Below are 144,179 nucleotides of genomic sequence, written 5' to 3' on the forward strand. Positions count from 1 at the left end.
CCCTTATGTACCTGCGTTTCTCTGCCACTTTCCCACCGATTTTGGACACAGTCATTGCCCTGATGTTTGCAGTTCTTGCTCCCTTTTTCAACCCTATTATCTATAGCTTGAGAAATAAGGATATGAAGATTGCAATTAAGAAGCTTCTCTGTCTTCAGAAGGTGTTTAATGCATCTGCAAGTTAATGTTAGTTCATAGGCACCTCTCACTCTGGATGTTACTCTAACATACTAGACCATAAAATTAACTTACAACTCATTTATTATCACACTGATGTTTTCTGTTTACTTATTCCTGTTCTTGTCACCATGTACATGTTTATTCCTTTTTTCATATTCAATTAAGATATCAATAGCTACCTGATTAGACTTGTAAGATGGATAAATAATAGAAAGGAAATAGGATGTTTAAGCCATCAAAATATATTTGAGCATTAATTTTTATTGTTTTTGTTTTATTGAACATTAACTTTATTGTTAAGTATAAGCTTTAAAAGTATCATTGTATAAGCATTAGTAACAACCGAAGATTGCAAAATATAGTGGTTAAAAGCATAAGATCTATAGAAGAGGCTGAGGTTCATGTTTCACTGGTTCCACATATTAGCTTTGTGACCTTGAACAAGTTATGAAGTAATTGCTCTGCATCTTAGTTTCATCATCTGTGAAATGGATGTAAAAGTAATAGATATTAAAAGTAGAACTTCATATAGTTATTATAAAAATTGAGTTACTCCACACAAGTATTTAGAATATTGCATAACATTAGCAACTGCAAACATAAGTGTCAGCTATTATTATTTGCAAATAATTACTAGCATTTGTTATGGATGCTTTAAAGAATGCTATAGTCAAGAGTGATCTATTAAAAAAAATTCCATTTGACTGACTTAGACTATTTGGTTGAAAGTAATTTGAAACATACTCTGCAGTGATGGGTAAATAGATGACAGAGAATGACAGATGGCCATAGATAAAGATGTAGACGTTTTTGAGCTACTTCTCTTGCTTTCGTTTTTGTTCCCTTTGAAATGTGTTCTGTGCATTATTCCCACCAGAAATTACCTTTCTAAATGAAAGTTTATTTCTGTCTTAATATGGCAGTTTTAAATTTTCCTTATTTTCATGTTTAAATTTTCTTTCACCAAAAATTCTATAGAACTAAACAAAGTTGAGACTAGGTAAATTGTTAGATGCCCTAAGCACTGAAAAATATGAAGAATATAATAATAAAGATTATGTGTATACAGTTGCCAAGACATTCATGATGGTTATTTTAATACCTTGAAATACCGTATATCACATTCCTTTCAAAAAATAAGGAATAATGTGTTTTATTGGCTAAAGTATCTAAAGCACCAGTTGAGCCTGTCTGTTGGGTAGTCCAGAAATTATCAGAGATGTACATTCAAAAACTAGCAGCAATATCAGGACATACAAAAGGCAAAATAGAATAAAACCAAAATATTATAAGTACTGGAAATAAGAGTGCTCTCAATTGATCCCCAGACTTGACTATTTCCTCATATGCATGCATATGAAATCCAGCTGAAGACAATACATATCTGCCAGACACTGGACAAGGAAACAGAATAAAATAACCTAAGGATTAAATGGATGTAATGCTACGTATAAGCTTTGGAAAAATAGTCATAGTTTAGAAAAGCAGATGCTGAGAAACCACAATCCACTTGGGAACTCTGGATGGAGGAAATAAATCAGTGGAATTGTGAAGGAGAAGCTGGGCTGGGCTAACAAGCTAACTCACAAATCTAAGTGTAACAAGTGTTGGATTGCTGATCTGAGTTCTGCTGGGCTAACTCGTAAATCTAAGTTAATTAGTGTTGGTTTGCTGATTCCCTGTTCATGTTTTTTTTTTTTTGCTAACCAGTTGGATTTTCAAAGAGACATATCTGGCCTTGAAATGTTGGTTTGCTGCCTCCCTGCCTCTACTTTTGTGATAATGATGCTGCTAAAGCTGTTCCATGCCTATTGGCTGAATACCCCAAGCTTGTAATTAACCCTATAAAACCTCATGCACACGTCTTGGAGGTGCTCAGAGCTTCGGAGCAGAAGCCCCTCTGAGCCCGCCGGCCAGCGTAATAAATCTGAGCACTCCAACCCTCTGAGTGGTGCTTGTTTCTTGTCCTGTTCTGGCCTGTCATTTCCGTAACAGAATCACAGTGGAGCTGTCCCTTGAGCTGTGTTCAGGGAAGTGCATGAAAAGCAAATCTGAAATACACAAGCTAGAGAAGTGATGAAATACCCAGGTAACCCCAGGCTACTAAAGTACCACTTCTTGGCAAAACAGCGATCACCTAGAGCTGATATTAGACTTACGGAAGATGCCTCCATATTCCCTCTGAGCAATTAGATCACGGACACATTCCTCTGTAGTCAGTTTTTGTATCCATAAATGTAGCCTCTTTCTCTCACACACACAATGTCTTTTTTTTAAATACACTTTAGTCTTCCCCTACAATGTGTGCTTTAAGACCATTAACTGTGCTTAATTCATGTCCCCCAAATAACTTGAAGAGTTACTATAATTAAAGAGAGACAGAGTTAGAGAGATTTGGGGATTGGAAGCAAATGCTCTTTCATGAAACAGACTAACTCTAATTAAAAAAAAATAATTAAAATATTTCTTATTTAAATGTTCAACAAGATTTGTGAAGATAGTGTCTCTTAGTAAAAATACTGGCAAATAAGAAATACAAAAATAAAATAAATGGAAACATTGAAGCTAGATTGAATACTGCAGAAAATGAAAATAATGACTTGGAAGAAAGCCTGGAGGAAATATCCCAGAAAAAAAGGAGTCACATGAAAAAACAAAGATTAAATGAAAAGAAAGAAATATATAGCGAATATATTCACTTATTCTACAAACCATATATGTGATTACAGAAATTCCAGAAAGAAACAAAGCAGAGGAAAACCATAATTAAAGGAAAATTATTCCTGTGATAAGGGATACTTGAATCATCAGATCAAAAGAAACTGTTTCACATAAGACCTGTAACTAAAACTCCTAGAAGAAAACAGAGGGAAATCTTCTTGACATTGGTTTTGGCAATGACTCCTTGCATGTAACATCCAAAGCACAGGTGTACAGTAGCCTCCCCAGGAAATCTGTATTCTTGTCCCCCTGGCAACCAGAATTCAAAACTGGTATGTTAGCATTCCTGTTTTCAGCAGCACGTGTTGGAAAAGAAAATGGACCACAGGAGCAGAAGAATCCACCAAGAGTTCATGGAGTATGCGTAATACATAAAGTTATGCTACCCCAGCCCCCCAAAATTTGCTATTATCAGTTAGGTATTATACAACTTTTCAAACTAAAGGAAAACAAAAAGTTAAATATGATTCTATCTAATCTACAAGTGTATTGATTTCTACAAGTGTCGCAATGGATTTGATATAGTGCAACTGTTTCTACTTTTATTGTGCATTTTTAAAAAAAGAAACAGGCAGAAGAAACTTTTTCTTACTTCCGAAAGCAATGAATTTACTGGAATTAGAGAATAAACAGATTGTGCAAGTATGTCCTTCCACGCCACTGTCACTGATGCCCACCTGCCAACCATTTACTTGAGTTTCACTGTGGCAATTCTCTTCAGGATTCAAGTCCACAGTTAAAACTAGTCTGCAGGGTTAACAAAAGGGGGCACTGTCGTCATTCAAACCTTCATATCTCTAGATTTCCTAACACCTGGATAAGGACAAATACAGGTTAATTAATTAAGTATTTCTTTTTCTAACAGCAAATTATCACTCTCCCTCCTTTTAATTTATGCTTTTCTTATAGAAATAATTTTATTTCTAGAAATAGTGAACAGATGAACAAGAATGTCTGAAAAATAAACTTACCAAATGTTGCTGATCCTAAAAAGATTAGTTATCATAGAATAAAAACAGATAATCTAGATTAAATTGCATACTCAAAGGAACATATAAATTGTTTTTTAGTATTGAATTCCTGTTATAGTAGTACATTCAAGAGAAACATTAAGGAAAAAATCTTCATTATTTTCAATGGTTTTCCTCTCTGCTGAGCTAATTTGGTTTTATACAAGCGGATACATTTCCACACACTGACAGGTCTCTCCATAGTCTGGTCTTGGAGTTTTATGTGAACCTACTGTGTAGACACATGACAAGAAAGCCATTAATGGTCAAGCCATTCATCTGCCCATCTGATATCTTCCATTTGGCAGGCCTCTCCCCCAAGAAGATGTTTTTTGATGAGTCATATTCTGTAGCATAAATCTATGTGGTAAAGGAGAAATTCCATTCACATATGATTATATAGGCATATCGTGACATAGTGCTTCGCACTATGTATCACAATTACTTTGACTTCCAGGAACTACGTCAGTTATTACAAAATAATGGGTCTTTGAGTCAGCTGGAGATTGTCATTCTAAGTGAAGTAAGCTAGAAAGAGAAAGAATAATGCCATATAACATCACTCATATGTGGAGTCTGAAAAAAAAGGACAGTATGAACTCATCTACAAAACAGAAACAGACTCACAGATGTAAACAATCTTATGGTTACCGGGAGAAAAGGGGTGGGAAGGGATAAATTTGGGAGTTTGAGATTTGCAAATATCAATCACTATATAAAAAATAGATAAAAAACGGATTTCTATTGTATAGCATAGGGAACTATAGTCAATATATTTTAATAATCTTCCATGAAAAAGAATATTAAAATGAATATATGTATATATATGCATGACCAGGACATTATGCTGTACACCAGAAATTGACACATTGTAACTGACTATACTTCAATTAAAAAAAAAATGCCACAAAAAAACCAATGGGCCAACAGTGAAATCAAAGACAAAATCAGAAAATACCTCGAGACAAAGATTGTTCAGTTAGAATGAACATGGGAGAACAACCAGGCAAATTCCTTAAAAGAAGAATAATAAAGGAGGACTTGCCTTACTACATACAGAAAGGAATGGTAAAGCTACAATAATTTAAAAAGAGTGGTGGTGGCATAGGAATGAGACTGCACAGTACAGAAATAGACCAAAATAAGAGGGGAATGTAGAATTTAATAAGGAGGGCATTTCTAATTCATTGCCAAAAAACCCTCATAAATATTCAATAAAAATTGTTTACATAAAAAAAGAAATAGAGTTAGTTGGTTTACAATATATTAATTTCTGGTGTACAGCATAGTGTTTCAGGTATACATACTCCTTTTCATATTCTTTTTCATTATAGGCTATTACAAGTTATTAAATATAGTTCCCTGTGCTTGACTGTGAACCTGTTGTTTATCTATTGTATATTTAATAGTATCTGCACATCTTGAGCTCCCAATTTATCCCTCCACCCCCTACCCTTTCCCTCCTGGTAACCATGAGTTTGTTTTTTCTATGTCTGTGAGTCTGTTTCTGCTTTGTAAAGAAGTTCATTTGTGTCATCTGTTTAGATTCCACATATAAGTGACATCATATGGTATCTGTATTTCTTCCTGGCTTACTTCATATAGTATGATAAGCTCTAGGTCCATCTGTGTTGCTGCAAATGGCATTATTTTATTCTTTCTTGTGGCTGAGTAGTATTCCATTGTGTGTGTGCCACAACTTTTCATCTAATATTCTGTTGATGGACATTTAGGTTGCTTCCATGTCTTGGCTATTGTAAAAAGTGCTGCTATGAACACTGGGGTGCATGTATCTTTTCACATTAGTTTCCTCAGGATATATGCCCAGGAGTGGGATTGCTGGATCATATGGTAAGTCCATTTTTAGTTTTTTAAGGAATCTCCATACTGTTTTCCATAATGGCTGCACCAAACTACATTCCCACCAACAGTGTAGGAGGGTTCCCTTTTCTCCACACCTTCTCCAGCATTTATCATTTGTGGACTTTTGAATGATGGCCATTCTGACTGGCATGAGGTGATACCTCATTGTAGTTTTGATTTGCATTTCTCTGATAATTAACGATACTGGACATTTTTTCATGTGCCTATTGGCCATTTGTATCTCTTCATTGGAGACGTATTTGTTTAGGTTTTCTGCCCATTTTTGGATTTTTTTGTTTGTTTGTTTGTTATTGAGTTGTATGAGCTGTTAGTATATTCTGGAAATTAATCCCTTGTCAGTTGCATTACTTGCAAATATTTTTTCCCACTCTGTAGGTTTTCTCTTCATTTCATTTATGGTTTCTTTTGCTGTGCAAAACCTTATAAATTTAATTAGGTTCCATTTGTTTATTTTTGCTTTTATTTATATTGCCTTGGCAGATTACCCTCGGAGAACATTGCTAAGATTTATGTCAGAGAATGTTTTGCCTATGTTTTCTTCTAGGAGGGTTCATTCTAGGGACACAAGGATGGTTCAACATACACAAATCAATGAAGGTGATACACCACACAACAAAAGAAAGGACAAAAATCACATAATGATCTCAATAGATGCAGAAAAGTATCTGATAAAATTTAACATCCATTCATGATTAAAAAAAAAAACTGTTACCAAGATGGGTATAGAGGGAATATATCTCAACATAATAAATTATTTATGACAAACTCACAGCCAACATAATACTCAATGGTGAAAAATTGAAAGCCTTCCTGCTAAAATCTGGAACAAGACAAGGATGCCCACTCTCACTACTTTTATTCAAAATAGTTTTGGAAGTCCTAGTCATAGCAATCAGGCTAGAAGAAGAAAGAAAGGGATTCAAATTGGAAGAGAAGAGGTAAAACTCTTACTATATGTAGATGACATGATACTATATGTAGAAAACCCTAAAGGCTCCACGCAAAAACTGCTAGAGCTGATAACAAATCTTTGACATATTTTGCAGTAAAATGGGAAATTTAAAGAGTTCAGCAGCATCAACAGAAACAATTTGAAGGAAAACCCTATGTATGTTGTTGGAGAAAAAGACTTGGCATTCTTCCACCTTCTTTAGTATGACACACTTCTAAATTACATGTTTTCATAGAAATTATTCTATTTACTATTCATTAATTTATTCACAGTATTTAACATGCCAGTAAATTGCCTTCAGTATTGTCCAATTTCTTGTGTCTTTGTAAGGATGAGGACCTATTAAGGTTCTTTTTTATATGGCATACTTTCAGTTCCATAGCTTAAATGGAGACTGTCTGATTAAATCATAATGATGACAAGAAAGGGGCCACCAGAATCTGTAAGTCTTCCATGGAGCACTGATTCCTCTTTGCTGTGGAGATCTAATGAGAAAAAAAAATGCAGAGATGCTCTGCTAATTGACCTCATGGGGGAAAAGATTGCTTTCTTTTTATTACCAAGGGATGAAGCCTCAGTGGCACTCATTTCCCCCTTAGCATTTTTCTTAAGATGGCTATGACAACCCTTCCAGAGAAGTTGACAGAACATTTCAGAATGCAGAGACCCAGGGAAAAGGAAGAGCTCTTCTGCATCTGGCAGAGGCGAGCTGAGGGTCACTGAGGTCTGGGGAGAAAGTATTCATTTCCTCTGTTTGGGATGAGACCCACTCTAAAGATTCAATTCATGAAGATTTAAGGAGGCTTGAATTTTGGCATTGGACTAGAAGTGCATGAGAAAGCTCCATCTTTGGAGCTCTGGGCTCTGGATATGTGCAATAAGAAATAGCCAGTTATTCAGACTTTACAACTGTCTAAGACATAAATGTTTATTTACACATTTCCTTCCTGCCAGTGTTACTTCTGGATTTTTCTGGCTTTAATTATATTTGTAAGTCTGATCCAAATCTACTTGTTAAAAAATAAGCTACTTTCAGGTGCTTAATACATGCCAGGGGTTGTGAAAAACTGAAGGTTGATCTTGCCTTAATAGAAGCTCATAATTTAGTGAAGTTAAACAAGTCACAGTAAGATATAGTCAGGGTTAGAGTAGAAGCCCTCTGTAGCACACTAGGGGGGCATAAACCCAGATGTGTGTGTGTGTGTGTGTGTGTGTGTTGTGTGTGAATGCAGGAGAGGAGAGGAGACCACAGCAACAATTGTAGGGCTGGGGGTAAGAGGCAATGGCTGAGCTGAAGCTTAAAGAAAGCCTAGGAGTCACTTAAGTGAAGAAGAGTACGAAGGCCCTCTAAGAAGAAGGTTAACATTCAAAAAGCAATGATCCAGGAGAAGTCACAGTGAACTCTGACAATGGCCACCGTGCAGCCTGACAGTGTGGCAGATGGGGACTGTTGGCTATGTGCATCTGAAGTTCAGGAAACATAACGTGTTCTGGAGATAGATATTTGGAAGACCTGAAAACTATGGAGACTGTGCGTTCATCAGCAATAAGAAAGGCGTGATCTTAGGGACCACAGCAGGAACTTGGAGTACACAGCCATCTGAAGAACGGGTAAAGAGGATGAGGTTAGAGCACATAAATAGGAAAAGAGTGTTATAACAAAGCACCTTCCGTTCAGGAAGGAGGCCAACCTGGAGAGGGTGGTTTCATGACAGCCGAGGGAGAAAATCTTCAAGTCATAGTACTCAATAGTTCCTGATGCAAAAGTGTAGTCATAACATAATACCAAGCTTTCCCATTGTTTCCCAGTTATCATGCCACTGACACGTAGGACAGATGGCTTCTGTACGGTAGTAGAGAAAGAAGTCACACAGCAAGTGACCTGAAGAGCAAATAAGATAAGTGAGATGTTAGTATTATTCTTTCAGGAAGCTGTTCAAATAGGAAATAGCTAACATATTGAGCATTATTATTAATACTAGGGACTTTGATACATTAATTCCTTTAATACTCATAACTCTGCACTGATATTTTTCAATTACAGAAGGAGATTCTGAGACTCAGAGACATTATGTAACTTGCCTCTTTACTCAACTAATAAGTGGCAGAATGAGAATTCAGGCTCAGAATGTTTGATTTGAACCCACACTGCTAATCATCATGCTATCTTGTCTCCCAGATAAAAAGAAAATTAGAGATATAGGCAAATTGTTGGTTATTTTGGATCTGGGAATTGTCAAAACACAAAAACACCGGTAACCAAAGTACCATTTGCATTTATAGTGCATTGATTTCTTTCTCTGTTGGTTGAGCGTGCCCCCTTCCTCACTCACAGGTAGCTGTTCTGGGGATATGGAGAGTGAAAATCTGTCTGCAGTGACTGGGTTTATCTTCATTGGCTTCCCCCGACCCCGGGAAGGTGGCCTCCTGTACTTTTTCCCCTTACTTTTCATCTACACCTTTATTGTGATTGGGAACCTGATGATCTTCTTTGCTGTAAGGTTGGACACTCGTCTTCACAATCCCATGTACAATTTCATCAGTATCTTCTCATTCCTTGAGATGTGGTACACCACAGCCACCATTCCTAAGATGCTCTCCAATCTGATCAGCAGTCAAAAGACCATCTCCTTCACTGGCTGCCTCCTGCAGATGTACTTCTTCCATTCACTTGGAAACACTGAAGGAGCCTTGCTGACTGTCATGGCCATTGACAGGTATATTGCCATCTGCAACCCCCTCCACTACCCGATCACCATGACTCCCCAACTATGCACTCAGCTCTCTGCAGGCTCTTGTATCTATGGTTTCCTCATCTTCTTACCTGAGATTGTGTGGATTTCTACTCTGCCCTTCTGTGGTCCCAACCAAATCCATCAGATCTTCTGCGATTTCACTCCCTTACTAAATTTAGCTTGTACCGATACATCTGTGATCTTGGTGCAAGATGTGGTTCATGCTCTCGGTATTCTAATAACTGGTCTCATTATTTCTCTTTCTTACATCAGAATCATTGTTGTTATCCTGGGCATCCCTTCAGCTGAGGGTCGTAAAAAGGCCTTTTCCACCTGTGCTGCCCACATTGCTGTCTTCCTGCTGTTTTTTGGCAGTGTGGCCCTCATGTATCTTAGATTCTCTGCTACTTATACACCATTCTGGGACAACACCATTGCCCTAACGTTCTCTGTGCTCGCTCCCTTTTTCAATCCCATTATATATAGCCTGAGAAATAAGGATATGAAAGATGCTATTAAGAAGCTCCTTTGCTCCCCAAAGGTGTTTAATATATTTAGCATGTAATTTAGGCTGCAGTCCTCTATACAAATGGAACTTCTTCATAAAATATTGACCCCAAAGAGACTAGAATTTCAAAAAACTATACAATTAGCCCAACTTGCTTCCTCATGAGCTGGTGAACAGACTGGTAAGGAAAGTTTTCTGAGGTTTCACACAGATGACCAAAATAACAATGCTGCTGCTTCCTTTCAAGATCAGCAGAATGGTTTTTATTTTTTCCCTGAATCTATAGTTTTGCTTAATTGATTTTAATTTACTCTTTCACTTAAAAATGGTTAATTGTACAAACATTAATTATGCTAATAGCTATCACCTTTACTACTCAATGTTTTTCTTTGCTATCTAATCTGTCTTTACTATACTCTTAGTGTCCTTACAAAGCCCATGCAGTTCACTGAGAGGACGTGCTAACTCTCCATGACTAAGGGGGTTTCTCCAAGCCCTTTCAGTAAGCTAACTGCACATGAAGAAGAAGCAAGAATTCCTGGCACCCAGGCCATAGGCTTTACCTCCCTATTTTTGTTTCTTTTCCAGTCAGCCTTGCTGACATTTTAAGACACGTACTGGCGTGGTCGGCAAGTACTGCTGTTATGAACAGGGACATCATGGACTGTATTTGCTATTGTGTCAACTTCTATAAAGAGCAGTTGAGAAGACCTGATTCCTACCCATGGAAACTTGCTATCATACATAGAATCAATGTAAAAGAGTGTTAAGATGCAATAAATGCATATATGTACGTCTATAGCCAATCAAATTTAGTAACAATTTAACCCATCTCTTTAAAAAATTGTCTATTTTCCCTTCCATATTACTGCTAAAAATATATAGAATTTGTATAATAGTTTCAACATAATACATGTGTAATTTGATAAATACGTTAAAACTCAAAATTGTGTACTAAACTTTATTCATGTTTCTGCAATGAATTTATAATCATCAGTTTAATTATGATAAAATATTTCACTGGTTGGATGTACAAATTATTTCTCCATTTTATTTCTGTATATTGTTCTTTAAATTTTTATTTTATTTATATTTGTTTTTTTAATTTCAGAGGTTTTTTTTTAGTTGAAGTATAGTCAGTTTACAATGTTATGCCAATTTCTGGTATATTGGTATAATGTTTCAGTCATACATATACATACATATATTCCTTTTCATATTCTTTTCCATTTTTATTACAGGTTACTGTAAGATATCGAACATAGTTCCCTGTGCTATACAGTATGAACTTGTTGTTTATCTATTTTATATATAGTAGTTAGTATCTGCAAATCTCGGACTCCCTTTCCACTCCCTTCCTCCCCTGATAACCGTAAGTTTGTCTTCTATGTCTTTGAGTCTGTTTGTTTTCTATGTCTGTGAGTTTGTCTCTGTTTTGTAAATAAGTTCATTTGTGGGTTTTTTTTTTTTAAAAATTCCACATATTATTGATATCATATGGTATTTTTCTTTCTCCTTCTGGCTTACTTCACTTAGAATGACAATCTCCAGGTTCATGACGTTGCTACAAATGGCATTATTTTATACTTTTTTATGGCTGCATATACACAAACACATACATACCACAATGTCTTTATCCAGTCATCTGTCAATGGACATTTAGGTTGTTTTTTGACTATCATCATTCTCATAATTATGGCAATTATCATATTCTTGCATAAAGTCTTTTCCATTTTTAAAAACTTCTGTTTCAATATAAATTTCAAGAAGCTGACTTATTAAAAGAAAATGTGCAGTGGGAAGGGATAGACTGGGATTTCAAAATTGTAGAATAGATAAACAAGATTATACTCTAAAGCACAGGGGAATATACACAAGATCTTATGGTAGCTCACAGAGAAAAAAACGTGACAATGAATGTATATATGTTCATATATAACTGAATAATTGTGCTCTACACTGGAATTTGACACACCATTGTAAAATGATTATAAATCAATAAAAAATGTTAAAAAAAGCAAATGTGCAAATATGTTTATAGCTCTTTGTAAAAATATTTCTTTTTAAATGGTTGCACAAATAATGAATTAATGGAACACTTTCAGTACAACTTCAATAGCATGGCAACTGATGTGTAGATTAAATTAAAAGTCTAGTTATTCTGTGTAGCATATCATATTCTATCACTGGCAAGTTGAAATTATGACAACTGTCTGTAATAAGGGACTGTAATAAATTGAGCGGTTGGTCCCAGTTCACATCTCTGTAACAGATTAACAAATCTATAACTTTGCAATGAGCGGATTCATGGTTAGTAGTATATGCTTTCCTGCCCCACAAATTTGGATTGGCCTTTTCCTTTAATTCACTATTGGGATATCAGTAGATATTGTAGATATTGAATATGTGCCTTTGTAGTTGGGTTTGCCACAGGTAGCTGCTTCCTTATCAGCATTGGACCCGTAAGAGGCCATGGCCCTGGGAGTCACTGGTTCAGAGAATGAGAGACATGTGGAGCTGACTTGAACCCAATCTGCCTGAAGCCTGGTGCCTGGAGATTGGAACCCAGAGTCCAGAGCCTGAAGTCAAGCCTAGCTCATCCTGTGTAGCTTACTAATAGACTCATGAGTCTGAGGATAAATGATTACTGTTTTAATACCCATGTGTGAAGCACTTAATAAGTCACTATGCTCTGCTGTGTGTGGGCTTTGTCTGACATTGTACTATCTTGAGATACAAGGAATTTAATAACTAGTGCTAATTATCTGAATCTCAAGGTATTCTTTTGGGTTATAAATATTTCAGAATTGTATTATTAATTATGTTTCAAAATAATTCTATCATTTCCAGGAAGATTACTTACATCAAACGTGTAGTTATTTAACCATGCTGCTTGTTCTTTTGCATGTTAAAGAACTTTTACACATTAAAGGGATTTGAGATCATTTAGAAATAGGGCAGGGGCTGAGTAGTGGAAAGTAAAGAGATGCAAGGGAGTCATTCTTTGGAAGTTACATTCTCCTTCCTACTCTTTTTCTTCATTGTGTTTGTGGCTTAGAGTCAGCTTGCACTTAATCTGTGCTTGAAAATAAAGTTAAGGAATTAAAAATATTTCAAAGTAAAATTAAAGCTAAATACAAAATCTCTTCAAACCAGGTGGAAGTAAGAAATATGCACGATAAATTAAAGAATTGGAGACTATTCTACTTTCTTATTCTTGTTTGCTTGTCATATGAACATAAGCACAATGTTTTAGATTAGTCTAAATGTGGTACAAAATTTATACTGATTCTGTATGATAGTCTCTGACTGGAAACTGCTGTTTCAGGAAAATCGGTGAGTATATCTTTGTCCAAAATTATTATACCATTTCTTATTATATTTATTTAGCTTATTTTGAGTAAAAAAAGTCATCATATTTAAAGAAATGGAATGAAGAAAATGAATTACATTTTATTAATTTTTTTATTCTCAGAAATTTTAGTGTATAAATGAAAGAAAATGGAAACAATCTTGATAAAAATAACATACAAAACTATTAATTTGCTTTAACCTTTGAGACACTGTTCTGCCTGCCATTTCTCTTTCCTGAACTCTATGCTCAGAAAAAAAAAAAAAAAAGGCAAAACAGGGAGAGAAATCAACATCATTAACTAAAACACTGGCTCCAAATTTCAATGTGGAACTAGTAGTTGGAGCATATGGAAGGTCAATTGTTTTTCCTAAATTTGGCTGAATGGATAGAAATAAGTAAGCAAGATGTAAGACCAGATCCCTCTTTTTATTTTTCCATTAATCTTCCCTCTATTGCATTATCATTCTTCAAATCTGACTCTTGGAATTTCAGCTTTTTGATTCATTTAATTGATAATCAACCTGTACTGAAAAAGACAATGAAAACGAATATGTGTGTGTATATGTAGGACTGAAACACTATGCTGTACACCAGAAACTGACACATTGTAACTGACTATGCTTCAATTAAAAAAACAAAAAGCTAATCCAACCAGAAATGCCACAAAAAAGGAGGTGAAAAAATACATTTATTCCAATGCCTCAAGCTCCAGGATGATGTCATTTGTCCTGGGTTAGAGTTACCTGGGATTGAAGTTCCCCTAATTACCAGCCTAAACTTTTTTCCTAATTGGAACCATTATAAGAATGATTTTTTTCCTACTTATCTCAATTCACCTGTGTAGAATTCCCAAGAGAGACCATCTCCCCATTCTAGCTATGCTTAGGAAAAGATACACATGTACACACAAAGTGGTGGGGGAGAGGGAGAGAGCTCTACAGGGAGTCAGATCTACGTATCAATGACTGATGAAGGAAGTAGACTTTAAATGGAGAACTCAGGGTAGGAATATAGCAGAAGAGCAAAGGAAGCTCGTCTCAGTAGCTCCGTAAGGTTGTCCACATCAGGGTAGGGACAGATAGAGTCTTTACCCATGTTTATTCAAACTTTGGAACCCAACAGCAGCAAGGTCAGTGAATTACCTAATTTGGGAGAATAGGAGATATCCAGAGAAAGAAAAACACTCACGTGTAACAACAGATAGCCCCAGTGTGCATGTGAATACTGTGAGTAACTGTTGGGGAGGTTGGACAAGGAGGAATTAGGAAAGATTGTTATAGGGCAAGTTAGTGCAAAGCATAAAGGTTTCGGTTATTAAATTTCCCAGGAAATGAGTGAGATACAAATGAGGCCAAAGCTCATGGGATCGCTTTAAAATAACAAATGAGAATTGTGATTGATTTCTAAAATGTTCCAGAAATCACTGTTTCAAGAATCAAGGGAGATTTCCAGTTCCCTATCGGCATTAGTGTCATTGACATTTGCACCAGACTTAATATTACTAAGTTTTGAATAAAGGCAGAGGGGTGTTTGATGGGGAAACATCAAACCTGGAGATGGAGAGCCCCAATCAAACCACTGCTCAGGAGTTTATCTTCTCTGCTTTTCCTTATTCCTGGGGATATTCTGTCATCTGTTTTGTTCCACTGCTCTTCGTTTATACTTTCATTGTTGTTGGAAACCTGGTCATCATCACAGTGGTCCAGTTGAATATTCACCTCCACACTCCCATGTACTTTTTCATCAGTGCCCTTTCTTTCCTGGAGATCTGGTATACCACAGCTACCATACCAAAGATGCTCTCTTGCCTGCTTGGTGAGAAGAGTATTTCCTTAAATGGTTGTCTCCTGCAGATGTATGTCTTCCATTCCACAGGCATCAGTGAGGTATGTCTCTTGACAGCTATGGCCTTTGACTGCTACCTGGCCATCTGCAGCCCTCTTCATTATCCCACTATCATGACCCCCAAGCTATGTGTCCAACTGACTTTAAGTTGCTGTGTTTGTGGCTTTTTCACGCCCCTCCCTGAGATTGCCTGGATTTCCACACTGCCATTTTGCTGCTCTAATCACCTTGAGCATATCTTTTGTGACTTCCTCCCAGTGCTCCGCCTGGCCTGCACAGACACACACGCCATCGTCATGATTCAGGTGGTGGACGCTGTCCACGCAGTGAAGATTATGACAGCTGTGGTGCTCATTTTCATGTCCTACTTTGGTATCGTGGCTGTGATTCTACGCATTCGTTCAGCTGAAGGCTGTCGGAAGGCATTTTCCACGTGTGTTTCCCACCTCACAGTCTTTCTGCTCTTCTTTGGCAGCTTGGCTCTAATGTACCTACGCTTCTCAGCCACCTACTCCTTATTCTGGGATACAGCCATCGCTCTGGCCTTTGCAGCTTTGTCCCCCTTCTTCAACCCCATTATCTATAGTCTAAGGAATAAAGAGATAAAGGAAGCTATAAAAAAGCACATGGGGCAAGCTAGTCTTTTTTTGGTAAGACCAGGGTCCTCACGTAAGATCTAATAGTTGGAAGTCTATATAGATGTTGGTGCCTTTTCATCCTCAACTTTACTCTATGCAAACTGTCTTTCCCCATCAGCCTTTTAGCCTGCTAAAGGTCATCAATAAAAAAAAAATACACCAATAACCAAATTCAATAGTTTCTTTCAGTCTTTATCCAATTTGATATACTTTTGGATCTGACTTTGTTGGTTAAGTTTTCCACTCAATTTATTCAAGATAAACTTAATTTGTGGAAATAATCTGGGTAAACACTTACTTCGACTTTAACACAGTCAAAACATCTGTTTGTAAGATACGGTAATTGAAAAATCATCTTCGTAAGACTGACTTCTCTCCATGGTACTTCCCATGGATATGGCTGGGGGTTAACTATGATTTCTAATTGAGTACTCATGTATTGATAAACAGAAATCTAGTCATAGTTCAGCATGTTCTATTATGAATCCCTTGTACAGTTCATATCTTGGCAATACTGCAGAATATTAATTTCTTGACTGGATGGGGCTAAGGCCTGCATCCAACTGTAATGAGTCTGTACGTGTCAAGTTAGTGGAGGCTGTTGTGCTGAACACCAAATCAACTTTATTAATACCAGTGATCACTAGAACCTAGGAGAATGGATAGGCCTGTGTAAAATCGACAGAGATGAAAAGCTCATAAAGGAGTTGGTTGCAGCTGCATGGTCGTTAAAAACCATGGCAAAGAATCTCAGGTCAAGGAAGTCATTGAAGAATATTTTGAATGCAATGAATGAACAAACAAAAACCTTGACTCTAAAAAAAGTGAAGAAAATGTCTGACTTGAAGTGATTGAAATATACGTGGTTGGCATTATTCACGTAAGTTAATGATAACAATTCTTTTGTGTGTGTATTTAAATACAAATTGCTTTTTAATCAATTGCCTAAGTTAAGTCATATAACAATTCCCTGGAATAGGTAGATTAGTCATTATTATCCCCATTATATACTGAATAAAATTTAAGCAAATTTCCAGTGCTCATCTCATTATTAAATGGTAACATCAAGCCTTCAGTTTAGATGATTTAGTTTCAAATCCAGTAAAGTTTCCATTATCCCAAGCTCTTTTCCAATTTTCATTACATAGTTAACTGTATAAAGAAAATCACATGGGTTTCATCTTTTCTTTATTTAGTGCAGTAATAATAAATAAATAAAACAAAAATAGTAAAATAAATAAGGAAGAGTGAGAGAACATAATGGTAAGGGAAAAAATTTATTTTTTATTATTTTCCTAATAGCGTTAAGGGACAAATAACTTTAGAGGATCTGAAGTGATAAGAGTTAAAGTGGATACAGTTCACTGCCAAAAAGTCTTTCTATTTTTTTTAAATGATAATACTTAGTATTTTAACTCATTTAGGAGAAATAAATTGGGGATGTTTTAAAATGAGAACTAATTCTGGAGAAACAAAAATAAAAATGTAAAAATAATAAAATAATGTTGACCTCTATGCTATGGGTAAAATTAATTTTACATTAAAGGTAGCATATTTTTCCTTGTTGGTAAATGAGCCGAGAGAGTTGAACTCCAAAAAAATTCACAGTAAGAATATGAATTTGAGTGTTGCAAATTGGGAAGACTTTAGAATTTTTGAATATAAAGCATCTCTTGGAGCTTCTGAGTCCAGGAAGAGAAGATCTGATAACTGAGAAGAGACTCAGGCAAGCTGGGCAGGGCTGATTAAACTAGTGTGTGAAGAACAGATCTGCCCAGAGCTGATAAACACGATCAGACACAGCAGCTCTCCAAAGTACTCCCGCCCTTGTCAAACTGAGTATGAGTTTCTCTTTAATGAAGCTGTCTGTGATGAACTCAAGCTTTCCCAGCAGCTTTGCCCTGTAACCTCTCAGCACTCATTTACATACAGGGCTACATGGAGTTTAAAGGCTGCACATGGTTCTAAACCTCCGTGGTCTCTGTCACACATTCTTAACCTGAGTCACCTGTAATCAGGGCCTCTTTGCCATCAGAATCAATAAGCATTCTTGGTAAACTATGATAGTGGCAAGAAGGTCAGAGGTCCAAGTGTTAAACTACGAGGGTTTCAGGGTTTCTCATCATGCCCTTCCATCAATCCCAAGGAGGCACCCTGATACGTGTGTGAATAATAGCTAACATGCTCAGAGACTGGAGAGACTCAATCTAAAGGGAGTGAGAGATAGGGTGGGACTGAACTTAAAGTCATCAGTGACCAGAGTAACAGCCAAGGTGCTGTCATGGAAACTGCTACCATGAATCTCTCCCGGCTGCGATGACTGAAAACCCAATGGACACTTCTTCTGTTTTGATGAATACATCCTCTTCCCCGACTGTCTCCTGTGCGCTTCAGATCGCTACCTGCTCTAAAGACTGTTGCTCTTGCTCACTGTTATTTCATGATGAACAGTCCTGCTAATGGGGCCCAATTGTTTCTTTGAGTACAAGGTTATCACATGGTTGGCAGGTTGGCACTCTTGGTGAGGAGATCCTGGAAAAGGACAACCAGAAATATTGATGAACTAAGAGAAGACTGACTTAAATAGATGAGGAGCAGAGTGCCATGATGGTCATACATGTATGATTTTTACCCTTTTTAAAAATACTTACAAACCAAACATCCATGGGATGAGACCAGCTTTGTTTTCTCAAACAAAAATGAGGATGATAATGCCTGCTACACAGAATCTTTCAAAGATTAGAAATTGATGTAAATTAATCATGTCAATATCTAAATTAAGATATGGTAGGTTCTAATTAAGGCTGGATTTCATCTCTTGGATAAAGATTTTTAAAATATTCCCTCCCGACTCAACTCCTGTCAGAGGTTCCTTGGTGAATGTGATATAATGCCTTCTCTAAGATGTGTGTTTTCGTGCCTTTAGCAACCAAATTTGAATATAATGAAACTATATGAAAAACTATATTATACTTTCAAGAAAGTAATTTAAAGCTCTTTCCGTTTCTTTGGGTGAGATGATCCTGGAAGAAGAGAAACTGGAAATGTAAAACCTTCATCTACTCCGGTAGACCACGAAAGCTAGATGGTTCAAGTTGTATTTATACTGAATGAAGTTTGGCGTGGATAGACCCACCGCTTTGTGGGAGGGTCTGAAAAACGTCCCACTATTTTCTTTTGGTTTGTTTCTTTCATTTTTTGTAAATTTGTCTAAAAGAACTATATGTTTAGAGAAGAACTTCTGCTTATTTTCTCTCCATAAAATAGGATGACTTTTATCCCACAACTTAGAATTCTGTCCCATTTTCATATGTTTTGTGGCTTCATTAGTTTATCCAATGAGGTAGCATATTTTTTTGTTTCATGAAATACAAGTAAACACACATATATCAATTGCTTTGTTCTTTCCATTTTAAATGATTAAGTGTAAGTCAGATTTTAAAAACCCAATCTGTGAGGCCAGGAATAAAATTTCTTTCCTCCTCTGACAAAGGCTTTACAGCAAGAATTAGAATATCTCATTGACTTAAAGGCTGTTAAAAATCTGTAGCTTGGATTTTGATGAAGTTGTTGAATTGTTTTTCCTAGAGATACATTGGAACAAGAACCTATGGATGCCCTGAGTTGTAATTCTTCTTGTAATTCTAGATAGAGAACAAAGAATGGGCAACTCAGAATTCCTTCCTAATTTACAATTCTCAGACATAAAATCTAAAGCTAATCAAAGAAACAAAGCAAAGTTTTAACACAGCCTCTTTATCTTATATCTATAACCGTGTTTTTCCTTTCTAAGTTTTCATCTAAAAACCTTGCTTTTATTTTTTATGAAGTCATATTGAGAAAATTTGAGAGCCATTGTTTCCCTAAATCGCTGAGTCACCCACCATCTGTGAAAAGTTAGCAGCTGCCTCAGCTGGTTCTGTCTTCTGAAGATAACGTAAGTTGTAGCTGGCGGGATTCTGGCCCAAGTAAGATGCTATTTTTTTTTTTTTTTTTTTTTTTGTCTTTGCCACAAATGTAACCCTTCTTTCATCTCTATCTGAATTAGACTGGATAATTCCATGTGAGTTGTCTCTCTTTCGGATACATTTTGTTTCACCAGATTCCTCACTTCTGGGAAACGTGGAACCATTTCCAAAGGAAGCTGTGAGTACAGAATTCTTTACAGTACAGTTGATCACCAATATAATTAGGCAGGCTGTCTCCTCTGAACTTTCTGTACTATCTTTGACCGAATCAGCAAGAACTGTTCTTGGTTTTTAAGAAGGAGAGATGTTTAATTTTAACTGTCTTTTTTATCAATGTCTCACTTTAATCGGCAGCCTTGAGGTTGTGGCTGTGCGGCACCAAAATCCAGCAAACACTGACTTATTTGGGTTCGCCTGGAGACCAGTTGGGTAACGTGGAGCAAAATAACACACACTGAAGATTTAATTCTGTAGCCACAGAATGATTTAATTCTATAGCTGAACCAGTACAGACCATCCACAGAGTAGCAATTATATACAGGAGAAGAAGACTAAAATTTGAACTGTATATTAAATGTTTTGGATGAGATAAGGTAGGAAAAACTGCGCTTATATCCAGATGAGTGAAGGTGGACCCAGTGGAAATTTTGCTGGATGTTGTCACAAATAGGTTGGATTCCACTGTATGAAAATAATATTTTGTGTTGTTAGAGAGTATAATGTTTTACATTGCAAAAGCCGATTACTGAGATGCTAATAATTCGATATTTGTGATAATTGGGTAGCAGATGTGCTGAACTTTTGATTTGTAATGTTTATGAATAAAGCAAATAAAAGAGTAAACAATATGTTATATTTTTAAGTTAGAAGGAAATCTTTTCAAACTTCTCGGTGTATCATTCATCTAATTAATTGAAAGTGATTTTTATTTATTCATTAAGTGAAATTCGCCATGCTCGGCACATGTTAATGCCTTTTGGGCCTTTGAAAGCAACACAATTATACATCTTCTTTATCTGTCTGAAACTCTGTGATTTTATAAATTTCAACTTGTTTTCCATTATTAGTCCAAATTAATTCTGTTTACGGAAATTAATACATGTTGGCACAAATTTATGTGAAAAGTTGGAAATGTATTTTGAATGACCAAGAATTATTAGCCTAAGCTGTAGCTGCATACGGTTAAATTTTTAGCATATGTGCTGCCGAAGTGAGCACTGTATATGGTTAAAATTATATAAATATATTATAGCCTTTCTAACAACAGGCTTTTATAAGCTTAAAGATATGTGAACATAAGTCCAACATGAGTAAGTGCCTTGGGACGTGTAAAAGGACAGTGTGCTAGAGATTTGAGAACCTGCATAGATAGAAGCCTTTTAACTTGCAGGCTATGGACAGTGATTGGCCAAAGGTGCTGGAAACAGCAGAAGAGATCCAAGAGAGGCGTCAGGAGGTGTTGACTCGGTACCAGAGGTTCAAGGAACAGGTTGCTGAGAGGTCTCAGAAGCTTAAAGACCAGTTTTACTACAACGTTTTCAGACGGGATGCAGATGACCTGGAGAAATGGATCTTGGAGAAACTCAAGATTGTAGGCGATAAAAGCTATGAAGATTCAGCTAACAAACAGGTCACTCAACTCCACTGACTTCCCCAGAGTAGACTCTAAGATCTCTAGGGAGGGAAACATTCTAATAATGTAAGTGTACATCTGATTAACCATAGAAGGATGATGTAACAGAAAGATCAGAATTTAGGGACTGTAATTCTGTCTCTAAATTGCCCATGGCTTCATCTCCCTAAGCCTCAGTATCTTATTTACAAAGGAAACTCACTCTAGATAACATTCTATAAATGTAACATTGATTTGAAGTCAAGCTATGGGCAAAACTCTGAGAATTCAATGAATTTATGATACACTATGTGATTTCGATATTCTGTGACATTAAGGATGAAACTGGGGTGAAGAGACATTAACACTTCTGAAATAACTGGTCTTTACTTTCCTCAGAAAGATTTGAGTTAACCAGCATTTTTCCCAAATGGGTATTCAGGCCTCTTCTTAAGTTCAAATGAGAGGTCTCAGGCAGACAGGGCTGCTGGGAACTCCCACTTCTGCTTGCGGAAATTATAGTCGTGATCAGAAGAGAGGGTGGCAAGCCCAAAAGGTGCAGTCGATATTGGAGGAGAAGCGCCTGGAGCAAGAACAAAGCATTATTACATGGATCAGTTTATATAAGACAACAAGAGCATAATCTGGCATAAGAAAACCTCTCAATTAAAAAAAAAAGCCATTATTGTAGTGATCAGCTTCCTTATTGTGCTCTACTTTCAATAGCACTTGGCTTCTTTCTTCTGAAGAGGAAAAACTCTGTGTTACATGATTTCATTCCCACAGAAGGCAATTTAGACTTTAAAATAATATTTACTGGAAATTCCAAAGGCAATGGAAACTGGGAAAAATTTCCTCTTTGGCCCCTGACTTTGAACATGGGACCCTTTGAAAACCTATGTGTGGTAGTCTGCCAAGACCACTTCTTTTAGGATATGACTTCTCCAGCTATAGTCATAAATTATCACTATCCCCATCTAAGTCGGGAAATAAGTAGTTTTGCCTGAAAGAAAGAAGAGGAACAAAAGGACCTTCTTATGGTCCAGGGAGACTAGGCTTCGTTAGCCATAAACTCTGATTTCTAAACTTCAGGAGGAATATGAGAAGCATAAATCCTTCAAAGCAGATGTGCAAGCAAAATCAGAGGTCCTTCCTGAGCTGGGAAATATCTGGAAAGTCCACATTGCTGAGGGGCATTTTGCCCATGAGGACACCAAGGTAAAAGTATGGTGGGGCTCTGTCAGAGATGGTTCTAAATTGTTGATTATGTTATCAAAGTTTTAATTGGTTATACCAGGTGCAAACCTTGACGTAACTGGCTTGGAACCATGGTTCTGCCTCTTATCTTCTACTTGGGTTGGGGCAGGAAAAAAGGATGGGATGTTCTAGTGTTCCTTGGAGTAGGGAGAAGGGCTAGATGATACAAAACTGTCATTAGATAGCACATTCCTCCTTATGTCACTGCAGGATAACTTGGCTCAAGATCAAGCCCACTTCAGCCTAGTTCCACATTTCCCATATGAATTGGGTTTCCCAAATGTCCTTTCTAATGAATTCTTCTAACCTCAGGGTCCTTGTTGCTTAAACTCTCTAAACAAAGGATGCTCTTTCTTTGAATCTTCTCTGAAATCTTTCTCCCTTTGTCTATGAAGCATCTCTCTCTCTTCATAGCCTACATGCTATGACTATTACTGTAGTTCTCCAAACCCTCTCTTCTGTTCATTTTAGGGGAAAAAAAAAATCTCCCAAAATCCGCTTGTCTTCCCTGAGCCTTGAAGACTGAAGATCACTACCACTATGGAACCATTATTAATGTATCAGCTTTTTCTAACTTTTATTTTTTTTATTTTTTTGGTGGGGATAGGTAATTAAGGTTATTTATTTATTTCTAGAGGAGGTACCGGGGATTGAACCCAAGACCTTGTGCATGCTAAGCATGCACTCTACTGCTTAAGCTATACCACCCCCTCCCCGAGCTTTTTCTAAATTAATTCATATACTCTCCCAACATGTTTGTGTTGATACAGTCAATTCACATTCCTTTCTGTACAAGCAATTTTTTTTTTTTACTGTTTAAGTATTTTTAAAACTGTCAAGACAAATTTGTGTTACATATTTAAAAATTGGGACTTTCTTTTCATATTTAGTATGCAAATGCTAGCTTGTTTTACTGTCAACAAAACATGGTCAGGGGATACAGAATTTAACCAGAATAAACCTTATTAGAAAAAAGACTCTGTAAAAAGAAAATCTCAAAAAACTTATTTATTGTTATAAAATAGAAGTCATACTTGTGTTATTTACAGCTTTGTGTGCCATCAATCCCTCTACAGTAATTAAAATATTTGAGAAAAGTTCGAAACATCTTTACATCTCTCAGCATCACTGGGGCTATGTCAGACGGTACCACGACAGGATTTAGAGAGAAATGTGGTCTGCATCCTCCATGCTACCTTGAGACATGAAGCAGTTGAAAAATACAAGATTCTTGAAGACATAATACAGATGCTACCCAATTCTACAATATATATAAAACCTGCTCTTCTAAGTTAACCCTCAACTATATAGTCTCAAAATTCTCTTATTGCTTTGATGCCACTAATTTTCTTTACAAGTCAGAAAAATTGCATCTCATCCTTTCTAACAGTCCTCGCTAAGTTTTTGCCAGTGCTTTGAACACCCTCTGCCCATCATCTACCTGTCAGTATTCTGTCCCTCAGGGCCCAATTCAAATGAGCAGTCTTTCAAGAATCCTTATTCCATATTGTCTTATTATCTGTAATCATTTCATCCTGTAAAATCTGAAAGCATTATTAATTTTTTTTTCTCTGGCTTGGTTTAATAGCTGTTCCCATACATACCCTATTTTCTCCTTTCCATATTTGTTGAACAATTAATGCATGAGTGATTGGGAGGAGGAAATATTACCCAGGTCCATCTCTGCGCAGTTCTCTGGGTCTTCACCTGCTCCACGGCAGGCGTTGTGCCTGAGTGGCTTTGCCTCTCCTCCCAAAGGGCCGTCTGGAAGAGCTGTACGTCCTGTGGGACGAGCTGCTAAGGCTGACCTGGGAGAAGAGCGCTCAGCTGCAGCAAGCCCTGAAGCTTCAGCAGTACTCACAGGACTGCGCTGACCTCTTGGAGTGGATCAGAGACAAGGTATAGGACAAAACTGTATGCGTATTGGACTTTGCGTCCCTCTGCCCTGGACATCCCATAGCAGTTTAATGCAGGCCATCCATAAAGAAGTCTGGGTATCTGTTCCTGGGCTTGGTTCCTTGGAAGAAAGAGGAACGTTGGCAAAGATTTAGGGGTATTCTGGAGGGTGCTGGGGGATAAGTCTAAATGTATGAATCTCAATATGAAGAAGGTGAGACTTACACAAAAAGTGTGCATTGGAAGATGATCTAGGCTGGTTCCCCTTCTGCCTTCCATGAGCCTTCACTCTTCCCAGATTTTTGCTCTTACTCTGGGTTCAGGCTGAGAGCACTGCCAGCTCCTTCCCTAATCCAACAACTGTGGAGAATTCTATTTTTCTAAATACTTAAAGAATAATCATATGGTTAGGACTGAAAATTTACACAAGCAAGTGCTTAGCACAATGCTTTCGTAAACACTCAGTATGTTGAAATGAGTAGAACCAAGATGGATTTATTTTCTATGCTCCAAAACACAAAAAGATGCCTGCAGAAGCTTTTGCTAACAATGTGTCTGGTCTCTCTGAAGAATTACCCCGAAGACCATTGTCTCTTGGGCCAGGGTGCTACATCAGGAAATTCAGTCCTGCTTCTGAACCCCTGAAGGGGTTCGCCCAGGTTCCACCAGTATCTCCTCCTGAGTTATCCTGGGAATGTGAAAAGGTTTGGGGGCATTTGACCTGCGGGGGTTCCTAAACATTTGCTGGTGACTTACTAGATTTTCTGTGCCTACAGATTGCTATAGTGACATCAGAGAAGCCAGATAAGGAATGGGAGCACACAGAGGTTCTGCATAAGTTTGAAGAGTTCCAGGTGGATCTGGAAGCTAGAAAGAAGAGAGTGGATGGAGTGAACCAGTATGCCAATGAGTGTGCCAAGGTGAGGTGGGGAGCAACAGAGCCAGTCCAGGGCAAGCTGCTCTGATCTTCAAGAAGAACATCTAGCCGTTAGTAGGTGGGACGGGAAAAAGATAGGACCTTGCCAGAAAACAGAGGTGTGCCTGTGCCTGGAATAACATTCCCAGAGAAGTTTCTTCTTTCTGAATTTATCCCTTGCCACTCCATGGAAATGGAGGTGTGCGTGAGTGTGTCTGTGTGTGTATGTGTGTATGCAAAGGAATTAAGTCCACAATGAGATTATTCTTGCACTGTGCAGTACCTGGAGTTCTCAAGTTTCTGAAGCACTCTTTCTTCATGAGGAAGAACCTGAATAAAGTAGCAAAGAATATAAAATAATGGTGAGCTTTCATAATACACATGAAATCATTAAACTGAATCTTTCCACGTGTGGGGGAAGGGAAAAAGAGGCAGATTTACCTTCACTTACTTACAAAAATGCTTGAATAAGTGTTTAATATCTGAGCAGATAAGCGCTCATTGTGTGAATAAACAATCCCTAGCATATGTAAGAACTGGGAAGTCAGTCTGATTTTATATGCACATGAAGGAACTAGAAACTCCAACAGTTGGCTATTAGAATTTCCATTTAAGGGTTCATTATCACTGCAGCTCTATAATGGGAATGATATTTCTGTGTTAACAGAACCAAGATTTCAGGATGAATGGATCCTAGAGTAGGGAAAAATAACTTATTTCTCAATTTTTTTCCAGGACACATTTCCACCAGTCCCTAAATTCTTTCCCTCTACCATCTTTTTCTCATTGTGGAGATTTTTCAGTTATCTCTTACCACCTACCAAACTACCACAAAAATTAAGACAACAGATGTCTTGTGTTTTTCATGATTCAGTGAGTTAGATTCACTGATTCATGATTTAGTGATTCAGCTGCTCACCTGGGCTGTTCTCCTGACCCTACCTGGTATTCTTAAGTGGCTGCAGTTATCCGGTGGCTCAGTTGGGGTGGAAGATCTAGAATGACTTTGCCCCCACGTCCGGGGTTTTGGCAAAGACAATGAAGGCTTCCTCCGTACGATCTCTCATCTTTCAGTCAATCATGCTTTCTTATGTGTTACTATTCCAAGAAGGTAAGAGCAGAAGCTGAAAGGCCTTTCGGGGCCTGGGTACTGGAGCTCAGAGAATATCATTTCTACTCATAAGCAAGGAAGGAGAAGTGGACAATTTTGTCTGAACAGGCTTCAAAATGGGAATAAACAGGGGATGGGGGGATTAGGGAGACATGGGCTTTGGGGAACTACTCAGAATTGCCAAGTATCAAAATGGGCTGGTGCTGCTAGCTTAATCTAATATTTGTAAACTTCATTGCTTTGGACAGTTAGAAAAATTGTATGAAATTTTCTGCAAAATTAAATTTATCTGTGTGTATGTATAATTCTGGGAAGAGGGAAATAGCTCTCATAAGAATATCGAAAGTGTCAGGACCCCCAAAGTGCTAAGAATCACACTATTGAAGTTTTGAAGAATGTAGCCATATTTTGCAAAGGGAATTTCCTCTCCTTTTCCTTGGTTTCCGGGATTTCTCAAGGGTATTGAGCAGGCGTCAACGTGGTGGAGTTCTGAACATAACGTGTTTGGGCAACCTGTGTTCATAGGCTAGTCCATTGCTGTGGGTAAAAGATAGACTATCTGGCAGGTTTTTTTCCCCCTAGATTTGGGTAATGTGGATCAAGTAAGAGTCAGGGAGCAGAGCTAAGTGAAGTGTAGTATCTGGCTAAGTGGCTGTTCTCCACTTCTGGGAAAATATGAACCAGTATGAAACAAGAAATGTTTAAATGATTTTTGCCGAAGTCCAGCACTGGTTTCCTCCCACAGGAAAAGCATCCTGAGCTGCCCTCAATTCAGTCAAAGCAGAATGAAGTGAATACAGCCTGGGAGCATCTCCAGAGTCTGGTTCTCCAGCGACAGGAAACACTGTCCAGGGCTGCAGACCTCTACCGATTCAAAAGGTAGGAGTCTGCCCACTGAATTACAGGAAACTCCGCAGTAGCACCATGTTTGTTATTTGTGTTAGCCTCTGCCTGCCCTTAGCAGTTAGTGACCAGTACCTCAAACCAAAGAAAATCATGTGCTCACCTTAGAGACAACAAGGGAGAGAGTAGTTATGAGAATTGTGACCCACTCCCTAGCCAAGTTTGTGTCCAATGTCACGTAAGGCAATAAAAATGGCACCGGTGAGTTAGCGAAGGAAGCTCTGCAGGGGCGAGGAAAGCAGATTAAGAACTGGAAGAGGGAGGAAGGTGATGCTGAGAGGGACGTTCGTAAGAGCTGACTCCAATGTGAGAAGTGTATCTGGAGGCTCAGTTGTCAGGATGCCCAGGTCTCTACATCTCAATGAAAATCGTTCAAAGCAAGAACTCTTTACTTTACTTTCTCGCTAGAGCGTGGGATGGTAGGGTAACTGCTGGCTGGGCGAACTAGGGTGGTCTTTGCTGTGTGCTCTTTGCCCTGGAATACCCGCCTTCTTCCTTCGTTGGAGTTCATGTGGATGTCTGGCAGGGATGTGACCGAAATCATCCAGTGGATTACGGAGAAGGAGCCTCAGCTCACCTCTGAGGATTATGGCGAAAACCTTGCTAGCTCTGAGGCGCTGTTGCACAGTCACAAAGGGCTTGAGGGGAACCTTAAAGGCATGCATGACAAGGTAAGCCTGTTGAAGCAACGGCTAACCTCTTGAGCTAGAAGAGTCATTTGGTGTTCAAATTCTGTGGCCCTTGAATATATCTCCCCTTATAACTTGTATGTGAATATTGATATCCCTTAATTTTACCTAAATTGTTTTAATTTAAATATATGTATATGTTTTATGTAGCCTCATGCTTTTTGTAATATATTAAAAAAAAAAAAGATAGCTTCAAGAATGGTTTCCTAATCTTACTCAGTAGCCTGTGGCCAGAGAGTCTTTTCATTTATCTAACCATGCTTTCTGCTGTTGTGGCTGAATCTTTCTTTTCTTTTTGCTCTTTATGTATTTATTGCAAGTCTTGTTCAAAGGAGAGGTTGAAACAGTAACTTCTTATTCAATCTTTTTTTCTATTTAATAATTTTTTGAAACAATAAAAATTTACAAAAAAAAAAGTGGAAAGATGCTACAAAGAATGGTGTGCGGATACATGTTCAACAGTTGGTTCTCCAGGGCAAAAAAGGTCTGAATTGTAACATTTGTTAATTTCTGTGGTATAAATACTCCCATCACAGTCAATTTCAAGATGTTACTGAATGCAGAGTTGGACAGATATAAGCACAATGAACTCCGTCACACCACTCACAGCTTTTTTTCCTGAACCATTTGAGAATAAATTGCCAGTCTGATGCACCACCCTCAAATACTAAGTATGTATTTCCCATAAATGCAGACATGTCCTCATATAACCACATTAAAACCATAAAAGTCAGGAAATGAACATCTAATCCAGAGACCCCATGCAAATTTCACCAACTGTCCCAACAGTGACGTTTGTACCAAAAAAGATCCAATTCAGAATCACAAGTTGCATTTAGATATCAAGTCTCTTTAGACTCCTTAAACCTGGAAAAGTTCCTCAGTTTTTCCTTGATTTTAATGATCTTGACATTTTTAAAGATTACAGGCCATTTATTTTTTAGAATATCCTTTGGTATGGATTTGACTGATTGAGTCTTGTTTCTTTTTGTCCTTCACTCAGTAGAAAAGGAAAGACTTTTCTTCTTTCCCCTTTTTAATAAACTCAGACACTTAAAGCACATTATTAAACCCACCTTTGAGTTTTCTTCTGGGAGCTGGAAAATCGCAGTTTCTATCCCTATGGTAGACATAGGCATACTAGAACTTTGAGCAAGCCTGTGTTTTTGAACGACTCCCGCCCTTACTTCTTCCCCTCACAACTTGACCCATAACTTAAACCAGTCACTCCTGCATATGCAGCGGAGTCAGCCCACAGGGAGATTCCCACTTGCTCGGCTGTAATCATCACTCTGCCCCTGTGTCAACTTTCTGAAAACTGCCTCACCATTCTGCTTCTTTTGTTCTTGCTTATTTTTTGCCCTTGGTCTTTTTTTTTTTTTCCCTAATAATGAATAATAAAATATCATGATTTGATGAATAATGATAATAAAATGTCAAATCCTAGATAATATCTAATTATAGTTGAGTACGACTGAAAGACTAACAACAGCATGTGGAATTTGCCCCAGGAACCCCACTCCTCAGGAATTGTGCTCAGAATGATCTGGCATTACTGGAGTTGTCCTGGCAGAAATTTTCCTGAGCAGAAATGTCTTTCTGATTCCCACAACCATATTTATGGAAATAGTATAGAGCGTAATGAAGGACAGGTGATGTCTAAACCTGGCTTCTGACCATGTCTAGCTGAGTGACCTTGAGCAAATAAAACATTCTACCTCTCAGTTTTCTCATAAAAGGGGAATGAGAATAGTTTCTGCCTCCTAGTAATATTAAAAGAAGAGTATAAAACAAGAAAATTCGTGTGACATGCTTAGCACAATGAGAGACAAAAAGTGGTCAGTAATTATTGTTAATATTGTTACATGAATATGTTAATATAAATAGATCAACATAAATGCACTAATAAATTATTCTTATTCACATGATTATTTTGTTACATCGCTCCCATAAAACTTTGTTGGGAAGACCAGAGTGGGCCTGGATTTCCCACTAGGTTTTTTTTTTTTTCTTTTTTCTTCTTAAATTATAGAAATTGCCGGTGTACAGCATTATAATTAGACATCTGTGCATACAACAAAGTTGCCACTCGTCACCAGCCAGTTAACCCACCTTCATCCACTAGGTTTCTTTTTCATCCCAAAGGTGGAGAAGTTACGTGAGAAAGCAGACAGCCTGAAGCTTTCCCATCCTTCAGATGCAGCTCAGATCCAGCAGATAAAAGAGGATCTGGTCTCCAACTGGGAGCACTTCTGCACCTTGGCTGCCAGCAGATATGAAAAGCTACAGGCTTCTTATCGGTGAGAAACCCTTCTTCTCTCTTGCTTTATCGCTCTCTATGGGATTCAGGAATAATATCGAAAGCAGAGGTAAGAGGGAAAGGAGTAAGATAATGAGTGAGCCGGCCCTCCTCCCTGCTCAGCAGAGGCAAGAGAAGTTTTAATTTGCCAGCAGAAGTCCTTTGCAGGCTGATATAACACTCAGCATGACGCCGTCTTTCGCCTGTACTGTTTCTGTCTTCCTCTATTTGTATAGTTGTAGGAAGCTACGAAGTGGCCCACAGAGCTGAAAAGTAGCTGAAGAAACATGTCAAAATCCTGGCCCTGGCTAAGGAACTGGAATTAGTTTCCAAGTTGAAGTGCATAAAATAAATCTAGAATTATTTCCTGAATGTAGGTTAGCTTACAAAAAGGACTTGAGCATCAATTCCGCAATTGATTTTTCTGATATTCAATCACCAGAAAATAGTATTTACCTTCTTGTTATGATTTAAAATCAAATGGTGAGCTTCTAATTTTTTCAAATAGGTAACCCTTTTGTGTGTGTGTGTGTGTGTGTGTGTGTGTGTGTGTGTTTTGTTTGTTTGTTTTTTTACTGCTGTGGTTAAGGGTGAGCTAATATACACAAGCTCTCCTAACCCTAACGCTAGTCGCTCCTTCTCACAAGGTGTCTCCTGTTCTTCATGTTGTGTGCTTCTTTATTGGCTTCCTTGGGAGTACTTTACTCCACTTGGGGCAGGTCTGACTTTGTGATTTTGGAGAGGTAATGCCCAAGTGCCTTATCCCACAATGACACATCTACCCTGGGAGTATTCAACCTGGCGTGAAGGACTCACAGCCTGCAGCCCTAAAGGAACAGGAAGCACATCAGAGGAAGGGGAGGTGGAGGGTTAGAGCTAGAAGCATGTTGCACATCTTAGCCCAACCCAAGCTCTTTGTTCAAAGTCCATTTGCACCTGGTTTCTCCTTCTAGCCTTTTCCCTTATCTTTTCCACAGGTACCAGCGGTTCTTATCCGACTATGATGAGCTCTTACGCTGGATGAAGGAGAAGATTGCTCTGATCAGTGCCGATGAGCTGCCCATAGATGTCACGGGTGCAGAAGCCCTGCTGGACAAGCACCAGCAACATAAGGTTAGAGAGGGACGAGGGAGGTGCCAAGACTGCCACAAAGTTTCTAGCTGCACTTTAAGACATTTTGTCTTGTGGCCACAGAATAACATTGACTCTTACCATAACCGACGTCAGTTGGTTGATGAGACTGGAAAAGCCCTGCTGGATGCCCATCATGAAGCCTCTGATGAAATTCGGGAAAAGGTAATCTCGTTTAACAGTCTGTGAAATTTCTCTATTTATTTAGCCTTCACTTAATCTCATACTAATATGATCATCTCTGAATGGGAAGAGGATAGAAGGCTTATTAACATCTTAATATGGGCCCAAATTTCACACTGCTTCCTTCACATGTTGCTTTAGCAGAACTGAGCCAATTGAAAAACCATTCTTCACCGCTGAGACTTTACTTCACCAACCTAATTTCATCAACCTACCTTCTCCCTAATTTGAAACCTGCATCCCATCTTGCCTTGTCGCATGTGCTCTGTTGTATCCCTTTCACACGCTCATCCCCAGGTTGTGAATTCTTTGAGGACTGTAGCCATCTTGGATTCTTTAAGGTACCTAGCATGGTGCCTAACATATGGCTATCTTTCTTCTCTCTTCTATACTGCCTCAAATCAAACTGATTTTCCTATATCTGTTTCTCCATCTATATTAAACAACAGGAGAGCTTTAAACACTCAGAATTACACTGAATGAAGAAGCAGGTTTGACATCGTCCTAACCGCTTGGATCCCAGGGGCTCACTTCAACCCCCTGACCCCTGAGAAATTTTGCTTCAGTCACAGACACCACAGACAGGAATTCGTTGGAATGGTAACTGAAATAAGATTTGCAGGCTCTTTGCATCTCATTAGATTCCAAGCACAGTCCCCAGTGCTATATGGCGAAGGTTGAGATGACCATATTTTGAATTTGCCAAAAACTCTATGGGAACATTATAATATGGATTTTTATTTTTAACAATTTTATGCCAAAAGAATAGCAGGACCCAAATCCTTGGAAGCTTACCTATTATCCTGGGATGCTGATAATTTGTGCTTTTTTGGATAAAGTTAACACAGCAACTGTTTTGATAAGCTGGAGTTTCTTGGGCAAATTCTTGGGCAGAAACAAAGGTTTTTAAGTTTCAGAATGTCACTTTTCTCTTTCCTCATCTGCTTTTGGAGTAGAGTGCAAACTTCTCAATCTGATAATTTAAGTGCTCTATGAACTTGAATTTCATGAAACGTCTACCATTTTCAGACACCGCCCTTTTCTCCGGAGCACGTTGCATGATCTAATGATTACTTGGAGGAATTACTTGCTTGTGAAGTTATGTCCTCCTACAATCTTGATTCCTCACTGCCCTGCTCTTTGAATCTCTGTTTGATACAATACTTTCCACACTTCTACTCCCTGGTTCATCAAATCAGAATTAATCTTTTCTTCTTTATTTATACATATCAAGTGTGTTGTACTTCTGTTACAGTATTTATCTCGTTTGACCTATACTACAGTTACTCACTTAGATGATAGAGCCTTAGGAGAAAAGCCTGTTGCCTATTCATTTTTGGATCCTTCAAGAGGCTTTGCATGTATTAGATGCTCAGTAAATGTAGGATAAAATAAATGAAGTATCTTCCGGTACATTCTTTCTCTTTTTAGAATTGAAGTATAGCTGATTTACAATATTGTGTTGCTTTCTGCTGCAGAACATAGTGATTCAGTTACATATACATATATACATATATTGTTTTTCATTATAGGTTATTATAAGCTATTGAATATAGTGCTATACAGTAGGACCTTGTTGTTTGCAGATTTTATATATAGTAGTTTGTGTCTGCTAATCCCAAACTCCCAGTTTAGCCCTCTCCACCTTTCCCCCTTTCCCCTTTGGTAGCCATAAGTTTGTTTTCTACATCTGTGAGTCTCTTTCTGTTTTGTAAATAAGTTCACTTGTGTCATTGTTTTTAGATTCCACTTATAAGTGGTATCATACCATTTGTGTCTTTGTCTGACTTACATCACTTAGTCTGGTACATTATCTCCTCCTTTCAAAAGATGGCAACACTCGACCACACCTGGTCCACCCTGCTGGAACTGTGGGACAGGCGTCAGAATCAGTACGAGCAGTGCTTGGAGCTGCACATCTTCTACCGTGACAGTGAGCAAGTGGACAGCTGGATGAGTAGACAGGAGGTAACAAGGGGTGGGGGGCTCAGCAAGTGTCTGGAAGCCACTTGTCCCACTCCTCATTTACTACTGTCAGCACCTTCACAACCCCTTCTGTTCACCTGGGAATGGAGGGTGAGCCTCAAGAAGGAGAAAAGATTGGCACTGTCTATGAGGCTCTTGCAATTCCCTCATGGACAAATGCACAGAAAAATACCTGAATACAAAGCAGAGAAGTTTGAAGCCCAAATGAACATGAGACAAAAATGAATATCCAATTGTCAAGGGGTCAGGAAGAGAAAATGGGATGAGTGAGGCAGGGTTAACCAGAGATTTCCTGGAGGAGATGAGTGAGTGGTCCTCTTGAGGCAGCTTTGTGATCTCAGAATAGTGTCTAGATGGGCTGGGACAGACACAGAGACAAAGGTGATGAAGTTGTGTAGAGGATTGGGAAGGGAGTCTGGAGCTCCTGCTGTTTAAGTTAGTCTCTACCCCCTCTCCTCCTCTGTGCTAATTCCCACCTTGCCTCCATCCCCTCACCTCCTTCCTCACTCCTTTCTCAGAAGTATTCCAAAGGGAATGTTTCTTACCAATGAGGCACAGCTAAGATGTAGCTTTCTGTCTACTATAGGCCTTCCTGAAAAATGAGGACCTGGGAGACTCCCTGGGCAGCGTAAAAGCCCTTCTTCAGAGCCACGGTGACTTTGAGGAAGCCTTTACCGCCCAGGAGGAGAAGATCACAGTAAGCAATGGGCCCTGGTTCGGGCTCAGGCTTCATGTTTGTGTATATCATCCCATACAACGCCAATCTTCAAAACCACTCATAACTGTCAGACGGAATATGAAGGTTGTTCTTAAAAGAGAAAATACCCAGAAAAATAATCATACCCATTTTTATCAACACATTTCTCACCCTGCAAAGCAAATTTAGAAAGTTTTTAAAGATTTCAAGTCATTTATATTTCTGATGAAGTGCACGATTGTCTTCTTTTTTCTGCAGTATAAGGAGAGACGATTGGATCCATGTCCAACATAGAATCATCACTTAAAAGTTTGAAATGTATTATTTACTTTTTGAGTTTTTCTCCTCTCCAGTAATATCGCCCTTTAGTTTTCTGGATTCGTATCTAGATATCTAAGTAGTATCTATTTCTCCCTGTGTCTTTTCATCTATGTGTTTCTCATTTAATGCTACTATGGTTTTTCTATGAACTTTAAGTTACAATGTCACAGAAACTGGTCAGTATATAAGCAAGAAGTATGAGGACTGGACTTTATTTGCCCAATATATTGTATATCCTTGGCCATCTCCTAGGATGGGGCTGGTTTTAAATGCACACACGTGTATTTATACCACAACCACCACCACCACCAACAGTAACAACAAAATTCCAAGTCTTCTCTGTTAATCTTCAGTCAGTATGGCACGTAATATGGTCCCTTACAAATCCATATGCTTATTCTGTTGGTTCTCATTGGTAAAATCTAACAGCATGAAGTAAATTAGGATTTGTAAAAGGCTATCATTTATTTCAGGTCATTTTCCTATTCTCAATCAATTAATCCATCCTGGGCTCTAGCGATTTTGGGAGTTCATGAATGAATTATGAGTAAAAATTCACATCTGTGATTTCTCACTTCATTCCTCATGTAGTTAGAGATTAGATGTAGATATAAGTTTATATGACAGACTATGGATGGATAGATAGATAGACAAATAGAGCCTGGACATGGCTATATCAATAGTAATTCCTCTTAAAAATTAAAGAATAGGTCAGATATTCACTTGGTAGTGACATCAGCATTCGCTGACTGTAACCTAGATTTATAAAACATTGTGGCATAGAGAGGGTAATTAACTTGCCTGAAATATACATTTTGAAATGTAATTTATAAAATAAATCAGAAGTGGGACCTAGGTCTGACTTTGGAACTTGTCTTTTCCCCACATTGTCATGTTTCCTCTTTAAACTAGTCAAACTGTGGCCACTTACTCATGACCACTGAGGGGAAAGCACTCCTTTTTTTTTTTTTTCCCCAGACCTTAGACAAGACTGCAACCAAACTGATTGACAACAACCACTATGATTCAGAGAACATCGCTGCTATCCGGGATAAGGTATTTTCAAGGTCCCAGATGTGCCTCCACCTGCCTGTGCACTGGGGTCAGGGGAGGTGTTGGAGCGTGATGACTGTGGTGGGCGGTGAATCTCATGTATCCATGTTTGATTTTGCTGACAGTGAGTCTGTGTATGGTTTTTGCAGCTGTTGGCCCGACAGCGTGCTTTACGTGAAAGGGCTGCCACTCGACGCAAGTTGCTGGAAAATTCATTGCTTCTGCAGAAACTGTTTCGGGACATAGATGACCTAAAGAACTGGATCAACAAGAAGAAAAAACTGGCAGATGATGATAAAGATTGCAAGGTAGGCAGGATTTGCAGACCCTGGACACACCCTTTGGGACTGAATTTCATGGAATTAGAGTCTTGGAACTGGAAGGACAGTGACGTTCAGCTGGCAAACCTCACTTTGTAGATGAGAAGACAGAGTCTCAGAGCAGGGCAATGACTCCTCCAGGACTATATATCTAGCGAAGAATCTAGTTTCCAGTTTTCCTGTACCCTGTTGCCCATCACCCCTTTTCTCTGGCACAATTTCCAGTGGTCCTGAACAGAATGGGGGAAAGGAGGAACTGCTCCTTATTTAGTTGCTTATGCCCCCTTCTGCTTCCCTCTCCACCCTTAACAGTAGGAAAATATTGGGTCTAATCATAATGTACATTCAAGCTATTTGGAACTCAAAAGTAATCCAAGGTTTTGGTATAACGTAGACTGACACAGTTTTGTAGCTGGAGAGGAACACGTTTTTATTTTATAGATGGGGAAACCAGGGATCTGAACTGTGAAGTGAGTTGCCCAAGGTCGGCCAAGTATTTAGGAAGCAGGTTAACCTAAGGGTTAGAAGCATGAATTCTTTCTGGAGAAGGTAAAAACTGGGCTTAAATTCTCTCCCTGTCCTGTTTTAGTTTGTGTGACGTTGAAAAATTCCAGAATTATCTCTGAGCCATAGGTTTCTTTGCCTTGGGGTTGTGTAAAACACGTATCTTTCACTCACAAAATAAACTATGATACATGCACACACACCTACAGACTCACAAATTTTCACATTTACAGTCAGGGCTAGAATTAGTCTCTTGATTTCTAGGCCAATATCTATTCCCAGTACTCACCTTTCTAGACATAATTTAGTCTTAAATGTATACCTCTGATCCTTTTGTTCTTACGTTTTTATAGAACTTTGAGCATCTTACCAATGCCTTTCACTCTGTAAAACTCAGCATTACATGCTTGTGTTGTCTAGAGGAGTTATGGTTCCAGTGTATGTAGGGTAAACAGATCTTCTCTATATGGGGCAGAAGGATGGATGCTTCGTATACTAGGATAGGAATGAAAGGTAATCTTCATCCTTTATGACAGCTCTGATTGGTTATTAATGCTTGCATGGAGTGTCATATTTTAAATGATCTTCCGACCATACCCAGACTCAGTAGAAACAAATTCAGGGATTGATTAGCCATGTCTGCCACTTGTGTGGAAGGAGGGATTGGTTGCATAGTCTCCTAAACATCCTCTGGCTCTATGCTTGGACTAGGACAGTCCTCCCTTACATCCTCTTCGCAGTTCAGTTAGATTTGTGGTGAAAAGAAATCCTCGTCCTCAAAATGTACGCCCCTTTATTCGTCAAGTAATGGTTTGTTTTGTTTTGTTCTGTTTTTCCATTTTGTCTCAGGATATACAGACCTTGAGGATCCAGGTTCAAAAGCAGCAAGTCTTTGAAGAGGAATTGGTAGCTAAGAAGATCCTGCTCAATGATCTAAAGAAAACTGGTCAGGAGATGATTGAGAGCAATCACTATGCCTCTGAAAGTGCGGCTGCTCGTCTGAGGGAGGTTGACAGACTCTGGAAGGAGTTGCTGGAGGCTACAGAGCAGAAAGGTTCGGAGCAGAGCTTTGTGCGAAAATGAACTCCCAAATTCTGAAACCCACCTTTTTCGTCTTATCACCTTGAATTTCCCTGGTGACCTCTCTGAGAAGGGACGCTACTCATTTGCTTTCCTGCGTCTTCCTTTATTGGTTGAGAAATTTTTAAAATCCAATCGAGATTTATCGCACTGTATACTCACACAATTTTGTGTTTTCTTCATGTGTGTAGGGTTTTTTCAACTGAAGTTACTTTTGTTTCCTTCACTTTTCTCCCACGTTTTCCCTTTATCTTGAATATGTATTCAGGTACCATGAATTCAGTATTGGTTTTGCACTTAAAACTAGTGTCCTTAAGCTAGATTTTACATATTTTGGTTCTATAAATGAGACAAGATATTAAGACCTAGGTCATTAAATTAGATAGTAATGCCACATGTGACATTCCCACGATATTTTATTCTTATAAACAGGGCTTGATGATTTGCTGCTAGTTTTCACTTGTCTGAGCATGTTCAGGCTCTGCTGTAAGGTCTTAAAAAACTCTCACATGTCTGCCTGAATAGCCTCTACTTACATTTAACTTCACCTCTTACTGTGGAAAATTAATCGATTGTCACAATTAACACAAATAATGAAGTTCCTCTGTCAATATCCCCTTTGTCATAAACCACCTGTAGACACGACTCTGCCCTGGTTATAGAAGACAGACGTCGTATGGATTTTGTGGATGGCACCCTGAGTTTTGGTTTAGGAAAAAAAATCCAACTTGATTGTAACAGTAAGTTGCTGCTACTCTACAGCATTAAGAAATACAGTAATTGCTTCACAGAAATAATACAGATAATTCCTATAAGGTCATAGAATAAAGAATTTAGCTGAGAACAGCGTGAATAATCAAGATATCTTCTGGAAGAGAAAATTGTCAGGCATGGTTTGTGATGAAGGACAGGCACTAAGAGGGGGTTTGGCCAAGTTCTGAGAAAGATAGTTATGAAAAGACACTTCAAAATTTCGAACTGCGACAACCCCAAGTTTTAGACGTCTCTTGGAAAATGCGGTGCTTGTGTTTGAGTCCCTTTGGAAAGGAGGTCTCAACAGAGAGTAACAAATGGCATGAAAATTCCCAAGACAGTTAAAATCTAACAGCAACACTGCCCCTTAGCAGGGAGTGAACATATTATCTTTGTTTTGAGAGCCCTGCTGTGTTCAAAAACAAATACCATCCGAATTCTACACATTGACTGGTGATTTCTTGTATAATCATGTGAGACAGCTCTATTTTTCCCCATTGGAATATCAAAATATTATATTGCTTCCTGAAGTTGTTGTAACGTGTGTTAGTGCAGTCACAAGGATCCATTATGACACCTGCCTTATACCTTGGGTCTTCTCGCAGGGATCCTGCTGTATGAAGCTAGCAAGCTGCTGCAATTTGAAAATAATGCAGAAGACCTGAAACACTGGCTGCAGGAGGTGGAAAGGCAGGTTGTCTCTGAGGATTACGGGAAAGACCTGAAGGGCGTACAGAACCTACTCAGGAAACTCGCCCTCCTCGAGTCTGACATGGCTGCTCATCAGGTTTGTGGTCTGCTTTTTGGCCAGTTGGAGGCCAACGCACCTGCTTATGCTCTGAACACACTTATAAGTAATTACTATTAAAAGACAAAGAGAGCAGGAAACTAAAGATAAAATCAAAAATTTTAGTTGGGCAACTGCCTTTTTCCAATATCTCCTTTCATCCAGCCATTCTCCTGGGTACCTGGTGTCCTGTCAGAACCCCACGGCTGATGTAAGACTGTATGGACTTCTCTAAATATAACATTGTACTTTCAATCCATAAACCTGGGTTTTATACACAGCCTCATCGCTTACTAGTGATGTGATCTTTGGTGTATCTTTTGACCTTTTTACACCTCTGTATCCTCACCTATGAAAAAAGTTGCCTATTTCTGTTCTGGCATTCTGCAATTCAAAGCTTGAAAATATTTTAAATCCTACCATAGAAGTAAAGTGACTTTCCCAACGTCAAAGAAAAAAAATTCACAGCAGGACCAGGACTGTGAGGCAGGTGTCTCGGCTCTTAGTTTCAGGGTTATCCCCCTGAAATCCCACTAGACTGTTACTTTAAGTAAATTTATCCAACAGGTTTCTAGAGTATAGATACTGCATGTGAATTTCTGGAGGACTCAGTGGAAATCTACTTTCGATTGACTCATTTCTTATCCCAGAAATCCTATCTTGTATTTAAAACTTTTCCCTAGAATTTAAAGCTGTTCCCTAGAAAGTCCCACTGATCTGTCCTGTTAAAATATACTTCCATGATGTCTGTTCTTTGGTCACTCTTAGTTAAATGGAAAAGACAGAATAATCTACAGAAAACGGGGGAAAAAAACCCCAAAATAAAACAAATCCAATAACTTACATAGCTCTAGGTATGGGTTGATGGAGTTTTAAGCAAAAGACTGGAGTTAGGAAAATCATATAAGGTTAGCTTTGAAATCTAGATGGAGGAGGAGAGTGTGGAACAGATTTTCAAAGGAGTAAAAATGTAGGATTTAGTGAAAAGTAAATTAAAAAGTACAAAGAAGAGGAACAGCATGTGTAAACATGTCATAAACAAGGGTATGTGCCCCTGTCTGGGAAAGCCGGGACATCTGATCATTAGGGATTGGTTCTTCTGGTTGGAGTAGTGGCCAAAATATCGTGCTTGCAAAAAATTTTTTTGATATGGAATACTGAACTTGAAAAAGATCATAAACATCCTCTGGTCCAAAGTTCTCTTTATATAGATGAGGAAACTAAGATTGAAAGAGGTGAAGAATTTTCCCAGGATAAAATGGCAGTTGGCCAGCAGCCAAATCTTCTGTGTCTCGAGCTGGAGGCATCATGCACTATATTAGTTCTCAAATAGCACAGGGGGTCCATCACCCTGATGACAACTGTGATGCTTTAAAATCACACTATTATTACACAGCGGTGTTTTCCAAAGTTAAAATGTCCTAAGAGATGAGAGCAGCTGGCTAGTAGGAGACTTTAATTTCAACTCTTTATGGAGTCTTTAATTCCTCATGCAGGAGTGAGTGTATGTTTTAAGAAGCTGTTGAGGGTCAACGGTTTGTTCCAGATTGAGAAGAGACAGATCGAACTCTGTATCAGCTGAGCACTGGACTGCAAAAGAGAATAAGCAAAACCAACACCTGTGGCTCACCCATTTCTTGAAGCACTTCTCATATACCACCATCCCTCACCCCGAAAAGCAAACGACAGACAAACAAAGATCCTATGCTCTGTTCTACTGCCAGGCCAGTTAGAGTTGACCTTACTAATAAAGATGAAGTTAATCTCTTGCCTCTATTTTACCGTATAGTAACACCATTAAAATTTTATTTCTAGGAAGATCATTAAAACTCTTGTTTCTGTATTCCTCCTTCCTCAGATACACCCCAAACGGGGACAGTGATTTACTCAAACAAACACAACTGGGTAATGGCCAAAGAAAGGCCTTTGGGTTTCTCTTTCAGAGGTTCTGATGTTGGTTTTTGCCACATCAGATTTCATCTCATAGGCATTGTTCCTGCTACGCGACAAACTCAAACTTCAGTGGTGTCCATGCTAGTTACAATTATAGCTCATTGGAAAGGATGAGGAAGAGGTTGGAAGGGGAACTGAAATGGAAAAGGCCTCCTGCTGTTTTCCTCAGGACCTCAATTCATCCGCACTCCCGAACAATTAAGGCTTTAGAAGGCTAAAGGCTCTGGGTTCTCTGATTTCTTTGGCAAACCCTCTAAACATTTGGTCCTTTCTAAAACGTGGCTTCAGAACTACTTCCCTGTAAACAGCTTTTGGCCTGAGGAATTGGTTCTCCGTGGAGTGACCCCTCCCACTCTATTTCACTGATTTGATTAGAGGCTTAAACCCAGTATGTACGGAAGCTGATTCTCCCCATGCCCCACCCCAAAAACCAAACTCTCATCTTCTTTAACGAAATGATGGAATTTTCTAATGCCCATTCTATTTCTCCTTCAGAATCAGGTGGACACCCTCACAGACTTGGCGGCATATTTTGAAGAAATAGGCCATCCAGTATGCTGGGGACATACGGGCAAGGCAGGAAGTACCTGGTGTCCCGGTTTGAAGCCTTGAAAGAGCCGCTGGCCTTACGGAAGGATGAGCTCACTGACCATCTCCGCCTGCACCAGATCTGCAGAGACACAGAGGATGAGGAGGCCTGGATCCAAGAGACTAAACCCGCAGCAGCTTCCACGTACCTTGGTTAGTACATTCCTGAGAGGCGGAGCCACAGGGAGAAGACCAAGTTCTGCAGATCGCTTGAAAGATCTGGGATTCATCGGTGAGGGGGTGCAAAGTTTGTCCTCAGATCTTCCCCCTTAGACTCATGAGAATTTTTCCAGATTTCAAAAAGAAGATTTTTTTAAAAAATTCATACCTCCTAAAACCAGACACAAACAGTGCCGTGAGTTTAAGGCCTCTGGGAAGAGCTAAAGAGATCAGCTTTTTGCCATTTGCTCTAACTTAGGTTATTGCCAAGGTCCTTGGCTGAGCAATTGTGGTTAGTGTGTGAGTGTTTTTGTCTGTGTTGTCAGTGGCTCCCTTTTATAAAGGGAGCTTTTGCAAAGATGCATGTGAGCTATTACCAGGAATAAAGGGTTGAAGTAAGCAGATAAAAATACATATTTTCCTTTCCTTTGAAAGTTACCAGTTCACCATCATTAGTGCCAGGAAACTTGCACTGAAATAAAGGAAAAAGTGCACATAAATGTGATGTAAACTTAACATACATGTATTGGCTGTATCTATGAGGGGCTGGACAATGATGACAGTGGAGGGGCTAGTCTGGGAAAACCTCTAGAAGAGAAAAGATCTCTTTGAAGGATAGATGGGCTTAGAGAGTTTCTGGAGAGACATTTAGTGTGAAGTATAGGGAAGAAAATTTTGGAGGGAAGAGAGGTGAACCATGGATGGGTGACAGGCAGGATGAAGTGGACAGATGAAACTGAGGACCTTCAAAGAAGAAAAAATTAACATTGCACAGTATTCATTATGTGCTCATTAATGTTAATCAGTGAGTGAGGCACTTTTAAATAAGTTATTTCTAATCCTTACAAAGAAAACTATAAAATAAGGAACATTGGGCCACTTTATGGTAGGAAAAAAAATCTAGATTTAGAGAATTTAATAGCTTTCTGATACTCATGGAAATTAGCAAGTGGAAGATTCTGCTTTTTACACCATAGTACATTGAAACAAAATTGGTTGCATGATATTGGAAGTTTGAGCTGAAAATTTACTTACTCTTCTGCCTATCATCCAAAGGGAATAGTGCTTCATTCATTGCTTTTTTTTTTTTTTTTTTTTTTTTTTTGGAGAATAATGAGCTGGATTTTCTTAGTACAAAGAAGCAAGGGAAAGAACAAAGCTGAGCAGAGTTAATTCAGACAAACAGGGTAAATTTCAGGAAGCCCACTTAATGATTATTACCTCAAAGGGAAGACTTTGTAGGTCCATGAGTTAAAAAGAAGTAGAGTAGCCTCTTCTTATTCTGTCCACTAGAACAGTGACCTTGATGTTATTTTTCTCTGTAGGCAAGGATCTGATTGCCTCCAAGAAGCTTCTGAACAGACATCAAGTCATCCAGGCTGATATTGCCAGCCATGCACCGTGCATCCGAGTGATAACAGAGAGGGGAAGCAAAATGGTAGAGGAAGGTATGTATGATTTGGATTAACTGAGCAATCATCACTATGACAGACTTGTGGGGAGAAGTTTCTTTAATTTAAGGGCTTCATGAAAAGTATCTGATCCACCTTTCCATCCAACGTGGTTTTCACAATGATCCTTAGACAATCATTTGCCTTTTTCATGAGTGCAAGTGAAGTGTTCTGGAGTTTACATGATATATGATAATGCCATTGCTCTAATGGTTAATGGAACACATAATTGTGCATTCTTTTAAAGTTGTCTGTTTTGATTTCTGATATGGCAACTAAATAGATATCACCATAAAAGCAAAAGTTTTTAGGGGGTCCTCAATAACTTTTAAAATTGTGAAGGGATTCTGGGAGCAAAAATTTAACACTCACTGTTCTAGGACTCAAAGAACGGATCATTAACTTGCCACAGTCTATGCTTACGTAAATTCATACCATTTCATGTGTAAAATAAGATCCTTAAGCAGTATATTTCCATTTCTCTCCCTTCATCTTTTGTCTATTGGTGTCACACACTTAAATTTTACATATATTATAAACCCACCCATGTACTGCTATTAATTTTGCTTTGATAGTCAATTAGCTTTGAAGAGGACTAGGAAATGAGGGTTAAACAGCCTTTTTGTTTACTTACATACTTGTGTTCTTCATTCCTTTGTCTACTGCATAAGTTTCCTTCCACATTAAGTTTCTCTAACATTTCCTGTAATGAAGGTCTGCTCACCATAAATTCTCTGGGCTTCTGTTGGTCTAAAAGACTTCTTTTGCCTTCCTTTTTGAAACACTTCTTCCCTAAATATAAAATTCTTGGTTGACAGTGTCTTTCTTTGAGTAGTTTAAAGCTGCGGCTGCATTGTCCTCTGACTTGCAGCATTTCTGATGAGAAGGCTGCTCTCTTTACTATCTTTGCTCCTTTGTATGTAATAACTTTTCCACCCCTCTGAATCTTTTAAAGCTTTTTCACCACTGGTTTTCACCACTTTGATTATGATATAACTTGGTGTAGTTTTGTTTGCTTCTTCAGCTTTGCAATCATTCAGCTTCTTGGATCTGCTTTCTTCTGATTCTTCCGGGGAAGCCTTCATTCTGGAACTAATTTAGAGACTAGTCCACTACTAAGGTATAACCCTCTGAGAACAGTACCTCATGTATTCTATCTTTCCTCTTTGGTGGGTGACCATTTTATTATTCACAGCCCCATATGAGCCTTAGGAATTGTTTTGGTCTATTGCATTCCAGTCTTCTTTTCCTTACCCTTGAGGAGTTTGCTTACACATGTGTGCAAAGGAGCAATCCATCAAATACTCCAGGGGACCTCTCTGCATATCTCCAAAATGCCATCAGGGTGAAGCATCCTCCTTTGCAGTATTCTGCTCCACAAACTCCAGCTGTCTTGTCTTCCCTCAGCTCTGATTTCTGTCTCCTCAATGCACTGTGATTGCTAGTTCTATCTGGGTTAGCCCTCCCACCACTACAGTATAGAAGCTGCCCCAGGCATAAGCTGTGGCAATCATAAGGCATATTTTATTTCTTTCCCTTCTCTCAGGAGTCACAACCTTCTCCCTGTTATCTGAAAATTACTGTATCTTACCGTCTGTCCCGTATTCCAGCTGTTTAGCATGAGAGAACAATTCCTAAAGTCGTAAATCTTTCATGGACAGAAATGAGCATCTGCTGAATTTTCTGCTCAGGCTAGAGAATGCATGTTTTTGGAACTCTGACCAGTACCCACACCTAGGTACTTTGTTTTCCATCTGTTCATCACAGACGGTACCATCCAGTGCACTACCATGCATGATGCCTACCCCCCATTAGCTCCTATTCATGCTTAAACTCACTTATGACATTCCAACTCCCAGGAACTTAGGTAAAATGTCACATTGACTACTTGCAGCATCACCCTCATGCCTCCCTTTCTCTCTCCCGAGTCACCAAGAGGCTTGAAGTACAAGGGACATTAATGAGGGTAACACTCCCCTTTTCTGTAACTACTCCATAGGGCATTTTGCTGCAGAGGCTGTGGCCTCCAGGGTCGAGAGTTTGAATGAGAATATGGAATCTCTCCAGGCTCGAGCTGCTAGACGGCTAAGGGATCTTGAAGCCAACATCCAGTTCCAGCAGTACTTAGCTGATCTGTGTGAAGCAGAAGCGTGGATGAGAGAGAAGGAACCCATTGTAGACAACACTAACTATGGGGCTGATGAAGAAACAGCTGGGGTAAGGTGGGCACAGGGATGGACATTGTCTAGTCCACACCAAATTGGTACCAAATTAGACTGTGCAACAGCTGCAGGTTTTGTTAGATTATTTGGGGTTTCCAGAGTGACAACCTTTAGCCTAGGTCTGCTGGGATAACCTCAGAGTTGACAGAAACCCCAAAAGACACACCATATTTCCCTAACACCACAGAGACCCATATTCCTTAGAGATTATCTAAACCCAAAGGCGTGACCAGACATTCATGCTTGTTTTGGTCCCATCCTAAATTCCGTGGTTTAACCTCGGGATTTCACAAACCAACTATCATTTAAAAATATATACCTTAATTCTTTTATTATAAGAAAAATCTGGCAGACCTTTTGGGACAAGAAGAACCCCAAAGGTCATCATTACCCTTTATGTCCACTTCTTTGTTTTTTTCATTGTCCCATGGTCAGCCAGCATAGTATTTCACAAACCCTGGGCCATAGAAATACTCGAAATGAGCCTCAAAGTTTGGGCTAATGTTTATCCTACAAAGCAGTGCCATCAGCAGCGCCCTCTTTCAGTTGTGATGTGTGTGGATAAAATGCTTATGCAATTTTGACTTCCTCTTGATCAAAGCAAATGTATTAAAAATTATTGCTTATTTAACTCCTATTTCCTGAAACTTGCACATTTAGAGTTAAAAAAAAAATTATTGAAGATGGAGAGTGTCTCTTACCAGGAATTGGGACCATCAGTGTAACACAAAACATTAGCTGGAAAATTCCCCAGGGATGCTTAATGCTCTTCCTGTATTTGGATTTGATGATCTTCCCATCAACAAATCCAGGCTCTTCTAAAGAAGCACGAGAGCTTTCTGGTGGACCTCAAGGCATTTGGAAAGAGTATGCAAGCCCTTCGCGATCAGGCAGAAGCCTGCCAGGTAAGGACTCGGGTGTGACAGGAATCACATTCTCCACCACAGAGGAAAGGGAATCGGGGAATCCCCTTTGTTGCTGGTTTTTACCTTGCATCTTCCAGAGAACAACTGCGAAGGAAATACTAAGTTCTGTGGTGCTTATAGGCAGGCACTGCAGCATCTTTGTAGCGTCTACAGAGATTCAGTTTACAAGAATTGGTTCATTGATGCATATTTTTGCTGTCTTTTTCCTTTCTTTTATATTTCCAGTCTCCTTTTTTCTTACTTCTTTTATTCTTATATTCTTATATTCATTCCTGATTTTTCCCCTTCCTCCCTTTTTTTTTTAATACCAACACTTATTAAATGCCTACCATGTGCAACATGAATGAAAACAATCCTGACCTGAAGGAAAATTACAGTCCCTTAGGTCAGAAATTTTGACAAATAACTGCATATAACAGATATATGAACAGGAAAAAGGGTCTCGAAGAAGAGAGCATTCCGATCTCTTGAAATAAGAGCGCTGGAAGGTAGAAAAATCTTCAGAGCTGAGGCAAGCCAGTTTACCTGAGTTTTTTTTTTTTGAAAAGAGTGGTTTACTATGCAGAGAAGGGCTTTTCTAGTGGATAAACTATGGGAGCAATTGCACTGAAGCACAAAACAATCAAGTGTATTTGGGAAATGGGAAACGCGGAGGGCTGAGGATGCGACAATGGCTAGACTGCAAAAGTGAAAGTAATTGTCCTGAAGAGTGATGGAGGCTGGAGTCAGCTGAGCGGTGTAAGTGTTTCCTGTGTGTGATGGAAGGAAAAGAGGGGCCCTTCTCACATTCAAGAAATTCTCCCATCTGAGAGGCTCTGAATCCACGCACTGGGAGCAGGACAGACAGACTCACTATGTCAAGTCAGCACGTATTTACAGAGCTGCGCTGTGCCTTCAACCAGCTCTGCATGGCGGGGGTCTGCACAAAAACAGGTGGGCTTGTGCGTTGTAACTCATGAAGGATATAAAATCAGAGAGATCTGTCAGGGGAAGGGCATCTTCAACTCCAGTCTGAGGCGCTGAGGTCATTACTTATGAAGGGGCGTTACATTTGGTTTGTTCTCTGTGAGGTGTGATATTTGGAGAAAGTGAAAATCAAAGAAGACTCTTACCTTGGAGGGCAGATTGCTTGCAAAAGAGTTATTTGATCTCAATTTATGTTCCCAATTTTTAAAATTTCGGTGGCATTTCTGGTGCTGTAGTTCGCTCATCTCTAAAAGAGGAAGTCCATGGTTCCCCGACAAAATGCTTTAAAGGCCTAGGGGTTGGAAGCGTTGTCAGTGGAGGCCCAGGGAAAGGAGAAGGTGATGAGAGACAGTGGGTTTTTCTCAAACGATACTCTGAAACATTGATGCATTCAAGCCTTTATGACCTGCTTGAGAACTGATGGCTTCGAGCACTGAATGTGTTTCTGACAGAGCGCATTCTTACTTGCTCACTCTGCGTTCATGTTTGCCAGCCTGCCTGCTCCCTGAGAAGCGGACGGGTGGAGCAGTGTCTCCGACGATAATGTATTGTGATAGCTCTGTTCCTGGCAGCCACGGAAGAGGTTCCAGCCAGAGGCTCCAGGGCCAGCCCACCACTGGTGGGCTCTCCAGGGAGATGCTCCCCATGGGTGACGGGCACGTTCTGCTTCCTGTTTTCATTCAGCAACAGCTGGCTGCACCGGTGGAGGGAGCTGCTGGAGAAGAGAGGGTTGTGGCTCTCTATGACTTCCAGGCCCGCTTCCCCCAAGAAGTTACCATGAAGAAAAATGACGTCTTAACGCTGCTCAGTTCCGTGAATAAGGTGACTTTCCCTCCTACCTTTCTTCCCATCACCAAGATGGAGCTGACCCAGTCAACTCTCCCAACCCTGCCAGACGCCCTTATTTTAACCAGCTGGTATTTTTCTATTGCTGTCTCTCTTAAATCACCATAATTTATTGGGTAGTTTCTTTTCTCCGGTTGTATCTTTTGAGATGATAATACCAATTTTACAGCTAACAAAGGGAGGGCTCAAAGTGCTTAAATAATTAGCCCCAAGACATGTAAGCCATGAAAGGCAATTCTATATATATTTACAGGGTTAAACTATCTCTTCCTTCTCGTCTCTTTGCTTCTTCCTCTCCTGTGCCCATGTTTCTACTAATGGAACAACAATAGCTGGGGTTAGGTGGAGACTGATCAAAGAGAAGACTTTTGTCAAGTTGGTTTTCTTTAGACCTGAATGACTGTGAGAATAGTGGCAGAATATTGTCTAGGACTTTAAATATATATTTTAATAAGAGCTCAAGTAATTTTTTAAATATTCTAATAATTAATCTCCAAAAATGATTGGGAAGAAAAAAAAGAGAGCTTGGGAAACTGTTACTCTGAGGGCAAGTAATTTTTTTAGAGAAGCGGAATTTTTCATTATCAAATCAGCTGTGTGCCAGTCCCCTTTTCTCTTTGCTCAGTCTTCTCCATTTCAACACATGATTCTCTGAGGATACTAATTCCAGAGTGGACGGTATAACAACACTCCTAAATTACTCTGTGGAGATCAGGGTGATAACTTGAGTGTAAAGGATTCACATACATGAATTTTGAGGCAACACGTAATTGTTAAGGGCTCTGGGAGAGGGATGGGGAGGAGAAGTCCCTGTACACTATTGTCATACATAGATGCTCCACCCACGAGAGTCTCAGTTCAGCTCTGACCCCATGGATCTTTGGTGAATTCCTAGTGGACAAAGGACCCCCTCATTAGGAGAATGGCCTTTGATGTTTGAAAACTTCATCAAAGCTAAGGGTCTAACATCAAATGTCAGATCCCTTGATTTCAGAGGTCTAGTTCTGCAGTTCTTGGAACTCTTGATTTATCTTCTTTGTAATATACGCCACTCACATGTTATATGCCACCCACAAATTGTATGCCACCCACATATTATACGCCATCTATAAGCAATGGTTTGCTTCTTTTGGCCATCAGCCTGTGTCTGTGCCTAGAGACTAAGTTATGAGGGTTAAAACTTCTATCTGTGGCTTTTCCAAGAACTAAGGAATGGGGATTTGGTCTCCCTCTAGGACTGGTGGAAAGTGGAAGCTGATGATCACCAGGGCTTTGTGCCAGCTGTCTACGTCAGGAAACTTGCCCACGATGAGTTTCCCACGCTCCCGCAGCGGAAGCGAGAAGAACCAGGCAACATCACCCAGCGCCAGGAACAGATAGAGAACCAGTAAGTTCTGGAGCCTGAAGAACTGAACAGTGTTTAGCCAAACATTTCCCATCGGCCAAAGTCACGTCTCATGATTCTCCATCTGCTGTACTAGGGATGATTTGAAAATTCACAGATTTGAAGAGCTGAAAGTAAATTTAGGGTAATTAAAACCATTTACTTTTTAAATAAGGAAAGGGAACCCCAGAACAATTAAGTCAATTGCCAGAGGTCAGACACTTATTAGAGCCACGTCTTTTGACTCCCTACCCAGCACTCTTTCAAGGTTATCAAAAGGTCTTCAGACTTCCATGTGAATTTTGTTTACTTTACCAGGTTATTTCATATCCAGTTGTCCACAGGAGTGTAGAAATTTTCACTTCTATAGGATGAGGAAGGGATGCTGTCAGTCCCACTACTGGAGCATTGACATTTTTATTGTTTTTAAATGCAACAGTGCGTTTGTCTCTCTGCTCTCAATGCTGTCTTCTTTCCATCTTTACTCCCTCCTCTCCTTTACTGTTCTTTGGATTTTCCCTCCCTCTCCTCCTTGTCCCTTTCGTTCTCTCCCTTTATCACCCTCCCTCTACTCTTCTTATTCCACATTTCCCATTCTCTTCATCTCTCCACCCAGGTACCGGTCCCTCCTTGATCGGGCAGAAGAACGCAGACGTCGTTTATTGCAATGTTACAATGAGTTTTTGCTGGCCTATGAGGCAGGAGACATGCTGGGCTGGATCCGAGAGAAAAAAGCAGAAAACACCGGGGTGGAATGGGATGATGTTTCGGAGCTGCAGAAAAAGTTTGAAGAGTTCCAAACGGTGAGAAAGAGGAACCTTCTCCTCTCGACAGGTTTTTGAGGGTCATCATTGTTTCCTTTTATCTCATATCTCCTCCTGACTCCTTAATTCCATGTTTGCTAAATATCCTCCCCAAAGCTAGTGAGAGTTCCACATTTCAAATCTTTCTCCGGGTATTGTAGGTGAAAGAGAAACGCAGAGAAACTCGTCCCCCTAACTTTGCAGGCTGCAGTCAGTCCCTGCCGCTCCCACGTCCTGTTGGTCTCCCTGAATCTTCACAAGTTATCCTGTACTGTCCTGTATGTCTGATGCCCAGGCTGACATGGGGTGCTGTGGGACTCTGTGTAAGGACTAATTATGGGGCAGAAGTTGGGGCGAAAAGGTGGGAAGAACAACATGACTTTGCAGTTGACAATTTCTAAAAGTTTCTCCTACCTGAAACCTTTCCATTCTCCTTTATTCTCTCAGATTCATTCTCTTACCTTGACTAGCAATGAATATAAACTCCTTCTTTCCTTCCTTTCTTTTTCATATGATATCTTCCTTACACATTGAATTCAAAGCTATAGTAGACAGATAAATAGGTGTGTATGTATGTGTGTATATATATATGTGTAAGTATATAGAGACATATATAAGTCTATATCATTGAAAGCCCACCATATAGTGAAATAAACAGTAACGTCACCAAAGACATGGTGATGCGTTCCCTGTTTCTTACAACATATGTAAACAGATTGCAACTCAATGAAATTCTACATAAGGTGGAGAAGTTTGTATGGGTAGTAAAGACTATTATATGGCTCAGGGATAGACCTCTCTGATGGTGTAATTTAATCCAGGGAGAGATTTTTGAGAAATCCAAGAAAATTAATGTGTTCCATATTACAGATAAATAACAGCTTTCCTGACAAAATTTTTGATAGCCTCTGGGTGTCGAGGAGACTAAATGTACTCTTTTCTGTGGCAGATGGGAGGAGGGCTGCTTACTGTGTATTACAAGCGTGGTTTGCAATGTATTTTAATCTGTAGCCAAGTCGGGGCAGAGCTGAGCAGGAAAGGGTGAAAGATTCTTAAGAAGGGGATTTATACTGCTTTGGATACGTTTCATCACCCAGGATTTGAAGACCAATGAGCCTTGGCTGAGGGATATCAACAAGGTGGCTGATGATCTTCTATCTGAAGAGCTTCTGACACCAAGAGGTGCTCAAATGCATCAGGTAACTAAGGCTCCTTCCATTCCTTCTCACTACCAGGTTGAGTTTTGGGAGCCTTCATTTCATTTAAAAATATTAAACTTCATATTCTGCAGATCAGCTAGAACATGCAGAAGTTAATAGCAGTGTGGAGCTGGCGACAGGAGAGGTCAAAGGCAAGGGTCCAAACTGTCCATCCATGTATGCATTTTAACTGATTCGAAATCCTTGATTGGCACACATACTCACCTCCCTCTTCCCCAGCACCACAAGAAATTCAGTGCTCAAATACACAAATACAAAGAAAATGCAGATAATGGAGATATGATAATGGGGAAGTGGTCAGTCAAGAAGGCTTACTGGAAGAGATAGGCTCTGATAAAATCTGATGAAGGAAGAATATAGGTAAGTAGAGCTTGGGGGGTGGGTAGGTATTCTAGACCTGATTCAGATTTGGACCTGTGTTTCCCTAAAAGTTCTCATGAACATTAATGGAAAGTCTAGTCCAGCTCTCTGGATTGTCATAAACCAGTGAGGGTGAATTCTCTGCCTCTTTGTGCGATGATCGCCATGGGGTAAGAGTGAGAAGGAACGCCCACAGGAACAGTCTTCCCTACAGAAAATAGGGCTCTAAGAGACTACTTGGTTTCGTCATTTCAGGATGTAGAAAGGTATATTTCTTACTGAGAAAGGTAATAGCTTCTAACTACCAAGGCAACATTTTCCACTTATTTTCCAGGGGCTGTTACGTAATCTCCATGGTGGCCAACATCAGTTGTTGCTCTAGGGTTGATGATTTTACTCTGGACCCTCAGTTTGGGAAGGAAAGCAACTCTTTTCTTAACTGCGTTAGCATAAATGAGGCCCAAGCTCAAGCTATCCAAGACAGAAAGAACCTTGTGCAATTTCTAAAGGAGATAAAGTGAAAACAGCCATGATGTAAGCCCCGTCTAGTCTTCAGACACCACTGAGTTAGCTCCCTTGCTAAGTCTACATCTGCCTCTTGTAGGAGTTGAATACCCGCTGGGGGTCCCTGCAGAGGCTGGCAGAGGAACAGGGCGAGGAGCTGGACAAGAACCGTGCCGTCCAGCTATTTCACAGGTGAGAATTTTAACCCTAAGAAGCAGTGCTGCTCTAGAAACCAATCAAAACCTCAATTCTGCCAATTCTAACTGCCAGAGCTATTTAGTTTAACCCTTCTTCCTGGGATAGAGATAAGAGGAAATCAGGTGTTTCAGTAGTAGAGGCCTTGCTTAGCACATGGCTACTCCCAGACAGCCAGCTTCAATTTTTTAGTGCCTAGCCTTGGGCCCTGGTCCATAATTAACAGGCTACATATGTTTTGCCAGTAAATAATGAAGCTTGAAGTTGAAATGAGAGGTATAAGCCAATATATTTCTGAACTAGAAGTAGATGGTAGAGGGCCAGGGACATCACATTGACTCTTAACTGTTGACTCAACAATTTTTGTCTGATTTCTAAATCTGTGTCTATACTAAGAAACACACACACACAACTGAACAAAACAAAAGTCAGCAAAAGGAACAAATGAACAAACAGAATGAAAATTGTATACCTTTCCTGTGCATAAATGTATCTTTGAATATTCAGAGAAGGGAACCCTGACATGCAGACAGGTCTGGTCATTTAGAACGGCTGATGATGGAAAGCCGTGAAATAGAACAGTTAAGCACGTGGTTTTGCCATCAGACCACCTGCTTCAAATCTAGGTTTCACCATTTGACAGTAGTAAAATACTAAACTTCCTTTTTTTTGGGAAATACTTAGCGTCTCTAAACTTCAGTTGTCACATATGTGAAATGGGACTGCTAATAGTAACCAGGCCTCAAGTATTGTTGTAAAGATTCAACGAGCCTAAGTTCTAACATCTTACAAAGGAGGATGGTGATGGTGACGGGTTCTGAGGGCTTCCTGTGCGCCCAGCCAGTCTGCCTCCAGCATACATTATTGTCCCTAAACTCTGGCTTCCCTTGCACCAGGGATGCAGATGACGCAAAGGAGCAGATTGAGGAGAAGTGCCAGGCGCTCAGGGCTGCTGATCCTGGCTCAGACCCTGTTCAGTGTGCAGGCCCTTCTGCGACAGCATGAGGGCTTTACGAGAGGCCTTATACCCCTGGGGGAGAAGGTGAGACGTGCCTTCAAGCTTTTCCAATGCTTCCCTCTTCACGTATATACTTATTAATAACCCCTTTGGTTTTACTTTCCAGGCCCTTATTCTTACAGTTCTCTTTATCTTGCTCCATCCATCCTGCTCTTTAACTCTGTCCCTAAGGCAAGTCCACCTAAAAAGTCATGTCCCAGGGCCAATAACATGGAAGGAAAACATGTTAGAAGTAAGCCTCCTACTAGCCAAGTACCTCTTTAGTGGGTTCCAAGTGACCAGAACTTACAGAAGTTAGTCGGAGGCCAGCAGCCTAAGATAACTCGGAAGTGGCCCCATTTAGGACAGCCAGGCCCATGCCTGAGTATGGTGCAGAGCTTCCTTAGCAAGGAACTGAAGGAGCTTAATCCTACTCTGACCAACAAATGAACTCTAGAGCTTGCCGGGTGACACTCTGGAATAAATCAGAGGCATCATACATTTTGCATGATCATGCGGAGCAAAAAGCAGCAAAGAAATGTTTATACTGGGAAGACCTTCACATTAAAAAGCAGATGCTTGCCACCAACCAACAGAGTCACTAACCACCCTCAAAAAGATGCATGGTTGTGTCAAGTCTGACTACTTCAGGGACTTACGTGTACCAAAGGGTTGGCATTATTTTATAAAGTAGAAAGATGCTCTTGTACCTCACCCATGTCTGTGTCAGGAAGGAGCATCACCAGGGCTCAGAACGCTTCCTTTGCTAGGATTCAAGTGTGACTCTAGGCTAATTGTCAGAGCCCTTGCGCCTCCCCAGGTGGCCACACTCGAGGAGAGAGCAGAGCAGCTCAGTGAGTACCACCCAGATGCTGCTGATGACCTGCAGAGGCAGCGGATGGAGCTGAACGAAGCCTGGGACAACTTGTTGGCACGTTTAGAGGGTCGTAAGGAGAACCTACAGGAGGCCCAAAAATTCTACCAGTTCCTCAGCCAGGCCAGGTAAAGCTCTAAAGGCAGACTTCTACCAGGTGGGCAATTTCCATGTCCAGCCCATGAGCGGAACTTGTAGGGGAAATCTGGGTACGCGTGCTCTTCACTGCTGGCTTTGGAGGGTACCTCTACATCCAGATTGTACCTTCAGTAAAGCACAACATTTTCAGGTCGTGGACTATGTACCAGTTCAGGATTCCAGGGTCTAGTTCCAGGGTCTGCTTGTAGGTTTGACACATGGGCTAATCACTTGCATTCTCTAGACCAACTTCCTTAACTCCTAATGGAAAGGAAAGAATTCTGAGGATTCTACACAGAATTATTGCAAGAATTGAAAGAGATAATATATGTGAAGAAATTTTCAAATGCAAGGGGCTGGTATTATTAAGTTAGACAGTGTGCACCACAAACCTAAGATCTGTAAAGCGTGTAAACCAGATAGAAACAGTTGATCTGAAATGTTTTCTAGAGAGGACAAAGCCCAAGGATAGACCACTGCAAGCTGCACAGTTTTGGTCTCAATCTCAATATGCCTATTTCTCCAGGGACCTAGAAAATTGGATCAGTGACATTCGCGACATGGTATTATCACAGGAGCTGGCCGAGGATTTAACTGGCACAGAGATCTTGATAGAGCAACACCAGGTATGGCTATAAAAGCCATAGCCACCGATCACATGACCTCACAGCCTTCCCAGATTTTGCAACTTTGGTGAGATGTCATTGGCCTCACCAGTCTTGTCCCCCTTTTTCCCACAGGCCCATCGTGCTGACCTGGACGCCAAGGTTCCCACGTTCCAGGCCCTAGCAGACTTAGGTAGAGAACTTATAAGCAGTGGGCACCGTGGCAGCCCTGAAATTAAAGAAAAGCTTCAAGCTGTCATACTAGGGAGAGATGAGTTGGAGGAAGCTTGGGAACAACGCAAGAAGATGCTAGATCAATGTCTGGAGTTGCAGGTGCTGAAAATTCCCGGTTGTTAGACATTCTGGTTCTTCTGTGCAATTTTACATGGTTCATACAGGTGTCCGCTTCACGAGACTTCCATGCAGTAAGCCTGAGGGCATCTCTTGAGTATCTGACATTGTGTTGTCTGCTTTGTAGACTGATCATGGTGATGTTCTTTGCTCTAACCTTTGTTAAAAAAGCCAAACAAAATGAGGGTCAATCCCAGAGCATGGGAGTATGAAATGGGGGTGATTATAACTTATTTACTGATAGAGAATTTGACCGATTGTTTATTGAGAAGCTACTTGGGTGCACAGCCCTGGGAAAACAGAAGTTAATATGATAGTGTCCTTTTTCCTGTAGTGAAATTAGACATGTAGGCAGATCATTCTAGTACAATAAGATGATTATTAATAAAATGAAACGTACAAGTGTTTTGAGGCTATAGAAAAGGGAGTGATTAATGCTTTTGAGGGAAGGGAATGAGGATCACAGGCTACTCTGAAAGGCAGTGTTTACCAGAGTATTAAAGAAATAACTGATCAGTATTCACCATGTAAAGGATATGGTAAACGGTGCCCAAAGAATGGAGTATAGCTTATATGAAAATGTAAAACGTGTTTTCAAGGGAGAGTAGACGTTCCAGCATAGCTAAGATTCATGGCATGGATGTTTCTTGGAAGAATATTAGCACCCTTGATAGGATCCCTTACAGCAATGTCATAGGACGGGGTGAGAGCTTCCCCCTGTTTACCTGGAATGAGTACACCACATACATTGAACTTTATTCCCCATAGTTGTTCCGAAGGAGCTGTGATCAGGCTGAGAGCTGGATGGCGGCACGTGAGGATGACCTGAGGTCAGGTGACAACAGTTCCTTAGACACTTTGGAGGCGTTGATAAAGAAACGTGACGATTTGGACAAAGCGGTTACTACCCAGGTAATAACGACTAATACAACAGTTCCAACAATAACTATTAATACTGATTATTAATACTATTAACAGAAATTCTACACATGTATGTGGTTTTGTGATATGTAAGTATTTTAATTTCCATTTGCTTTTTACAGAAAACTCTGAGGTAGGACTGTGGCTCAGTCTTAGCCAAGTCACACGTGACACTGGGCTTTTTTACCTTAAATCCAGCTTTTAAAACCTGACTTTTAGAATTAGAAACTATTTTATATCCTGTCCAACGTCCCATCCGATGCGGGAGTCACTCTCTACAGTGGCCGTGGGAAGTGTCCGTTCCACCGGAAGCTCGGTACCACCCAAGTAGACCATCCTCATATCGCCATTGGCGTTTCTCCTCTTGTCGGGTTAAGACCCACCTTCCTTTAAGGCATTTACCTTTTGGCCTTGGTTTTGTTCTCCTTTTGAAGTCACAAAGGATACCACTGTCCTTTTCTAGGAGGGAGTCTGGGATGGCACCAAGGGGCTAATTTCCCGGGCATCTGGGCTTCTCCTCTTTCCTTTGTCTAGGAAAACAAGATCACTGGACTAGAACTTTTTGCTGAACGGCTCCTAGATAATGACCACTATGCCAAGGAAGAGATTGCTGCTCGACTCCAGCGCGTACTGGACAGGTCAGGCCTGAGCAATCATTTGGGGAGCTCTAGGAAGACATAGCAAAGTGACCTCTTTGCTAGCATTGAGGGTTGGGGTAACATTCTGAGTTCTTCTCATTTCTAAATGCTTAAAACTATCTTGACAACTTGGGAAATGTTCTGATCTAGATTCACAGAATGAAACACTTGTAAGGTACCTTACCCATGATCTGGCTTAATCACTGTATTTTCATATCTGAAAATAATGAGACAATGTTATAAAACATATAAATATATAATAATATACAATATGTAATATATAATAAAATACATAACTAAATAATATATAACTATGTTTGTATATATGACTTATAAATACATAAATAATTTGAGGAGAAATCTCAAGTTGGCAGATGGGAAGATTTGGGGAGATGGCGTCAGGGGTTGGTGGAAGGGTAGAGTGCAGAGAGTGATCTAGCCCCATTTTCCAGATGGAAGGCTCTGAAAGAACTGCTGATTGCTGAGCAAATGAAACTTAAAGACTGTGCTGACCTAAAACAATTCTACTGTGACCTTGAGGACCAGGAAGAATGGATCCGGGAGATGCTGCCCATAGCCTGTGATGAATCCTACAAAGACCCCACCAACATTCAGGCAAGCTCAAAACAAGAATGTTGGGAAACTGCAGCTGCAGCGTACCCAGATTGTTGGGTGAATGGTTGTCTCGCAACACGGAACACTCCCTTACCGTTCAGACCACTGTCCCTGCCTTCAGGGACTTCTGAGTCTGTGAAGGAGTAGGGTTCTTCAGAAGTCATCGTCACTTGGTTATGACAGAAACAGTAACTCTTCCTTTCAAGTAGAATTTATCTTATCTGGCTTCCTAAATTAGGTGGTAATTTAGTTTCTGCTTTCCCTTCAGATAAAATATCTGAAGCACCAGACCTTTGAAAAAGAGGTCCACGGCCAAGAAGAACAGGTGGAAAGAGTCATCAACTCGGGGAACACTCTGATTGAGAGGAAGGCATGCGATGGCAATGAAGAGACCGTGAAGGTAGGGGTTCTGCTTAGGATGGGCTTCAGGCTACAGAGGCACATGAAAAGAAATCTTTTACCCTCTTTCAGTGTTTCCATGTAAAGGGATGTGGACTGTGCTCTGTGGTTAATAGTCTTCCCCTTGATTTTTGCACAAAGGAGGAGGAAACCAGTGATGCTCAGACCTCATCACTCCCATCATACTCAGCGCCTAGAACTCCCAGAAAACTTTAGACTTAATCCTTATGTGTTATCAGCATTGCTTTATATTTTCTATCCCTGCTGCCAGCAGTTTTGGCATTTAGGCATCAGCTTCTGGAATCAGCCCAGGGTCCTTTTGTCACACTTTTCTTCTAACACCTCCTGCTGCTTTCCCAGATTAAGCATAACTAGTTTAAAATGTATGGCATTCAGGGGTGGGGGAGGGCATAGTGGTAGAGCACATGCTTAGCATACGTGAGGTCCTGGGTTTGATCCCAGCACCTCCATTAAAATAAATAAATAAATGAACCTAATCACCTCCTCCGATAAAAAATAAAAATTAAATGTATGACGTTCGAGTACTGGCGGATTTTGACTACTAGTTCCTGACTCCAGAGCCTCCTTACGTTATCTTTTTAAGTTGTCACAGGACCCTAAACACCATAACAGTCCCTCGATTTGGGGGGGGTTAGGGTCAAGTAGAAGAGTTGAAGAAACACTGGAATGATTTGCTTGAGAAGACAGTGGACAAAGGACAGAAGCTCGGTGAAGCTAGTCGCCAGCAGAGGTTTAACACAGGCGTGCGGGACCTTGAGTTCTGGCTCTCAGAGGTAATTACACCTGGAAATGGTGGAGGAGGGGGACACTAATACATACTTATCAGATAAAGATAGTTTTGCATCAACAATTTCCTGACTCTTCTTTGGAAAAGTTTGGGGGCATAGTTGCTAATCTTGTTCTCCTTAAAGACAGTTTTCACCTGCAGTTTTATTGTTTATCCCTCCCATTTTCAGGTAGAGAGACTGCTGTCCCTGAGGGATCAGGTTAGGGATTTGGCTTTGGTAGGAAACTTACTCAATCAGCACCAGCTATTGGAAACAGAGATGTCGGCCCGAAAGGTAAGCGGCGCTGGACTCCCAGGATGGATGGAAATGTCTGTGACTTGTCTCTCTCCTGTCTTAGGACTCCATTTGAGAACACAGCGTTGCAGAACTGAACGTAGCGTTCTCAGCCAGAAGGCATCATAACCAGGTCAAATGCGCGGGCTGCAGAGTTGTTACAACAGTCATTGTTAACCAATTAGCATTAAACTATAGATTCTAAGACTCCAGGAAGTGGATCCTAAAAACTGACTTAACAACTTTCTTATGATCCATGCATATATGCATATAAATATTTGATCCGGTCTTTGAAAGAACATGGAAGTTTATTTTACAGAACTACTGAAAAAAAAATCAAATGGGGACACGTGCAATGGAATTGAATTATATATACACGCTGACAATTCTATGGAGAATTCCTGCTGTATCCTAGTATCAAGCAGATGTGTCCCGGAAACTGTGATAGACATTCAGACAGGTGTTAACTCCACACTGGAGAATTTTATATTGTCACTTTTATTTGGCAACATAGATACCCTCAGAAAGAGTAAGAAGTCAAAGGCTTTCTAAATTCAGTTTCAGGACTTGATGGTATTCCCTGTCACATCACTAGGGGGCAGAGTTAGAATGAAAATAGACACAGAAGAGGCTGGATGTGTTCTGGATGTGACCAGCCGAAGAACGTGACCAATAGAGTAGCTTCTCTTGAATATTTCAGTATCAGTCAAACTGTGTCAAGTTCAGCACGGTGAAGAAGATAGTTCTGTTTAGAGGCACAGTGTTTGTTCACCAAGGTCTTATTTTCTAGATGGGGAGGAAAAGAAAATATAGGCAAAACCGTCAGAAGGCTAAATGTATAGTTGGAATAATATAGCCATGCTGTCCAGATTGCCTCCGGTCTTGCTCTTATCCAAACTCAGTTAAAAGTCAAATTCATTGTCTTCAAAACCCCATCTTTGAACCTAAACCAGTGGTGGTTAAAGTCCAGGGTCTACTTAACACCTGTACTGTGCTATTCACGGAGAACACTTGGGCTTTCCAGGATGCACTGGAGGACCTGAACGCGTTGGCTGCTGATCTGATCTCTAGCGGGACTTTCAATACTGACCAGATTGTGGAGAAAAGGGACAATGTTAACGAGCGCTTCCTGGCGGTCCAGAAATTGGCAGCGGGACACCATGAGAAACTGAAAGAGGCCCAAGCCTTGTCTCAGCTCTTCCAGGACCTAGACGATGAGAAAGCCTGGATAGAGTACGTGCTGCCAGCTCGCCGCACATGGATAATCCAGGAAAACAGACAGAACACCACCAAACATGTTCTCATTTGATGCTGAAGTTCAATATGTATCTGTTTCTTGCAGTTTGTATTTCTTCTTAATCATATCTGCCTTATCCTAAAATGAACATGGGTTTTATTTTTTTCCCCAATTTTTCCACTGTATGCAGACAGAGGGAGACAGGCATGGGGGGAGTGGGGAGGAGTTCACATACACTCTGGGAAGAAAATCAAGAAACCATGTATGTTTGTTTTAGATAGTGCGCAGAATGTGTTAATACTCATTCTGAATAAGACAGCCGAGCGCTTACAGCTTCTGGACTGATGAGATCGTTGCCATGATTCTTTCTGTAACCAGTGTTTCTAACATGCCACTGACCTTGACACTGGCCGGAAATGTTACACAGTACCTGCTATGGTATTATTACTAATTCTACTTTTGTTGTAAAAAATATGATTAGGAAAATCTTAGCAAATTAAATGATTCGTCCTGTTTCCTATTTACCCTGCCTCATCATGGTCCTCTTCTACAAACCTGCTGATTCTTACTAGTAATTAATGAATTTCAGGAAAGAAATGTGCAAAGGGCAACAAGTATGACTTTTTTAGAAATAGCAAGATGATGTAATCTTGTCTGCACAGTCCCTTACCACGCCTCGTGGTGATGTTTAAACATTTTACGCGCAGAGCCAATCCAACTGCCATGACTCCTGTAATATCAGCTCTTTTTACCCATGCTACCTAAATTCACTACTGACGTTCACAGGCAAAAATAACAAAAGCCGTGAAGGTTGTATATGTATATATGTTTGTATATGTATGTGTGTGTGTGTGTGTAATTTTCACATTTTTTGAAAGTTCACATTTATTGTAAGTTCTTGAGCAAAGTGAAGATACACAGGGAGACAGGCAAAGGGACTAATGGGGAGGTTGTTACAGCTGTGTGTATGGTGGAGCTCAGTATGTTATTTTCATTTACATTGGCATAAGTCAAGTATTTTGCTGGAATCCTCTCCCGCTAATTAACTTTGTGATTACTGACACAGAGTGTTCCAGAATTTACCACCACCCCACCCCCAGCCACACGTACACTCTTTAAAAAAAACATTGTTTTAGGATGACTTCAGATGTCTAAAGTCTAAATTTTCTGCTCTCCTCCTTGGTCGCAGGGAGAAGTTGTTACAAGCGGGATCCCAGGACTATGGGAGCGATCTACAGCGGGCTCAGAATTTACTGCAGAAGCACAAACACCTAGAAGGGGAGTTGGTGGCACATGAACCTGCCATCCAGGTGGGAACAGTAGAACATGAAACCTGAAGAGACAGAGATCATCTAATAGCACTCTTTCATGTTATGGATAAACAGGTGGGGGCTACAAGATGTGAAGGTGTCACGCCAAGATCGCATGGAGAGTTTGTCACAGAGTCCACTAGTGTTCTCCTCCACACTTTGTTCCCTATGAATAGAAGAATTCTGCATAGAAACCCAGGCACTTCCCTGGAAGGAGCACTTTTAACAGTCCAAGGCCCAGTCGTTGACAGTTAGGATGCAGGTTGGGACATCTGGAAAAGCTGCACGTGAGCTGAGCCATATGGAAAGATGACAACCCTGAGCCTGGCTTGGGAATAGAGTCACCCTGTGACCATGAATAATGCATAATGCGGGTCACGGAGTGTAGCCTTATGCAAGTGCCGAGGTATTTGTTCAAATACTTGGGGAAGTTTAGCATGCTAGGTCTTGTTGCAGCTTTCTTCATTCTCCCAGGAGTGTCAGGACCACCTCAAGTACCATGGAGTTTACAAATGATCTGGAGGCTGGGAAGGGATAGATGCTTTGCAAGGGAGCTATGGATAATTGGGGAGAGATTGTGGGGTAATGTGATACAGAGTGGGTGTGTTCTTCAGAATGTGCTGGATATGGCAGAGAGGCTGAGAGACAAGGATGTTGTGGGGCGAGAGGAGATCCAGGAGCGGCAGGATCAGTTGATTCAACACTGGAAGCAGCTCAAAGAGTTGGCCAAGGCTCGGTGAGTTGGGGATAAGAGATCCAATTCTCTTCTTGGATTGCAGGTATTGGGTTGGTATTGAGAAGATACTTAAGTGCTTTCTTAGCATTTCTCTCAAGTCTTCCATGAAGACTTTCCATGGGGAAACCACTTGCCCCAGGCAGAAATGACCACTGCCTCTGTGTTCCGAGTACACTTCTAGTCTGGCATTTACTTGCAGCTGTCTTCTATCATGGTTGCCCTACATATGTTATCCTTTAAACTAGCTTGTTCCCCACATGTTTTACTTTATACATCTCCCCAGTTTTAACATTATGTGCATCGCTTAGTAATAAAAGAATGAAGAAATATTTTTCCTATATAGCCACGTACCCAATTAAAACCATATAGTAATATAAGGAATAGAATAATTTCTGCCTATAATTCCGTACTTGGTGGCAGAAGGAAGGCATTTCCTCCTGGGACTTTATTCCAGGGAACTTTAGCACTTTGTGGTGTGGTGGAGCACTTTGCAATGCTCAGAGCAGAAAGAGACTCTGCTTCCTGGCTGTTATCCTCCATCTCTGAGGTCTTGGTACTTCTGTTTGCACAAGTTTCCCCTCCCCTTCCAAACAGCAGATGATGCCACAAAACTGAACTTCTGGGGCAAATGTTGTTACTGAACCAAACTTTGGTTTCCAGTCACCTGATGTGTGGCAAAGTCATTCTATTCACATCAGGTTCTGGTGAAGGAAAGCACAGTGTTTATGACAGGGCCAAGGCGAGGTGAGGGAGAGTGTGGCAGGGTGCCTGATCAGCTCGTGGACATTCTTCTGATTGGTTGATAGTGAGCTAAGAGGGTGGCATTTTGGAATGATCCGTTTTCTGCCTCCAACCAGTCTGGGAGTCTGGTCTCTGTAAAAACAACTCAAGGATGTGGCTTAGGATGTTATCTGTAGCCCTTGAGCAGGAACTAAGATTCTTGACTTAATTTTATGGGTAAACTATTATTATTTTGTCTTGCTTGATTGCTTTCCTTTGTCTCTGCATTTTCTCACTTCTCTGGTGAAATTTGCCCTTTGGAACTTGGGGAAGGCTTAGGAGGCTAAATTTTCTCTACTATCAACAGGCAGGGGACACGGGGTGGGGGTGAAGGCATCTGTCCCTGGGAAGGCCCCACGGGGTCCTGCTTGGTTTCAAGCTCTTTTCCTTTTCACAGGAGATTATCCTTGCTGACCAGTAGGCACATATCAGATTGTTCTCTGGTCCAGATGAACTGTGGCTGCCTTGTAAGGCTGTGCTACCCTCCCACACTCCCACTGCTATCTTTTTTGGGGTTTACTTTCCTGTTACAGAGGACTTCGGTTGGGAGAGTCCTTAGAGTACTTGGAATTTATGGTGACTGCTGAGGAGGAGGAAGCTTGGATCAGTGAAAAGGAAGCTATGGTTGCCCGAGGGGATTCTGTAGACACTTTGGCTGCTGTTCAGGTGAGTCACAGGCTGAATGGATCAACTTTTTTTTTCTCTTTAACTTTGAAATCTTTTCTGAAGTAGAGAAATGTTTCTCAGCATTTTCACCTGTAAAATTAGAATTAGAATCTTTTTCCTGGTGGAAAAAGATGTTCAGGTCAGTTCTTAGTATAAAATGTTCTTGATACTTAATATTTTTCTGCTAGATGGAATGTTTCCTAGAATTATATAAATTTCAATATGGAGAAATTCTTATGTATTACCTTGATCAATACTCATTCCAAAATCCAGAAAAGTTTAAAGTCACATGATAAGTTACAAACAATGTCACTTGTCTTCCTTTGGTTCTTTTTCTGGTGATTTTGCCTTTCTGGCAAGTGGCCAGTTTGGGGGGAGGAATTTGGTAGAGCTGTGCAGGGAGAAATGAACACTCATCGAGTCTGCCCATTTCTTTGAATCATCCCTAGTGAATGGCATCAAAGGGAATCAGAATGTGTGTGGGACAGGTTGTCTTGTCTTGAATCTTTTGATTCATTTACACAGAGCTTGACTCATTTACACAGAGCTCTCTAAAGAAGCTCCAAGCTTTGGAAAATGACTTTGCTGTCCATGAGATCCGAGTGCAAAATGTCTGTGCTCAAGGAAGAGACATCTTGAGTAAGGTGAGCTTCTCTAGGAACTCCAGGTCAAAAAAGTATTTTCATAAAGGGATTAGCCTGAATATAGAATCATGGGTAGTGCTAAAATCATACATGGAACTTTAATAACCTCTTCTCAGCTGTCTTTTGGTTATTGTTATCATTCTCAGCAAATAATTATCTATTTAATTGCTGTTTTCTGGAAGTGTTTTGTTCAAATTCTTATAGGTACACTTTTCAGATTAAAAAATCATTTATTGACACTAAATCTCATCCTATGAATAATATGGGATTTTAAAATATCTTATAAATGACTTGCTTTGGTCCTAGAGTATTGTAAGAATGTGAAGAAATTTCTTTGTAAGCCTCTAGAGATGAAGACCACAAGGAAACCTCTTTGTAATTTGAGAATCATTCTTTTTTTAAAAAATAAATGCTTGTTTTAACAAAGCCTCAGTGATCTAAATGCTATACAAGGAACCCTAACCAGAGATGACTCTACCTTTTATATCTTATGCCAACCAAGAAGATCACACTTATGTGGACAAACATGAGAAGATTGTCCAAACGCTGGGGTGGAAATAGTCATCTGAGGCATAGATGAATAATAGAATAATTTCACTAGACATAGAAGGGAGTAGCTATTTTTTTGGAATGAGAGAGATGAGAGCTTTTTAATAGTACTTAAAAATTTACATTTCTGGCTCTGGACCCTCCTTAGTGTATCTTTCTCTCTCCTCCTTTCAACCGTGGTGTTGCAGGAGGAAAGTCAGCACAAGGAGGAGATTTCAACTAAGATAGAGGCTCTGAATGACAAGATCGCTTCTCTGGCCAAGGCAATAGCTGCTTGGAAGTTACAACTGAAAGATGATTATGACTTTCAGCAGTTCAACTGGAAGGCTGACCTGGTTGAGGCATGGATAGGTATGACATGGGAGGGCCAGGGTCTTGGTCTTTGAGTTTGAGAAATGCTGGTAAATTCCATTTTTAGAATGGATCCTGGGGCTCTGTCGCTTACCATGGGAGGAAAAGACATCCTTCATCATGCACTGTACCCCTGTCTGGACACAATTATAATTACACCCATGCGTGTGCAAACATGCTGAGGGGATGTCTAAGTACTGTAATTCCAGAAGACATCTTCTGGGTTAGAGAGCGGATTGGTGATTTTACATGTGTTATTCAGAAAGATTGGGCCATAATGGCAAAACATTCTAGGACATAAGCTGTGTGTTTGATTTACTTATAATTTACGTCCAATCTGAAGTTTTTCTTCGCTCTGTGAAGCACTCAGAAGTCCTCTTGGCTCCAGATCTGTTTCAGTCAGTTTTATCCTGCATAAATCTAGGAAGACAATTCATTGGTCCCCACTGCCCCCGTTTTCCAATGAATCACCGACTTTGTGAGTCAGGAGGCTCTCTTGCGTCCTCTAGTAAATATTCCTTTTCTCCTTACCAAGCCTGATGCAAGACCAACTATCTTCTCCTTCTTATTAATTATCTTTGCTCTCCAGCTGAGAAAGAAACAAGCCTGAAGACCAATGGTAATGGTGAAGACCTCGCTGCCTTCCTCAAGCTCCTGGCAAAGCAGGTGAGAGCAGGGTTGCCTTGTTGATAGGCACCTGTGGGGTCTAATAAGTGATGTAAAAGAGTCTTAGAAAGGATGTGAACTGTAAGAAGGATTTAGTTTTGATTTGGAATATCATGTCATGCTCTAGTATTCCCTTAACATTAATTTTGCACCTAGTCTAAAATCCAATTTTAAAACATACACTCACTGGAATTTAACCATAATCCCAATCCCAAATGTTCACTGAAGTCTCTAAGTCTTATTTCCTTTTCCTTGGTCATCATTCTAAACTCTTACCGAGATCTTACCTTGTCCATGATGAAAGACTGGTGGAACCCAGGTGTGAAGGAGCCCTTGGAATCTGCGCTATGTTTCTGTTCACAGCTTCTCTGTGGGTCTTTCTCAGGACACACTGCATGCCAGTCTGCAGAGTTTCCAGCAAGAGAGACTTTCTGAGATAACTGACCTAAAGGACCAGCTGGTGGCTGCTGAGCACAGCCAGGCCAAAGCCATCGAGGAGCGTCATGCTGCCCTGCAGAGGCGCTGGGAACAGCTGCTGGAAGCCTGTGCAGCCCACAGGCAGAAATTGCTGGAGAAACAGCGGCTCCTACAGAAGGTTAAAAAAAAAAATGAACCACAATCAGCTCTCAATTATCTGTACCTCAGCCATGAAATCCAGAAATAGATACTAGAAACCGTGTTTAGCTGTAGACATTTGAGTGAGGACATTGCAAAGGATCAGGAAGACATTCTTCAGCATGAAATAATTCATTTTTTAGACTGATAGGAAGTGTTTGGTTTTTTTTTCTCTTTTGACTGATTTGTCATGTAATCCTGCTGACTGATGATGGAAGCCAGGCATATATAATGGAGAGAGGCAGGTGAGACGAGGGATAGATGGTCTTAGAGTTTGGAAGAACTAGTACTGGCATTAGGAGTCAAGGATGACCTTGTGTTGGTTTTTTTTTTTTTTTTTCTAACCCAGTAAAGGGAACATTAGACAAGTATAACTGATGTTCTCATCTTTCCTCATTGGGAGAGCTTGTATATGTCACTTCACATCTCTGAACCTTGCTTTCTCCATTCATGAAATAGGGGAATATCACCACCATCTCTTGCTCTATCTTATTACTATTAAAAGATAATGGATCTGAAAATGGAATATAAACCACTATGTTCTATATGGATATAAGTTATTAAAAGGTTCTTTCTAGTGGTGGCTGCTATGATATTGATGATGAAAATATTAAAAATAAAGGAAGTCAGGATAGTCAGTGAAATTACTGAATACTTTTAAGACCATTGGAAGTGTCGTGCCTGGCAACAGGTTAAGGTAGGGAGTTAGGTGAACTAGGAAACACACAAATGAAAACCAGTCTGGACCCTTAATTAATTTCTACTCTACTGGAAGACATGGAACCTACAGAAAATGAACCTTAAGTGAAAAATTAGAGCAATTAATGGGCAACTTTATATGCACATATACACACACATTCTCCATAGGAAGATACTACACTTTCTGATTTTATTTTGCTTAACTTTCAAACTGCAAAGAATTTCACTTTATTTTCTGATTATGAAATCTTCAGAAACTATTCAGTCGATCCATAATATTATGAAAATAATATGAAGTGATTTATCAGTTTTCATGCCTTCCCTATTAGCTTCCTCTGTGCTGGTCTATTTGAGTGTATAGATCGCTGGTGTGAGTGCAGGGACGATGTAATGGTGTGCTGCCTTTGTAATCTCCCTTTCATTTGGGTCAGTTTTCTCCTCTGTAGCCCTTATGTTTGGTGAGGAAAGCCGATCTTCATATTTGTATAATGTAAATGTCTTTGAAAATACAATCTGCTGACCCAAAATGTATGATGTGTTTTAAATCCAAACCAGTTTTTCACTACCTACTGTTTGGAGCCATCCATGCTGTTTCTCTCATTCAAACATTCAGAGCCATTCAGAGCATATGAATAACTCCGGGGAGTATCGCAGGGATAAGGGTACAGGTTAGAGGGGAAGAAATGGGTTTAAGCAGGAGCTTCAAGCATGAGATGAGCCCTGATCGAGGTTTAGAAGGAGGGTAGGAAGTGAACTCAGTATATACAAAGAGACATCAGAGAGGTGTGGTCTGCAGAAAATCACAGGAGAGATAGAAAAAAATGCCTGTCCTACAAATGATTTTTTTTTATTCAATCGTTTATCCATTCATTCATTTGAAACTTTTTCTTACATGTATAACATGTGCCAAGTAGACTTGGAGCGCAGACTACAGAACAAGAAGTCTTGAAATCGTATCATTGAAAACTACCCCTGCCGTGTTTAGAATCTTACAGCTAAAATAATCCTAGACGCCGTCCCACCTCCTCATTTGTAGGGAGCCTTGACCAATGGTACAAAAAGAGAAAATGCTAGGATCACACCGTACCTTGAACTCACATGTGTATCCATCTCCATTTATTTTAGTTCTGCTTTCCTGGAGTGTTGACCCTGAAAATATTTGAAGACAGTCATTTTTTTAATCCTCAGTCTTTCTTTCTGCTGATAAGCTTTATCAAGAAAGATGGAGGTGCCTTTTTTTCCCCCAAATCTATAGGTGGAGGATCTATTCATGGAATTTGCAAACAAGGCTTCAGCTTTCAACAACTGGTGCGAGAACACCGAAGAGGACCTGTCGGAGCCTGTGCACTGTGTCTCCCTGATTGAGATTCGGCAGCTGCAGATGGACCATGAGGCCTTCTTGGACTCCTTGGCAAGGGCCCAAGCAGACTTCAACTATTTACTCGATCTAGACCAGCAGATTAAGGCCTTAAATGTGCCCTCCAGCCCCTATACCTGGTTAAGGATGGAGGTGCTAGAAAGGATCTGGAAGCGCCTATCTGATGTTGTCAAGGTAACTCGGGGCAGAGCGGAGATTTCCTTTGGCTATAGTGAGCATGATCATGTCATTTATTACCCAAGTTTGGGGGCTTTTCAGAAGTAAAGCATCTCTATTAATAATTATATTGCGACAGCAGTCATGAACCAGGACAATCTAAGAAAAATTTGAAAGTATGTTCATAATAGGTATACCCCCCAGCCCCATCGTTTAGACAGTCTGATGCTTCTGGATGTTGAGTGGTGATTCAGGGACTCGAACACAAGCTCCAGGAGGTGGCTCTAAAAATGGATTATGAAAAGTTCATGAAGCTTGTACAAATCTTTACAGTCTGTATACTCCAAGGCATTCTCTATTTTATACACACCTCCAAAAGTGCCTTTTAATGTGTGTGTATTTAATTTCTGTCTGTCTATAATAATGCTCATGGAAAATATTAAAAAGTTTACAAAGAAAAATTTCACTATAAAATCACCAGTTTTAGATAGCAACTCTTATTACCTTTTCCTTTAAAGCTACTTTTATGTTCATTTAAATGAAATTTCACCTGGAAAAATAATTGAGAAGAGGAACGGTTTGTCTTTATTGCTAGCTTGTTTGGTACGGGGCTTGGTAATACCTGCAAGTACTTAAGGCAGGTTGCATGAGCTTCCTTCACCTTTGGGAGATGAGGAGAGGTGGGCTGGAAGAAACATGAACACATAGGCAATACTTCTGGAAGATACGTTAGATTTGGGAGAGGGGAGATGTGCAAGTGACCTTAGGAACTAGTTGTTTTTCTGCAAAGAAAGATCTTCAGTGTGCACCCTACTATCTGTGATTTGGGATTTTAGGAAAGGGAGCAGGAGCTGCAAAAGGAAGAGGAAAGACAGGTCAAGAACTTTGAAATGTGCCAGGAATTTGAACAGAATGCCAGTGCCTTCCATGATTGGATCTTGGAGACCAGGTGTGCTGTGATGCCCCCAAACTCTGATTCCTAAGCCCCACAACCCCACATCCCTTTCACTATAGGGAAGAGATACATATCCGAGGGGAGCGGGGAGAACTCACGGTATTTGTGCTCTCCTGAAATCACCATATCCTGCCTGTGCCCTACATTTGGAATTGACTGTACTCTAAATCAATCATTGCAAATTGAAAAATGAGAATTTCATCCCATTGCCCATTCTGTATTCTCTCCTTGATACTCTCAGTTTCTTTTCCTCTAGTCCATAATTACAGCCCCAAAATAACAACCCCTTATGTTCGCATTCCCCTTTGTCCTTTACAAAGTAGTTCTATATCCATTACCTCACTTAACTTTCAAAGCAACCTTGAAAAGTGCACAGAGCTGATCTTATTACCTCTGTTTCCAGGCGTGGAAAGAAATTCAGTACATAAATTGAATTGCTCAAGGTCACATGTGTATTTATTGGCACAACCAGGGCAGAGTACTCTGTGAATACCTCACAGCAGACTATTATGTTTCCTGACTCCTAAAGCTGTGATGAGAATCAAGTGAGATAATGTATGCTAATTGCTTTTATTAAGTGCAAAATATTCTATACCTGAAAATCACATTGTCACATCTTCTGGGGCAAATGACCTGGAAAAGAAGAGACTTAGAGGGTGTAATAAATGAATAAATGGTTAAAGTTGGGAGACTATTCAGCAGGTCAGTCAAAATGATGGAGTTTTGAGAGTTACAGTGTTGGTTTAGACAATCCATGATCCATATTGTTCCTACAAACCCACTGACAAGGATAAATCAGACAATGAACAAAAGGAAACCTTGTATCATGGCTTAAAATAAAAGCCCATCTGGCAGAAGGTGGAGGACACACAGTTCATTGTCCTCTGCCTCTGGTGTTGGTCCCTCATCCACTGGCAGCAGGTGCCCAACACTGAGCTTATCACCCAACCCCTGAACTCTTCATCTTAAAGCAAAGAGCTGCACAGAAGACTCTGCGCTTCACGGTGTGGGGGTCACTTTGGGAACAGTGGGTGGAACAGGTTCATACTTTCTGGCTATAGAGAATTTAGAATGTATCATAAATCTAACAAAAGAAGATCATTGAAGTAATCCATCCTAACACGTGATTTCCCTTTTCTCTTCTGCTTCATGTGTCGGATGTCCATGTTCAGGGCTTATTTTCTGGATAGGTCAGTATTTTGTGTTGTCCTGTTTGTTTTGTTATACATTCTGGAAGATTTAGTTAAGGGGGACTTAGCACTGAGCATCTGTATCCCATTGCAATCTGATGGTGCCTAAATAAAATGTGGGGTAGGAGGGGAAGCAATGTGTGTATCATTCTGGCTCTCTGCCCGCTAGGCGGAGTCTTGCCTACATTAGGTTAAGGGTATATTTGAGGGGAGTATGGAAATCTTCTTGTAGGTGGAAAAGAACCGGGCAGCCTTACTTTCTTTCTCATCTGTCCAGCAAGGCTGCCAGTAAACAGAAGGGTTTGGTTTTGTGAAAATTGGATGTTGTGAAAATTCATTTCTGAAAGGCCGTATAACTTGGAAGAAGAACTTAGAAGTGTAGAGGCTTTGAGCTGGTCAGGCTTTGAGCTGGTCTGTGAGTGTAGAATATCGACCTCTGATACTATGAGTAATGTTTTCCTCTGGTTCTTAACTAGATCTTTGCTGAAAGAAACAGAAACTCTGGAATCCCAACTGGAAGAAAATATAGTAAGTAATGTTTCCTCATTAGCTCTGAATATTGCCAGAATTACAAGGAATGCAAGAAAAGCCACCTCACAGAAACTCTGGTGATACATTTAGGTAAATTCTCTGGCCTGAAATTAAAAAACCTCAGGTTTTGGTGCCAGCCCTGGCAACAGTTTGCATTCTAACCATCGGCCACGACTTCATGGACATGGGTGATTGCTTAAATCTCAACTTCAATTTCTGTATCTTTACAATGGAATCAATAATATCTACATTATAGAGTTATTGTAATGATTAAGTCAGGGAACAAACGCAAAAGCTCCTGACGCACCACATGCAACATTGTCAGATTTCTGTTGTTTGATGCAGTAAGATAATAAAACTGAATTTAGATTGTCTCTTAACAATTGAGTGAAGCAGTGGGCTCAAACAAGTTTTCTTCACCTTATTTTCATTGTCGCCCCCCCCTACCACCACCACCCAGGAGAAAAATTTAATTAATTCAATTTAATTTCTTCCAAGTGAGAGAACTGAACGCTAAAAAGATGTTGTCAGGTAGGATTGATTTTTGAAGGGCCATAAGCCGTTGTGGTATCTAATATGTTTTCACACCCACCTCCATCATCACAACCAATTCACTGCTCCCCTTTCTAAGGAAAAATACTCCCCCGTTGAAAAAGCACGGCCTAAATGCTGGCGTTCGGCGTACAGTGTGCCTGGGTGACAGAAGCTTCTTGTGGAAGTCTGTCCAACCCGATGAAGGAGACTAAAGAGGGAATGCTGGGAGATTTAAGTGGGCCTGAGAAACTCACCCACAATCAATAGTGTAGCTAATTCACGATGTAGATCACTGGGAGCTGATGATGCATGGATCCTCCCCATTTGCTGCATATAACTGCTAACCCTTAGATTCACATGTTGCAGGTTACCAGAGTGGCAGAGGCCGTATCACTTAACCTTCCCACCACTTCGTAAATGAGGAACACAGAGATGACACTTCTTCTTCCGCTCCTGTTTTCCTGAGTAGTTCATTTTTTATAGAGGGCAGGAAAATTCCTGAAAGTAATTGAAAAGGAGCAATTAAAGGAAATATGAACCCATCAGCTTCTCATCTTCTGTATCATCCCTAGGCTTGGCTCTGGGACTCTGGATGACTGCCTCTCTTCTCTGTCCTTTTTCAGAGGAAGCAGGAGGAGATCGAGGCAAGGAAGCATCAGCTGACCACGATTGAGGAACTGAGGGACAACTTAGAAGAGGCTCTGGTCTTGGACATTAAATACAGCACCATTGAGCTAGCTCAGCAATGGGAACAGCTCTACCAGCTCGGAATGCAAATGCAACACAATCTGGAAGAACAGATCCAAGCCAAGTATTGAGAATCTGCAGCCAGGGCTGGGGAAAGGTGTGGGTGGTGTCAGGCGTTAGGAACGTGACTCCAAGGGCTAAAGTTTGGGGCACTGGATACAAGAGTTGCTTCAATGATAGAGTATCTCTCCATCTCCAGAACCAACATTCTCTCTCTTTACTGACCCTCAGAATGACTATTTCTCTTTATTTGGGAGTCTATTGTAAACTGAGAGACAGTGCTCCCATCCCTGAGTCTACTCATCTCCCATTTCTCAGTCTATTCATCATCTTATGTGATCTCTTCAGAAAGCATTCCCTTTTGTCAAATTCCCTCTGAGATGTCTAGAATGCAAGAAATATTCAATATAGAGCAGAAGAGAAGACTTCTTTTTTTCCTAAGTAAATTAATTACATCAAAAGTAGCCTTGGTAGCCATAGTTTTTGGCATCCTTAATTATCTAGATCAGAGATTGGCAAATTTTTTAATGTAAAGATCCTTGTGGTAAATATTGTAGACTTTGTGAGCCATGGAGCCTCTGGTTTCACTACCCAGCTCTGCTGTTGTGAAGAGAAAGCAGCTATTGATAATTTATAAATGAATGAGCACAGACATATCCCCCCAAATGTATTTATGGGCATGGAAATTTGAATTTCATGTAATTTTTAATATTTAAGGAAACATTCTTATTATTATTTTCAATCATCTAAAAATGTAAAAACCATTCTCAGTTTGTTGCTTATAAAAAAGTGAGTGATTGACTGGTTTTGGCCCATGGGCCACAGTTTGCCAACCCCTGATTTAGATGACTTGACTAGCATAATAGTCACTAAAATTTCTGCTTCAAGTGGCATATCTTCTGCTATTTCTCTGTTTTATTTCATTGGTTAATTTTTGTTTTTCCTTTCAGATACACCAGTGGTGTGAGTGAGGAGACACTAGAGGAGTTTAGAACAACCTTTGAGTGAGTATAACTTCATAATTGATCAGGTGTTTGTTTTCAAGACAATTCAGAAGGAATCTCCAAATAACCACATTTTTTCCCTCAATGTGGCTTAGTAGGATCTTAAATAAAGATCTAAATATGTTATTTAGCTTCAAGCTATGGCTTTTAGTAGGTCTATGAGATTCCTGAACCTTAAGAAATACATTTATTTCATATTCTACATTTTATGCTTTTCCCTCCAATCGTTAGGTTAAAAAAAAAGGTGCAGAAACACAGGCCACCTCCCCACTCTGTCCTCTGATAATGTTATGACATGTTACTAAAGCCCCAGCTGATACAACAAAAGCTATTCTCTTCCTTTTTAATCTGATTCCTATCGAACTTGGGAAAATGTTGTTTTCTCTTTAGGCACTTTGATGAGAATCTGACAGGTCGCTTGAGCCACAAAGATTTCCGGTCCTGCCTGAGAGGGCTCAATTACTTCTTGCCCATGGTGGAGGAGGGTGAACCTGAGCCCCAGTTTGAGAAATTTCTGGATGCCGTTGATCCTTGGAGGTAGGAGGAAGACCAAGAGCCAGACCACAGCAGGGAATGGGGCTTGGGTGGCGGCGACAAGCACAGGAAGTAAAATGATCCATAGAACATGAAATTAACTCATCTGGAGAGTGGGAAGATACAGACTACTGCAAATGAATCAGGCAGCTTCTGGTGCCCTTTTAGGATTAGCTCAGAAGTCCATGGCACTAACTCCAACTCAGGCACCAGCTCTGCCTTTTGTTCAATTCCTGTTTTATTTTGACCTGTGAATTTCAGCTGGTTCTGAGAATGGAACTTGAGAGAAGAACTCCTTCCCTTGTGGGAGGTCCTAAGGAGACGTGGATCATTCGGAGGCCAGCTCCCCGGATGGGGCCGCCGTGCGCCTGTGAGGCTGCAGCAGTCATAGAGGGACTAGGTTACTATAAGGCACTAATCTTCTCTAGTACCAGGGACCAAAGACGACCAGAAACAGAGGTCTTCAATTCGGTTTGAAGAGCTTGAGATACCTAGAGACTGCGGCTAGTGGGAAATTCCCAAATCCTACGCAGAGAGTCAGGCTGGATGACCCGTGTGGAAACAGAAACTGGCACTTAAGAAACCTTTTATTTGGCTGTGAGGGCATGAGGAGGAGGGCCAAAGAGAGCTCACAGCCCGTAGGCTCAGAGAGCTGAGACAGAAGAGCACTTGGAGAGCCCAGCTTCCCTCTGTCTCTGAGATACTGAGTAGGGTGGGAAAGAAGCCTGCCTTCCTCTTTGTCTCAGGAGGACACAGTTCCTGATCTATTTCTCCTACAGGAAGGGCTATGTCTTCTGGAAGGACTACAGAGACTTCCTGATCAACAAGGAGTCAGAGAACATCAAGTCCAGGGATGAAATAGAGGATGCTTTCCAAGCCCTGGCAGAGGACAAGGCCTATATCACCGAAGAGGACATGGAGCAGGTCAGATCCCCGTTGCCTCCAACCTCATTATGCTCTCATCGCAATCTAGATTTTGCTCATCTCAGGCCTGGCTGCCTCCTGCAGGCAACTATCCTCCCCGCCACCATTTTTTGTGTCCCTCAGATGTTGTCATGCACTAGATATCATTTGTTTTGGTCGCTACCTCATGTTGTCTGGACCCAGCGCTAAAATCCGCAGTCAATCTCTGATGACTATCAGTGTTAACCCCACACATGCTACTTGGGTTTTAAGGCCATTATTTTATCCTGTTTATTTAATAAACCAAATTTAGGGGATGGGATAAATTGTGCAGTCAGTGTAAGAGGGGACTCTTCAGTAAGAACTGAGTTGAAGAGATGAGTCGGTCTTATACATTAGAAATGGTAGATTTAGAAAAAAATTTTATTGAAGTATAGTTGATTCACAATGCTGTGTTAGTTTCTAGTGTACAGCAAAGCGATTCAATTATACATACATATAGATATTCTTTTCTTTTCCATTACAGTTTATTACAGGGTATTGAATATGGTTCCCTGTGCTATATAGTAGGATCTTGTTGTTTATCTATTTTATGTATGGCAGTTTGTATCTGCTAATCCTCTCCCCCTCCCTGCAAAAAGACATTATTATAGATTCATGAGAAAAGCACATGATAGGACCAGGGCTGTCTTCTTCTTCCAGAGTCTCTCCACTTCCTGGGTTTAGGGCATATTGGAAGCCCCTGTTGGAGCCAGCTATTTTGAATCCCTATTACTACATCTTTTTACTGCATCTTTTTTTTTTTTTTTTCATGTTTCAGGCCCTAACCCCAGAACAAGTGTCATTCTGTACCTCACATATGCAGCAGTATGTGGACCCACAGGGCCAAAGCTACCCTGATGGCTACGATTATATTGGCTTCACCAATTCTTATTTTGGCAACTGATAAGCAGCTTTTCTTGGGTCGTAGAGAATCTTGGTGTTGTGGGAAGTACCGGGGGATGAAGGAGACAGGCAAGTATGGAGGGTGGGAAGACAGTCTTGTGTGTGTGTGTGTGTGTGTGTGTTGCATTTATTGCAGGACCTGAAAAAATTGCAAGCTTGGGAGATAAAGGCATTAACAGAGTTGGAGAAGATGGGTTTACTTTGTATGTAACTCATCACTGCTGAGGAGTGTTAAGCAAGGTCTTGATTTTTATTTGTTGGGTTCTACACATCTTTATTATTTTGTTTTGTTCTGATTGTAGAATAAAGTATTTCCTTTTTTAAAAACGAATTTTTGACATTCTTCTTTTTTAATAGGGCAATGTGAAGTCAAATGTTACTGACTCAATTGGGTTTCTATATTTCTGAGAAATGTACCGTCATCTAAATACAGGCAGCTAAATATACTGTAAATACAAGCCATGGTAGACTACACATATACGATCCAAGATAATTTACAAACAGTGTTCCCTGAGCTTGGAATGTATTTAAATTCTTACATTTAAAAATGAAGATATTTGATATTTTGGGAAACCCCAGTATTTTCTTCTGTAAAATGAAACCACACAGAGAAGCCCAGCATAACACCCATTTTCTTCTTAATCTGTCCATTCTTCACCCATTCCCATTAGAGTGCGTGCCACCATGCACTAGGTAACAAATATGGTAGGTTGAAGTGATACTGCCTAGAAACTCCAAATAATAGATGGTTATATTGTATATTTCTTGTATGGCAGGATCTAAAAACTTTATCTTAGTCATCACAAAAACAGGCACTATTAAATAGACACTACTAAAATTCCATTTTGCAATTGAGAAAATAGAGGCACAGAAGTGTTGAGGAAATTCCTCTAGTTCACACATCTAAAACATGGCAAAGCTAGGCTTTAAACCCAGCAAGTGTGACTCCAGAGCGTCTCGGCTCTTTAAAGGACATTGAGTCGGGCTTATGCGGTCATGTTGACATCAGAGGGACCCCTGGTTTGTTATGGGTATATGTGTGTAGGTACCTGGGAGGAGGATTTGTTCTTTTTAAACACACAGTCACATTCTTAACCAAGGGAGGAGATTTGAATCACCGAGGGAGACTTTGTAAATGATTTCTGCCTGCCCCTACCCCAGACCAACTGTGTCAAGGTCTATAGAGATGGCTCCCAGGAACATATTCTGAAAGATCCCCGTGCGATTTTTATACCAGTTCAGACTTAAGATTACTATGTTTGGAAGGTAGCTAGAACTTTGAGTATTGCTTATCTAGAAGAACTGCATGAATTTTGGAATTGAATTTGCTCAAAAAGCCTCAGTGCAATGAGGGGATTACCTTCAGACTTAGTGAAAAGGATCCTAGAGTAAATAGCTTTTCTCCCATAATTCTAGTCCTTTCTGTAATCTGACTAACTTCTACTTCTCTACAACCCAGTCTTTTCTCTTGTACTTGCTTTCTTCCCTCCAAATTTGATTTCCACCAAATTCTAACTAAAGGATGTGTTTCTTCCCTGAGAACATGGAATAATATTGATTCCTATCTGAAAAAATATCCCCCCCAATATAAGTTCTTCCCTCTCTCTTAAGTCTTGTTCCACTTCTAATTCATTGATGAATGACATGAATGCTACATTTTCAAGATTTCTCATGTTTGCAATTTCCTTCGGTTTCCAATGCCTCTATCCATGTTCAGGTCTCTTTGCCTTTCTTTAGGATAATGACAATGGATTCCTTATCGTTCTCCTTGTCTCTGTCTTCTTCCTGCTGAGATTTAGCATCCTCTTTGTTACTGGGTCAATCTTCTTAAATCACTTCCTGGATTTGACTCCACTCTCTGCTCAAAGGTTTACCGTGTCCTATCTTTCACTGCCAAAAGCATCAAGTCTGAAGTAAGGTATTCACCATGCTGTCCACAAAGAAGTCTTAATGCAAGTTAACTTCCCTCATCATCTGTGAGACATTTTCAGTCCCTCTGGACAACTCACCAAACTCTGTAATAGGCCTATGTTCTCTTGCCACTGAGAATTTAGTTATTCTGTTCTGTCTTCTTAGAATATACTTACTTTCCTTCTGCTTACTGCATTCAAAATTCACCCATTCTTTAGGAACAAGCTCAAGTACTACCTTAGCCATGAAGCCTCCTCTGAATGTCCATGGAGAATGACATCTCCCTAAACAAGAGCCAAGGTCTCTTTGCATAACACATTCTCAATAGTAGCAGCTGACATTTATTGGAAGGTCATTATGATCCACGTATTGCACTAAATTCTTTACATGCATGACCCTGTTTAGTCAACAGTGCAAAACTGTGAAGTTACAACCATTTCACAGATGAGGACTTTGAAGCTGAGAAAGGTTAAATAAATTACCCAGAGTCACACTGTAAGTGGCAAAAACGTGTATTCAAACTCCTACCTGAAGGCTGTGAGAATACATTCCACCTTCACGGATCCCTAAGAATTCCTGGTACCACACATGACATACTGTAGGTGGGAAGTGAAATAGGCAGGATAGAGTGTCCCCACCACAGAACCCGAAGAATGGTGTCCATGCTAGAGAGTGACCCAAGTGCTGAGGTCCTGGGCGCCCAAGATGAGGGGGCCGTTGGAGAGCAATGCCAATTGTCAAGGAAAATAGGAAACAAACATCTCTTCTGAGATAGAATCCACCCAACTGGGAGAGCCAATTAAAAAGAAGAGGGAGAAGTGAAAATGAGCCAGAGACAAAGAAGACAACATTATCAAAAGATGAAAGATACTCAGTGGGAGGAAGAACAAAACAACTGACCTTTCCATTTAGCAAAGCACTCCAACTGATTTGCCAACCTGATAGTCACTGAGCTTCAGATCTTGGAAGAACATTTTTGGTGAGATAGCCTAATTATTTAATGATTTTAGAAATGTCCACAGTATTCCTGGCAGGGCCCCAGCCAGCCCTGCTTTGAACTTGGGCACTCCAAGCTCCTCTCATCTTCTTCAGCTCAGTTAGAAAATTCTTAATGAATTGAGTTTCAGGCACTAGGGGTGTGGCCTGTGTGAGGCTGAAGGTGAAAATTCAGATTCTGAGCTCAGTGTGAGTTCAGCACAGTGAACAGAGCAGGAAGCTCTGCCTGCGCGCTCCAGAGCAGCCCTGGGAGGAACGCAAAGACAGGATGAGGCGCTCGCAGGGAACAGGGGATGGGGCAGCTGTGGCCTAAGACCCTGAAGATCGGGCCGGTTGACCTTGGCTTCTGCTGTGTCTAGCCTATGTAGAGGAGACTGTCCCATTAGGGCAGTTTTCACCCTTTACCCAGCAGTTGCCCTCGGAAAGCTTTTCTCAGGGCTGTCTGCACAGCCCGATTTCTTAGGCTATAAATGATGGGATTAAGGAGAGGTGTCACCACAGTGTAGGTGACAGCAATAAGCTGGTCCCGCTCAAGAGAGTAACTGGCTTTGGGCCTCAAGTTCATGGAAGAGGCACAGCCATAGTGAACGACGACCGCCGCGAGGCGTGAGGCGCAGGTGGGGAAGGCCTTCTTCTGCCCCTCAGTGGAGGGGATCCTCAGAATTGCTGCCAGGATGCAGGTGTAGGAGACAATGATGAAGGAGAAGGAGACCACGAGGACCAGCAGGCTGAGGATGAGGACCCCCAGCTCACTCAGGCCTATATCTCCACAGGCCAGGCTCAGCACTGGCGGCGTGTCACAAAAAAAGTGCTGGATCTCATGGGAGCTGCAGAATGGGAGGCGGAAAATGACCAGGGTCATTCCCAGCCCAAAGAGGTACCCACTCAAAAAGGAGGTGCCAACCAGCTGGGCACAGAGGGTAGGAACCATGCGGCTGGCATAGCGCAGTGGGGTGCAGATGGCCACATACCTGTCAAAACCCATGACAGCCAGGAGGAAGCAGTTGGTACAGGCCCACGAAGCAGAGAAGAACATTTGAACAGCACAGCCCATGAAGGAGATGTCCTGCCCACCTCTGACCAGGCTGGAGAGCATCCTAGGGATGATGCCCAAGGTATAGCAGGTCTCAGAGAAAGATAAGAAAGAAAGGAAGAGGTACATGGGGGTGTGCAGATGGCTGTCCAACCTGATGAGTACAATAATGAAGACATTGCTGGTCAGGGTGACAAGGTACAGGGAGAGGAACAATGCAAAGAGCATGAGTTGCAATTCCCCAAAGCGAGAGAAGCCGGTAAAGACAAAGCCTCTCCAGGAGGTTGCATTGGTCTGCCCCATTCTGAGTGGTACCCCTGATGGGTTCGATTCCTTCTCCCTTGCCTGCGGACGCCTAGCTTCTTTAGAAGGCAGGATGATGCGGGTTCTTGTTTCTTTGTACCTGTTGTAACTCAAAAAGAAAGCTCTGATTTAGGAAGCAACAAACTTCAGAAAAATACTTACTACCTTAGACATACAGACGTATGGATCCATTCTCACATGCGTTATGTGCATTCACAAATACAAAGATACACAATATGCACGTATGTGCACACACATACATTACTATACATATGCAGGCACAGATGTATATACACACCACATGCAAAGCACTCACTCATAATTATGCACATTTTACATGTTCAAAAGTATGCCCATTAACAACCAAATCCACAAATATATCAGGCATGCAGGTACATTATAAATGCATATATATATTTAGATAGCACACACATATGTAGATATGTACACCGCATATATTTATATCAACATCATACATACACTGCCGCACAATACACATGTGGACACATACACGGTACCTGTCAAAACTTGACGTTGGGTGCCTTGATGGATATTATTTTATAGATCAAGCAACAGAACCAAGAGGGTGAAGTGACTTTCTTGAAGTCACAAAAAGCCAAGGCAAGAGAAAAAGTGCTTTGAGTTCTAATCTAACGTTTTACCCAAACAAGGATGACTCTTTTTAGACATTGTGGGACACTCACTAACATGAATAGGAATAAGAAATGGTTTGCGCAACAATATCCCTTGTGTCTGTAACATCCTTCCCACGGCCCTTTTTCATGTGAGTCTATGCAGAACACTGAAGGAAGAATCAGGGCTCAGGGCAAGTTGCATATCCCTCAGCCCAAAGATCAGCTGTCAGGCTCCACTGTCTTTTGGAGGTTAGCCAAGGGAGGATTCTCCACTCACCTGAAAAGGCTCACAGTGGGCAAGCCCTGCCTTTCAGCAGCTGTGTACTAGACTGACCCACAGCAGGCCTGCCTGTAGGAGATAGGACCTGAGATGCATCTCAGAAACTCCTATTCTGAGCAAAGACTGACGTTCCAAGTGGTATCAGGGAAACACCCCTACCCCTGTCCCCAGGTGGTGAATCATATCTGTTTTCACCCTAACAGCTCCTCTCTCTGAAGGTTCCCCAGTCCCAGTGGGCGCTGTTTCAGGAAGCGATCTACTTGTGCTTGTCATTAACTAGAAATACTCTTCTGGGAATAGCAGACAAGGAAATGTGAAGAAAGGGATGCTAGGATGTGACTCAAACAATAATTTATATATCTATTTTGTGCTAAATTTTGTATCATTTTCACATGTTAAATCTATTTTAAAATTTACAAGGACTTAGTAAGAAAGTGTTAATAGTTGCATTTTATGGAAAAAGAAAACGAACCTGACAGACTTTAAGCGATCAGTCCAAGATCACAAAACTTAAAGTTCATACTTTTAAATTTACTGTAAGTGGTGCAGAAAGAAAACAGGTATTAATCTTCTCTCACTGTCATCTCAAGAGCTTGAGATGATCACTCCTGATGCTCTTCTAGTTTTGAAGTTATATACACAATCGCACTCATGTACCGAGAATACTCCAAACTCCCCTAGTTCTATTTCTTCTTGTGTCCTCAACTGTCTATCCCACTTCCTTCAGACACATTTTTAAAGGTAACTTTACCTTATTTGCATCTTCTTTTTCTTTCTTTCCACAACACTGCAACATCTGCACCCAGATTTCCAATCTGTCACTCAGATCATTCTGAAACCTGAAAATGTCCAGAAAGTCTACCCAGATTAGTCGTTTTATCTAACCTTTCACTCTCAACATGCATTTTTCTCTAGTATGCTAATGCTGTGAATATTGGCACCTCCAATATACATTGTCACCCATTCACTGATTCAACAGAAACAATAATGATAAGCGTTAACATATATTCCATGCCAGGCTTTTTACTAACCTCATTATATGACTTTAACACTCTCAGTATTTAAATTAATAATTTAATTAATTACTAATTACTAAATTAACTAATTACTAATGCCCTCATTTTTTCACATTAAAAAACTGAGACATGGAAAAATTAAATAATTTACTGAATATAAGTCTGCCTTTTGGTAACCCAGTGGCAAGTAGACTCAAGAAACCATTCTCTTAACTACCATATAATCCCTGGTACTCTTCATTGATTAGAAGGATCCAAAAGAGGAGTAAGTTGAGGAAACTAGGATAAAACTACTGACTTTATAGCAATTTCCACTGCACTAAATTTTATTTGTTGGTCTAAAGATTATAGCATGCATCTTTAACTCACCATAATCTACGTAAATTTAATAATGAATTACCTCCAGTAAAATATAGAAAATTTGCAATAGCATACTTCCATTTACTTAAATCCCAACACATTGTTATAATTTTAAAATAGGCATATGCTTCTGTTTATAATCCTTTATATTTAACCGTACATTTTCCACTTTCAGTTTTTTCCTTCTTTTCTGTGTAACTAAGGTATCATGGGTTTCACTTTTCCTCATTCTGAAGTACTCTTATACTGCGTGTTTGCTAGCAACAAATTATTTACATTCTCATCTGAAAAGGTCTTCATTTTGTCTTTATTCATGAAATGTAGTTTTGCTGGATTATAAAAAATTCTTGATCAACAGGGTCTTTTTTTTTTTGATGTTTCCATATGCCATTTAATGTATCTGTCCCCCCTAATTTCTGATGAAAATGTTACAATTAGCTGCCTCATCATTTTGCACTAAGTAATGTGTCAGAATTTCTCTTGCTGTTTCAATATTTGCTCTTTACCTTCAGCTATCAGCAATGTGATTATGAGGTACCTCTGTGTGCTTTTTGTGTCTTTCTTACTTGTGGTTTGTTGAACATTTTTAGTTTGTAAGTTATCGTCTTCTATCAAATTCAGGAAGTTTTTAACTATCATTTTTTCAAATATATTCTTCCTCTTTATCTTTTTGTTTCCTTCTGACATTCCAATGGCACATATCTTAGACCACGTGATACTGTCTCAAAAATCTCAAAGAATTTGTTCATTTCATCTTTATTTTTTCCTCTTCAGGTCAAATAATTTCTACTGATTTATTTTCGAATTCAATGATCCTTTATTATATAAACCCCAAAACACTGTTAAGCCTATTTCATGAATTTTTCATTGCAACTGTTATGTCTTTAAATCTTAGATTTCCAGTTATTTCCTTTTTATAACTTCCCTTTTCCCACTAATGTTTTCCATCAATTCACAATTTAATACAATACTTCTCTTTCATTTTTTGAATATACTTACAGTAATGGATGTAAATACTACTGCAAAATCCAAATTGTGGGTTCACTTGGAGTTAAATACACAACCTACTGTCAGCTGAGGGAGGCTGAAGTGTGATTCTAGGAGGTGAGCAGCCCAACCGAACAAATGCACGAGGAGCTGCCACGCCGCAAAACAGACTTCGCCCGGAGCGAACATGGAGTTTACGGCACTTTGTTCTATTTCCACAAGGTGGGGCGTGCGCCCTGCTTTTTATCTAGTTTCTGCCAGTACAGTGAATTTCTTGTTCGCGAGGCTTACAGAGTATCTCTAGCGCATGCATACTTCTATTTCCTTTGTTCTAAATCTTATATAATTGACACGTGTGTACAATCATTATTTACTGCATACTACAGACATGCTGTAATCATGGCCTTGGGTCCCAAGGCCTTAACTCATCTCAAGATCATTGACACCTACCAATACTGAATCATAAGAAATGAAAAAAATATGAATAGACAAACATGTAGAGACTTAATCAGTAATCAAAAATCTCTCCACAAAGAAAAACCAAGGACCAGATGGTTTCACAAGTGAATTCTACCAAAATTTAAAGAGGAATTGATGCCAATCCTTGTCAAAGTCTCCTGGAACATTGAAAAGGAGGGAACACTCCCAAGCTCATTTATGAGACCAGCATTACCTTGATACCAAGTCAGATAAAGACACTACAAGAAAGAAAACCACAGGCCAATATCCCTGATTATTTTGGAAGCAAAAATCCTCAATAAAGTATTATAAAAATTTTTTTTCAAAGAATCACATACCATGATCAAGTGGAGTTTATTCCTGAGATGTAAGAATAACTTAACATATGCAAATCAATAAATATGATACATCATATTAATGAAATGAAAGATAAAAATAATATGATAATCTGAATAGATACAGAAAACTATTTGATAAAATTCAACAATAAATTTGGTTAGAAAATATGTACTTCAACATAATGAAGGCCATATATGATAAGCCAACAGTTAACATCATACTCAATGATGAAAGACTGAAAGCTTCTGCTCTAAGATTAGGAATAAAACAAAGGTGCCCACTCTCATCACTCCTTTTCAGCACAGAACAGGAGTTCTAGCCAGAGCAATCAGGCAAGAAAAAGATATAAAAGGTATAAGAATTGGAAAGAAAGAAATAGACTGGAACCCCACCACTCACAAAAATGAACTCTAAATGAATTAAAGACTTAACTTTAAGAACTGAAACCGTAAAACTTCTAGAAGAGAACATGAGGAAAAGTTCCTTCACAATGTGCCTGACGATGATTTTTTTGGATATGACACCAAAAAAACAAGCAACAAATTGAAAAACAAACAAGTGTGATGACATCAAACTAAAAACTTCTACATAGTAAATAAAAGAGCAAAATAATTAAAAGGCAACTGAAAAACTGGGAGATAATATTTGCAGATCATACATTTGCTAAGGGCTTAATATCCAAAATATATAAGGAACTTACAGAACTCAGCAGCAAAAATAACCAAATAATCTGATATTAAGATGGCCAAGGAATCTGAATAGACATTTTTCCAAAGAAGAGAACAGGTATATGAAAAGAAAATATTTGCAAACCTTATATCTGATAAGGAATTAATATCCAAAATATATAATAGACTTATAGCAAAAGCAAAACAAAATAAAAAGAAGAATCCAATTTTTTAAATGGGCAAAAAAGACTTGACATTTTTCCAAAGAAGACACAAATGGCCAACAAATATGAAAGGATGATCAGCATCACTAATCAACAGGGAAATACAAATCAAAACCACAGTGAGATGTTACCTCACACCTCTCAGGACAGCTGTTCATCAAAAGTGAACAAATACACTACAGAGCCACAGTAATCATGGTCCTGGCACAAAAACAGTCATATGGACAGCAAGTGACTGAGAGTATCTTATCTCTGAATATTTTTAGTAACAGAACCTTCTGGAATTTTAGCAGGGCATACAGATGGCTAATTACAGTAGTTACTATATTTCTTTAGCTTCCTCTGCATCCAAGTTTGGCAAAATAACTAAGTTCTTATCAATGAGATGTAAGCTTAAATGATGGGTGAAACCTCTATGTTCATCTTTTAAGAACGTCTCTCTTTTCTGATTTTCAGACAGTTGGGAATGCAAGACCAGGTATTTTGGACACAGCAAAGGAAGCTTTATCTTGAGCATGGCAGAATGAGTTCACCCACTTGTGGCTTATATAACCTTATGAAGCTAAGCCACCGTTCCAGCCCTGCCAATCCTGTATCACTTATCACAGTACTGTTATCTGAGAGAGAAATAAAGTCTGTCTAATTTAAATACTTTCATTTTTTAATTCAGTGGCCTTTCTGAAAATGATAGCCCAGGGTACAGCTTCTCAGACGGCTCTGTGGAAATGTTCCCAGGAGGTCAGGGAGGAGCCAAGATACATAGGAGTTTCCACAGAAAAAAAACATATAGTCAAACATCAAAAGATTACAGCCAATCACAAAAATTCCAGACATCTCAAGTTAATGATTTTAGTGCCTTTCTATCTGTGGGAAGATGCAAGAGTCTGGGATCATTGAAATTATTCCTTTCGTATTCTTCTTAACTATCTAGGGCCAGTATCCTGTTTTTCTACTTTTTGAATTCTCTGTCAGCGAGCACCATTGGGGAAGGGGGGTTCAGTGGCTGATGCCTTGATGGTTTGAAGGTGGGCAACATTCCTTGTTTATTGGAATGGAAAGCAACATTCTTTGTCTACTGAAATGGCAGGCAACAGTTTTTGTCCACACCAGGAAGGAACTCGGTTACTAGAGGGGAAGAGCCTGTTTATTATGGTGTGAGGGAAAGTAAACCGAATGAGCATTAGGAATGCAAGTCACTCCCCTCTCCGCAAAAACAAAATTTATGAAGTAGCAGGAAGGCTTGTCTGGCAGAATGTGAACTATACAAGTTTTATATCCCCAGAGATCCCCAGAAGAGTTTTACAAGTCACAGGTTACACAAAGCCCTGTTACTAATGAGAGCAAATTCCAAGGTTGAATGAGAAAGTTCTCTCGCTCCCTCTGATGAAAGAACAGAGAAATCCCTGAGGGTCTCCTAACTAGAAGGAAACCTCTAGAGCTGAGGAACTTTGAACTCTGACGGTTATCAGACAGCATCTCTAAAGGGGTAGAAGGAAAGACTCTAAACCACTACAATTATTGAGTGTTAAAGACTGATCATAGCACCTATGGCCTGGCCTCGCATCTCATGTCAAAAACTCTAGAGCCATAGAAAGCTGAAGTGCACTAAATCAGAACCTTTTAACCTCACTTTCCACCTGAGGAAATTTAGACCCAGAAAGTACAGGGAGTTTCCCAAGGTCACTGAACTAGCAGTGATAAAGTTAATCCAGTCTCTTTGGCCAGTGATTTTCATACTAAGCTGATCTTTGTCTTTTTTGAGTGAAGAGCAAAGCAAACTGCCAACGATGTGAAGACTATCTTGGAAGAATATACCTGTAGCACTGAATTGGCCGTGGAGCCCTGACACACAAGGTAGGAGATTATTCTTGACGGCTTGACTCTCTTTTCTTTGTGATTAATGACCACTCCATTTTCTCCAATCTACCGTTGCTCTTTGACTATGGAAATGGTGTGTATTTCTTCTCTCAGTGGATCTACATCTCAAATTAAATTTGATACAAGTTGATTTAGCAACAACTTTAGAGAGAACTGAGGGTAGGGTGAGGTACCTTCAGTCCTTCCACACACATACACATTCAGAACATACAGAAAATAGAAGGAGATTCTGACGTTCATATTCTACTGCTGACAATTCACCAAGTAGGTATTTAGCACACAACGAGGTGAGAACTAGATAAGGAAGGACCTGCCGTGGGATTTGTATTACTGATTCTTTGCATTTTAAAAATGCTTCTCCCATCCAAGTACTAACCAGGCCCGACCCTGCTTAGCTTCTGAGATCAGAAAATTTAACTAAGGCTTTGAAAACAATCTTTCTGGGCTGTCTTTGACGGAACATGGCCTGTTGAGTGAAATCAGGCTATTCTGCAGATAGTGTCCTGGAATGAGCTTGGGTTTTGCACCAAGCAGACCAGCTACTAAAACAACTTCTTATTTTGCTAATATATTCTTTTTTTCTCTTTGGGGAACTTAATCTTTTAGTTCCACAATCCATATAATTGCCTTTCCCATAGAGTTACTGTAGATAATGGAAATTTAAGAACCCTAGTGTGTAAATAGCTCTTCTGATGGAAGGAATTTTTCAAATTGGCTTAGGGATAAACAGAGGGGCATATTGGAACCTAGCATTCTCTTACAGGGAGAGAAAGTCTTTGAAACAGTCCAGAAAACTTCAGAAAGCTCTATATAGAGGGAAAAGAAAAAAAAAAAATCTGCAAGTGTGAAACTGGACACCCAGGAGATTCACACTGAGTTTGGATACTAGGAGGCTTACCGAAAGGCCTCATGAGGAATACCAGTGGTCATTTAGACACTGTCCCTTGTAGCATATCCTTAAGCAAGGAGACAGAAGAATATTCTAGTCTTCTTTTGGAGATAGTTACTCACAGATAAGAAGGTATGGATACAGTGAGAGAAGGAAACAGGAATGAGAAAGGGTTCATAGAAAAAATTAGGTCATAAGATTTGTGTTCGATTCTAAGAAAGACTAAAGGTCTTGTTAGGTCTAAGAAGACAAAAGGATGAAAAGGACCTTAAAGCTGGAGTCAATAGGGCTGTGAATTATTTCTGGAACCATTTATAATTTAGACCTTTTACCTACTACTTTTTCTGATAGTCTGTGACCAGCAAGAATCTGCCCCAAGAATGCTTAATCTTAGCCTGAATTAAATCTAAGGAATAGTAAAAAGTCTGTTCATCCGTCTGCCCCAGATCACATGCTGTACACTGCTGAATAATAAAGTAAAACAAAAATCGCTTATAGATTTAGCACTTTTTTGATAATTAACCTATCCATCCAACAATTACTATTCATCATTTCTTCTTTTTTTTTATTGAAGTATAGTCAGGTTTTATAATTTCTTAAAATGCTCCATATTATCACCCTGAGGACTATAGACATATATGACTCATAGTCTCGTTCATCAAGGGAAAAACATTGATAAATGAAAAGAATGTAAGATTAAAGTCAAGACAGTTTGATTCGAGTTTCAAATATGACACTCAAAGATATAATTATCTTATTTCTAAAATAAGTAAAATAGTCACTACTGTCCTACACTTTTCATTGTTGTCCTGTGGACTTCACTTTTACGCTGTGAATAAACATTTGAAAGAATTTGGCAAAATGTAGGCTCTATAAATGAATTATTAAATATATTGATATGTGGCTAAGACTTAGATTTTAGGTAAGTCTTAGCTCAGTGAAATACACAATGAGGGAAAGTTTTAAATATAAGGAAAATCAACATATTGTGGAAGTCAGAGGAGGATGAGATTAAATCATATGTAGAATTATCAAAGAATACATACAGTCACAAGCATTTATCTTTTATATGTGCTGAGCGTGGCACTGAAGAAACGGGCAAAATTTCAGATGTCACCTCGTGTACTTGCATACAACGTCTGCTTTTTAACACTATCCACAAATGCTAATTAATCACGATTTCTCCTAAGGGTCCTAACTTCCCTCCCTCTCTTCAGAGTTGATGGAAGGGAGCATGTTCTCTACTTTCCTTTAATATTTCAAGACCTGATTGTCTTCTCCAAGAAGAGACAATGACTTTGAGCTTCCTTTATACTTGTAAGCCATTGTTCAAATATGGTCCCCAATTCCTATGGAGTCAGTCACCTATTGAGCTCTACTCATTAGATATTTACAGATAATATTATAAGTGGAAGTTACTATGTCAGGCCATGATTCTGTCTATTAACTAACTACCTGGTAGTTTTTTTTTTTTCAGGGTGCAGAATCAGATTCAAATCTAAATCATCTTCTATACTTGAATTTCTTCATCTGGACATGAATTAAAGTATTTTCTGTTCTCTCTGTATTACCAGCCCATAAATTCCTTTAAATAATAGGACAGAAAAAAGCTATAATAAGTAACCAGTAACTGGTTGTTCAATAAACAAGACATAAATGAAAAATTCGGGGACACATAACCAACATACACATGGTGTTTTGCCAAGCTAAATAAATAATTCATTGGTGATTGTAACTTTGATCATTTGTATTATTTACACCTAAATCACAGAGAAAAATGGAGAATTTACTATTTATTTGTTGTTTCTTTTGGATTTTAGATGTTCAAACAATGAAGATCAACCAGACAATCCTGAAGGAATTCACTCTTGTTGGCTTTTCTGTTTACCCACAGGTACAGACATTCCTCTTTGTGGTTTTCTTTGGCCTCTACCTTCTCACCCTCACAGGTAACCTAGCCATCATGGGTCTAACTTGGGTAGACAGATCCCTCCACACCCCCATGTACCTCTTCCTTAGTGCACTCTCTTTCTCTGAGACCTGCTACACACTCACCATTATCCCCAGGATGCTGACAGATCTCCTGGCCAAGAACAGAAGCATTTCAGTCATAGGATGTAGCTTGCAGATGTGTTTCTTCTTGGCACTTGGTGGCACTAATTGTGTCATACTCACTGTGATGGGATATGACCGCTTCCTGGCCATCTGCAACCCCCTCAGGTATCCATTGCTTATGACCAGCATGGTATGTGGACAACTGGTGGCCTCTGCTTGGGCTGTAGGATTTTTCATATCTGTAATAGAGACCGCACTGATATTCAGGGGCTCTTTCTGCAGCCCCAACCTGGTCAAACACTTCTTCTGTCATATGCGGGCAGTTGTGAGGCTGTCCTGTCTACACAGTGACCTCACAGAATTCACTGTTACACTGATCTCAGTGTCAGGCCTGATGGGCACCTTCCTGCTCATCGTCCTCACTTACGTCTTCATTCTTTCCACTGTCTTGAGGATCCCTTCAGCTGAGGGCAAGCAGAAGGCATTTTCTACCTGTGCCTCCCACCTCACGGTGGTCATCGTCCACTTTGGCTTTGCATCTATTGTTTATCTGAAGCCAGAAGCATCGGGGGGAGATGACACACTCATAGCAGTCCCTTACACTGTCATTACTCCTTTCCTCAGCCCTCTCATATTCAGCCTCAGGAATAAGGACATGAAGGGTGCTTTTAGAAAGGTACTTGGAAAGACAATTTTGTTGAATAAATAATCTTGGATTATTGCTGCATGATTGAACATCTCCGAAAATCAGAGAGGAATTTACCCTGTGGTATCTGGAGAATCCTGCACCGTTTGTCTTTTCCCAGCGATTGGCATATGGGGATCAAGTGACTGAGTCTTTGACCTACGTAAGGTATTAGTAAGTAAGGTTAAAAGTAAGTAAGTAAGCATGTTAAACATGCTGTCCATCTCTTCTAATTCTACTTCTTCTGCTTCCACTACTGTCCAACTCTATCTACTCTTACTAGTACTGTCAGTTTTAAAACTACATCTGCTTCTGTATCAGCCCCTGCAGATATTAGGCTTCTAGCAATAAATCTCTGGGTTTCCTGCACCTTTGATTAAGTAGGATAAGAAAGATTGTGGAAGCAAAACCACCTGTGACCACTATACCATGAAATGTTGTAAAACATCTAGAGAGGTGAAGGTTGAAAAATTTACTGGAAAACGTTGTGAGGCACTGGGTTGTGCCTCCCAGGAGATAAGACATTTCAATAGGAGGTTCACTATGTAGTAATGATACACACAACTGTTTATTTGTGCATATTTGAACTGATATCTGTATTTGTTAAGTCTCATGAAATAGTGATTTAAAAATTTTTTAATAACACTACTCATGATGGTGTTCTTCAATGACAGTCAGATGCTAGTTTCTGAATATATAGGATATTTTAGAAAATTGATTCAAATAAGGAAAGAGGCCAGTAGAGCTTACATGTTCCATGACTTGAGGAAATCTGTGAATGAGGGCCGAATATAACCTCTGTTTTCTTTAAGATGAAGGCACTAAACAGTTTTAAAAAGTCCCCCAGGATGGAGTGGTTTGAAAATAAAAGTTGTTTTGGAATAATTTTGGCAGTTATACAACATGCAATCAAGGAAACCAGATAAGCATAGCATTAAATCTCTATGTTACTCAGAAGAAAATAAGAGATACTGTGGAGGTTGTATATCACAGATACACCGCAAGTCATCTTACTGAAAATTCCCACATACAAGCCTAGGGACTTTCCTGAATCCTTTTCTCAGTTCTGCTGCCAACATGTTTTCCCACGAAGGACACAACTACAGTACTGAGGGTTGGTATATACAAAATACATGAAGAGGGTTGGAATAATTTCTGAACTCCATAATTTATGGGGATGTTATAAAATGAGTAAGTTAATGGTTGAAAATTAATATGTACTTACCCTGATTAAAGTTACCTCTGACCATGACTCTATTTTCTTCTCTGGGACCATTTTGGTGGCACATGTACAGGCAAAATCTTTACCCACCACATCTGTGGTCACTGCCTTAGTGACAAGCGTGTTTCTTCCACTTTTGTTCCACCCTGAGAACTGGCCATTCAATCCAGGGAAGCCATAAGATCCTGGACATAAATATTAACAATTTACTCACTCTTGTGAGGGTAGAAGATGTGAATTCTAGACTCAAGTTCCTCAACTTGAATTTGGACAAATAAACTTGCATATATCTGATAGGATGGTTGAGGCAAGGACTGCTTGTTGCCTACTTAATGTCCACCGTTAAACTAGAAATAAGTACTGGGAGTAAATGAAAGCTGGAAATATCCAAGTGTTCAGAAGTCAAGAAACATGCTTCTAAATAAACAATGCGTCAATAAGATACCTCGTGGATTTAAAAGACAATCATTTGAACTGGAGGAAATGAAAACACTATAGGTCAAAGCTTGTGGATACAGCTTTTCAGTGTTTGGATGGAAGTATATAGCTTTGAAAACATATTTGAGAAGTTACGTCAGTTACAAATTTATAAAATAATCATTCATTCACAAGAATTTAGTAAAGGAATAACTAAACACAAAAAGATTGTGAAAAAAATAAAAAAGATACGAGCAGAAATTAAATAATAGTGTGCAATAGAGTAATTCAAAAAAGTCAAAGGCTGGAATATTGAAAATATTAATAAATAATGTTATTCTTTGATAAGATTGATGAAGAAATAAAGACCCAAAACACAAACATCTTGGGAATGGAAATCTGAAAGTTTCTGAGGCCATTCAGACATTAAAGACGAGAGAATCCTGTAAATGACTTCATGAACATAAATTTGAGAATTTAAACAAAGTGGGAAAATTCCTATAAAACATATACCAAAACTGACATAAAGGAGAAACAGTTATTTAATTCTCAAGAAATTTAATTTAAATTAATATACTTCACATTAAAAAACATCTGGATCCTTTAGCTTCACATTTAGATTCTGCCAAACTTTTAAAGTGGGAATTATTTCAAAGCTGCACAAAATATTCCAGGGAATAGAAAAAAGTAAACATTCCCCAACTCATTTTTTTTTCAGTTGGAATAAACTAAATCTTGAAATCTCTCTCAGGAACATAAAGGTAAAACTCTCAAGTAACATATTACCAAGCCAAATATATATACTAAGGTTTGATTTAGTTCATAAACTCACATTGACACATTTGAAATCATTCAGTGTAATTTACGTCATTAACAGAAGAGGAAATATTAATGATGTGATTTATTAATCAACGAAGAAAAATATTTTGATAAAATTTAGCAGCCATTTAAATAATAAATAAAGCATTTACAGTATAACAGGAATGAAAAAGAAGTTTCTTAAACTAATGAAGGTTATCAAACTTCTTTATGGTGAAACATTTAAATCTTCCCAGGTTGAATCAGGAACAAGACAAGAAAACCTTCTGTCATCAATTCTATTCCATATTCTTCTAGGCAGTATAGTAAGAAGAGAAAAAAAGAAAAAGACATAGAGATTATAAAGAAAGACAAATGGCATTTTTCATCAGTTATATAATATAGTGGGTTACAAAATATAAAATTCATATAAATTATTAGATTTAATAATCAATATATTGCTGGATACATGAACATAAACAAATGCAGGACATTAAATTAGCAAAAATGAATACAATTAAAAATATGTATATAGAGAGAAGTTTCAAAAATATCAGAACCTAGGAATAAAATTAGTAAAAGACATGCAAAGCCTCTACAGTGAAAAACTCTAAAGCAGCACTAAACTATATTTTAAAGAACTATGTAAATGATGAGATATGTAATTTCAGGGTTAGAAGACTCTGTTGTACAGACGTCCATTCTTCCCATACAAATACGTATTTCAAAGAAATCTCAATGGAAATTCCAGTATTTTCTTTTTCGTATGTGAAAATTATGAAGTAATATAAAATTTATATGGTTTTACAATTGCCAAGACATTCCTGAAGAACAACTTAACATGATTTGTTTTACCAAATATCAAGACTCATAATGGCAACTGCAGGACAGTATTGGCCGAGGTGACAAACACAGCAGGAGAGTAGAAGAGAGAGCCCCAAGTTCCCATGCACACATGGGCACTTGCTTTGAACAAAGAAATAAAAGAAACCGATTAATTTAAAGTCTAGGCTGGTGATCACTTTTGGAGGCTGGGAGCTGATACACACTGATATGTGAAGGGATACCTGGCTGGGAAAGCTCTTTTCTTTCTTTTTTTTTTTTTAATTTTGAGTAGTAATTATGGAGGTGTTTGCCTCACAAAAGTATTCACTAAGCTATGCATTTGTTTGGCTGATTTTCTCTATCTGTATTTTATTCTATAACATAAAGATTAAACAAGGAAATCCACAGAGTGGAAGAAGATATATGCCATATCTGTCATTGGCAAAAAGCTCTTCCATAGTACAAATAAAATCTCTTCCAAACATACAAATAAAAAGATAGATAATCTAACCAATAGTAAAAATGTTCAGGAGATACGAACAGATCCTTCACAAAAGAAAATATCCAAAAATCCAATAAATATGTGAAAAGGTGCTTAGTTTCATTAGTAAGCAGGATACTGAGCATTAAAACCCCAGTTAGATACCACAACACGTCCACTTAGATGGTTGGACACCTCTCTTCCATGGAAACTTCTCTGACCTCCCTGGTCCAGTTCCTCTATCTTGCCTGTTCAATGTTTGGGTCCTCAGCACACTACAGTGTAAATTCACTTTTTATAAACACTGTCTTCTCTCCTCCACCAGAATACAAATCCCTGAGAGAATCTACTATTCCTCATACTTTTCTGTGTCCTCTCATAGTACAATCTTTAAGCCCTTCTTAAATACCCAGCGTTGACTGAAAACAAACAAACAAACAAAAAGCAGAACTGAAGAGCTGAGAATTATCTTTTATTTGGTGGCCTTTCCTAGGAACATAGCCGGGGATACAGCGTCTCACTCAGATAGCTCTGAGATACTGTTCTGAAGTGGGAAGGGAGGAGCCACGATTTATAGGAGCTTTTGCTAGGAAAAAAAAAAGTAGTCAAACATAAAAGAATACTGCTAATCACAAAAAACCCCAAACATCACAAATTGGTGATTTTAGTGCCTTTCTATCTGTGGGAAGATGCAAGAGTCTGGGGTCACTGAAAATATTCTTTTGGTATTCATCTTAGCTGTCTAGGGCTAGGGTCCTGTGTTTCTCCGTTTTGAATTCCCTTTCCGTGCACACCACTGGGGAGATGGGGATCAATGGCTGATGCCTTTATGGTTTGAAGGTGGGCAACATTCCTTGTTTATTGGAATGGCTGACAATATTCTTTATTTACTGAAAAGGCAGGCAACAGTTTTTGTCTATACCAGGAAGGCTGTTGGGGAGCAGAGGGAAAGAGCCTGTCTATGGTGTGTGGAAAAGTGAATCAAAAGGGCATTAGGGATGCAATTCACTCCCTTTTCTGCCAAAATAAAACTTATGAAGTAGCTTGAAGCCTTGTTTGTGGGCAAAATATGACCTCTGCAAGTTTTAAATCTCCAGAGATCCCCAGATGATTTTTATGAGTCACATGTTACACAAAGCTCTGTAACTAATGAGAGCAAATTCCAAAGTTGAGTGAGAAAGTTCTCTTCCTCCTCTGATGAAAGAAGAGAGAAATCCCTGAGGGTCTCCTAGCCAGAACCAAACCTCTAGAGCTGAGGAACTTCAAGCCCTGACAATAATCAGACAGCATCTCTAAAGCGGTAGAAGGGAAGACTCTAAGCCACTGTAATTTAGTAAGTGTTGGGGACTGATCATGGCACACACGGTCTAGTCTCACAACTCAGGTCAAAAAAATTTTAGAGCCATAGAAATCTGAACTGCACAAAAATCTTTCCTCACTTCCCAGTTGCGGAAACTTGGACCTAGAAGGAACAGGGGTTTTCCCAAGGTTACTAAACTAGCAGTGATAAAATTAAGAATCCACACACTTTGACAAGTGATTCTCGTATTAAGTCGCTCATTACCTCTTTTGAGTGAAGAAGAAGCCTGCGTCCAACAATGTGAAGACTATCTTGAAAGAGCAGAACTGTAACATTGAATTGACGTTGGAGCCTTGATAAAATTCTCAAGGTAGGAAACCATTCTTGATGGTCTGACCCTCCTTTCTTCATGACTAATTGTCACTACAACTTTCTCCAAATTATCATTTCTCTTTGTGGAAAGGGTGTGTATTTCTTTTGTCAGTGGATCCATATCGCATATTAAATTGGAGACTAATTGATGTAGAGACAACTTTGGAGACAGCTGAGAGTAGGGTGGGGCATAGTACCCTCATCCCCTCTACACACACACACACACACACACACATTCAGAATGTGTCAGAAGACGGGGGAGAGCCTGATACTCATAACTAGTACTGATGATTCAAAAGTAGGTATTTAGTATACAATTGGGTAAGAACTAGATAAGGAAGGACCTGCCTTGGAATTTGTATTAACTGATAGTTTGAATTTTAAAAAATGCTTCTGAATTTAACTATGGCTTTGAAAACAACCTTTCTGGGCTGCCTTGGAGGGGATATGGCCTATTGTGTGAAATTGGGCTGTTCTGCAGGTAATATGTTAGAAAGGGCCGAGATTTTTGCACCAGGAACCAGCTACTAAAACAAGTTCTTATTTTGCCAATACATTTTTTTTTTTTTTACTTTGGAGAACTTAGTTAACTTTTTAGTTACAAAATCCATATAATTGACTTTCTTATAGAGTTACTGTGACAAATCATGAGAATTTAAGAACCTTAAGTGTATAAATTGCTCTACTGTTGGCAGGAGTTTTTCACAATGGCTCAGGGATAAACAGAGGGACATGTTCTCTACTTTCATATTTCAGGTCCTAACCATCTTCCCCAAGAAGACACAATGACATTGGGCTTCTCTTATAATTGTGAACCATAGTCCATATATAGTCCCCAAATTCCTAGGAAGTCAACTGTCAACTTTCATTAGATATTTACAGACAATGTTATACGTAGAAGTTGCTGTGTCAAACCATTACTCTGTTAATTAACTACTTGGTAGTTTTTTTCAGGGTTCAGGAGTGTATCCAAATCTAAATCATAAAATTCATCTGAATTTCCTTCATCTGGATACAAATTGAGTGTTTTCTGTCTTTTGTATTACAGACAGTAAATTCCTTTACAAAACAGGCCAGAAAAGCCATAGTAAGTAATCAGTAATTGGTTACAGAAACAAATGAACAGTGCATTAGAAAAAATGTCATCTCTGACACCTGGTGTTTTGCCAAATTAACTTAAATGAAGAATCAATTGGTAATTATAAATTTGATGATTTGCCTTATTCACATCAAAATTGCAAAAATAATAGAAAGTTGAATCTTCATTTGCTATTTCTTTTAGATTTCAAATATTCCAACAATGAAGATCAACCAGACAATCCTGAAGGAATTCATTCTTGTGGGCTTTTCTGTTTACCCACAGGTACAGACGTTCCTCTTTGTGGTTTTCTTTGGCCTCTACCTTCTCACCCTCACAGGTAACCTAGCCATCATGGGTCTAACTTGGGTAGACAGATCCCTCCACACCCCCATGTACCTCTTCCTTAGTGCACTCTCTTTCTCTGAGACCTGCTACACACTCACCATTATCCCCAGGATGCTGACAGATCTCCTGGCCAAGAACAGAAGCATTTCAGTCATAGGATGTAGCTTGCAGATGTATTTCTTCTTGGCACTTGGTGGCACTCATACAATCATTCTCACTGTGATGGGATATGACCGCTTTCTGGCCATCTGCAACCCCCTCAGGTATCCATTGCTTATGACCAGCATGGTATGTGGACAACTGGTGGCCTCTGCTTGGGCTGTGGGTTTCTTTATCTCTGTGACAGAGACTGCACTGATATTCAGGGGCTCTTTCTGCAGCCCCAACCTGGTCAAACACTTCTTCTGTCATATGCGGGCAGTTGTGAGGCTGTCCTGTCTACACAGTGACCTCACAGAATTCACTGTTACACTGATCTCAGTGTCAGGCCTGATGGGCACCTTCCTGCTCATCGTCCTCACTTACGTCTTCATTCTTTCCACTGTCTTGAGGATCCCTTCAGCTGAGGGCAAGCAGAAGGCATTTTCTACCTGTGCCTCCCACCTCACGGTGGTCATCGTCCACTTTGGCTTTGCATCTATTGTTTATCTGAAGCCAGAAGCATCGGGGGGAGATGACACACTCATAGCAGTCCCTTACACTGTCATTACTCCTTTCCTCAGCCCTCTCATATTCAGCCTCAGGAATAAGGACATGAAGGGTGCTTTTAGAAAGGTACTTGGAAAGACAATTTTGTTGAATAAATAATCTTGGATTATTGCTGCATGATTGAACATCTCCGAAAATCAGAGAGGAATTTACCCTGTGGTATCTGGAGAATTCAGCACTATTTGTCTTTTCCCAGCGGTTGGCATATGGGGATCAGCTGACCGAGTCTTGGCCCTAAGCCCTGACAGATATTTACTTAGCATGTTAAAGAAATTGTGTGCCTACTTCTACTGCTATTTGTCCCTGAAGATTTTAGTCTTCTACCAGTCAGCTTCTGGGTTCTGCACTTTTGATGAAGTGGGAAAAGAAAAATTGTGGGATGAAAAACACCGCCTATGACCACTATATTAAGAAATATTCAAAAATATCTGGAGAGGTAAAAATTGAAGAATTTTTCTAGTTAGTATTGTGAGGTACTGTGCTGTGCCCACCAGGAGATGAGTCATTTCTAAGAGGAAATAAACTATGTAGAAATCATCAACTGTCTGTCTGTTTATATCTCGATTGATATTTACATTTGTTAAGGTCCATGCCATGCTGATTATTAATGTTTTTTAATAGCATCGTACATGATGGTGTCCTTCCAGTGCCTGTCGCATGCTTGCTTCTGAATGCTCAGGATATTTTGGAACATTGAATAAATAAGTAAATAGGACAGTAGAGCTTACATGTTCCATGACTGGGGGAATCTTTGGATGAAGGCTGACTATAACCTCTGTTTTCTTTAAGATGAAGGCATTAAATAGCTAACATTTAACAAAATCCCACAGTATTGAGTGGCTTGAAAATAAAAGATGTTTTGGAATAATTTTGGCAGCCATACAATGTGTGATCAAGGAAACTAGATGAGCATGTCAAATCTCTATGTTACCCAGAAGAATTATGAGGTTATTTAAATTTTATATAGCTTTACAATTACTAAGACATTTTTTGAAGAACAATTTAACATGGTTTGTCTTACCAAATATCAAGACTCATAATGAAACTACAGTACAGCATTGACACAGGTGACAAATACAGCGAGAGAGTAGAACACAGAGCCCCCACATTCTCGTGCACACGTGGGCACTTGCTTTGAACAGATATGGCTTTGCAGAGAAGTGAGAACACAACAGATTTTTCAAAAACTCATCCTGGGAAATACTGCATATTGACATAGGAAAAACAACCTACCTCTGTAAGCAACAACAACAAAAAATCAAATTTTGGATATCAAAACCTAAATTTGAAAGGCAAAACAATAAAACTTTTACATGGTGATATAAAAAAAAATCTTACCAATGTCATTAGGTTAAGAAAAGATTGCTTAAACTGGACCAAAAAGTCTTAAGTAGAAATAAAAATATCTATTTAATTGAATTTAAGAAATGCTGCCCATCTAAAAAGCATTATTCAGTAAATGGATAGGTAAGCCACATAAAACTAAAAGGAAATTTAAGAAACTGTTTAATATAAAATGTACGATACTGATCACATTTGGAGGCTGGAGGCTGATACATTGACACATGGAGGGATACCTGGCTGGGAAAGCTCTTTTTCTTCATCGTAAATTGTATTTATGGGGGTGTTTGCTTCACACACACACAGAAATTCACTAAGCTATGCATTTGGGTGGCTGATTTTCTGTATCTATATTTTGTTTTACAACACAAAAATTAAATGAGGAGTGAGAGGAAATATACGCCACATCTGTCATTGGCAAAAGATTTATATAGTATACACAAAATCTCTTCCAAAAATTAAAAGAAAAACCTAAAAAAGTAGACAATCCAATCAATAGCAAAAATGTTCAAGAGATATGAACAGATCTTCCATAAAAGGAAATATTCAAATGTCCAATAAACCTGTGAAAAGGTGCTTGATCTAATCAGTAAGCTTGATAAGGAACATTGAAGCCCCAATTAGATACCACAACACATTTACCACATGGTTAAATTAAAAGGATAGGTTAACAAGTATTGATGAAAGTGTTGAGTAACAAGAACTCTTGTGTGCTCCTAGTGAGAGTGTATGTTGATTCAGTCACTTTAGAAAATAGTTTACTGTTATACACTTACTCAAACCTCATGGTTCAGCTTCTCTGCTCTTAGGTATACAATCTAGATAGTTTTATGCACATGTGCACCATGAGACATATATAATAGTGTTCACAGAAGCTGTATTTGCAATAGATCAAAGCTGAGAATTACTCAAATATGCACAAATAGTAAAATAGACAGTAAATTGTAGCATATTCATACAGTGTATTAGCATGCAGAGAAAGTGATTAACTACAGCTACATACCTCGGTGTACATGATAAACTCCTTTTTTCCCCTTTGGACCGTATGTTTCTTCATCCATCTAAGAGATAGTTTACCATTGAAGGGTTTTGTCTCTGGACTGATTTCTAATTAGATTTTTCAAAATTTTCTTACCGGGAAAGTCCTTTAATGGAAAGAAGTTAGACATATTCTTCTGTCAATAATTTAAATAAGGAATCAAGGAAGATATAAAATAAGAGACTGGGGCTTCTGTTCACCTAAATGTGAAATGTGTCCATCTCTTTCCTCCTATATATTTAGAATATACTCTCTTCAAGAATGTGCTACACCATGGTAAAAACAAAAATATAAAATATCTATTTAATATTCTCAAGAAACACACATTCTTCTTGTGTAGAGACAATTACGATATAACATACATTATGGTTTTCACAGAGCTTTATGGGAGCACTCAGGAGACAAAGGACACATAAAATATTGCTTGAAGTTTCAGTAATATTGTTTGTCAGTGTCCTCAGAAAAGATTGCTCTACCTCAATGTGTCAGCCTCATTTTAGAAGATTTCTATGTCTGTGAGTTTGTTTTTGTTTTGTAAATATTCATTTTGTCATCTTTTTTAGATTCCACATGTAAGTGGTATCATATGGTATTTTTCTTTCTTTTTTTGGCTTATGTCATTTAGTATGACAATCTCCAGGTTCATCTATGTTGCTGCAGATGGCATTATTTAATTCTTTTTTTGTAGCTGAATAATATTTCATTATATGTGTGTGTGTGTGTGTGTGTGTGTTTATTTCCACAACTTCTTTATCCAATCATCAGTCAATCAACATTTAGGTTGCTTCTACAGATAAACAACAAAGTCCCAGTGTACAGCACAGAAAGCTATATTCAATATCTTGTAATAGACTATAATGAAAAAAGAATATGAAAAGGAATGTATACATACAGAAGCATAACTGAATCACTATGATTCAGAAATTAACACCAGAAATTAACACAACACTGTAAACTGACTATACTTCAATTTAAAAAAAAGATCTCTACACAGAAGAAAGAGATAGCCAGAAGTCCTCCTTGGGTCAGAACAAATCTTAAATACTGATATCGGGAAATATTCTTTCAAAGGAGCCTGAATTTTGTTTCATTTATTCTTCTAGGGAGCAATTTATACTCTGGGGTAGGGTTGAAAAACATAGAGCAGTCAGCAGGCTAGTAGGTAGATGTGGTTAGAAAAAGAACATCCAAAGTGAGTCTTATCAAAACAACTGTCATCCCAGTCATTTGTGTGCATGTCCAATATTTGTCCCTGAGAAACATCAGAGACCTTACACTGTAGGAGGGTGGGAAGAATAGAGTTCAATAAAATAATCAAGTCAATCACTAAACCAATATAAAAGCAAATAAGAGAAAAAAGGCCAAGTGTGTGTGCTTGAAGGGTGAGGATTAATAACCAGAGTTTCTTTGATATATTATCTAAAATATACAGTTTTCATCACCAACAACAACAAAAAAATGAGAATGTAAAGAAACAGGAAGATATTACCCATTACCAGAAAAAGTATCAGGCAACATAAACTGCCTGTGAGTGTGACTATATTAAAAAAAATTCCAAGTAGACATTGTAAATATATTTAAATAACCAAACCCCACATAATTAGAGAAGCAAGCAAAATATCATGACAATATTGATTAAATATAGAATATCAATAAAGAAACAAAAAGAACCAAAAAGAACCAAATGGAAATGCCGGACTTGAAAAGTACAATGACTGAAATTAAAAATACATGTATATTTATACATGCTCAACAATAGATTTGAACTGGTTGAAGAAAAATTTAGTGAACCTGAAGTTAGACTGATAGAGATTATGCAATCCAAAGATTAGAGAGAAAAAAGGATGAAGACATATGTAGGGACTCTCAGAGAAATGTGGGACACTGGTAAACATACCAGTATAGGTATGATGAGAGTATCAGAAAAAGAAAGCAAGAGAAAGGAGAAGAAAAAATTACTTGAGCAAATAATGGCTGAAAATTGCCCAGATTTACTGAAAAAAAAAATCTACCCATCAGGAAGCTCAACAAACTCAAGAAAAGTAAATGTAAATATGTATAAACAGACATCCAGCAACATCAGAGTAGACATTCTTGTCTAAAATTAATAAGCTACAAATTCTATAAAGTATATATGTTCACAATAGAATGAAATTAGAAATCAATAATAGAAGGAAGTAGGGAAATTCACAAGTATGTGGATATTAGACGACACACTTCTAAATGATCAATGTCTAAAAAAAAATGATAGGAGAAATTAGAAAACAGTTTGAGAGGAATAAAAATAAGGACACAGCATAATAATATTTATGTGATTTAGCTAAAGCAGTCCTTAGGAGGAAATTTATAGATAAAAATACCTATATTTAAAAAGAAGAAAGATTTCAAATAAGCAATCTTATTTTCCCTTCTTTGGTCACCAATGGCCATTTCTAACGTCCTTGTTCATCTTCCTCCCTTTTCATAGATTCTGTTCCTCTGGTTAAGTCTATAAAATCTGTTCTGGTTATATTTACTAATTTGTATTACTTCAAGGTTGACAATCTCAAGACAGACGTAAAACCCAGGGCAACATTTAAAATTTATTGCTGCATATATCTCCCTCTTTGGGCTTAGTATGTCAGGACTAAACTCATCACTGGTGTTCTCATGTTGTCCCTCTTTGTGGGTTAGCATCTGCTCACTGCTTCAGGCTAAAATTTCAAAGATCACTGTAATTCTCCTACTGCTTATAGCATCATTTAATCTGTTGTAAAGACGATTGTTTCTAACCCGATTATACTGTGGGAACACCGAACGTTATCGCAGAGAGGAGTGAAACTTACTTCTGTTGCAGTGTGCTACCTGCCCTGTATTGCATCCTGAGCAGGATGCTGTTGGCCTCTTCAACACGTCCCATGATAAGGATATTAACACATACCCTGGGAGACAACCTATTCCATTTATGACAACTCTAGTAGATTGAGAAATAAAGGGGCTAACTGTACATAAATTGCAGTCAGGAAACACAGGTTTATGAGGAAAAATGACGGATGTCATTTTCAAAAATGGATTCAGATTTGCATCAGGAATCAGGAATCTGAAATTACTCCTCTGCCTATCCTCATCCAGTTATCCTGAGGTCTTTTCTGTATGCTCCCTGAGATGATGTAAAAAGCGGCGAACAAGAGAGGATGCTTTCCTCATTTAAGCCTGTAGACTTATGGATGGGAAATAAAGAATCTCTTCCTCACACATATACACAGATAAGTGATATAAATGCAAAGGTGAGTGGAGTTTGACAAATAATATTTTCTCCATGATATTTAATAATCTAAAGAGTCTGCCAGAATTAATTTGTCCATAACTCTGTTGCTTTATTTTTTTATTTCCTTAACAGAATTTTAGACTTGAATTATCTTTATATCTATGTACTAATGCAGACTAACAGCTTCACCTCTGAAAATGGAGTTTGCAGAAGCACCACATGGATGACACTCTGGCAATGTACTCAAGGCAAAGACTTTATTCTACTTCCCTCCAGGGCTATGTCCCTCCAGGCTTTGTTCTTTCATTGTATCATGTATGCCCTAGAACAAATGGTCCCTGAGGTGACTTGGACACAGTCTTGTTGGGGAGAGGTAGGTCACCATGACAATGTGTCCTAAGGGGCTGTGTCCTAATGATTAAGTGATAAGGGCTGGCTAGGCTGCTCTTGCTTGCTTAAGGGCACCATCTGCAAAACCCTTTCCCTGCCATTCCACAAATTACTCAGAGACAAGTATGGAACATCCAGCTGTGTTGAAGAGTGGCTGGGACTGAGCACACCTGCCCAGAAGCAAAAGGTAACCAGCCTATTGGCAAACATCCAAAGATGGATACGTGAGTGAATACAGAAGACTGGCAAGCAAAAATTCTAGAGGAACCTCTATGAAAATGTTTTCCTTATTCAGGTTCAATACCCTCAGATCCTTCATTCATTCTTTTCAGTTTCCTGAACTCTCAAAATATATTGAATTTCTTCAGATGGCCAATTGGCTTAAAATCTCAAAAAGCTCATTTATTCCAACATCTCATACTGAGCACCCTGCTCTTTAACTCATATACAAGGGTCTATAATTATCAATTTGGAACCTGAGAAAAACATTTGAAATGTTCACAAGTGTAAGAATGTTGCTAAGCTACACTGCGGTGAGGGGCTAGAGATTGTGAACATGATGGAAAGGACAGGAAATTATGTACAGGAAGGGGGATCAAAGAGCAGAGGTTGACGGTAGGAGCGTCAGAGGCCACCCTCGGTATGTTTAGAGAGGCGGCCCCCCTCTGCCCTCAGACCGGGCCCAAAGCCATACCTACCATATGTAGTCCATCTCCATACAGCTCAGATTTAAATGAGATTTTAAAGAGCTATGGATTGAATTGGACTGCTCTTCACAGATGAGCTGGAACACAGCACAACAAAACAGAACAAAAAACCTTTTGTTTTTATGTGAACGAGTGAGTTCGTCCAGCTATACTCATGAACATCTACTTATTTCCATGGAGGACATATGGGATAATGATTAAGCTTGTTCCGATACCAGCAGGACTAAATTATCTGACTTTACCCCAACTCCAAATTTCCTGCATATATGATCTTGGGGAAAAAAAATCACTCAGCCTTCTGTGTCATTTATAGAGAAAAAATGCTTAAACTCATTGGGCTCTTATGAGGATTAAGCCAGCACATACAAAGTACTCAGTGCCTTGAATATAATGATCCGTTTTTTTATTGTGTCTTCTCTAAATGCCATATGGACACAGACCACATTAGTCATTATAATGATTCCAGACAATCTTCAGTTGTTGAGTTACCAAGTTCTTTGCTTAATGAGTTATGAGTATTCAATTTGTGATGATCAAATGAAGAATTCAAGGGAAAAAAAGAACTTAATTTTCTCTGATAATGGGATATGCCTGTGTATAGAGCCCCTCCCAGTATGTCTCTGGACAAAGGTGTGTATGGCTTCCGGAAACAGGTCATTGGGAGTGAGGCCATGCACTGTTCTGCTTCAATTTTTTGTAACATCTAGGAGGTAGAGGCTGGACAGAAATCAAGGCAATTTTGCTGGTATAAATAGACATCTGAGGTGACGCAAATCACCCCATCCAGTTGGGGAGAAGTGTGGGTTTCAGGCCCACAAGGCTATGGAATCGTCCTTGTATTTGAAAATATTGAGGATGCTTCACACTCTGGGCAAGTCATTCTCACCTAAATGGTCTCTTTGATTGTCACACAGCCTAATGAAGTAAGAGTGACCAACATCATCAGAAGTAGCAGCACCCCTAGGTTATAGATTAAAAACAAAACCCAAAACAAAACAGGTTCAACTTTCTACCTCTGTAAGAAGGAAACTTAATTTCCCTAAATCCTAAATTATTACTTCATTTATTTATTAACTCATTCAATAAATACTTACTGGTTACCTATTATGTGCAAAGCAGTTAGTAAGGGTAGAGAAATGACTGTTTTTTTCCACTCTTGAGGAGGAAAAATCCTGGTAAATACATAATTACCTCCTAGGTCTGTTAATAGAGTCATAATCATAACAGCAGGTATAAGGGAGCCACTGGGCAAAGTCTTCACAGGAGAACTAATGTTTATGATGTTTATCATGTGCAAAAGACCAGAGGCAGGAACCAGAGTGGTGTCTTAAAGAACTTTGATGTGACTGGAGGGTTAAACAAGAGTGATGGGTGATAGACATGGAAGGGAGAGTGACCATGAAAGGGAGCATTTGAGAGCAAGCCAAAGATAAATTGTACAACACCATCAGTATCATTTAGTCCTGAGAAGATCTGCGGATAGAAAGCCGCTCTTGGCGCTAAAGCGAAGTGCAATGGGAGAAGTTCTTGCGATCTTCCTTATTAATTATTTTTTGGAACTTAAGCTGTGAAATGAGGAGGGTGTGATTAAAGAGCTTATCTCTGTATGAATGTTGAAACTTTAGGCCCATCTGCCCTGTGCTAGGCTGACGGTAGGATGCTACCTTGATATCACAAACATCTTCAAGTGCCTGTAGAAGAGGACTGTTGTTCTAGGACTGACAGAGGAGAAAAGACGTAGACCAGAAGTGAGAGCAAACAGGAAAAAAAAAAAAAAAAAAAAAAAGGAACAAATAATACAAGAGTTCAGTGCTCTGTGTTCCCTGATATATCTGGAGATACCTGAGATCTGAGTACTGCGAGGAGGGAAGGCAGATTTGGAGCAGGGTTTAGAAAATGGAGAGAGATAATATCTGGCAGGGAATAGGGGCCAGAGTTGCTGTGACTAGAAAAGAAAGTCTTTGGCAATAGCAGTCCAGCCTGAATGACAAATAGTATTCTGTTTTTAATAACTGAGCTCAAAACCTATGAAGATAATGATGTGAAGTGATACTGAGGACTGGGCAGGAGTTGGGGTCAGGGGCACCGCTGGGCATAAGGAACCCTACTTACAGGCTTGCATTGGAATCAGCAGGCTAGCTAAGCTGCTTATGGGCTGCAGAGCAAGACTAGCTTCAAAAAAACTTGTGAACCAGACAATGAGCTTCCCAGGGTGCTTCTCTCTCTCCACCCCATTTTCTAACAATTTCTCTCCTCTGTCCCTCAGGACTGTTCCTGGACCAAGTTGGAATTTCAACCAAATTCCAAGCAGTGCTGCAAGTAGAAAGAACTCTAGTTTGTTTTCAGTTTGTATGATTTAAAAAAAGCAAGTATCTGAAGGAAGTAAATTATTCAAAATTATACAAGTCAAGACTGAAATTCATTCCACTAATATTTTTTGAGTCTCTACTGTGTTCTAAGCACGGCTCTGTCTACTGAGAATAGAGGGATGAAGACAGGTTCCCTCTTCAAACTTTGTTATTGCTCGGTTTACTTCAGGCATCAGAATTCCCTTACCATAGATGGTGGGTTTCTAGCCACCATTTTTTGAATGTTTTCCTATCTTGTAGGAAATTACCTAGCCCCAAGGCATGTTGTGCTTCCTTCCTCTCCTGCCCCCAACCTTACCACCCCACCCTCCTCCCCAAACTCTCTCTCAGAAAAGTACCTGATACATTAAATCAGTTTTCCAAACCTGGGCTTACGTGCACTGGAAGGTGCAAAAGGCTTTCCAAGATTCAGGTATGAATTGTTCCAAACGATTCATTCCCTGATCTTCAACTCCCTTACCGGCTCTTCTTAAAACTGATCTGCTTGAGAAAGTACTTCTTCTCCTTTTCCACTTTCCTTGTCAAAACTTTTTAGCCCCTTCCAAGGGAAGGCATAACTGAATCTTACTGTGTGGAAGTGCCCCAGAGTGTAAGTTAGAGACAGTACCACTGTCGGTGCTGAGAAAGTGAATGACTGAAAACTGGCTAACACATCCTTTTGCAAGTCAGTGGTTTCCAATCTTTTTCTTTCAACGTAATTGAAATGGAAGCTAATTGAGTTGTCAGCTAATAGATCAATAAAAGCCATTTTGATGATATATCGCCGTGTAATTTCTGGCATATAACTAATAGAAAGTTCAAATAATTTAGTGTTATTACTATAACAAAACAAATTCCATTCCCTGAGCTTTGGTATATCAATGTCATTTATTTATATGAACTAGTTTCCTCAGTGTCTATATCTCCAAAATGAAAAGTAAGAATGAAATTGATGCTGAAAGCTTTCTCATTATGGTAATAAGTAGTCTTTATGAATGCACACAAGAATTGAAAAAAGTACACTCAACATTATTACAAAATGATATTCTAATAAATTTTTTAATGTTATCTAATGTATTTTTAAAAATTTATTATTATATTTCTGTTGCTTTGGTGAAATGTATGCTAATTATAATAACAATGTCTAGAAGAAAATCTTTTAAAAAATATTTATAGCCCCAAGAGTACAGGAAACAAAGAAACAAAACCTATGCAGATAGGTAGGTAGATAGATAGAGATGGAAAAATCAATAAAAGGCTTGCAATTATAAAAATATAATACCATGAATTATGAGTTCAGTAAGAAAAATAATATAAAATTTCCGTTTTAAAAGAAACAAGCATCACCAAATTTTTAAAATAAGTATTAGTGGGTTATCATAGCATCAACATTTAGATTTCACTGTACATATAAAGGAGTGATGTTAAGAGTTTCATTTAAAACGTCAACACTTACAATGTAGAGGAAATTAAATTCCTTGCAACTATTTAAATGTATGATAAAAAATAGATGTCAAGTTTAAAATAGGCAAGCTGATATATATATTTTTAAGTTGCTGAAAGGGTAAAAAAAAAAAGTGTGAAGACAAGAGCCTAAGTTCTACCAAAAATGAAAATGCTTGGTGATATCTAACATGTGATCCAATTTCAAATCAGATTTATAATTTTGCCAGATGCCCTCTGGAGATGCCTGGCCAATGGCACTATTGATAGGAGACTGGGAAGTCACAGAAGGATGATTGGGGGGCATATGACTGCCTCTTCCACTTGAATGCCTTGCCAACAGTATCGGTTTTCTGTAACAAGTTATCACAAATTTGATGGCTGGAAACAGTAGAGATTTATTCTCCTACAGTTCTGGAGACCAGAAGTCTGAAATCAGTATCACTTGGCCAAATTCAAGGTGTTGACAAAGCTGCACTCCTCTCAGAGGCGGTAGGGGAGGATTTATTCTTTGCCTCCCTTAGCCTCTTGTGGCTTTTGGCGTTCTTCGGTTTGTGGCCAAATCAATCCAGTCTCCATACTGGCGTCTTCAAATCTCTCTCTGTTCCATCCTCACATTGCCTTCTCCTCCGTGTGTCTGTTTCAAATTTCCCTCTGCTCCTTTTTCTTTTTCTAAGAACCCTTGAAATTGCATTTAAATTCCACCTGGATAATCCAGGATAATCCCCCATGTCAATACCCTTAACTTAATTTCATCTTCAAAGTCTTTGTCACAGATGTAATATTTACAGGTTCCCGGAATTAGGATGTGGACAGCTTTTGTGGCCCATTTTTCAATCTGCTTCACGGGAATGGGACAACCTAATTCTAGCACAAAAATGTACTCAAAAATGCTTATAAAAATGAGTGAAAAATTTCTGGAGCAGAGCTCCATTTTCTTTTCTATATTGAATTATTTCTCCAACTGTGAATAAATGCTTCCCAAATCAATCTCCCTCCTCCCATGCTACTTTGCACTATAGCTCAAGTACTATCTTTAAGCTACTGCTTCTTCTAAACTCAGTTTCCTCTGAGAGGTATGTCCTCAGGCTCCAGCTTGCTATCACTCCTTCTTTTACCCATTCACTCAACAAATACCGAGTAAAGATTCTATGGAGTTTAGGAGTTTGTGGAAAGTGAAAGAAGAGCATTCCATAGATAAGGAAACAAAAATTGAAATATTAAGACTTGTTCTGAAACCACTCAGCAAGCATTTATAAAATACCCACTGTAGTTACAATGGCCAAGTTATTGAGTATGATCTTCAAGTCTGAGAGCTTTTCCCTTGAGGTGAGAGATGACACAACAAAGTGAAGGAACAAAATGATGTAACAGTAATTGATATTATGCCACTAAGCATCTTCACAAGATTGCAAGTCTGAGGATGTCAGCATTTGATCCATCTGTCTTTTAGCATCTCGCTCTTCTTGTTACTTTTTCAGGGAATCAACTGGTCGGAGACGATGAGAAATTTGAGTGGAGACCACATAGCGGAGTTTGTTTTGGTGGGCTTCCCTACCTCTCCACCCATCCAGCTGCTCCTCTTTGCCCTCTTCCTTGCAATTTATTTGTTGACGTTATTGGAGAATGCACTCATCATTTCCACCATCTGGCTCACTCCAAGCCTTCATCGCCCAATGTACTTTTTCCTTGGCCATCTCTCCGTCCTGGAGCTATGGTACATCAATGTCACAGTTCCCCGACTCTTGGGAGCATTTCTTATCCTGGACAGTAGAGTCTCCTTTGTAGGTTGCATGACTCAACTCTATTTCTTCATTGCCTTAGCCTGCACCGAATGTGTCCTGTTAGCCGTCATGGCATATGACCGCTACCTGGCCATCTGTGAACCCCTTCGTTATCCTAGTCTCATGCCTTCCAGCATGGCCACTCGCCTTGCTGCATCCTCTTGGGGCAGTGGCTTCTTCAGCTCCATGATGAAGCTTCTTTTCATTTCCCGACTGTCCTACTGTGGACCTAACATCATCAACCACTTTTTCTGTGATATTTCCCCACTGCTTAACCTCACCTGCTCTGACAAGGAACAAGCAGAGCTGGTAGACTTCCTCTTGGCCCTGGTGATGATTCTCCTCCCTCTGTTAGTTGTGGTTTCATCGTATGCTGCCATAATTGCAGCCATCCTGAGGATTCCTACTGCCCAGGGACGCCACAAAGCCTTCTCCACGTGCGCCTCTCACCTGGCAGTGGTTGTGATCTACTACTCTTCCACGCTCTTTACCTATGCACGGCCCCGGGCCATGTACACCTTCAACCACAACAAGGTCATCTCCGTGCTCTATACTGTCATTGTACCATTCCTCAATCCAGCCATCTACTTCCTGAGGAACAAGGAGGTGAAGGACGCCCTCAGGAAGACAGTGCTGGCTAGATGCCATTGTCCCAGGAGTGTCCCAGATTGATGTACCATAGACCCCGTCAAGAAGGAAGCAAGGAGCAGCATCTTAGTAGTGACATATAAGGAATCATAAAGTAGGTTTAACAAGAACAAAATATTATTTAGTACACGATTTCTTTAAACAGTGTCTGGGAACTTCCTGATACAAACAAAAGTTTGTGAATCATTGATCTTACACAAGCTAGTTACATAAGAATCTCCTAGGGGTTTGTTAAAATACAGATTCCCAGAAAAATCTATGGAGAATCTGATAGGGTATGTCTAGTTTGCAACCCTGCCATGCATAAGTTTCAACTTCTTAGGAATTCGTGTTTCACAGCCAGTTTGAGATTCCCTACTCCAGGCCAACCGTATTATTTTGCAAGTGAGAAAATATAAGAAAAGGGACATGTTGGTGCGTATATTAAGATAAAGTGATGTAGGCTTTGTTGTAGCAGTTTCAAGGATTCAAATTCTCAAATCCTCATTCTACGAGAATCACAAAAGTACAATTATACCCTAAAAACTATATCTCATGTCACTCAATCAATCCTCCTTACTGCAACAAGTCTCATACCCACTGTAAGTCAAAGATGGAGGAAAGTGCAGTGCTGGTATTCAGCCGTATGTGCACCAGTTAATATGGTTAAGTATTTATCCGCATCTCCCTTATTCTTCTCTAAGGATGCTATACAGCTGATTGACCTAATGAGTGTTGATTAGGTAATAGATCAAACGCATTAGGAAACTTTTATGTAGGTTGGCCTCAGAATCTTCTCCAGCATCATGGTCAACTTCTGTTTCAACTAGTTGCTGCCTGAGTTATACCAGTTGCCAAATATTTTCGATTTTGCCCCTGGGGCAAATGACCACAAGGACAGAAAATGTCTTAATAAGAGACAAGATGAGGGGATGAGTGGTGAGATGCAGGTATCTGTGATGTCTCAGGTTCAAAGCCTGAGTTACAGTCATTCTTCCAACTTCTCTTTATTTTTGGAAACTTGCTTGAATTACTTAGAAAAATTTCACACTCTGATCCCAGCCTAATTTCTGCACATTAAAACCAAATTCAATGTTTCTTTAGGTGTGGGACATGTGAAAGAACAACAACAAAAACAGTATTGAACAAATACTCATAAACACAAATTGTGTCTCAGTGCACATTTGCCTATTCTGAACCAGGCTTTGAGAAAAAAACAAAGATAAATTGTCCATTAAAGAAAACTGATTGACCAATAATTATTTTAGGCTTTCCAGCACTTGAAATAACACAACCTAAAAGAAAACCTGACACTTACAAATGTTTAAGTTGCTTTATTTTCATGAAGTTTCAGAATAGCCCTTTAATCTTTGAGATTGGCTCAATTTACCTTCCATTCAGTACACTCTCTTTTCCTTTCATAGAGTTATGGAAATCATGAATTTTTATAGTTAAGAATTCTGCCCTGAGAGCCAAGAAATTTGGTTTGATTCTGGTTTTACCACTAAGATGTCCCTCATAATGAAAGTAATATTGTCTACCTCATATGATTGTTGTAAATATTAAATAAATCATGTGTGAGTAAAGGATTGAAAAATCTTTTCTCTTTGTAGACAAATTCGACCTCAGATTAACTTTCTTCCCTCTTTCCCAGGTTTATTGAAGTATCGTTAAAAATAAAATTACAAGATACTTAGAGTGTGCAATATGATGATTTGATATACATATACGTTGTGAAATGATTCGCCTTGGGTTAGCTTTACAGCTCTAGTCTCCTGAAAGATTGCTAAATATCACTCAGCAACGTTACTTATGAGACAGATTACTCCTGATTAGTACAAGCCGTCTGGACTGGGAGAACGAGGAATGCACTGTAAATATCTGGCAGTAAGTCGTATCTTCAGACTGTTTTTGTAAACTGATTTGTCTTTTGCAGAAAACTCTGGACATTATTGACGCCAGGCTAACCACGCCTGGTGTGCAGACATTGTAACCTACGTAGAGCATATACGTCTGAAGGGATAACTGTCCAATTTTCATCCCAGTGTATCTTCTATACACTCGTGCTATTTTCTACCTTCTCTGAACACCTTTATATGCTTCTGACTGTGAACTGTTTGTGGATAATAAGAGTAAACATACACGTGTTCTTATTCCTCTTGGAAAATATGGCTACTGTAGGAATGTAGTATTTGTTCATACCTACTGAGTTACTGATGCATGAGAGTCATGCTGATGTACAGAATTGATGTTTGTGTGCAAAATATCCCAGTGTGTGTGGAGCTTGTATATGTGTGTGTGTGTTCATATATTTGTGTCTCCAAGTAAGAATGGAGTAGCATTCTTATTTTATGTTGAGCGATTTGGGTTATAGCACTGTCTTCCCCCGGAGGATCTTATTATTTGTGAGACCGTTCCCCAGAAAGAGAAGGGGACACACACACGAGAGCGTGCACGCATTGACACACACACAAGAGAAAGGCAGCCTTCAAGTCATGCTAAGGTCTCTCTTGTGTCTGGAGAGTCCACTTAACTTGCCAGCTCTTCCTTTAGTATTTCCCAAAGATCCCATTGAGCCCTGGAAAGGCCAGATGCTCTCCTGAGGGCTATGCCTGTTGCGAGGTCTTCTGTGGGTGGAAAGGAGCTGGTTTTTTTCAGTAGCTTGGAAGCAGGAAGAAGCACAAATAGACCCATTCTGCACTTTCTTCAAGCTGAGCAGAGACACAGCCAGACTTGCCAGCAGCACTCCTGGGCTTGGGGATGCTGCTCTCTTCCTCCCGGGTACACGATTCCGTCTCATTTCTCCGAACAAGCTGGCCATGCCTGAATGAGGTTGGAGAAAGTGTCGTAAGTTACATTGCTGAGAAAATAGTGAGTTGAAAAACGACTCTCAGATATTTCCAAAAGGGAAATTTGGCCAGATTTTAATTATTTATTTTTATGAAGGGAAGCAAGGAATAAGTGAAAATCACTTTTATTTAAATCATTGATTCTTGGAGCTTTCATTTTACAGATTTTAAAAATAGCTCGTCTTCTTTGAGCCTATGTTTAGTAGTGTAGCAACAGTGTGTAGTTGGGCCCTAAACTAAGTACATATATAGATTAATTTCAATTTATCAAGGATTTCATGTGGATTAAGCCAGAGGAAAAATGTTAGGGATTCAGAGGTATTGTGTAATATAGGTTATCATGTCATTTTAAGACTCTACTGAAGAACCCCTTCTAGATGAAAAAGCCTGATTCTCTAACATTGCCCAGCGGTCTTATTTCCTGAAGATTCCTCAGTTTAATGCGTCAGCCCAGTTCTATGCCTTGCAAAGTGCAGAGTCTAGGTGTCCTCTGACTCAAGAGATGGAAAGAGAGAAAGCAGAGAAAAGAGAATGAATGTATGAGAGTACACAACTGAATGTGTACGTGGAGAGTGGTGGCTGAAATCCAGGTATGTAAGTATGTACGTCTGTTTTTATATACCAGAGGCAGGTAAATGTGACAGTGGTTGCAGTTTTGATGACTTGCAGCTCCTTAGAAGATAAAGAAGATTTCACTTCTCGTCATAGTACCATGAGAGAAAGAAGGTAAGATTCCTTGTTTCTTGTGCAGATTATTCAAAAAATTCATCATGTGTCACATGTATCCTCAATTTGGGATCCTGAAATAAACTGCAAAGATTAATTGCATTCAAGATGAGAACTATAGAAATTAAGCCACTTTTCTAAAACTACCTAGATGGAAAATTATTTCAAAATATGTCATGGTTTTGAAAAGATATAGAGGATGTATGGGACCTGGAATATGATAGAGACTTTTTTGCTTAGAATCTTCAAAATCAACTCATAGCAGAGACCGAGGGGTGCAGAGGGGTCACTACATGGCAGACAATTATACTGTCCTGTTACAAACTTGGGGACTGCAATTCCTATACACCTTAAGCATATCTATTCCTAAGAGCTTCTGGAAAAAGGGAGATGAACTAGAATTACGTCTTTTTTAAACTGATTTGGAGTTGTTTATCCCCTTTAGAAAATGTCTTGCCATTGAGGGTCCAAGACTGGTAGGTCCCCTTCTGACCAGTCTATACCTTTTTCTCATCGCCCTGCAGGAGTCAGTAAGCTGAGCACAAATGATTATTCTGTCACATCTCTCACTACCTTTGTCCTACTTTGGAGATTCCTGGGATCTTCATTTTGGCCACAGCAATCTCCTCAGAGCTGGCATGACAACTTTTAATGCCTCAATTTCTGGGAGTGCTTTGACCGCATACGTTTTCTCCCTTGTCCCTCACTTCTAGTCTTAGGCATCTGTTTCTCTGCAAACTACAGAGCACATCCCTTTCCATTCCCAGCACGGTCACTGTACTGATGGCCCATTGACTACTGAGGAAGCCATTTACACCCTCCCTGGGAAATCAGAACCAGAGCATCGTGGTCCTCTTTGTTGGAAGGCTCAGTGGGATAAATCTCTTCCTATTGACTGTCTTCAGAATGAAAGTAAGCCTTAAATTCCAAGCATATTCCCCACAGCATTCTGATATTGCTCCCCATCGAATGCCCCAGTTAAACTGGGATCATCTAAGGGGGATGACCACAAACTTCAAGGGGACTAACAACCAGATTTTACATATGTATGTATGTATGTATGTATGTATGTATGTATATATATGAGATAAAATGAATGTTTTACTCTAGAGAAAGAAAGTCGTGAGGGCGTGAGGCAGGAGTAATAGATCAGTGGTGGGGGAGCGTTGAGGTTTCATGGAGCTGACAGCTGTGTTCAAAGAGTGAACGCTATCCTTGGACAAAATCATGGGACTTACTCTTTGAAGCTTCAGAAGACAGAAGCAGAACCCGCGAATGTAGCAGCATTCTGTTACACTGGAGAAAGCCCTGTATGTCCCAATCAGAGGTTTATTTTTTTTTTTAAGTATGGCTATATTTGTAAATATTGTTTTCTCTTCCTGGAGAGGATTAGGCAAAGGTTACATGAATATTTTATGCACTGGAAGTTCACAAGATTAGCAAGAAGTGAAACCATTTGACCTATCAGGTTCCTTGCAGCTCTAAGATCCTGTGTTTCTTGAGCTGAATGTAACCTTTCATTATTTATTTGTTTATTTATTTACTGAGGTATAGTCAGTTTACAGTGTGTTGATTTCCAATGTACAGCGTCATGTCTCAGTCATACATACACATACATATATTCGTTTTCTGAATGTAGCCCTTCTTTCTTTAAGCATGTATGTTTGTGTATAATTAATTCAGTGAGCCATTGTGAAAGCTTATGAAATACAGTCTTTTGAAAAATTTTATGACTGTAAGATTCACACTAACATTTAGAATTCTGTTCAAATCAAGCTAAAATTAAGACGAAATGTCCTTCTCACGCTTGGTCTATTGGTCCACAGAACCAGTTAAATCAAATGGGATGTGTGAGATCAGGTATTAAAGTTTGCCGAGGGCTGAAACGTCATCAATAAATTGCTATTCTGCCACTACATAGTTGTCTGACATTGAGAACAACAGTTATGCACTCTGGGATTCACTTCTGCAATACGAAAAAAGGGAAAAAAAGAAAGTTGAATTAAAATCCTACTGGTCTAAAAATACTGTTATTCTATGAGCTAAGTCCACAGTGGAGAGCTGACAGTGGGCTACAAGGAACAGAGCTGCTGCTAGCTAGTATCTTTGAGGTCCAGAGTGCCAGGACCTTCACCTGGATCTTGGCCGTTATCCTGCCACCTTGATTCTTCACTCCCTAAACTTTTATTCCTCAGACAGGGTGCATTTAAAGCTGTTTTCAAAGGTACAGTTTAAAGCTTCTTTCTTCGTGCATTCAGCAGTGTGTCGGTCTCACAAAGGCACAGTTTATTGCTCAGAAGAAGTAAAAAAAAAAAAACCTTACTGAACTCATAGATCATCCTCTGCCTACTCATACAGAAAAAGCAGCAGGGAATAAAAAAAAAAGTAGATATTTTATTTCAATTCAGTCATTAAGCAATTAGTTACCTTGAGTGTGACCTTGAGCTAAATATGTAATATCTCTGGGGCAGGTGGGCAGTGTGACATTTGCCCTAACTAACTTCCTGATTTTGATGATCAAATGAAATAACGTTCTTTATATTAAATTATATAGTGATATTATAAAGTGCTAGGCGAACGCGAGGTATCATCAGGCTGTGAAAAGGCTGTCGAATACTCAGCATGTCCTTCTCAGGGATCCATTTGCTGTGAAATTTCTTTTGGAGGGAAGGCTGCTAACTATGTGAACCTTGCTCTCTTCCTCGTGTGTCTGCCAGATAGACTGTGTGAACGGTCTTGGAAGCTACAAGATGCGACTAAGATGATCTAGTCTTGGAGACTTGTAACCTGGACCCCCTATTAGATTTGCATTGCATTTGACTTCTGGCGAAGCATACTCCTTGTACATTAATTTTTCCATTTTTCAAAATACAACCATTATATCTTTAATCTATATTTATGTATATATAATACATATTGTATATAGGGAGAGTTTTACAGATCAAATACAATCATACTTCCTTCTTTTCCTCTTATTTCTTTGTATCTGTATTTTGTGCTCATTCATCTGGTGATACTCCATCTGGACTTTAATATTTCTGTTGGAAACAGAGGAAGAATGAAAGAACACATAGTTTCTATGACAATATCCCCCACTTTTTAAAAAATTAATTCTTAGTCTTAAAAATTAAATGAGCTGTTTTTTATTTCCAGGTTCAAATATAAAGCATCTGCTCTGAGAACGACTGTATCTGTTGCTGCAGTCTAAGGCTACATTGCATCCTTTTATTTTCTAGAGCTATTATTGTAACTGTGCAGTTCAGCTAGGGTCCTTCTAGGAATATTGAATATCGTTCCCTGTGCTATACAGAAGGAGCTTGCTGTTTATCTATTTTATGTTTAGTAGTTAGTGAATTTAAACTCAGACTCATTAGATGTTCACAAATAGTGGTATAATTATACTGAATCCACCTTAGAAATTAAAGAACTAATATTCTAAAAGCTTATGTAATATGCTCACTTCGCTAGAGTGGGGCAAAAGTACGATTTGAATGTACTTTTTTTCAGACTTGTAATCAAGTCCCCTACACAGTGCATTGAGTCAAGGGAATGACTACCTTTTAAATTATCCATTCAATTTTGTTCTCTGAGAAGCTGGTGAATATTCATATCAAATTTGCTATGAATCCTGTGTGTTTGCTCAAGTCTTGTTTCATCCAAGCTTTACAATCTTGTTAGATAGGTCAAAAAAAAAGGGGGATTCTACCCATTTTACAGATCAGTGGGGTCATGTGACTTATACAAATTACACCTAGAGAATGAGCAACTGAGTCCCCTGCCTTCTTTCCATATGCAGTAGATGAAAATGTCTTGCTTATAGTGAAAGAGTGATATGATGGTCATCCTCCTGCGTCCAGTGGTGATGTCTTGGAAAAGTATAAAATTGAGAGTCAGGGAGCTCCTGTTTCACTTCTGTGTGACTTTGGATAAGTTTTCAGCTTAATTTGAAAATAAATAAATAAATAAACAAACACACTCCCTAAAGTACATTTTGACTCAAAAGTTTTGATTCTAATCATTATTTTTTTTTTAAATTTTTCGTTTGTTTCTAATCATAATTTAGAAGGAAGTAAAGATCTAAAGGCAGGAAAGCTTCTCTTGTGATGAATTTGCAGCCTACAAATGTCGACAATGATAGGCTGGTGCCTGGGACGTGGAAGGAGCTGATATTGTCTGTGCCCACAGCCAGTCATGCTCACCATGGTTCTGGAAGGAGATAACCATACAGTGACAACACATTTCATTCTTCTGGGATTTCCAACACCGCCAGCCTTTCAGCTGCTCCTCTTCTTTCTTTTCCTGGCAACCTACCTGCTCACCCTTCTGGAGAACTTTCTAATCATCCTAGCCATTCGCAGTGACGGGCAGTTACACAAGCCCATGTACTTCTTCCTGAGCAACCTCTCTTTCCTGGAGATGTGGTATGTCACCGTCATCAGCCCCAGGATGCTGGGAGACTTCCTCAGCCACAGCAAGACCATTTCCTTCAATGGCTGCATGACTCAGCTTTACTTCTTTGTGACCTTTGTCTGCACCGAGTACATCCTCCTCGCCGTCATGGCCTTTGACCGCTACGTAGCCATATGCAATCCACTTCGGTACCCCGTCATCATGACCAACCAGCTTTGTGGCACACTGGCTGGGGGATGCTGGTTCTGTGGACTTATAACTGCCATGATTAAGATGGTTTTCATAGCTCGACTCCACTACTGTGGCACGCCTTATATCAATCACTACTTCTGTGATATTTCTCCCCTTCTCAATGTCTCCTGTGAGGACTCCTCACGGGCTGAGCTAGTGGACTTCTTCCTGGCCCTCATGGTCATTGCTGTTCCCCTTTGTGTAGTGGTAGCATCTTACACCACCATTCTCACCACCATCCTCAGGATCCCTTCTGCTCAGGGACGTCAAAAGGCATTTTCCACCTGTGCCTCTCACCTGACAGTTGTAATTCTCTTCTATTCCACGACCCTGTTCACTTACACCCGCCCTAAGCTTATGTATGCCTACAGTTCCAACAAGTTGGTGTCTGTGCTCTACACTGTCATTGTCCCACTCCTCAACCCCATTATTTACTGCCTGAGAAACCGTGAAGTAAAGGCAGCACTCAAGAAGACCATACTTTGCAAAAGAAGGGGACCCAGGGAAGATGGGGCTTGGGTTAATTAAAAAATATGTATGATGCCTTCATGCCTGAATCAGGAGATGGTTTCTACAGAGTTCTTCTCACACTCTTGCCTTTGGTTACCTATTGACCTCCTGTTTGTGTGTGTGTGTAACTGTTCACATGTATATGCACAAATGCACATTTTTCAAGGATTATTTGAAATGATGACAGCTTTTTCTCCCCCATTAAAGAAGAGAAGAGATTTTTATCTGTCCAATTTACTAATGTACCATCTGTACATTCAACTGTGTCTGGCACATAGTAGGTGCTTCATAAATATTAGTTGAAAAGATAATTGAATAAATACATGTTTGAGCACAGAAGATGAAGTCAGAAATTGTGAATATATTTTGACTTGATGGACTTTCCAGTCCTTCCCTTGCTCCGTTCTAATTGTTTCAGTTCTAATTCATCATTTTTACCTGTCTTTGTTTTCTTGTCTTCTAAATTTCACTTTTTTCATTTCCTTTCACAGTTTGTAATTTGTTCTGTATCTGTGCGTCTCTCTCTGTCCCCCTGTCTCTCTGTCTCTCTCTCTCTCCTCACTTTCTCCCATCTTCTATTTTTCCACTGAAGCTTAGCATGTGCTCATTTAAATAAAGCCACCATCTCATTTGTAGATACAAAAGTCCAAAGCCAATGAATGGCCCAAGCTTTGTGAAAACCTAAGTAAAAATTTAGAAATATCATTGTGTTTTTTAGATTTTAAGCATTTAAGGAACAGCTTTCCTGTGTTTCCTTACCATAGATTTTATTACCAATTACTTTTCACTTTTATTACAATTAGGACTATTCCTACTGTTACAGGAATGAATAAAAATATTAGAATAGTTGTCGTACAAGTATGTTTGTAAATACAATGACAAGATGGGATCCTCAGGATGGTACGAGCAATGAAGCCATACGAGATGCAAATAAAAGTCAGGAGGACCGTGAGTGCTAGAATTCCACCAATGAAGATGACCGATTCATTTATGTAGGTACCGGTACAGACAAGCCAGATAACTGGTGAGATGTCACAGAAGTAGTGGTTGATCTTGTTGGGGCCACAGAAAGGTAGTTCAAAGACTAAGAGGGAGCCTATCAGTGAGAACAAAAAACCAGTCATAGCACGATGGCTGCCGGTTGTCCACATACCTGCCAGCTCATAAGGACAGAGTAGCGAAGTGGATGATGGATGGCAGCATAGCAGTCGTAGCCCATGACACCCAGTAGCATGCAATTAGTGACAGCAAAACCGAGGGAGAAAAACAGCTGAGTGGCACAGTTCATAAATGAGACTGTTCTGAGCAGAAACAACAGGTTTATGAGCAGCTTGGGCAGGACAACAAAGGTGCAACACGTCTCAGGGATGGAAAGAATCCCTAGGATGCAGTACATGTGTAAGTGGAGGCTGCGATCCAGGTGGACGACAGTGACCATGGTGATGTTCCCACTCAGGATAATCACATATAAGCACAGAAGAACAGCAAAGAGCGTGAGCTGGATTTCTCCAAGGCTGGAGAATGCCAACAACAGGAACTCTGCGACAGAGGAGAGATTAGTTAGGTTGACTTGGTCCCCAGGATTGATCTACAGAGAACAAGAATGAAGGAACGTTGTTTACCATGAAAGGTGGAGACAGTTCCACTGGGTTGAAGAATTATAAACAGGAGAAGGGGTGAGGACTAATGCTAGTACGAGATGCCCTATCAGTCATGTCAGTTCATGGAATCATTTACAAAAACTCAGATTACATCTGTTTCCAGGGACCATTTTTGAATCTCTCACAGTGTTTAACTAAGTCTAGGAAGTTTTTTTCCCTCACATTCCCTACTTCACATAGCAATTGGGTAATGAAAATGTCTGCAGTCTTCCTGCACAGCAGCCCTGACTCAACCATCTATTATTTGTGTAATCCTCTGTGCCAAAAAGTTTCATTTTGCAGGTACTTGAAACATATACCATGTTTTATTTTTTTACGCTATTATTTAATTTTTTAAAACCTACTGAACCAATATGAAAACCCAACTCCTGTTAGTGTGTGTTTATGGAGACAATAATATTTTGTTGACTTTAATTCATCCTTTTCCTTAATCAAACAAGCTATTTGACTCACTTGATAGAGGGGAGTTGGGTGGGACCTTAGTGCATTTCAGGAACTCTAGAGAAACATAAGGTTCTCACAGTCAGGTTGGTCATTGATCTTACTAACTGCCTATCATCTGCCAAGAATATAGACATGATTCAGAATTTGTCTGTAATTGTAGTTTCAAACTTCGAAAGGAAATAAATCCAACCCATTAGACATTTCCTCAATATGAGCCATTAAATCTCTTCACAGTTTCCGTATATTTCCAACAGAACTTAACATTGCATTTCGACACAGCTGACCTCAAGGAGTTTCCACTCCTTCAATTTTTCCTTACTAAAGTATAGATAAATCCTTTTTGCCTTAATTCAACTAAAATCAAGTTTGAATTTGTAACATAATTTTAAAAAACATCAGAACAAATAGTTGAAAAACATAAGGCATAGAAGTAGACTACGAAAAGAAAATTTTTACCTACTGTGACTCAAGTGAAGAGACAACTGAATTTTTTTTCATTCTGATACTTATATATTTGATTAATATACTTGCTAATTGCAATATTTAGGGTATTTAGGGCTGTACAGTAAGTCCACAAAATGAAATATCGAGACAACTGAATTTTGATCCTACACTTTAAAGGCATATTTCTTAATCCAAATCATCTCTGAGTGTTTTTGCTTTGGGTTCCTTCACTTTCAAGAGAGGGCATGAAGCAGAAGTATCAGTTTCATTTTTCTGTCTGAGGGGAGCATAGTGACCAGTAGACTAATGGATATATTTGACATGTTCTCTGAGTAGACAAGTCATTACTTCCATCAATGTATTCATTCATTAATATATTGACTTATTGATATATTAAGTTAATGAATACTTAAATTTAATAAATGCCTATTTATTAAATTATATCTATCTTAGGTTAAGTAAAGTACCATTCTTAAGTGAAATAATAGTAAATCACCTTGCCTTCTTCAATCCAACAGACCTATTTCTCTATATTCCCTAGCATATAGCTATTAGAATTTGGTGAAACCTAGAAATCTTCTAATCAAATAAGACTCCAAAGTTAATATTACTACCATCATTTCTAATTCTGAAATGGCTCCATTCTATTTCTTTCTACCACTGACATCTCAGTACCCCAATGTAGTCCCGCCTTCTCTGCTGAGAATTCTGAGCAGTATCCCCTAAAGCATCATTGAAGAACTTTTCTTTTGTCTTTTATTAGCTGTGGCCCCAACATGCTGATTTATGTTTATATTTTCCAAAACTTCAGGGAGCCATTATTGCAACATTATTTTTGGCACAGTTCCAATCCTTTCAATGAATAAATGCAGAAAACAACATGGATCCTGAATCTCACGGGTCCAATAGGATAAAAAGGAAACGGGAGAAAACTAACGAACATTGGCAATTAGTTGGCAACGAATGAATCCCAGGTTGCCTAGTAGCTCATTAGAAGCTGAAGGCTGTTGCAAATTAGGAAAAGAGAAGTAAATGTGGCAAACCCGCATTACAGGAAGTAACACAGGGCTGTATTTTCTGAGGTCGTTAAGCGAGGAAGAAGCCCTTTTCTTCCTTGGGCTTCACCAGGGCAAATAAAGCCTTGCTTTATCATGGCAAAAGAAGAAACTAAGTTCTTCCTTGTAGTCTGGGTTCATCTGAGCCCCACAAGTTCAGTTTCTGCACCAATGAGAAGGGCATAGGAGTACAGTGTGAGGGATGAAGAAAAGAGTGCTATCTTAGCTGGCAAAACTGAGACTTTGCAGAACAGCAGCAAAGAGCAGATTCGAGGACTGAAGGAAAGTTGTGGAGTGTTTGGGTGCAGGTCACAGAGGTGATAACTCCACTTTTCCCCAGCTTGCTCCAATCAAGTGTCTGCCTCAAGGGTAGGGAATAGGATTAAAATACCGTAGTGTAGATTCCTGGAGGGCTAGTCCCCTAATTACCCTAAATCTTTTCTGCATTTCTCTGATAGACTGACCCAAGGTAGATGATAGGGGAATAGGCTGAAGAAAACAAAATTAAATGCCTGTTATACATTTGTGTACTACGGTTTTCATATCCTGTATTTGAAATAAAGTTAAAGTCAAGTTCTCTATTGCTGGAGTCAGCCAACACAATTTCTACACTTTTAAATTTCCTAGAAATTGTTATTCTTCCTCTTCTATGAGATAATGAAGAAAAATTCACCGTCTCTACCCTCCCTCGGAAGTCATGACTCACTCAGAAGAGGAGGTTCAGGGAGCACTGCAGGCACTAAGATCAAGATCTTCCCCACTCGACTCTGTCGCAGACTCATCACTGGCTCCCAGCAGAGATGTTCTTGTTGGCAGTCCCCAGCAGTGGTCCTCAGAGCAGCAGAAACTCCTAAATGAGATTATTATTGACTCAGAGTCTTTTTATTTCCAGTTATACCATTTTTAGAGGCTACCAACAGAGATCTGACAGCAGCCACTGCTGCTTTGAGAAATTTTCAAATGTGCACAACAGTCCCTCCCAAGAGCTGCTGAATTCCTGGGTTTCCCGGCCATCTGGTCTGCTCAGTGCATCGCCCTGAATAAGCGTTTCTCCACAGGGAGCTAGTCAAGCCCTCAGCCTTGGTGCTGCACAGCCTTTCGAAGAAATCTGTCCAAAGACCTCTGAGGTATCAGAGCAGAAATAAATCTGAAAAATACTGCAGTTAGTCACATTTCTAGAATCACTGCTTGACCCAGTTATGGACTGAGGACAGCCTCCATCATTGTGTGTGCCAACTCCTGTGAATACAGTATATGTGTATATATTCTCTTGGTTATGTTTCTCTGGAGAACCCAAACCAATACACGAAACACACTTTGCACATAAATGATTAATAGAAATGGAAATAGTAAGGAATAAATCTTAAAAATTATAAAAAGAAGACTGTTGCATGTTGTCAGTAGTTTAGATTTTCATGTGAATGAAGCACAATACAATCCAGCACGAGAAAAAGGACTCTGTTCGCTTAAATAACTGGGAAGCTCAAGAGAACTCTGATCAGACAGGGCTCAGTTCAGAGACTTGCACTGCATCGTTTCCTGAGTCTTGACTCAGAGGTCAACCTGGTCCACATCCATAATTTACTTTTTCTCTTCAACATGTATTTCTCTTTAACATGTATCACAGTTTGATGTGCATTTATGATTATATTTTTAATTTACATATCTCTATTTTCCAACTCCATAGGAAAATATTCCTGTTTTCCTTAATGTTTTACCCCCATCTCTAGAATATTGCCTGATACATAAATATTCAATGAACACTTGTTGAATAAATGCATATTTTTTCTCTTTCTTTCACATTTTGTGCTAGATATCTTATTCAATAAGTTAGCTTTATCCAAATAGCAGGAAAAAAAATCAAGATGAAAGTCTTAAACTTCCGCTTTTAGCCATGCAATTCAAATTCTCAGTCTCACACAGTTAAATTTAATCAAGATTCTTTCCAGATAGAAGTTGATGAAATGTGTGAGATTTAACAGGGCTTTTTGCCCAACATATGACAAAGGATGGAAGAACTAGGGCTTGTTCCTTGACTAATATGCTTGAAATGGTTCCAGGATAAATTATGTCTATTGTAACACAAAAAGAAAAAAAAAAATCCAAGTTAAATTAGACTAAGTAGATACAAAGGAAATGGAATCCACTTCATCACTCCCATATCTGAACAAACATCAGAACATCAAATGATGCGTTGCAGGCAAATTTAGTGAATCATAGGCTATGACATCACCAGAGGCCCAATTCATCTCTTTTCTTACCTTTCTTTCTCCTTTATTTCAGTTTAATTCCTTTCCTAGTTTGCCTTATGATAGTGAAAAAGGAGGCAAAATTGAGGTCATCTTTCTTTTATCTTGCTTGCACAGAGAACCAAAATAAGAAGAATCTGAATGTTGAGAGTATATTATAGGAATTAGACTCATTTTATGTTCCAAACTGTTGTGGGTATTGTGAGAAAACTGTAAAAATGTTACACCAGCAGCAGCAGCAACATTTCCTTGGCCTCTGGATTTTAGCTGTGATCAAGTGCTCTTAAGATCAATAATTCCAGTGACAGACTCTTGACTGTTTCAAACTTTCCAATAATTTGTAGGTACATAATTTCTTGAATTAAATTTTCTTCTTAAGGTACTTATATAATTTTATATTCCCTGCATTAATTTCCATCTAATCAGTGATTCAGTAGGCATTAGAAAAAATGTTTAAATTGCATAAAAATATTTTATTAATATTATGGGGTTATAACTTTCATAAAAGTAAAGGCAAGTAGAATTTTGTTTCTCATCTTAATGAGTAAGTACTTAGTATGCCAACCCTCTTGAAGATAACAACTACTAACTCTGGAAAAAACACAAAGAGCAACAACTTGAAGGCACTGGAGATAGGATAAAAGCAGGCAGATACAGAACGTATTCAACACTAGAAAGAAAGTACACGCGATGGTTTCTCTTGATCATACAAGAGTGAAATACAAGCCCTGAAATAAATGCTGGCCTCTCACCAGAAAACATGGGGGCCAGAGAACACAATCCTAAAAATGATAAGAGGAAAAAAAATTAATAAAAATACCAATTCAGGATTATATTCCCACTGAAAATATTCTTCAAGTTTGAGGGCAAAATACACAGATTTACATAATTAAAAAAAAGAGACAGAAATTGTCATTAACAGATCTGTACTACCTGAAATACTAGAAGAAATTTTTCAAGAAAAAGGAAAATTATACCAGACACAAATGCAAATAGGTGTCATAAAATAAATATTTTAATTTTTCCCCTTAGGCCTTCTGAGTAGAGAAACCTGAGATCTAGTTTAAAGGACAAGTTCTGAAACCTGAACTATAGCTAAATAGTTAGTGAGAGATTTATCTTCCCAAACTTATGTGTTTATATTTCAATGGGGGAAGTTAACAACTATTCCATTTCTACGTAAGCTCCAGATTTCTAATTTCAGGGTTTCTATTATATAGAACAGCCCTCATACATGTAGGGTGATATCTGGATCCTATCCTATAACCACAGAAGAATTTGGTCAATAGAAACCTATTCAGTTATTGCTGTAAATAATGATAATCTATCCTTGCTCCAAAACCTTATCTTTACATTTGAGACACTATTAATCAATACAGATATTAAAAACCTATGATGAAGAAGAAATTATGAGTATTAAAAGCATAAATATTTGAGTAAACACAAAATGTTATTTTTCTTAATTTCTTTGGAATATGTATGAATAAAGCAAAAATTATTACATTGTCCTATGGCGTATTTTCATTTTTTAATTTTTTTTAATTGAAGTATAGTCAGTTTACAATGTTGTGCCAATTTCTGGTGTACAGCATAATAGTTCAATCATACATATACATAGATATATTAGTTTCCATATTCTTTTTCATTGTAGGTTACCACATGATACTGAATATAGTTCCCTGTGCTTTACAGAAGAATTTTGTCTTTTTATCTATTTTATGTATAGTAGTTAGTATCTGCAAATCTCCAATTTTCAATTTACCCCTTCCTACCCCCTTCCAAACCTAGTAACTATAAGTTTGTTTTCTATGTCTGTGATTCTGTTTCTGTTTTGTAAATAAATGCATTTATCCTTTTTTTTTTTAGGATTCCACATATGAGTGATATTATATGGTATTTTTCTTTCTCTTTCTGGATTACTTTGCTTAGAATGACAATCTCCAGGTCCATCTATGTTGCTGCAAATGGCATTATTTTATTATTTTTATGGCTGAGTAGTATTCCATTGTATAAATATACCACAACTTCTTTATCTAGTCATCTGTCTATGTATAGAGATGTAATCAGTTTAGAATAAAGGATATGTTAGGAGTAAATGGATTTATGTAATTTCAAAGCTTCTACATTTCATGTGTAGTCACACAATATTAATTCTAAGCAAACTGTGAAAACTAAGAATGTAACTGTATTTCAGTTCTAAACCTTCTTTTAATTGCTCTGGTTGTGATACTGGAATATTTCTCCTTTGCCAGCTGACACGATATGAAGCTTTGTCAGTGGAAGGTGATAGAGGGCCACCAGAGTTAGAAGAGAATTGTCTCCCTGGTTCTGGAGTGCTTGCCTCTGCTTGGAGGCTAGCAGCACGTGGGACACTCAATGGTAATGGCACTCCCTCTCAGGCAATTTCAGCAGTACCATCTCCAGAGGCATTTTCCCAGAGAATTCCATGCTGAGGCACCTTCCCATGGATGGCTTCCTTCAGTACCCCAGAGGGTGGCTTCCCTCCAAGTTTTGAGGTATATCACCCCCTCATAAATGGCTTCCCCCAGGAACCAAGAGAGAAGAATCCAGAGGGAATTACACTGATTCCAAGACTTATTTATAAAGCTGTATTTAAATAGATAGTTGTTATTAGCATAAATGTAGACAAAGAGATAAAATATGATGTCCAAAATTATATCCACATCGATAGATTCAGTTTTCTATGAGGTTGTCAAGCCAATTCAATGGTGAAAAGACAGTATTTTCAACAACAGTGCATTTGGGCAGGGGAAAGAACTGCACTGTTCTCACACCACATGACAAATAACTGGAAATGGATTATATCCTGCCTACAAGAGCTGACATTATAAAACTTCTTAAAAATAGCATTAGATAAAGTCTTAGTGAGCTTAGGTTTTGCAAATCTTTCTTAAATATGAGACAAAACGTGTGAACTATAAAAGTCAAAATCAGTACATTGCACTTTAGCAAAACTAAAAATAAACTACTGCTCTTCAAAAGACACTGAAAAAAAGTAAAAAATCACAGCATGGGAAAAGTATTTGCATAATATATATGTGACAAAAAATTATACCTAGAAAATATAAGTAATTCTTAGACAATTCAATAAAAATAAAAATGATCCAATTAAAAATTAGAAAGATATTTCAATCAGGAAACGGACAAAAATTTTGAGAAGGCACTTAACTAAAGAAAATATAGAGATGGCCAATAGACACACAAAAACATATTCGGCATATTTAGTCACCAAGGAAATTCAAATTCCAACTGCAATTGGATATCATTATACATCTACCTGATGGATGGAATTAAGACTGGCAAGTTTGAGTATGCCAAGCAACTGATAACCTTCGTACATTGCTATTGAAAGTGTGAGATGGCAAAACTACTTTGCCCAATTGTTTGGAGATCTCTTTTAAGTTAACATATATTTACTATATAAATCAGCAATTCCACACATAGATATTTGCTTAATATAATAAAAAAAAAACCTCCATACAGTTACGTAGGTACATGTACACAAACATTTGTGCAGCTCTGCTCCTAAGACCTGTAAATTGAGAAATAACTAAATGTGCATCTTCATGTGCCTGGATAAACAGAGTGTAGTGCATTTATACAATGAAACAAAAAGAGCGAACTACACACACAACACAGATAAATTTCAAAAAATACACCCAGTGAAAGAAACCAAAAAGCACAAAAAACACATGGTACGTGATTCTATTGGCAAGAAATTCTAATACTGTCAAACAAAGTTTCAGTGACAGAAAGCAGTCAGTGGTTTCCTAGGACTGATAGTGCTACAGTGGGGGGACATGAGGGAAAGTTTGGAGGTGACAGATGTGTTATATCTTGACCGTGGTAGTGGTTACACAGGTATTCGTATTTGTCAAAACACGTCAAACTGTATACTTTAAATGGGTGTCTCATTGCATTTAAATTATGCTGCCTTGTATTTGGTTAAGAGATGAAACAGAAACAAATGAAACTCACAGCACACATAAAAGTTAAGGCTATAAGGCTCTGGAAGTGAATATATATAAGGGAATAGTCCCTTAATCTTGGTTACGAAAATGTTTCTTACACAAAACACAAGAAGCATTATAGATAAAAGAAGCACTAAAGATAAAAAAAAAAAGAGAAGTAAATATATATATTTGTAGAAGTTCACTATAAAATATATTTTAAAAATTATTTTTTATTCATCTGTAAAAAAGGATATCTTGCCTTTTGTAACAGCATGAATAAATCCTGAGGGTATTATACTAAGTGAAATATGTCAGACAGAGAAACACAATAACTATAGAATTTCACTGACAGGTAGAATCTAAAACTCATAGACATACAGAGTAGAATAGCGGTTGCCAGAGGCTGGGGTTGGGAGAAATGGAGAGATATTGATCACAAGATACAAACTTTCATTTATAAGACAAATAGGTTCTGGGGATCTAATATACAGCATGGTGACAATATTAACAATACTCTACTATATACTTCAAAGTTGGTAAGAGAGTAAATCTTAAATGTTCTCACTACAAGAAAGATAATTATGTGATCTAATGGTGGTGTTAACTAGCCTTATTGTGGTAATCATTTTGCAATATTTACATGTATTAGCTATCAAGTTGTACACCTTAACCTACCACAATGCTGTTTGTCAATATATCTCAAAAAAGCTGGAAAAAGGAAATCAATGCTGTGTTGTCCTGAGGTAGGGAGTCAATCAGAAAATAGAAAGATAAGTTTTGAGGTGACAGAAATAATTGTATTTTTTTTAATCATGTGGAGGTTAAATGAATGAATCTTTGTAAAAAATTCACAAGTAACTTACACTTAAAATACTTGAATTTTATTTATGTAAATTATTCCTAATTTAATAAGGAAAAAGTAAATTCAAAAGAGAAATTATGACACCCAAGGCCACATTTAAAAAAAATTGATTCAACAAAATATACTTAAGGAACCCAAATTATAATATTAAAAATTGTGAAAGAGAAAGCCGAGAAAAAGAACAACCTTTTCTGGTAGTCCTGCTATCAGGCGAACAACAAAAAATAACTTCCAATAGTAACAGCTTAAAAATCAATTGGCCAGTCTGAGAACATCAGCCAAACCAGGAAAAATTTACAGGCTCCAATTAAGAGTCGAATACTTTCTGATGACAACACAAGAGGGTGCCCTACAGCCACAAAACTGGGAATATTATACTAGACCCCCCGCCCCTTCTAAGAGTACAAGAAAATCAGTCTCACATAAACATGAACCCAGAAAAAGAGCATGCTCAGATCCCATAGAAATTTACTATAGAAAAAAATAAAAAGAAACAGAACATCTCTATAGGAAAAAAACTTGTGCCTGTGTAGTGGAAACCAAAATGCTCCACACAAGTTCTCCTTCAAATAAAGGACTTGCTGCCCCGGGTGATGGTAGTGTTGTGCGTAGGTAGGCTTCTCAATTATATCTCAATAAAATTGGAAAAAACAGGCAAAAAGGAATTGAATACACATATTAAGCAACTGTTATAGAGTTTCATATTACTGAAACAGCTGATTAGAAAACATATTTTGGAACAGAGAATTGGCCAGCCAGGTTTTTCACTTCATTTTTCTAATAATTCATTTTTATTTTATTTTGCTGAAATATTGTCTTGTGATAAGATGGAAAAAGAAAATTAATTGGCCCTTCACTGCAGATGTTTTAAGAAGCGCTGATCGAGAAGCTGTGTCCCTTATTAAAACCTTAAGCCAATCTTACTCTTTTCAGCATCACCTGAGAGACTCAGTTGTGAGGAGAAAGTTCAAACACAGTTTTGTGCTGTGAATTGGTTGCTTGTATAATTTTTTAACACCCCCTGTGTGCTGTCCTTTACTGTGAGCCTTCTTGATGGGTCCTTTTATGCTTTTTATACTCCTGTTATCATTTTGGTGGGTTTAAGGGTAGAATATATATGCTGAATCCCAAAAGGTTTATTTAGAATTAAAAAAAAAAAAAACAGACTTCATAACAAAATTAATAAGTCAGTTTTGCTAGGAATTTAATAAAAAGCTCATTTGTATATGCAGTTAAGTATTTGGATTCAACACCATTAAACCATGACAGTTCACATATCCTCAAAACAAATAATACTACGCATATTGAAAATTAATTTAATGAAAATACTTCATCAAGAATAATTTGGGAGAAATAAATAATAAAAATCCAATAAATTCTAAAAATAGAACTTATATGTCACATTTTTCTCATTAACACAGCACACAAAACTATAAATAACAAGTTATTTAAATAGCAGCAAGAAAATATTTATAAGAAATAAATACTCCATTTCTAAAAAAAAAATTGAGTAATAAATGACAATTGCAAACCTATCAGGAAGGAAAAAAACAACCGAACAAAATAATTGAGATGTCCAATGCTATGCTTATACAGAAATGTAGTAACTTAAATGCCTTAATTATTTAACTAATAAGAAGGAAAATAATCTAAAAAGACTTAATCTGAAAACTGAGAAATGGGAGCCAATAATAGAGATATGTGTAGTAATTTTAAAATGCGAAGGCTGGACATAACCTTAAACAAAGAGGACCATCAGAGATTTGGGGTTAACAAGCCAAACATAGAGCAAGAGATAATGGTTGTTGAGACCCTTTTGAGAACTATGTCTGGAGGAAGAGGAGAAGCAGGAGAGTTTTTTAATAACAGATGTTTGCTATTGCCCTTAATCTTTGCAAAAAACTTGAGATATATATATATATGTATATATATATACACACACACATACATATATATACATGTACACATACATTACTATGTCTGCTTTACATAAGAGATCATTACAGCCCCACAAACAACTCATCCAAGGCCACACAGTTATACAGAATAGACTAGAAGCTTTTATGACAGTTAGAGACACATTTCACCCAAATGTGTGTGAACTCTTGAAAAATGTTTTAATTATAAAGACTTAACAGAAAAACCAGTCTTCCTAATCATTTTCCGAATGGCCAGCTGTACATCTCTGTTCCTGAGGCTGTATACCATGGGGTTCAACAGTGGGGTGATGATGGTGTAAGTCACTGTCACCAGCCTGTCTGTGCCTGTTGTATACTGGGCTGAGGGTCGCAGGTAGACAGAGGACGCACAGCCGTAGTGAACAATGACCACGATGAGATGAGAGGCACAGGTGGAGAATGCTTTCCGCTTGCCTTCAGCTGATGAGATCTTCAGGACAGTGGAGACAATAAATCCATAAGAGATGCAGATGAAGATCAAAGGCACAACAAGCACCAAGACCCCACCAATGAAGATGATCAGTTCATTGATGTAGGTGTCAGCACAGGCGAGACGGATGACTGCTGAAATATCACAAAAGTAATTGTTGACCTTGTTGGAGCCACAGAAAGGGAGGCTAAAGACCAGAATTGTTCCCAACAGAGATATTAGGAAACCACCAAGAATACAAGTCACTGCCAGTTGCCCACATACCCTCCAGCTCATGAGAATGGCGTAGTGCAAAGGCTGACAGATGGCAGCATAGCGATCATAGCCCATCACTCCCAGAAGCAGGCAATTGGTGACAGCAAAGCCAAGGAAGAAGTACATCTGGAAGACACAACTCATGAAGGAGAGTGTCCTGAGTACAGAGAGCAGATTGATAAGCATCTTGGGCAGGATAACAATTGTGTAGAAGGTCTCAGAGGTGGAAAGGACACCTAGAAAGAAGTACATGGGTGTGTGGAGGCCGTGATCCAAGCAGATGACTGAGATAATAGTGAGGTTTCCACTCAGGATGATCAAATAGAGGCAGAGAAAGACCACAAAGAGGACACGCTGCAATTCCCCAAGGCTGGAGAAACCCAGCAGGAGGAACTCGGTAACGCAGGAGGAATTGGCCATGGAGCGTTGATCCCACACAGTCAAGTCAATGTGACCGGGTCCAGAGAACTTTGAAAGTGAGAAATCAGGGTGACTTACCCTTTATAAAGTAACTAGCACAAGTCTGGTTTGAGAGAGAAGCCACAGGCATGGGAGAGAGAAAAAAGGATTGGAAACCAAGCAAAAATTATCCTAAATCAGTATGCACCCACAGTGCTAATTTTCTGTCATTGATTTTAGTAGTGCATTTGGTGACAAGTGTTCATGTCAAATGTACAGATATTTATTCAAAGAAAGTCAATTCTTCAGGCCTCCTTCATGTAGCCTTTTATAGTCTCTGCTTAAATTTTAGTAATCTAATCCTCAAAAAAAACTTTATCTACATTAATTATTATTTTAAGTGGTCATCATTTTATCCACATTACTGACACATGTATTCCATCAGTGATACCACCGATGTCTGAAGATCTACTTCCCTCCTATTTTTAATACTTTCTTCATCTAGGTCAGAACCATTGATTTGTCTTCATAGTGCTTGTCCTTGAAGAACAAAGTTCCCTTAATTTTATGAGGGCTGTGTGTCAATCATACCTCAATCAAACTGAGAGAAGAAAAGTGCTGCTCTCTCATTTTCTTTTCTGATTATCGGGTGGTTTTCACCATTATCTCCCTAACTAAACCTTTTAATTTTAATAGCACGTGATTGTTGGTGTTAAAGTCCTTTGCAAATAACAGAATTTTTATCATTGTTTAATCTTTTGCTTAGCAAAGGGTTAGTGAATTTTTTAAATGGGACTAGAATCAAAAGCTTTGGCTCCTCTTTTGTGTCTCTGAATTGCCTTATCTCTAAACTTTATAAATAAGAAATACACACTGTGTTTTTGACCGGAACAAAAACTCCTCTAGTATTCTTCCTTAGATATCATGTCTACCATTCCAACTTTCTGGTCTCCTTTTTTTGAGTATTTTCTCTTATTAGGATCATTCTCAGGACAGTGACTAGTTATCCAAAGAAAGGTGGAGTTTCTGAAAGGAAAAAAAGGTCGCATTACTCAATGGCTATTCCATGATTCTCTCCTGCCAACCCCTACAATATGTCACTTACTTTTACAAACTCATCCTTGGAACCTATGTGGGAGCTAAAGTTTGAAAATAAATTTACAATGGAAAACACTGACTCTATTTAACAGAGTCTAGGTGCCGCATAAAATATTTGGCAAATAGGAGATAGTGTCCTGAATTTGGAGAGGTGGTTATTACATATTCAAAGAAAGCTTTGGAGGAATGAAAAGAAAGAAAAAGGAAAAGGAAATATAGGGTAATTAAATTGTCTTCTTAACAAGTGGAAAGAGTAAACTGATTTTTCATTATTTTGCTCAGTAACTTTATCACCTGTAGTGTTAAAGACAATTTCTTAAGTTGGTTAAAAGGGCAACTAATTCTACCCCCATCTACATTTACAACCTTATGCTCTAAATTTTAATCACACAGGACTTGCACTAAAATACACACAGTTTTCTATATATGCCTTTGTATTTCAAGGCTTCACGCTGAGAGAGAGAGAGATCTCAGCCTCAAATACATGTTAACTTTCATCTCTGGCCCACTCATTCTTCACAATTTTAAAAGTCACTAGTTTTTGAACTTTCTGTAATGTGTCTAGGGAGAATTTTTTGTTTCTAATATATTTAAAGCTTGACTTATTTAAAGCTTGTTTCATGTGTCTTTATGAAAATACTCAACATATTATATCCAAATTATTTTCTCCTGGCTGTCTTTTCAATAGACTCGACATCCTCAGAGATAAAGACCACAACTTACTCTCTGTGTAACCTCAAAACACAGCTCAATACTTAAGTCAATAGAATATATGGGATATAAGTGCTCCCTGAATAAATAAATTAAATAGCCCATTATTAATTAATAATCATTTCAGTTAGTTCACTTTATAGCAATTTGGCCCCCTTTGCACCACCATGTGCCTCCTAAGTAAAAATGCTTGAACATGTATTTCCTGTAGTTTTTGTTCTTTCTTTCTAATACTGTATATCCTCCAATGAAAAAAATCAAAACTTATCCCGCAGCCATACCTTCTTCATGATGTTGGTTCTATCTTTATCCTTACACTTTTTTCCACCATCCAACTGTCCTTTCTATCATTTGATCACATATTTTCCACTCCTAATGAGTAGGGGAAAAGAGATCACTGGCAACAATTTTTAAATTTGACATTCAAATAAATGACTGGATTGTCACTGCTCTTCTCAATAAGGAAATAAAAGTTCCTAAATAAAAATTAAAATTTCATATTCTGTCAAATTATTTAAGAGTCCAGTGACATGCAGGTATCTTCATTCTCAGACATCGATGAAGGTTTCTAGGTGAAAATTGCCAAAATTATCTTCCCTGTCATAATGCCCCAGGGTTTTTCTTCCACAAACTGTGGGCCAGTGTAAGAAAACTATCTACATTGCTCCACACAAAAATATCACCTGTGCCTTTATCCTTGGGGCAGTTCCTCAGTGAGCATGACAGTGGTCTTTCCTTCTTACATTAGCGATGGCCTCAATGCATTGGTTGTTACTGAGATTCCTGTCTCCACAGGGAGTTAATTACCACATGGCGCCCAATGCGTGTCCATAATTTCGCCAATTAGTAAGTAGGACTGTAGTAATACACCATGAGAATTCGTTGGTCAAAGAGAAGGCCCTTTCTAATGCACTGTGGACGTTAGTTGGTTTCCTCTTAGAAATTCTCTGGGGATTTATTAGAGCTGTAGAGGTTTTCTTGGTCCTATTTGTTAAAACAGACATAATGGAACAACTTCCTTTGAGTATCCCTTACCTAATGACTAAAATTTTATTTTCAGTTGGGAAGAAACGATCCATTTCACATTCTCATTTCTGAAAGCTAGAAGAGGGTGAAGTATTAGAACGCCAGAGGCAGCATAAATCTTTCAGACACATGGGAAACTCATTTGCTCCTGGAATGTAACGTGAGCATGGCTGATATTTGCTCAATAAAGAAAAAGAAAATGTGGGTTGTGGAGTAAGATGTAATAGTGTCCTGTTTCAGGTTTTAGCTGAGACTGCTCCCTTATTACAACTACCTCCTAATTTCGCTTTGCATATTTATTCCTTCTGCCAGTGAGTCCAGACACTTTGGGCTGGAAAAGGAGAAATACTAGACACTCATGGATGTCTCTCTTAGGGGCTCATGTGACCTGCTCTTGTATAAGTTACATTAGAGATGCTGTAGGGATGGAACAGGAGGAGAAAATTCTAAGGTATTAAGTAAGAATTTGATGACCAGGACTCAGTGGCTTCTCTCTCATTTAGTTATGTCACAGATCGGGACCATGGCTAGCTCTCCAGGAAGTATTTCAGTGAGAAAATTCATCCACAGGCAATAACTTTCCCCTGAATCAGGGTAGGCTAGATGACTACTTGTACCAAGAGATTATAGCGAAAGTAATGTTATACTGGTTTATAAACCCTGGTCTCTAAAGTCTGTCAGCTTCTACTTCCCAACACTTGGAACATCAACTTTTGTACCCTAGACACCATATTTTTTTTTAATTAAGGTATATTTGATTTACAATATTATATTAGTTTCAGGTTACAACATAGTGATTCAATATTATCATGAATTATACTTTATTTACAGTTATTATAAAATATTGGCTGTATTCCCTGTATTGTACAATATATAATTGTAGCTTATTTATTTTATACATGATAGGTTGTACTTGTTAATCTTCTGTCCTCATGGTGCCCACCGTCTTTTCCCTCTCCCCACTTGTTACCACGTTTGCTCTCTGTATCTATGAGTCCATTTTTGTTTTGTTATATTCATTTGTTTGTTTTATTTTTTTAGATTCCACATGTAAGGATAACATAAAGTATTTATCTCGGTGTGACTTATTACACTAAGCACACTACCCTCCAAATCCATTCGTGTTGTTGCAAATGGCAAAATTTCATTCTTTTTATGGCTGAGTAATATTCCATTATATATATGTACATGTATACATAGATATATACACACATACATATATATCACATCTTCTTTATCCAATCATCTGTTGATACACTTGGGATGTGTGTATCTTTTTGAATCAGCATTTTCGTTTTCTTCAGATATATGCTCTGGAATGGAACTGTTGGATCATATGGTAGCTCTATTTCTAGTTTTTTGAAGAAATTCCATACTGTTTTCCAAGTGGCTGTACCAATTTATATTCCTATCAACAGTATACTAGGGTTTCCTTTTCTCCACATGCTGCAACATTTCTTATTTGTAGACTTTTTGATGATAGCCATTTGAACAAGCATGAGGTGATAGCTCACTGTAGTTTGATTTGGATTTCTCTGATGATTAGTGATGTTGAATATGTTTTAATGTGCCTGTTGATCATCTGTATGTCTTTGGAAAAATGTCTGTTCAGGCCTTCTGCCCATTTGTTAATCATTTTTTTTTTTTAGTGTTGAGTTGTTTGAGCTTTTTATGTTTTAGATATGAACCCCTTATCAGCCATATCATTTGCATGTATTTTCTCCCATTCAGTAGGTTATATTTTCATGATATCATGATCTCCTTTGCTGTTCAAAAGCTTTTAAGTTTAATTACGTCCTTTTTGTTTATTTTGGCTTTTGTTTTCTTTGTCTTCGAAGACAGACCCAAAAAATAATGCTGCAATTTCTTTCAAAGAATGTTCTGCCTATGTTTTCTTCTAGGACTTTTATGGTTTCTGGTCTTACATTTAGGTCTTTAATGGATTTTGAGTTTATTTTTGTATATGATGTGATAGCATGTTCTAATTTCATTCTGTTACATGTAGCTGTCCACTTTTCCCAGCACCACTAATTTAAATGACTGTCTTTACTCCATTGTATATTCTTGTCTCTTCTGTCATAGATTAATTGACTATAGGTGTGTGGGTTTATTTCTGGGATTGCTATTCTGTCCCATTGATCTAGGTGTCTGCTTTTATGCCAGTATCATACTGTTTTGATTACTATAACTTTGTAGTATAACTTTATAACATAGGAATGATGTACATCGACTAAATAAAAATTTATTTCAGCTAATTTAAAATATACTGCAAATTAAAATTAACCTGAGATCATCAAATTAGCTGTGGTAATATGGACTATATGACCAGCAACAAAAATGCTTGGAAATAGGATTATAAATTGGTTGTAAGTTTATCCAAAAAAATTCAGCAAAATATGTGTTTGGCTCAGTTTTGGGGAGTTAGCTGAGAGTTAGTCTAAAACCTAATAGTATCTCAGCCATTGTTGAACATCATTCCAAGTGATGGAATAGTGCATGTGGATTATAATTGTGCTTTTTTTCATGGCCCTTGCAATGCTGCAAGTTCATTGCTTTTGTGGGTATTGCAATATTCTCCATAAATTCTGACTGTGCAGAACTATGATGGTAGACATGGACTATTGTATGATACCCTAGGATATCCTGGAAATAATTTCATTAAATATATGTATAATATTGGGGGAAAAAAAGGTAATTCAGCAAAATGTATCAAAACTGTTAAATATATTCATCCAATTTGTACTTCTAATTTCATTTTTTTAAAAAAATCTCTCCTATAACAGATTTATGTATAAAGATGTATTTATAATAAGGAACACTCAGAAGTCACAATACAAACTTTTATTAGGTTCTGTACTAGGTTTAAGAAAGACAGTATCATGCCGTAGATGAGAGCATGGAATCTGGAGGCAGGCAACTTGAATTTGGGTCCCAGTTCTCCCATTTAGTGATTATGTGGCCTTGGACAACTTACTTAACCATAAACCATGTTATGGTTTCCCCATCTGGAAAACAGGCTGCTGTGAGGATTAACATATTAGCATGTGTGAAGGACCTACAACAGCACCTGCCACATAGGAGGTGCTCTATTATTGGTATTATTTCCTTTAATATTATTTTTCTTGCTGGGCTCTTTCCTCTCCACTCAAAGCAACCACTTTAAAACAGTGATTTTGAAACTTTATGCTTATCTCATCATGAAGGTTATAGAATCAAGTTAGTTGTCAACACCAGTAGTTTTAAAATCCAGATGGAGTAGATGGAGAAACAGAGAAAACATTGATAAAAATACACAAATTATGAATAAAACGTATTTAAAGTGAACCTCGTTTCCGTTTGTGTGTGTGCATGTGCACGTGCGTGTTAGGTGGCAATTAAAACATTTCTTACTCTGTCTTGTAGGAAGAGGTATGAACATACAATACACAACCTGACAGCTTTGTTGAAAAATTAACTTTCTTTACCTCTTCAGGACCCCTGATTCCCATTATCTGGTGTCTTTGACCTGACTGATTCTTCTCAGGAATCAAAACTATGGAATCTGAAGGGAATCAGTGTTTGTGAAAAGGTAAGAAATATCCACGACACTGTTTTCAATACTGCTTGCCCTTTCTCTCTCGTGGTAGGGTCAGAAGGGGGAGATTCAAAGAGACAAACCCATTCAATATTTGACTGGTTCAATGTGTGGCGTAGGAAAGGGGAAAAAAGGTCACTGTCAGGTGCATGGTCACCTGAGTGGACAGAATTGACTTTCACCAAGACAGGTCAGGACACGAAGGCGACTGAGGGAGCTTGGCAGCAGAAAATGGAAAAACAGACAAAGCTATTCATAACACAAGCATTCCTTTCATTCCAGGCACTATACAGAGAGTAGGGTCGACAAGATGTATTTAATATAAAGCCTATGCCATTGGGAAATTCAAAATCACTGTAGGGAGACAAAAAAAAAAACTATTAGCCTGGCCTTCTTTGCTTGTCTGTATCTTTTTCAGCTCTTTCTTGCTTCAGGACTGTTGTACATGTTGCTTTTTCTGTCTAAAAGGATCTCTGCAAATAATCCCCTTTACCTAGTGACTCCCATTTACTCTTCAAGTTACAGGTTACACCTCGGTTCCCCTGGGAAGCCATCTCCACACCATCCAATCTAAATTAGACTTCTTTTTGTATTCTCTTGCTGAGCTCCTGCATATAGTTCACTTCAGAGAATAGAATTTAACTTGCAGTAAATTATTTTTTCCTGAGTTTGTCTCTTTACTGAGACTCTGTCAAACTGGACGATAAATTTATGAGGGCGGAGACCATGAACATTTTTTGCTTCATCAATTTCCAGGAGCTAAAATAGTATCTTGTACATATTAAGCAATGAATAAACATCTGTTGAAATAATGAAAGATATAATAAAAATAAATCCTGGATGTTGTGAGAACACAAAGGAGGCAGAGGTTAATACCACTGGCAGGTTATGCCATGAACAGAGGGAAGGCTTTAGAGAGAAAGTGAGAGTGTGGCTGAAGTTATCTTGAAATATGAGCTGAAATAAGAAAATTAAACAAAGAGGAGTTATTACAAAGAGAGGAAGCAGCACATGAGAAAACAGGGCAGAATACAGAATCATGTCACTTTGAGGACCGGCCTATACTAGATTAGCTTCAGAGTGCACAACTAGGTGCAGATGAGAAATGGATGACAGTAATGTTAGCAATAACAAGGCCAGAGCGGTCGGCAGGAACTAGATGATACATTCTTGCTAACAGAGAGTTCCTGGCTTCATTGTCTATGGCAAGCAGAGTCACTGAAAGACTTTTCCATGAGTTTTCTGGCCATTAGGGAACTCTTGTTCTTTACCCTGTTAACAGTAACTCGACCCCTTTGCTTAGATTACTTGAGATACTTTAGCAATTATTCCGTGATAGTAGCTGCTTTGAAGACAATAAATGGTATGATATTCAGGGACTGAATCTGAGGGCTAAAATAAGATGCTACATACATATAGGAAGAAGATTCCATAATAAAGTTCCATTCTCAAAGAACAGAAGAACAAAATAACTCAGGTAAAGGCAAAGCATTCAACATGTAGATTGAGGTGTGGTTAGGAAATCAGGGACCAAACATGGGCACTGTGTTTCTTATAAAACGGAGGGGACCAAGGTTGCCTGTTGTCTTCAGGAGAGCGGGAAGCGATAGCAGGAGATGTGGGACTGGGTAGTCAGATTTTCTTCTGTTCTTTTGACCTACACAGCTTGGACGCATCTTTGCTCTCATCAAAGACATATTTGATCTTGAATGATAAATTTTAGAGCAGTGAAATATGATGAAATTTATTCAAGAAATGACTAATCTTTTTACACATCTGCATAGCATTTTTAGAGTATCACTGAGGGTAGAAAGTCAGAATGTCTTAACTTCTTTGAGCTTCATTCTCCTCATATGTAAAATATCTTTACGGTGTATTCTACATTTAAATAAGAAAATGTGTGAAAGCACACATGCTCCCTGGCACATAACAGGCATACAGTTAACTGAATAGTTAAAAATTGGCTCTTTAATTAACAGGATGTGAAGTCTGGATGATTGCTCTTCGAAGGGCTGATTTGAATTCCTTATTTCTTAGACTGTAAATCATCGGATTGAACAGAGGAGTGAGGATGGTGTAGGACACTGATATTAGAGTGTCTTGACTTGAAGAGTAATTAGATTTGGGCCTTAAGTAAATGAAAGAGGCACAACCATAATGAACAGTTACCACAATGAGATGGGAGGCACAGGTAGAGAAGGCTTTGTATCTTCCAACGGTAGAAGGAATTTTTAGAACGGCAGAGATGATGCGGACATAGGAGACCATGATAAGTAACAGTGGAATAACCAAGACAAACACACCGAGCATGAATATGACCAACTGACTGAGGCGAGAACGATGAGATGCCAGCTTGAGGACAGGAGAGATGTCACAGAAGAAGTGATGGAGCTGGTTGGAGGAGTGGAAGGGCAGGCGAAATACCAGCGAGGTGGTGACCAACGAGACAGTGAAGCCACAGAAACAGGCAGCAGCCACTAGTCCCACACACACCCCATGCCCCATGAGCACCATGTAGCGCAGAGGGTTACAGATGGCCACGTAGCGATCATAACCCATGGCTGCCAGCAGGAAGGAGTGAGAGCAGATAAGGAAGAAGAAGGAAAACATCTGGATGGCACAGCCCAGGAAGGAGATGGTCTTCTTCTGGGCCAGCAGGTCCACCAGCATCTTGGGTACAATGACGAAGGTGTAGCAAGTCTCAGAGCAGGAGAGTACAGCAAGGAAGAAGTACATGGGGGTGTGCAGGGCTCTGTCCAGCACAATGGTGGAAATGATGACGGCGTTGGTGCCCAGAGTGAACAGGTAGACGAGCAGGAAGACAACAAAGAGCAGCCGCTGCAGCCCGGCTAGAGAGGAGAAGCCGAGGAAGACAAACTCTCTCACCAGCGTCTCATTGACCCACTCCATGGTCACTGCTGCACAGGAGAGCCAGAGCCAGAGCCAGAGGCCTGGCTCCAGGGAGGGAGAAATGCACGGGAAACTCAGCAGCAAAGTCTGCAGCTGGCAGGCATTTCTAAACGTTTGGTGGAACTCATTCATTCCCTCCAAGAAACATCTGCTGAAATAAGAATTAAGGCTAAACACAGAGTAGGATAACTGGCGACCAGTTAGGAGGCTTTGTCTGAGCCTCAGAAAATGTTCTCTCTCTAGCAGAGGATTAAGCAATTGTCTATTCAGTTTCCCTTGTATCTTACTTATGAATTATCTAATGAATTGTGTTTTTCTTGCTCACTAGAAGCCCAAGGCAACTAGCTCTCCAAAACTGAGAATAATGGTTAACTTCAGCTATCTGAACTTGATCAGAGCGTGGAATAAAAGAATGAGTAGTGCTCAGACACAGCATGTGAACTTCAGATTATCAACCAGAAAACGAGAAGGGAGAGGAAGAATTAGATAAACTCTAAGCAAAAGTGTAAGAGGATTTGTGTTTATTGATGACTTATTATATGCTAAAATACGTGGTAAAAATATTATATATCTTCTGTCAACGATTCAT

At 39.1% G+C, this 144,179-nt stretch overlaps 12 protein-coding genes across 12 annotated transcripts in view; 8 read left to right on the forward strand and 4 right to left on the reverse strand.

Annotated features, from left to right (window-relative positions):
- Positions 1-185, forward strand: part of LOC102505248 (olfactory receptor 6K3) — a 951-nt gene extending 766 nt beyond the window's left edge. The window contains exon 1 of the mRNA XM_006178289.2: positions 1-185. This exon is cut by the window's left edge and continues 766 nt beyond it. Coding sequence (XP_006178351.2) covers positions 1-185 — 185 coding nt within the window.
- An 8,822-nt stretch (positions 186-9,007) lies between these two features.
- LOC102505497 (olfactory receptor 6K3) lies at positions 9,008-10,047 on the forward strand. Its single transcript, XM_006178290.2, has one exon. The coding sequence runs from the start codon at positions 9,100-9,102 to the stop codon at positions 10,045-10,047; it is 948 nt and encodes a 315-aa protein (XP_006178352.1). The 5' UTR covers positions 9,008-9,099.
- Positions 10,048-14,901: 4,854 nt separating this feature from the next.
- Positions 14,902-15,870, forward strand: LOC102521374 (olfactory receptor 6K2). The gene has a single exon (XM_006178275.2). The coding sequence runs from the start codon at positions 14,902-14,904 to the stop codon at positions 15,868-15,870; it is 969 nt and encodes a 322-aa protein (XP_006178337.1).
- Positions 15,871-21,189: 5,319 nt separating this feature from the next.
- Positions 21,190-76,724, forward strand: SPTA1 (spectrin alpha, erythrocytic 1). Its single transcript, XM_006178276.2, is given in 53 exon segments — positions 21,190-21,426; positions 22,501-22,626; positions 24,424-24,564; positions 25,338-25,481; positions 27,334-27,467; positions 28,018-28,162; positions 30,326-30,480; positions 31,457-31,592; positions 31,674-31,775; positions 33,624-33,761; positions 34,366-34,476; positions 35,776-35,853; positions 36,000-36,158; positions 37,524-37,728; positions 39,113-39,294; positions 41,743-41,805; positions 41,808-41,988; positions 43,320-43,442; positions 45,445-45,662; positions 46,480-46,572; positions 48,244-48,381; positions 49,641-49,792; positions 50,406-50,592; positions 51,690-51,791; positions 52,777-52,868; positions 53,768-53,840; positions 53,842-53,913; positions 54,689-54,870; positions 55,407-55,506; positions 55,621-55,818; positions 56,605-56,748; positions 57,292-57,395; positions 57,848-58,010; positions 58,279-58,410; positions 59,066-59,203; positions 59,387-59,491; positions 60,516-60,724; positions 61,918-62,038; positions 62,653-62,774; positions 64,088-64,220; positions 64,766-64,863; positions 65,592-65,764; positions 66,354-66,430; positions 66,816-67,025; positions 69,000-69,296; positions 70,115-70,227; positions 71,406-71,423; positions 71,900-71,951; positions 73,112-73,299; positions 74,186-74,239; positions 74,630-74,776; positions 75,553-75,697; positions 76,497-76,724. Coding segments are annotated over 53 exon segments (7,236 nt in total). The 3' UTR covers positions 76,623-76,724.
- A 3,198-nt stretch (positions 76,725-79,922) lies between these two features.
- On the reverse strand, positions 79,923-80,916 carry LOC102521868 (olfactory receptor 10Z1). The gene has a single exon (XM_006178277.2). It carries the CDS (start codon positions 80,862-80,864, stop codon positions 79,923-79,925), a length of 942 nt encoding a protein of 313 aa, XP_006178339.1. The 5' UTR covers positions 80,865-80,916.
- A 9,487-nt stretch (positions 80,917-90,403) lies between these two features.
- Positions 90,404-91,363, forward strand: LOC102505766 (olfactory receptor 10X1). The gene has a single exon (XM_006178291.2). The coding sequence runs from the start codon at positions 90,431-90,433 to the stop codon at positions 91,361-91,363; it is 933 nt and encodes a 310-aa protein (XP_006178353.3). The 5' UTR covers positions 90,404-90,430.
- Positions 91,364-98,013: 6,650 nt separating this feature from the next.
- Positions 98,014-98,987, forward strand: LOC102506022 (olfactory receptor 10X1). The gene has a single exon (XM_014553808.2). The coding sequence runs from the start codon at positions 98,055-98,057 to the stop codon at positions 98,985-98,987; it is 933 nt and encodes a 310-aa protein (XP_014409294.2). The 5' UTR covers positions 98,014-98,054.
- Positions 98,988-110,894: 11,907 nt separating this feature from the next.
- Positions 110,895-111,859, forward strand: LOC102522109 (olfactory receptor 6P1). Its single transcript, XM_006178278.2, has one exon. The coding sequence runs from the start codon at positions 110,906-110,908 to the stop codon at positions 111,857-111,859; it is 954 nt and encodes a 317-aa protein (XP_006178340.1). The 5' UTR covers positions 110,895-110,905.
- Positions 111,860-119,580: 7,721 nt separating this feature from the next.
- On the forward strand, positions 119,581-120,558 carry LOC102506275 (olfactory receptor 6Y1). The gene has a single exon (XM_006178293.1). The coding sequence runs from the start codon at positions 119,581-119,583 to the stop codon at positions 120,556-120,558; it is 978 nt and encodes a 325-aa protein (XP_006178355.1).
- Positions 120,559-121,310: 752 nt separating this feature from the next.
- On the reverse strand, positions 121,311-124,138 carry LOC102506526 (olfactory receptor 10R2-like). Its single transcript, XM_032464762.1, is given in 3 exon segments — positions 121,311-121,663; positions 121,666-122,128; positions 124,031-124,138. Coding segments are annotated over 3 exon segments (924 nt in total).
- A 9,212-nt stretch (positions 124,139-133,350) lies between these two features.
- Positions 133,351-134,441, reverse strand: LOC102506790 (olfactory receptor 10R2). Its single transcript, XM_032464763.1, has one exon. The coding sequence runs from the start codon at positions 134,290-134,292 to the stop codon at positions 133,351-133,353; it is 942 nt and encodes a 313-aa protein (XP_032320654.1). The 5' UTR covers positions 134,293-134,441.
- Positions 134,442-142,648: 8,207 nt separating this feature from the next.
- LOC102522362 (olfactory receptor 10K1) lies at positions 142,649-143,590 on the reverse strand. Its single transcript, XM_032464739.1, has one exon. The coding sequence runs from the start codon at positions 143,588-143,590 to the stop codon at positions 142,649-142,651; it is 942 nt and encodes a 313-aa protein (XP_032320630.1).
- Between the last annotated feature and the right edge of the window lie 589 nt (positions 143,591-144,179).

The sequence above is a fragment of the Camelus ferus genome, chromosome 21, assembly GCF_009834535.1.
Source record: "Camelus ferus isolate YT-003-E chromosome 21, BCGSAC_Cfer_1.0, whole genome shotgun sequence".
NCBI classification, from domain to species: Eukaryota; Metazoa; Chordata; class Mammalia; order Artiodactyla; family Camelidae; genus Camelus; species Camelus ferus.

Excerpts from the sequence above, each read along its gene's own strand:
- LOC102505497 (XM_006178290.2), top strand. The coding sequence starts at position 9,100 with ATGGAGAGTGAAAATCTGTCTGCAGTGACTGGGTTTATCTTCATTGGC.
- LOC102521374 (XM_006178275.2), top strand. The coding sequence starts at position 14,902 with ATGGAGAGCCCCAATCAAACCACTGCTCAGGAGTTTATCTTCTCTGCT.
- LOC102521868 (XM_006178277.2), bottom strand. The coding sequence starts at position 80,864 with ATGGGGCAGACCAATGCAACCTCCTGGAGAGGCTTTGTCTTTACCGGC.
- LOC102505766 (XM_006178291.2), top strand. The coding sequence starts at position 90,431 with ATGAAGATCAACCAGACAATCCTGAAGGAATTCACTCTTGTTGGCTTT.
- LOC102506022 (XM_014553808.2), top strand. The coding sequence starts at position 98,055 with ATGAAGATCAACCAGACAATCCTGAAGGAATTCATTCTTGTGGGCTTT.
- LOC102522109 (XM_006178278.2), top strand. The coding sequence starts at position 110,906 with ATGAGAAATTTGAGTGGAGACCACATAGCGGAGTTTGTTTTGGTGGGC.
- LOC102506275 (XM_006178293.1), top strand. The coding sequence starts at position 119,581 with ATGCTCACCATGGTTCTGGAAGGAGATAACCATACAGTGACAACACAT.
- LOC102506790 (XM_032464763.1), bottom strand. The coding sequence starts at position 134,292 with ATGGCCAATTCCTCCTGCGTTACCGAGTTCCTCCTGCTGGGTTTCTCC.
- LOC102522362 (XM_032464739.1), bottom strand. The coding sequence starts at position 143,590 with ATGGAGTGGGTCAATGAGACGCTGGTGAGAGAGTTTGTCTTCCTCGGC.